The 126352-nt window shown below is 39.9% G+C and overlaps 1 protein-coding gene across 2 annotated transcripts; it reads right to left on the reverse strand.

Moving 5' to 3' along the window:
- Positions 1-9837: 9837 nt before the first annotated feature.
- Positions 9838-71205, reverse strand: TAB2 (TGF-beta activated kinase 1 (MAP3K7) binding protein 2). 2 transcript variants are annotated; one of them, XM_039707187.1, is made up of 8 exons: positions 70768-71205; positions 29940-30129; positions 26521-26812; positions 23155-24667; positions 16204-16364; positions 15480-15573; positions 14083-14163; positions 9838-11879 (listed from the first exon to the last, which is right to left on the reverse strand). In XM_039707187.1, the coding sequence occupies exons 4-8, from the start codon at positions 24545-24547 to the stop codon at positions 11734-11736; spliced, it is 1875 nt and encodes a 624-aa protein (XP_039563121.1). In that variant the 5' UTR covers positions 24548-24667; positions 26521-26812; positions 29940-30129; positions 70768-71205; the 3' UTR covers positions 9838-11733. The 2 variants fall into 2 exon arrangements, with proteins under 2 accessions (XP_039563121.1, XP_039563120.1); XM_039707186.1 differs by lacking the exon at positions 26521-26812 and having other exon boundaries at positions 70768-71204.
- Positions 71206-126352: the final 55147 nt, after the last annotated feature.

Consider the following 126352-nt stretch of genomic DNA (forward strand, 5'->3'; position numbering starts at 1 on the left):
CTCTGCCCTCCAAGGCCGGCTGTGACACCAGGCCGGGCCACTCGGGGAAATCCCGGCAGCAGGAGCCGCGCTCGGGAGCGGCAGCGCCGGGCACTGCGCACCGCGGGCTCCGCAGGCTGAAAGGAACCGCGGGGGAGGCTCCATCGCCCCGGCCGAGCCCATTCTGCTGCCTCCTGCGGCCCGAAACGCGGCGGTGTTATCCAGCCACACGCGTCCGGCTTCAGCCTGCGGCTCGTGTTCAGGCTGCCCTGCAGGGCACACAGCAGCGCTTAGAGGCTGCAGCAGCGTCAGGCTGTGGAGCAGTGAGAGACTAATGCAGAAAAACAGGTTTCAGAAAGGGGGCATTTTAAGAAATCCACCCTTTATTCCATCTCTTTATTGCCCCCCTCACCTGCAGTTCAAGCTGTGGCTGCCCTGCCATCGGCGGCTCAGGATTTATCTTGGCCGGGGCCCAGGCGCTGCTGCCAGGCTTTCCTTTCAGGGCAGCAGCCCAGGGAAAGTCACTCGGGGTTAAGTTTAGAGTTCCAGGTTGGCACATTCTTAACGCAAGCCAAAAATAAGTGTGAATGGGGATCAATTTTATGAATTTGCTGAGCTGCCAATTATATTTTAAAGCTGAAATCTGAAACTAGGTTTGCCAGTGGATAAGTATCACAGCCAATCCTTAGGCAGAAATTAATTGAAAAAATAACTCTGCAAGCCCAGATAGCCTTGCCTTACAAACGTTATCTCCCACGTCCTTCCAGGTGGACTTTGGACATTGGCAGTCAATCAGAACACAGGGGATTTTAACTAATTAAGTTTATTGTCTTGTATATGTCAATCAGCAGTTAGGCGGATATGCAACAAATATTCCCAGCATGCGACTGTAAGGCAGCATTAAAGGGGCAGGGGCAGGGGGAACCTTCTCCCAGAACAAACCAGCACAAGCTCCTGCTGCATTCCTTTTATCCCTTTTTTCCTTGCATTTTTGGGGAGCAGGGTCACCACAGCTGCACAGTTGCCTAAAGCCAGGCAGTCGGGTTGTGCACCTACATCTCAACAGAACTGAAAATAAAATTCTGCCCTTGCCAGGCGGAGGCTGGATGTGCAACTCAGCACTTAGAGCCTGGAGCTCACAGCTATCTGAAACCTGCCTGCAGCCTTGTTTCTAAGCTCCTTGCCAGAGGCACAAATAACCCCGTGGGTCCAGCTGTCACTTCACCAGCAGAGCAGCAAAACTGGCTTGAAGGCAGGATTTCCTGATGGAGTGTGTATTTGTCCACAAGCCAGCAGATGATTCCCAATACTCTGCCATACTCTATTTCATTTATTCAGGCCTGCTTGAAATGCTGCTTTTGTGGTGCCCAGCTCTTGGTTTTCAGGGCTCAATATAGTTTTGAATGCAGTTTATCCCATTTCAAGGCAGATTTACATCAGAGCCATTAGCACTGATATTACAAAAGTTACACATTCTTTCTAAACTCTGCAATATGTAAAATAATCTGTGAAAAACAGAAGACATCTCCATCCTTCTTGAACAATTTCTAAAGCAAATCTTCCAGAGGACACAGACAAATTTATGATGTACAAAATGTATAGGTCTTATTCATAAAAATGTATTTCACATATTTGTGAAAATAACATAATTTTACTATTTATCTATATAATGTATAAAGAGTATGTTACTTTGTACTGACAATGAGCTGCAATCCAAAAGGACCCACAAGGTGCACTCTCAAGTGCTGTGTGCAGTTTTGGTGCCACAATATAAAACAGAGTTATGAGAAAGCATCCAAAGAAGGGCCACGAGGATGGTGAAGGGTCTGAGAGGAAGCTGTATAAGGAGCAGTTGAGATAATTTGCTGTGTTCAGCCTGGAGGAGAGGAGACCGCGCTGTAATCTTCAACATCCTCACAAGGCAAAGCAGAGGGGTAGACACTGATCTCCTCACTCTTGAGACCAGTGCCAGGACCTGAGAAAAGGCATGCAGCTGCATCAGAGGAGGCTTAGATTGGATATCAGGAAAAGGTTCTTCACTCAGAGGATGCTTGGGCACTGGAACAGGCTCCCCAGGGAAATGGTCACAGCACCAAGGCTGACAGAATTCAGCCTTGAAGTGTTTGGACAATGCTCTCAGGCACAAGGTGTGTCCTGTGCAGGGCCAGGAGTGGACTAAATTCTGATGTATGCCTTCCAACTCAGCACATTTATGATTCCAAACACTGAGGCTTTTGCTGGAGCATCCCCAGGGTGCTGCCACGGCCCAGCCTGGAGGCGCTGCCCTGCAGCACATGGCCTCTGAAGAGCAGGGGAACCTGCTCTGACAGCAGTGGCTCCCCCAGGCTGGCCTTGACACGATTCAGAAGGAAGCAAGAGGCACCAGCTTTGCTCCTGCCTGCCTAAGGACCAAACACTCTATACTGGGTTAAGAGTACAATAAAACCTTGCCAGCTCAGGGGTGACTCAGCAGCTCGTGTGCATTACATCAAGCCCTGCACGATCAAACACACTAGCAGGGAAGTCAAGAGAAAATGAGGAAACACTTGGTTTGGGAGCTACCCGTGGCCATAATGTGGTGTTACCCCTCACAGCACTGCAGCAGGCTTATCTCCTCCTGACTGGAAAGTGCTAAAAGGGCAGGGAAAGCAAACTCCATTGACCCAGGTACTGGAGTTTTGTAAAAAAAACATCTGGAGAAGCCAGCAAGCGTGCTGGCTCACGTTACTGCTAAAAGACGTGCAGAGAGAGCTAACTGTGCCTGTGTCCTGACAGCTGGCAGGCACCCTCTCAAAACACCACATGAAAACCAACCAGAGGCAGCCAACAAAACCTGCAGGTATGGAGCAGCTTTTGTAGCTAAACACACAACAGGATTTTCCACCACTTGGGGTGGCGGAAATCCAACAAAGCAGGCCCTGTCAAACATGAGTGACAGCTGATGCTTTAGAGCATCACACAGGAGTTCCTAACAGATGAATAATGACTGACAAAACAAGCCTCTGAGCAAACTAATTTGTGCCACCTACCTCAAGCCCTCAGCTACAGCTTTTTCACTGGTGTGTTTTATTCATTGGTCTTTATAAGGTTGGGTTTAAATGCTTTTACTCTTAAAATGAAAATAAAAACAATTAGGTCATGGCAGTAACAGCAGGAGCCAATTGTGATGTGAAATGAGCTGTGTTACCTTCCTGAGACTCATCTGGAATCATAAAACCAAAATTCAGAAAAAACTATTAATCACCACTTGCCAACGACTTCCTTTTGGCCACAGAAGTGAAAGCCCTTCCACCCTAGGCAGGAAACAGCAGCTGTGACCAAATGATGGGCAGTGCCAAGATCAGCCATTCCCTGTCAGCCCTAGGGGTGTGCCATTCCCGTGCCAGAAGACAGGATTCATAGCTCATTAACAGCTCCACAGAGAACGGGAGTATCCTGGAGAGTAGCCCTGCAAACCAGTAACAAGGACACCTCCAGCTGAGGGTGATGCAATCCCGCTCTGAAGCATTATTAATGCATTTTGTCTCAGTCTCATGAGATGAATTTCACATGTGAAATGAAAAGATACCGAGCTGAAATCCCACACGGCAGCCCACCACCTTCTGGGCCAGTACTATGACTCATACAACTGTTTCAAAACCAAGAGAAAAGCATGGTTGTCATGGGGTGGCATGAACAAGACTGATGAACAAGTGAGATGGAGATACTGACTGAAGCCTTGAGCCCAAGCACTGTGTGCAATCAAGTATCAAGAGGTTCAACCCTGCTACCAAATACAGGGATTGGTCCAGGAAAAGAACAGTATGAAAAGACAGGAAATTAAATGAAAGGGAATGAAAACCAACATGAAGCAATAGATCAGGAGGTAGATAACACTTTTCTATGCAACCATGTAAGCCATACCTTAGCATGCCACTTACCTTATGTCCACTTTGAACTTGGCAGGGCTCTCAAAGTCGGAACACAAATTTCTGAGCATGGCATCACATGGTACAGCCATGCCTGACAGTTGTGTTGGGAGCAAACAGTAAATAATGTCAGTAGTGAAGTATCTCTCTCCATCACTCAACCCTACTGTTTTTTCAGGAAGCACTGAGAACTGGGACACATGACAGTTGCCTTGAAAAATGATGAAGTCTGTTTCTTCAGAGCAAACTTCACACTTGCAGTGTGGAGCTTGGTGGCCACGGCTGTGGGGCTGGCAGAAAAGCACTCATTGGTGAGATCCATCAGGACAGCTGGAGGGTCCACTAACAAAAGGAAATTCAGCCCCTGGCCATGCTAGCTGGCTGTTCTGTTTCATTTAGTCCAGAGTGCCAGGGCCAGAAGTGAAGCTCATGGCGGCAGAACAGTGGCCAGGCAGGCCAGCATTGGTTTCCTTAGGGCTTCAGAAAGTTTAAGCCATTTAAAGTATCAAGCTCAGCAGGAAAAAACCCTCCATACTACTAACCATTATTAAAAAGGAAAAGCTTTTGTTACGTCCTTCAGCTCAAAAATCACTAACAAGACATTTTCTTTCTCATATACAGGGCAGCTGTGCCAAGGATTAAGAAGAGTTCCCAAAGCCAAGCATCACACTGCCTTTCCCCCCTCACCCCCTCAAACCCAGCAGCAGCTCAGTTGGAGTGACACAGTAGGATGTTCTACTGAACACCCTAGTTCTTCAAAACCTTAATACTCAGGAATATTCATAGTAGAAAAGGTGCATGCACCTCCAAATGCTTCCTCAATTGCAGTGGAATTGCACAACAAACACTGCAAGAGGCCAGACTGCTGCTGTGGATCAGACAGACAAGGACCTGCACGACTTTCTCCAAGCTACCAAACAAGTGTGTGACAGGGCACCAAACCACAAGCCATCAAATTTCAAGCTGGGTGTCCAGTGACAGCCTCCAATATTCTCTCTATGACAGCAACTATAAACTATAGACATTGGATACCAAAAAGCTTTCCTTGCTGGCAGAAAAGATGCCACGTGACAATCTTTTCATAACTGTGTCAGGTATCTCTGTCAGAAGACAGTATATTCTTTCCTCAGGTTATCTTTAAATTTTATTTCTGGCCCCAAAACACAGAGGGAAGAAAAAGGCTCATGAAAAAACCCCAAAAGATAAATCCTACTTCTAACCCAAATGTGCACTCTAGCTACTGGACAGCTGCAACAAAACATAGGAAACTTGGCCTGAGTGGTTGTTCAAGTATCTAATTAGAGATGGAGAAAAAGAAAACTGAAAAGACAGAGGCAGAGATGAAGGCACATTGAATGGCAAAATCCTGGGATCACATTCTGCACACTGCCAAGGCACAAGACCAGAGCACCTTTTAGAAGCTGAGCCAGTGACACAGCAATACTGCTGAGATGGACAAACCAAGGGCAAGGCTGGACTGGGCTTGGAGCATTCTGGTCCAGTGGAAGCTGTCCACACCTATGGCAGAGCAAGTTGGAACTAGATGAGCTTTAAGGTCCCTTCCAACCCAAACCATTCAAAGATTCTCCAATACTTTTGGCCAAATGCTTTTTAAGGCCTAAGTATTTCACCCTTTTTCACTACCGTCCACAGGCTCACAGCCAGCACCAGCCCCAGAGCAGTGGGATGGAACACAATGCACCCAAACATTTCCTCCTGCCAAACAGCAGCTCCCCAGATGGAGCAACACTAGCTCTCCATGACAATAAAGGAAGACACAAAGCAAGTATAAACAAGAGCACAGCTGCAAAAAGATTCTGTAAAAAATAAATCCATCCATCCGTCCGTCCGTCCATCCAATTTTGTTCTACACAGGATACAACCCGTGAGAAAGCAAATATTAAAAATAAATTAAAAAGACAAAATGACAACCAAAAAAGGGCCCCCAACTTACTATTTACAGCTAACTATGAAGTACAGAGCTGCTACCATGAATTGTAGATTGTAAGTGAAATATTTTTTTATATCAGCTGATAAGAGACATCACGTACATGCAAACATTACAAGCTTTGCTTGTCATCTTAGATCAACATAAAATTGCTATAAAACAAATTCTTTAAATAAAGCTTTTGGGACAATAACTTTTGTCATTAAATTTTCATTACATACACACATTCACTCTCTCCTCTGAATCATGTTTCTGTCACCTCAGAAGAGCTATCAACATTCATTAACCTCTTTCAAACTCACTTCTAGATTTACCACCCAAATTAGGAAACACCGCTTTTATGGGTTTATTGTTGCACTACGATGGTACAAAGCTAACCCAGAACCAATGATGCATGGGCTGTTCTTTTGAGAGCACAAAGGAATTCTCTCTTTTAAGGAATCAGTGTCCAACCTCCAAAACCACAGAGGTTGAATAACCCCTCATGAATAACATGCAGGCACCTCTTCCCTTTTGTGAGTAAGCAGCTGTGTGCCAGCCAGATGAGGAACTGCAGGGACTCACTTCCAACTTCCTTCCCTCAGGAAAACCTTGGGAATTTTTCTTTGGCACATCATGAAACGTGGCAAGTGCAAGACCTCGGCAGACAACGGAGACATGGCTGTCCCTGCCAGCAGATGCAGTGGTGACACCAGCATTTCTCTCACGTAATGTCCCAAGTTCCTGACTCCAACAAAGCCTATCCAGCTCTGAGGCCTTCTGCTAGATACATTTTATTTTGCATGTTACAGCTGGGTGCAGGGAAAGCAACAGCACCTGCTGCTGAGAACAAAGGGCACAGCATTCCTCAGTCCCTTTCCTTGACGTCTCCAACACTCCATTCTTTAGCCTTGGACCTTCCATCACTTGCAAGGGGAACCTGAATTTAAGTAAAGTTTATAGGCTTTATAAACTGATAAGGTTTGCTGATATCTACTAATACTAAAAGCACACTAAAATGCTTAATATGCAGCATCTCCATTTGTTACCATATCAGCTACATCAAAATTATTTTGGCACCACGCTCCTGTAAACAGTGTGAAAAAAAGCAGTGACAGAATTCAAAGCCATAACAATGCACCCCCTTAAAAAGTGGAACTGTTTTTTAAAGTAACTTCAAATGCTTTAGTAGTACTTTGAGATGTTACTTTTCACCTTTAAAATCTGCACTCACATGTGATATGATAGCGTTTTGTTATTTTAAATGAACTCGCAAATCATAGGCAGTTTGAACCCTGTAGATAATCAATCATTTTGGCTCCAAGTCCTCTGTACGTACACACGGGTATCTGCAAATCAAATCCATGAAGAGAACAGGACACTGGGAAAAATAATCAGCTAAACCCATGCCTGCAGCAGCACTGCACTGGCTGAAGATTGTTATATTTTCATTAAATATTAAAATATTTATTTTGTGATGAAAGCATAATTATATGCACTGCTGAAATAACATGCCTGAAGTCTTGACTGAAGCAAGAACTTCCGAGACTTTTACTCAGTGCCTCTGAAGGCAGTACTGTTTGAGTTCTACTGTAGATGCCATCCATACAGAACTGCAGAAAGAAAAAGAAACAAATTAAAACTAAAGAATCATATCAAAAAGTCAAAATTGAATTTTCAATGTTCACCACCACTCTCAATTGCTCCTGTAGCATTTAAGCTTGTTATAGAGCCTGAAGCTCCCAAACATTTCATACTAACTCTTCCTGTTCTCTCTCCATACTTTTGAAGTGGTTTACACAAAATATGAACCTCACAAGGCATTCTGGACTACATAAAATCAAAGACTGTTCCTCAAAATTAGCAATAAAAGAGCTATTCAAGCAGACAGGCTTGAAAAAGGAATGCACTATAATTATTCCACTCTGTGCCAATGAAAGTAATCTAAAGTTTAATTTGTATTTGCTGTTCAACTGATCAGGGCATTTTTAACAAATATGAGATAAAATATCAAATTATTTTCTTGCTAAAGTTATAATTAAACATATGTAATAACTGCTGCACATTCACATGCTGCACTACATATCCTGTTAACCGTACCGAAAAGTTTCTGCCACTGCTTTGTAGCAAAACTCCCATTTTAGAATACCAAAGAGTATTGAAAAGAGTAAATAGTAGATTACAATAGATGACTTTTCTCTAATATCTCTTCTACATCTTTAATCAAGTCTTCCTTTAATTTGTGTTCCAGGCTCCAATATATATTCAAGTGAGAGGAATTTGACTGAAGTCCACTGATAAGGAATATAGCACTTTTCCCGCAGTCTTCTACAAAACACGCTGAAGGTAGACATTTCAAGACCACAAAACTGATTAAATCCACATAAATAAAGCAAATAGACAGGCATGAATACTGACCACACAGTTTTATCATTAGCTTGAGACTGAAGATCTTGAATCTCACAATTAAACTGAATTTCACAGGTGCCACACCTGGCCACGCTCCTGGACAACAGAACAGCTCTACTGATTGGAGACTGCACAAGACAAACCTTTTTCTAACACATCTATAAAGCAGCAAGGTGACCTGAAGTCAGTTCCACAGAGCTGATGTCACACAGCAGCCCAGTCAGTACCACCTCTGTTTTGCTGCTACAGTTCTAAAGTTATCCCAGTTCTGAAACTTGACCAAGTGATAATCTTAAGCATTCACAAAAGTAAACAGGAGCATCTCTGAAAGCCAAGAAGGGTACTCCCTTCTGCCCACACATGTACTTTTTTTAGAGAGATCCCTGAAAAGACAGTACAGGAAAGTAAAAACCATAAATCAGCATCCAAGATAAAGTACAAATGTAAAAACACAAGGTGCAAGTATTTACTGTTTTATGTTCCACAAGGAAAAAAATTCCAGCAGTGAAATCTAGTTCTAGTTCATCCCTCAAACCGAAACCCATGACACACTACATTGATATGCCACTATCTGATGATATACGTGACCTGAAGTACACAAAGAATATAAACCTCTTGAAGGGGAAGGTAAAAGTCTGGAATAGACACTGGAAACATCATTTCTCTTATCCCACTGTTTCAGGAGCAGTTACTGAAAAGGCTGATATACAATACAGACCAATACAAACTCATCTTGAGCAGACGGCTCTGCACACCTAGTTGGAAAAAGGATGCAAGTATTTTTTTCCCTTTGAAAATAAACACTCAAATTCAGGGAAAAGATTAATTATGCATTTCACAGAATGAGCAGGATTCCCCCTCACCTATTTCTCCAAATATGCTCTTTCTATCCCTCAGATGACTGGTGTTTCTATTATAAATTCAGTCCCACTCACTCCAACCACTATTTCTCATGTTGCAGATTATGGCCCACTAGTTGAATAACAAGCATTAAGGATTTTTTTTTTCTGCATCTGTAGCTAATTTTTTTTTGCTAAATCAGTTTATAGATGTCCCCTGAAGGCCTTTTATACAGCATCAGTATGTCTCAGGAAAGCTCAATTCCACATAACAAATATCTACTTTGATGGGGTCCATGTGGGAAAGACATGTCAAGAACACTCCACATCTCACAGCATTTATATCCATAGCACCAAGATACCAGTTTAACCATACTCATCCTTAAACTTTGCTTATATCAAGTCTGTCATCTGTCACCACAAAGCAGCTGCCCATTTTGATTTAGAAAAACATTTTAAAAATCATAAACCACAGAAGCAGGAAGTAAAAACAGGCTGTGTCTAGCTTATTGCTTTATGAATAAATGAGTCGGTCTTGGTCAGAAAACAATCTTGTCAGTGCAATTTTACAAAATACATTCCTTATGCTCACTGAATTGGAATTAAACAGAGTAACGCATGGCAGGAGAGACAAGGTTCAACAAAACAAAGGCTTAAATAAAAACTCTGGTCATAAGAAATCAGCCTACTTTTAATACTGTTAATGCTTATTGTTCCGTTGAGTTTTCTGTTGCTCCACAGCATAGAAAAAGCAAACAAATCACAAAAGAAAACATTAGAATATATTTTTTTTAATTTTTATAAATAACTTATCTGTTACAAAGGCAGTTTACCCAACTAAATCACAAAACCATCAACTCAAGATATCCAAATTAAGTTTTATTAATAAACAGGTAAAAACTGATTTGTCAATCTTCACATAGAACTGCAGATGAAGCTGAAAAACAAGGCCTCATTTTATAAACAAAATGCGTTGAATGCAAGTGCTTTGGGTCTACTGCCTAATTACCTGGGATTGACATTTTCTTCCCACATAAAAAAAATTGCAAAGCCTTCAAAACAAAGGCCTCTATGCATTCACATAGATCACTTGTAAAACTCCTAATAAAAGTGTCCACTGGCAGACGTTTACAGTGGGTGACAGTCTACTTTGTCTCTTGCTACATGGTTAGCACTCCCTCCAGCCTCACGCTAAGTGCTGCTGCTACATAATTCTTTGTGTGCCGTCTTTCATGCATATTGTACTGGAATTCCATTTCCTTGATCTCAGTTACATACATCCCCGATCATGTGAGTATTTTCCTTAAAAAAATAGATCATCAAAATAAAAGAGATGCTTGAGGTTGCTTCAGTGTTCAAGTCTGTTTGATTTCTCTTTTCCAGCCTTTATTTCAGTTGTCCTAAATATTGCTATCCTTGTTTTATATAAATATGAGACTTCACCACAAAGTCATGTTTAGAAACTGGCTGCCAAAACAGGAAAGCATTTAAAGTCCTTGAACAAAGCCGTACGATGCTGCTGCTGTTGATTTTGGCACTTTATGTATTTCCCCAATGAATCTCTCTTCAGGAGTCTGCAAGACCCCCAGCAGATGAAGCAAGCTTAACTCGGATGCTGATCTGTTGGTGGGTTGAAATTTCCTAGTATAAAGTTTCCTCACACCAGACAAAATGCTCCCTTTGTGTCACCCACCGTAAAACTCAGTGTACAGAGTGAACTATATGCATAACTCTTCCAACTTTTCCTGCACTTTTACCACGCTGCATCTGCAGGTCTTCACAGATCATCAGCATTTACAAGAGCAATGTACAGAACGAGCAGAGGAAAGCTATTTTGTGCATAGTTTCTTACTAATGCTCTTATTTTAAGGCATTGCTTCTCTCAGATAAAAGCTTAAAAAAAGGGACATGATCGTGCTAAATCACTTAAAGGGAAAAAAAGAAAGTTAACAAAAAGACTATTACACTATACATACAGAAGTACAAGAAAATAATAAAGGTGAGGAAAAGAAATCACTTAAAGCAAGCTCTAGAGCTATGTACAGTAGGAAAAGCTTTGGGGTATTTCACTGTGTGTATTGTACAGACAACGCATGCAGTTTTTCCTTTTCATCTTTAGATGTGATTGTACTGATTTCTGGCTTCACAGAGATGTTTTCAGGGAAGACAAGGCAAAGAGTACCACTGATTTGTGAAGTTCTTCCCTTTATCAAAGGCACTATGTGGCAGCAAACAGTTTAAATATTTAAACCTTGTTCCTTTTAAGATCTCCTTTGTGCATGTAGTGTTTCACTGAAAGCTCTGAAAACAAAAACACTAGCACTCTATTCCTTTCCCCTGTCAAATTCAGTAGTGACATCGGGGCAGAGAAGAGGATGGGCAACACCCAGGCACTGAACACGGTGTGTGTTACTGTAATACTGTACATGGTTCAGGCAGCTGGCGAGGCTCTCAGCAGATTGCCCTTCAGCCGATCAGCGCCAACTGCCTGTGACACAACTCTGAGGTATTGCTTGCTCTGTGGGCTGACATTTAACAATAGCAAAACACCATCTTGTCACACCTTCCATTTTACAAAATCCTATGCATAAATGCTTTTTTTGCCCCCCAATGCCTGGACAATTCCTTGTACGTTTGCTATGGTTCTACAGAAGGTAATGGGCCTGTTGGCTCAGAAATGCCTGGGCATTTCACACTGTTCACAGCGATTTAAGGCCGGATGATTTAAAAAAGTACAGGCGGTACAACTCCACTGAGCTCCCTCATCTTCATCTGTGTCTGGAACAGTCTTTGGTGTTTTCACAATGGACCTCTGATCTGTGACATGGAAGAGATAAGATAAGCAGTTACTAACTTAAAACAGCATGGAAAGAATTTTGAGATTTTTTTTTCCAGTAACTGAGAACTATCTTGTTCCTCTAAGAACAGCATAGTTATTACAAGTGACAGAAGAAGGTTTTTACCACCCCGTTAATTACAGCTTGATTGCAGGTCAGCTAAAAGGCTCAAGGTAAAAGTACAAAAGTACAAAAATCAAGTTTCCCATCCCTTAACTCTGCTTTTTTCCCTTTCTTCCCTCAGTTCAAAGCTACCACATAAAAAGAAGATAAAATTTGCAGATTAATCAGCACAGGAAACATGGACAAGATTTAGAAGTCTGAGGTCTATGAAGTGGTCTAAAATTCATTATGACAAGAAGTATGTGCTTTGTAACCCTCTGACATATCAAACTTTTTGATTCTAGAAAGAAGGTAGCAGTTCTTCAAGCCAGCTCAGCAGGCAGATGTACTAAAGAAAAACCATTGCCTGGCTCTGCCATGCTACAGAGTAATCATCCCAGCTACACCAACACATCTTTTTGCATGATGTGTTAGACAGTAATCTTCAATTATTTTAAAAGAGAAAAGAAGAAGAGAGAAAAGGAATGAAAAGGAAGAAAAGAGAGATTCTCAAGTTAGGGGTTCCCTAGTTTAGGCAACTGCAAAATCCTTTCAGCCCATTATTTCATCTGGAAAACATTCCCATCAGCAACAGCAATTGCTGCAAAATGACAGCAAGAGCTCCAGAAGTACAACAGTACTGATCACAGGTCCAAGAATTATTTTTGTTCTTTTGTGAACAGCAGTAATTCTGCTTTAAGTCAAAGCCTACATAATAGCTAAATTGAAGCTTAAAATGAAATTAAAATTAAAGTTAATGAACAACTAAGATACAACAGTGATACTTAAAAAAAAAAGAAGAAAAGAAAGATAATTGATAGAAGGAATTTAGAGCTTTATAAACCAGTCAGGGTCAATTTTGTATTTTCAAAACAGATTGAATGAAACACTTAAATTTGTGAGTTCCTAAAAGATAAGCCAATAGAAATGTTGACAACTAGTCCAAGAAAAGTAATTTAAGTTTTCTTCTTTGATAGGCTAGTTTTTATTTATTATAAAAGGAATTACATAATTGACAGAATTTACAAGTTCTTCATGGTTCAGTTGTAAAATGAGTCTAATAGGAATTTGTATGAAAATTTGTAGAATTTTCACTACCAGCTCAGGTAACAAAGGATAAAAAGTGCTTTATAATGCATGAAAAACAGTATCAGTTTGGAAGTGTTGCAAAAGATCTGCAGGACAAAACGTTCAATTTATCTAGACTATTTTACAATGCAGAACTGTCAGAAACCTCCAAGATGATATTCTTAACAACAGTTACTGCACACTCCAAGGACAATTAAACACACACATCTATATTATGTGGAGAACTTCCAGGACAGAAAGACTGCACAGAAACACCTGTGGATTATCTCCGTGTTTCATGAGGTGGTCTGCCTAAACTCACAGAATAATGACGTTCCAAACAAGCTGAATTCATTCTCTGCTTTATGTAAAACACAAAAAATTGTTCTGCTTTGTTTGACATCCTGAGAGGGGAAAAAGCAAGTAATGTGCACACTTAATGATAAGTAGAATGCTTAAGAGTGGCTAATACTCAGCAATACTGACTGCACTACTGCTCTGCACTACCTTCCTGTTCAACTACCTAGAACTGTATTTACCAATAGTCAGAAGAGGCTTTCATGTAACTTGCTAATACAAATTCTACAGTAACCATGAATTTCAGTGAAGGTAAGCAACCTGAGTTGGTACTACATGTAAATAAATCTACTCTTTGCTATGGATGATGGTGAAGGCATCTAAGTGAGTTTCACTGGTCCCTAAGCAATGTACCTCAGGCTCATTTTCAGAGAAAGATGGATGCTTCCATTACATAAACTGCCTTACAATACATTATCCATCTTTAACATAACCCATTTAATATAGTTCTCTTTCCTGAATGTAAGAATGTATGAAGAGAGGAAACAAGAGCAAACAGAAGCATACTTACTGCCAATACAAATAAAATGCAAGGTTTGTATGCTTTTGAAGCAATCTATTTCAATTCAACAGTTAAACAAGATTTGTTAATTAGAACTTGATATTAGATACAAACCAGGTATTTGTATCAAATCCAAATTTTATCAATACAATACCTTTGGGTTTTGGTGGCACGGGACCAAGAAATCCAATATTATCGTAAAAATTATGAATAGCGCTGGGATTAAAATGTGGTCCTAAAAATAAAAAAAAAAGTGCAGCAGTTTAAAAAAATAAACTTGAGTAGGGAGGCATATCAGTTTTTTCTGGCAGTAATTCTGTAACAATACTATTATTCATTGACCACCTTTTATATCAAGGTGTCAATACAGACCTAATTGAGATATCAGTGATTTCAACAATACACCTTAACAAACTTATCGCCCAAAATATGCAGTATCAAGTAAAGTCAGAGACAATATCTAGCAAACTATACTCCTTTAAAGGTATCTTTTTCTGCTACTCTTTAAGATCATTTTGTTAGTAAATCTTATCTGACTTTTTCCAAACTGCAACTATACTCAGAGATATCTTACCTACTATGCAGTGTATTATACATGCTTAGAATTAAAACTCAAGAGGAAATTATAAAAGCAATTTACTGTAACATGAAAAAACAAACAAACAAACCAACCACCCACTATTTACTCTATTTAAGCTAAGGTTTTTAGTGTAGCATTACACTCAGCACACTAGTCTGCCTTTTCCTGAACTGCAGATACAGTGTCTGAAGCAGAACTTTTGTGGCTCATGTCCCAACTGATCTAACAGCTCACTGCTTCTGAAAATGAGAAGTATCAATTTCTTCCCTCTCACTATCTCAGTTCTCCCTTCCCGTGCCTCTCCCTCACATCAGCTGTAACAAGCTTTTCCAGCAATGCAAGTTTTAGCTTGGCTTGTGAACAGAATCAGCTCTGCAAAGGGTCTAAAAAACTAATACAGAGCCAGAGCTCAGTAAATGGCAAGAGAGAGAAGCAGGAAGAGAGAGGGTTTCTTGTTGGCAGTTCTTGAATTGGCTCAGCTGTCTCATAATTTCACCCCCATGACCACAGGCTGTGACCCTACAGACAAGGAAAGCAGAGTACACTGGAAGTTACAACCACACTTTGTATTTGCTAACTTGAGAGGCTAAATACAGACAGAGGTGGAAGACAAAAGAGAGAGATGAACACACAGGTAGAGATGCATCATTCAATAAACTTACTCTTTTTCTTTGATACTCAGATAATCAGATTCCCCCCCCCCCCCAGCATTTAATAAATAAATGGCATCACAACTTATCTCTTCTGAGCCAAGTATGAAATAGGAATGACTGTGGAATTAGGAAAGTCATATGGCCAACAAAAACAACAGGATTTAAAGACAGTTACTGCCATGGTTTCACTCAAACTAATGTGATGATTTTTCAAAAAGTGCGTATATCCATCATTTATGACACAGACTTTTTTGAAACATGTGGATAGTGAAAAAAAATCAACATTTACAGTTACTGATGTACTAAGACATACTGTACCTCTTGCTTGAAAAAGATCAATCTCTTTGGTTAGGCAATCTATGTCTATCTGCAGCTGTCTGTTACAACTTCTTAACTGTTGCATTTCTTCCAGCTGAAAAAATAAATCTGCCTGTTAGACTAATTGCCCCAGTTTATGAACAGTTATCATTCACTCATAGGTAGACAACATTTAATTATTTCAAAAATGATGATAAAAGAATCTTCCCTAATGACCACCTTTCTTTTAATCCAAGCATAATCTTATAAAAAGCTTCCAGACCTACTGAATAGTTCTCTCTCATCAGACTTCAGAGCGGACTGAACAATTCCAATCTTCAGTCAGGGCACAGCCAGTGGTCTGGTCCACCAGATCAATGGATGATCATCTATCACTGAAAACTGGTGCATTAATTGGTTTGTTTGAGCTCAGTATATGCAACAAGACCAAAAAGCACTTGGTGTGATAACAGTACAAGTATTAACTTGTAAAGACTATCACATCAAACCTTTAGAGACTGCCTTTAAAAACATGAGACTTCACAAAGCAATTAGCAAACTGCAAGGTTGTGGTTAAATGACACATTTTTAGTCCTTACTCCAAATTCCACTGCTCACCAGCTTAATTCTAACTATACTGCCTGTCCCTAGTATAGCGTCAATATATGAACAAGTCTTCCTTCAATTTATTGTGACAGACCACACCTGTGGTTTAAGTTTATACCCTACAGACGTTTCAACTTACTGATGGAATTTGGGAAACAGAATTCGATCTTTTCAGGCGCCTTCGTGTTAGATTATTCTCCATTTCATTGACCTCTGATTTTAGTTTATCCAACTTTTTCTTTTGAACCTCAAGTTCTCGTTGAAGTCGCTCCATCCTGGCCTTCTGGTGTACCAGTAAAGCTGCAATACATAAAGTCCCATTTTATCTACTTTATTATCCTTCACATGGCAACATCAGATTAAGATGCAAATTAGTACTCTTTAGGGGGAAAATCAGAAAAAAACTACTGCTATAGACTGCTTTTTCAATTTCCTCACAAGAAAATCTCTGCCATAAGACAGAAAGTGCTGTATTTTTGAAAACAGCAGAAGCTAACATGAGACAAGCAAATATGAGAAAGCCATACAACGTAATAAATGGCCATGCAAAGTTTAACTGTAATCTGTAAAAACCTACAAGACTAACTACCCAATGGCAGGAACACATATTTATTTGTGTATTCATCTTAACCACTGTAAAATAGGTAGCATGAAGAGGATTTCAGACAATTGCAATATGGAGCACTACATATGCTTATTACAATTAGGACTGGATCCAGTGTTCATCATAGTACGAGTACATCAAGTGAAAGCAAACCAGAAATAAGCACACCACTAGCAAACTGTGATATTTGTCAAAAGCTGGACTGTATGTCACTTTACCCCTAAACTGTAGTGCAGAACCATTAGCTCAGCTTCTAATTTCTAACACTGATTACTATTTGTAAAGCAAAAGGCACAAGGAGACCTAATTTAGAAACAAAGAAGTTAGCAAAACTTCACAGTTTTAAACCACTGTTTTTAAAGGTATAAAGAACCTAAGTAGCAGATGACACAAATTCATACAATCTAATGAGTTTATTTCACTGAAGGCAGGTTTACTATTAAATATCATCACAAAAGCAGGTATCACTGTTCAAAGTAATAATCACCTTCTATAAAATGTATTTAATTAACTAAACCAAAGAATAATTTTAACTTCTGCACAGCCATTCATTCATCCATTAAGCTAGTAATTCATTTAAACTGCGATAATTTTCACAGACTATGAATACTTTTATATCACCCTGGAAATTACAAAGAAGTAGCAATAACAAGATATTTTAAAAAGATTGAATTTGCCTCACAAAGTCTTTAAACCAAATTCTAGCTGGAACATGATGTTTAACTCCTCACAATTTCTTCAGGTACCAAAATATTAGCAGCACTCAAATCTGGTTGCCTAGGTTTCCCAAATAGTAGCAGAGGGGAAAAAAAACCCCACATCATAAAGATGGAACACTCTACATTTCTGGCAAGCAGAGCTGTCTTCTCCTGCAGATCCTGCCTGCTCATTCATTCATTCACACATTGCATTTTGTCTTCCAGAGGTTCTTTAAAAGGAGGAACCATGCCAAACTATTTTTGAACAGTGTTACAGACCGTACTGAGATCCAGCCTAGGCTTTTGAGTCACAAGTGTTCGCAAGATACAGAAATGACACCTAGCTTCTGCTAAGTTTTATTCAAATCACAGAAGTTTTCATAAACAGACATCCTCACTTTGGGTCACACTAGTTGCACTAGAGTAAAAATTGCAGCTGTGCTCATACTCATATGCAAAATAAAAATGTAATAACTGAGATCTCAGTATAAAGACTTTTGTCAAAGACTTGGAATTATCAGGTAAGTAATGTCAACAGACAGCCTCTCCTCTTGAAAAGCCTTTTACAAACAGAAAATGAAGCTGCAAGTCTAAAGAAAGGAAATCAAAGACTACTTTGCCTCTACTCCAGTAGAGAGTGTACAAGCCCTTTTTCTTCTACATTTTATTTCCACTTTTAGACAGTCACTTTTGTTTTCATTATCTTGGTAAGCCGGCTGAGGCAACACAGCCGTGCTCTACTGCCCAGACCCAGAACTTCAGACCTGTCAAACTGTGGGTGCAGGCTGCTGGTGAGTAGCCAGTGCTGCTGGATGTGGCAGGTGAGGAGCATTGTCACCAGAATATCAGGTTGTATGGCATGGCATGGCCTCAAGAGTTCAACTATGACCAAAACTTTGCCTGTACATCCCTCATCTCCTTTCTTGAGCTACTCTTGTAAAGTACAAGAACCCACAATTTCTCATTTTTATGTTCTCCCACTTGTGAGGTTTAGAAATTCAGCTGTCAGTATGGAACTGTACAAGGAGGAGAAGGCACTGATGGGTGCCCCCCAGCATTATTATATGCTTTTCATTTTCACGTCATGTCTGGAAAGTCATGCACTTTATTCTCCTAGGAACTTTGTGATTATCATCTCACAATTTCAAATCCCAACAGGTTTTAAAAACACACATTAAAAATTACCATTGTGATTAAAGAAGAATCACTCGATACCACTGTGCTATCCTTCTACTACTAAAAGTATCTTTGACAAGAAACTTGAAAGAGATTGATGTAAGTGGAGACTTTCATACACAATTTGGTAATTTTACTTTAATACCAATTTGGTAGCTGCAGGAAAACAATGGCGGGGGGAAGACAAAACCCTCCCTGTATTTCAGCGTCATATTTATGAATGGAAAGTGGCAATTTAAGTATTCAGCTCCCTCTAGTGTTGCTCAGAGCAATGAAAACGTTCAGAAAAACACTGCAGTTCAACTTCTTAATTAAGTGCAAACAGGGTGTTTGGCACATTAAATTTTTTAGGTTTTTTTTTTTTTTTTTACACTTCTGCACGTTTGCATTCAGCAATTTGGCACATTTAATTTTTTAGGTTTTTTTTTTTTTACACATCTGCACGTTTGCATTCAGCAGAGTGCAGTACACTGCTCTGGCAGATGTCACTGTTTCCTGACATCCAAAGTGCACGTTTTTAACATAAAAGCTGTATATCACTATAATTACAGGAAGGAGCATAAAAATCTGGAGGACAAAAGTTCACTCTTCCTCTCCCAGAGACCTTCTCAGCTGAGCACTAAATATACCTTTAAGTTTGTAAATGTATGCATAATTGTTTTCTCAAAGACTCTGTGAATGTGAATTTTAATGTTAGAGTGTCTTTTATTATTTTAAGTGTTTCTAAGATAAATTCAAATCTAGGAATACAACAATTTCACCCTATCATACAGACCTATGCAATTTTTAAATCTCTTAGTTTGTCAGATATGGAGGTTTCTGGCAATGTAATTACACTGTGGCAGGAGGTTCATAAGAGTCTCAAAACACACTTATGCTTGTGCATGTTTTCTAAACCTGGATTTGAAGCTGCACAGAATTCAGTCATCTGATATGCAACTCCAATAGCTCAAACTGCTTTTTGTTTGTTCTCTTTTCAATACTCTCTTCACCTAATTTTTTAAAAAGAACATCAGTGAAGAGTAGGGCCTGATATACAGAGCCAAATCTATGGTGGTATTTTTTCTTAGACCACATGATGCAACAGGCTCAGAGCCCTTGGTGCGTAGGCCACAGCTGTATTTTATTCAAGTCTTTTTTCTTAAACATCTACAAGGACTGGATAAGAATGAAAAAAGTTGTTTCCTGCAGCTTTATTTTTTTTAAGTTTTAAAGAGCTTCAAGAAACCAAAGCAAGAGCTGTACAAAATATTAATTTACTAATCTAGTTTATAAATTAATTTATTTACATTAAAAACAGTGGCAAGAATTGCTAAGCAAACCTGCATCCACATATATAACTATAGCTGGTGCCAATGATTCCCTCAACTTTGCACACCATCCTCTTTCAAGTTAAGAAAATACTATCAAAACAGTCAAAGCTGTGTAATATTTAACCAAAGGACTTAAGTTCCCTAGTTAGAAAACATCTACCTAGTGATTTTATTACACAATTATGTATTTTCTTGATGGGATGCCTTCCCATTATAAAGATGGAAAGCTACATGCAGAATGAGCAACTATTAAATAACTGTTCAGCCTCACTACTCATCACATGACATGCATACAGAGCATACATCACAAAAATGTATCTGAGTACAGAATTTTCAATTTCTAACAAGATTCCAATTTTTCATCCATAAGACATTTTATACTAAACTAAATTATAAATTGAAATCCCACTTAACTACTTCATATTAATAAAACTAATTATAAATTGTAATCTCTACTAAGTAATGGGAATACTCCTGCACACTGACAGAAGTGCTACTGAACACATAAAAATGCATCCTCTTTTGGCTGTCCTTCTGGGCATGCATCTAGCATTACTCTTCTCACAGCACCATGAATTCTTACTGACATCAACAGCGGACATGCACTCAGCACTCCCACAAGTGAGTCCTCAGTATCTCAAACTAGAATCCTAGAAAATGAGAAACATCCCTCAGCAACCAGTTCTGAAAAGTCTGTTGACAGTGAGTTTCTCAGGATCACAGAGTTAGCACCAGAGATACAACCAAGGATTCCAGGGAAATGACATTGATCTTATCTGAGCAGTACCCACTCCTTTACACATTCTACAACCTCCAGGTTTGGCAGCAAATAAAACAGATCTGGGGCAGCCTTCTACCACCCACTGTGACTTTCTTGGGAGGGAAACCAGAAATATCCTGGAAGGAGACTGAGGTGCCTACACACTGCAATTAAGTAAAGCTTCTTTGATGGCAAGCAGCAGCACCTACAGAGAAGTCCAACACACCTTCTGTTCTCCTGGGTTAGACCATGTATATAAATGTAAAACAAATAAAAAGAGCAAAGGAAATTTCATTTGACATCAAAGCAACTCCATCTTCCACCCCAAGGTTTCTTTTTCCCCAAAGCCAGTTTCAGTTCTCCCTGCCAACATAAGGAGCATTCTGGCAGAAATAGAAAAGCTGATGAAAATACATTTTTCTCTAATCACAGCCAGAGAAACTACTCATCTTCTCTGGCTAAAATTAAAATGAAACAAGCACCTCACATGGGGATTCTGGCAGTCTGGCTAAATCACAAGCAGTTTGGAATACAGAAAACATCAAGTAACTCAAATCCCTTTCCGTATGTAAGAATAAAAAAAACCCCACTGTTAAGTATAAGAAACATGTTTAAAAGCAACAGTTAGGATTTCCAGATATCAGTGTCATACAACTAAGTCTATCACAGACTTCTCAACTTTCCAAATATTAATTAATAACAAAAACATAAGAAACACTGCACTTATTGCAGCAGAAATGGAGCACACGTGCCAGAAATGCAAAACATCTCTACATGTAAAGAATTTCATAAGTATTAGGGACACTTTCTTGTGAAGGACACAGAAGGATGATTTCCTGAGGTCCCTAAAGTTGTACCAACCCACATCATGGATTTACATATCATATAATAGCTGAAGCTTGGCTTCAGGAAGAGCTGGGCTCCACAGCAACTATGAGGTCAATGCTTCTGGAACTCTAGGTTGTGTATCAAGCTTGCCTCATCTCGATAAACTGAATGCTGATACTTGCAGCCTGTAGAGAGGTTACAGTGGCCATCACTACCAAGGGTACAAGAGAGAAAAAGGTAGACCTGGTATAAGTCAGTGCCCTCAGAAAGGAAAAACAGATGAAAGGGACAACTCCCCAAAATGTGCAGTTTTGCAAACCCCTAAAAAAGTACCCAACTTGCTTGGGAAGCAAGTTCATGACCTAAAAGACTAAAGCCTAAAGACCAGATTTAAAGCCTAAAGTTTAAAGCCTAAAGACAAGATTTCAATTGCATAATTTCTGGTATATGAAGTTTTCCAGGACTAAGACTAAAACAGACAGCTAAGTCTCCCTCTAAAGTAAGAAAAGGAAATATGATCTAGAGGGCAATTTTTTTGTTTACCTACAGATGAATTTTCTGAAGTTCTTTATGCACTGAACATAAGAGAACCTAAGGATGATTAGCTTTTTGGTTTTGGCACATAACCTTTAGAAACTTTTGAGTTAGGATTGACTATTCCTCACTAAAGATAATTATATCCAGAAGCAGTGCACAAGCTAGAATAACTTTTTGATTTCTTGATTGACTTTACTTCATTAACACAGTACTCCAGAGGGAGAACTGGCTTCTAGTGTCCTGATCACTGTGCTTACTTACACAAAGAAAAAAGGCTAAGTTCATCTGAAGAGTGTTTACATTGGTTGTGGAACAGGCCAGTTTTTAAAATTCTGAATTGTTTGCTAGGTTCAGAGAGCACCAGTGAGGTCAAAGACAAATTATTTTGACAGGCTATTGTGAATACTGCTTAAATATCCTAAGACTCATTCAATATTTTATGTAAAAAGCTCACAGGAGGGTTAATAAATCATCGAGTTGGTAATAAAAGCATGCAAACCCACGAAAACAGAAGAAAAAGATTAACAGGTTATCTTGTTGCATCACATATTCTAAGTTTTACCCCTCCATTACCACTGATCCCTTAAAACAGATTCCTTTGGTTTGGTGTTCCTTTTCACATTTTGAAATGTAACAGAAGTAAGCATCAAGACTTTAAGCATTTTATTGTCAAGAACATAGTAAGAAATGTGGAGGCCAGGCCAACGCTTTGTGCCATTAACTGCTTTTGAAGTCTGCTTTTCTTTCTCCTTAAATAACACACACAAAAAAAGAGGAACATTATCCAATGCAAACAGTATCTCAACTGATTTGAATATTGGACAATGGAATTGTAGCTTTCAATCACTAGGACAAGTCAAACAAATGTAGATGTTTCTTTCAGAACAACATAAAAATGAAGATGGTATGACTCCATTTCATTAAACAGATAACATATCTACTTAAGACAAACAGAAGAATATCTCCAAGTATTCAGTTACATGTCTTTACCATAAAAAGAAATCTATGATTTGCTCATAAAATCCTTTTATTTATTTAGGAAACACTCACAAATGCTAAAATTAAAGACACTGTGTTAACATCATAAAGGTTACTAACTGTTTCCTGTTCTGCAATCTACACACTGAATTGACAACCTGGTCAAAATCTCTACAATTTATATTAAGAATATTACCTTGCGTGTAGGCAGCATCATCAGATCCCATACTCAATTTCCGTGCATCACTGATCCTATCCACATGTGCTAAAACAGGGTCAGTAAGATGCTGGATACCCTCTGGTTCAACATAGTGATCAGGAAGGTTTAGAAGGTTTGTAGGTTCAAAAGTTGGGGATACTACCCCTGGAGAAACTGCAGGGGGCTTATTTGGAGAAACTGTAATTTTAAAAGTATATTTTGTGTTAGGTTGCGTAACAACCACTCGAGGAGAAGTTGCAGTGGTGTTGTTGCCCACTGCTCGACTCTTGGGTGGATGGTGATGGATAAATGCAGGACCCATGCTTACTTGACCAGACATATTCCTAGCAGTAGTAGATACTCCAGGATTTGTCGATATGAAAAGTGTGGGCTGGTTCCGCACAAGTTGATCATCTCCTGTCGTGGCATTTGCTGAAATGTAGACCTTGGGCTGACCACGTGTGATCACTTCATCAGTATTTGGAGGACTGGCCGATATGTAAACAGTGGGTTGACTTCTACTTAATGTCTGGCTGTTGAGGGAAGAGGGAACAGTGGAGGTGCGAGGGCCAGTTGAACGCAACTTAGAAGAACTGTTTCTTTGTGGCGGTTCAAGTTTGATTTCAATTTGATTTTTGCGAGGTCCTGTGGATATATTCTGAATGTTGTATTGGCTATGAGCAGAAGATGGTGAGCCACCAGATGAATGAATCATAGGTGCTTGTGGAGTAGTAGGAGAACTGATAGGCATGTACACATGAGAAGTCTGGTGGCCTTGCTGGTTTGGCTGTGTCGAGTGCTGCGATGAGGTATGTGGCGTAGTACTGGATGTAGGAATAGTAGTCCAGGGACTTGGCTGTGAAGGCTGGTAGACTTGCTGAGGGTGCATGGGATTAAACTGAGATGCCCAGCCTGGCTGCTGCTGTGTTTGCCGAGCGGTACTACCAGGAGCTGTGATGTAAGGCCTAATATAGATAGAATTTCCCTGGGGACTGTTAAGTACAGGAGGAGGTACACCATGTATGTGCAAAGACGTTGGGGTATTGCGACCAGGCTGAATGTTTGGGGCTAAAGTTACCATAATGGGGTTGAATCTGGGTGTTTGTTGAGATAAGTTAGATACTCCTTTGCTGCCTAGGTGAAATCCAAGATGCTGCCCTGGATTAGAAGCACTAACTGTATTAGCCATCCCAAAGACATTAAATCCTTGTGGAACCTGCGCAGGTGCTGTCTGTGGTTCCTGCTGAAACAGTTCATTGTTGGACTGACTGGTTTGAAGGTTTCCATCACTAACACTGTGAGCTAGAGTCCTACTTCCATTCATTCTACTTCCTTCTCTTCCATGGTGATAGACGTTCTGTGACTGCAAATCCAAATTAAGAGATGTCATGTGATTTCGTAGTCCAGGAATCCCAGAATCATCCGTAAAACTCAGGTCTCCTTCACCGTAGAGGTATTTTGTGCTCTCTTGAGAGAGAACAGCACAACAGGCATCCAAATTATTGTTATTCTAAAAAAGACAGATGAAAGTTTGACATTACTGATAAAATACTGTCACAGTTATGTAGGAATACATCAAATCACAACGGAAAAATAAACAATACAGCATCAGATAGAAAGCTTTAGGTGGCTGGCTAGCATAGCTGCTCGATACACACAAAGGGCTTGCCTGTGAAGCTCACTGCTCTGGGAACAGTGACTCAGCCAGCAGTACCAAGGGCAGAGGTCTGCACTGCCTCTGAAGCAGTGACTGAGAAATCCTGCACCTAGGAAAGCTACCTTCATACAGTATGATACACATTGGATGAATACTTTCCCTATTCCTTCTCAGTTTCAGAACCATCTTCAGAAGAGACCAAAGCTCTGGCTTTAGGGAGGAAAATGACAGCAGGAATGGATTCACAGCATCTGGATAGTATTGATTAATAACTTAAAAACAAAAATAAAAACACATGTTTATATAAAATGTTTTCCCAAACACTTCAATACCAGTTATGCATTATCTCCTGCTGAAAACAGAATCTTATGAAGAGAAGAAACGCCGACTCAAGAAACTGTACATGAATTCAGAAGAAATGCAAAGATTCAGTTTACACAAATGCATCAGGATTATTCTTTTGGAAGATCAAAACTATTAATTGAAAATCCAGAGGACATTTGTATTTTCATTTTAAATCACTGCTTGGAAAAATTAAAATAGTCATATTTCTACCTTTTAAAACCAGTAACGGGATGACTTGAAACAGAAACCACAACCTAGCTAACTCTTTTTTAAAGAACATTTCAAATGCAAACCGCTTATCTCTTCTCCTTTTCCACATGTTTAATAATTGTACTCTAATCTTCCCAACTGAGTTTCCTACATAAGGATTTTTAGAAAGAGTGAATCTGCATCAGTGACCTAATTTCTTCATACTGTGCTCTGTCTTTATCACTTTTCACAGAACCTCCCATCCCCCAAGAAATAAAGGTTAATACTTTCAGCCAGGAAGTTCAGGCCCATGTTATTAACACTAAATAGGTGGCAAATCCATCCAGCACATAGAAACACTTACTAGAAAAAAATGCATGTGATCAAGGAAAAAAAATTGCATGTGCCAAGTAGCAACATTATCAGTTAGTTAAAAGAGTAACACAACTAGATAAACTGATTCATGCTACATGCTTTCTGTTTTGTCATTTTTGTTAAACTAGCAGACATTTCTCATTCTTCAACCACGATGAGGATGACAGTGTTGTACAGACATAGCAAGACTGTCTCTACCTTACAGATTTACAAAAAAAAAAAAAAAAAAAAAAAAAAAAGAAGAAAAAAAAAAGAAAACAGAAGTGGGAGAGGGATGACAAGGCTAAGCTTCACCCACAAAACCAGAAGTATGTGTTCATACAGACCAGATAGAGTTCTGAATTGTTCCAAATTAAAGGAAAAAAATCCCAAAAAAACCCTAGCCAGAAAACTTTTTAAAATGACAGGATTCCCTAAAGGCTATCTATCAATCCAGCTCTATATTGTATTATAGGATTGCTGCAAAAAAGTATTCAGAGATATGAAAATGGATCAAATTGATGATATGCATATTGGCTCTAATTTGGAATAAGCACCAGAGGATGAAGTAATCAAAGGAAGTTAGTAGTGAAGAAAGGAAACACGCAGACAGAACAGTGGTAAGATAAGAACAACAGCCTGGTATTTGCTGCAAAGGAGAAAAGGGAGCCAGAAAAGGGAAAAAGATAGGATGCCACAGAAAAACAAGCTAGAAAGATCTCAAAGGCAGATTTTGCATGAAGTGAATTAAAATTATTAACAGAAAGGCCAAAAATACCAAACCAAAAAGGAACAGGCCAAGCTTGCAAGGCCCTTACATTCAGCTTGAATGCATTTCTTTGGACAATTTTTGTTTTTCTTTTTTAAGACCGCATCCAATCAATTCCAAAATTTCAGTGACGTCAATGAGAAAATTGGAGAACTCAAAGGGGAAACGGGGGCACATGGAACCCCTGACATCTTCTGGCTGGCAGAGGCAGAGTTTCAACCGCTTCTAGCTCTTTACAGATCAGAGAACCGGTTGATGGCAGAACTGAGCATATTCCAGCAAAACAATACCCCTCATCTTATCTCTGCCCATGTCCCATTTGAGTTTAAAATGTTGGCACCCTGAAAGAGAAAGAAAAAAAAAAGAAAGAATAAGAATGTTGGAGGGAAATGAGGAAGCAAGGAGAGGACGTAGACTTGAGGAGCAGGTATAGAATGCTCCAGACACAAAAAACAGAATAACAGGAAACAATGTCCACCGACTGTGGGCACTGCAGTGATTCCTTTAAATGAGGAGAATGGGAGACCTGAATGCAGGAGGCCTGATGGGAAGAACAGAGGATACAAAACTTTTCAGGAATATTCAGTGCTGTCAGCCCAAGACTTTTTACTCCCTCGATTAAACAGGTTTATGTTTCCTCCTATTAGGTCTTTGGTTGTCCTCTGTTGTTAGCATGCTATATATAGTTTAAGTTGTAGTATTGCATTCAAAACAAACTACAACATTAAGTATTTCAACAGTGGGTTATTTACCGGGAGGTTTTGCATATTCTCTTTATCCTTAATTTTTTCCTTTAGAAACAGCTGTAAGTGTTTGGTTTCAAAGACTTCATGGAGGATGACTGAAGTATCTGTACATTTTTTCTGCACAATCTATAGTGATCCAAAGAAATTTTTCTTCTTATAAATGCCTCATCAATAATATCATAAACTGTATAATTGCTTTATATTCTTTCAGATTCTCACCTGGGGTATCTTACAACTCCTAGCTTAAAAATAACTTCACCCTAACATATGATGGCTGCACATAAGGGACTGTGGGGGCAAGGCATTTCTTATACCAAATGTCCTCAAGTACTTGTCTTTGACCTGAACTACACTTACTGCTGTTATTGGAAATGCCTTCCACTCTGCTCAACTACAAGGTGGCAGAACTCAGGATTCAGACACTGTTCCAGCAGCACTGAAAACGTGCACAAGTACTCTCAAATTCTGCTTTTCAATCTTTCCCATCAGTCCAAGTACAAAATTTGTTGATTGGAAGAGGTCATGTTAGGCAGCTTTTTAACAACAACCCCAAACAAACCAAAACACAATCAAACAAACAAGACCCCAAGCCAGAGTAGCAAAGCTAGAAGGTGAGTCAGAAACCAGAGCTCATGAAATTTCAAAAAACCACCAACATGACAGGATTTTCTTGGTCTTAGTTCACAAAAAAGATAGCTTTCCAGTGTGACAAATTAGTTTAACAATACTGCACACATGGAACATTAATTACTCTAGACTGTTTTTGAAAGACCCTCTTATGAAAGCCGACTTGGAACACTTCCTCAAAATCTAAACCCTTCCCCATAAATCTGTCATAATACAGGACGTACAGTATCTTTTCTTCACAGTTATAAGGCTCTTTTTATTTAAAGAAATCCACTGTATTCAACATTACGAAGACTGCTGACTCTATTAAAGACAAGCATTAGTTTTTAAATTTATCAAGAATTACATTCAAAAGATGATTACTGATGCATTCATTCCATCAAGTCCACAGACCTTGCTGAACAAGCAGTTCTCATGTTTGAAGAACAACACTGTACTTGTAGTATTAAGTCCTACAGAGCACTAAATAGCAGTGGTACAATCCTGAGAACAAGCACAGGCAATTTATACTCTGGTTCAGTTTCCTTTTCAGCTAAATAACGAGAAAGAAAGGACCAGAGAAAGCTTGAAACCTCATGAGCCCCAAGCAGAATTTTGCCATCTTGCAAATCAAAACCAATTCTGTTGATGAAACACACTTTTTACAACTTCTTACTCTAGAAAGACTGGAGAGTCATGATAAAGTCTTGGCAATATGAAAGCTAAATTGCCACAGACAGTCTTCCCAACAGTACCAACACTTTATTTGGATGTATATGTGAGTACATATACATACGTAAGTATAGCAAAATATGTACTTCATACATAAAAATACATGTAAATAGCAAGACAAAAAACTAGGATACAAAGAATGTTGAAGCATAACCACAGTTGTCCTAGCCATAGTCCAGAGACAGTTAGCTTCTGGGAAGCCGTAACATCATTCTCCCTATCAGTGTGTACTGATAATCAGTATTTAAATCATTCTCTTATCAATCAGAGTAAATAAAATGAATATCTTAGAATGAAAAAGAAAATCAACCAAGTTTGGATGCTTTGAATAAATGGAAAATGCAAAGCAAACATGTTTAAACAACATTGTTAAATAAGTAATGTCTACCAACATTTGTTAACTCTAGGCATTTAGGCATCCCTGTTGGGCTTTGAAGGGACATTAATTAATCTTCTGCGGTAGTTAACATGATGGTACAGAACAAGAAGCTGATACAAAATATGGTATATGTTCTGATAGTGGCAGCATTAAAAACAGACAACTGCACGTAGAAGTTGAGAATATGCAGCTTTAGCACTAACTACAGCATTGGTCAAAAATTACTTTTTACTATCAAGCCCAATAGATATCCATTAATCAACTACCCAGACTCCAAAGGTACAGCAAAAAATGAAGCCCATCTGGCAGCCAAAGCCCTGGGCAGCTGCACATCAGTGCCTCACCTCCCGCTCTGGTCTAACACTGTGGAGGGGAGGCTGCCTGAGAGAGCCTGACTTGGAGCAGCAGGCTGTGCCCACATCACACTCCAGGCTTCCTGCTGGAGAGGGTACCTAAGGCCACCGTTGCTGGCTCTGCAGACCAAAGGAGCTGGGAATGGAAAGCATTGGCACCAATCTGCATGCAGACAATGACCCACTTTTAAGACTGATGGAGACCAGGTAGCAAAGCTGCTTCTGGACCTGCTTCAACTCTCAAATAAAAATTAAAATAAAATTTTAAAGTAATGCACGTTGTAGCATTACGTTAAATTGTCCCTGCTGGACTCAAGTTGGCTTTGCATCCCTCCTCTTGTCACAGTTAGTTTTGGCTCTTGAGATGGCCAAAAGGCATGAGCATACTGATTGGTGACGGCAGTCTCCATGCACACACTGATTATTGATTTACAGGCTGATTTACTCTGGACCACCCCTGATTAGGCATGGAAAAAGAGAGGCCAATTTAACACTTTGCTTGCTGTGCAATATAAAGAAATTGGCTGCGTATATTTGCCTCATTTATAGAGAAAAACAAAAAGAAAAACATCTGCTTTCAAAGGGGACACCCATACAGAGAGCTTAAATTAGCAATGCTGCTTACTCGTACAGCCATGAACAGAGCACTGACCTGTAACATGCATCTGGATACAACACCTTCAGGTACCTCAGGAAACTTCTGTCGCAGGTCATGTAAAACCTGAATATCAATTTGCTGGCTTCCTTGGGCCATTCGTATATTGCCTGGTCAGGATTGTTTTTCAACAGGCAGGTTTAGGCCTTAGTAAAGGGAGTACTCATCTCTTCTGCCCCAGCATTTTCTGGAAGAGAAAGGAAAGCCTTGAGACACCAATAGTAAGCACTTCTGATGTAACAAAAGAACACCCCACAAACTGAAACACACATACAAAACCTCTTTTTAATTATGCAACCAAAGTCTGTATTTATGTTAATGTTTTTTCCCATGTGACATTTCTGTCTAAGTAACTGTCCTTCACACACTCATAACCTTGTAAATTGCCCATTTATATATATATCTGGCAGTCAGTTTCCTTCTGTCTTTGGTTTTATACTGATATTACAAAATATGTTAAGAATAAAAAAAACTTGATTTATCAAAGTATTAAAATTATATGGTTTAAGAACAGCATTTTTACTTAATTTAAACACAACTGAACACAAAGTAGTCCACATCAAATATTGGAAAATAGTGTTGGCTTGACTTTTGAATGTACCTGCATTTTTACCTTTACCATCATAGTTTTTGTTTACTGCCGGGATATTGTGGATAGAAGTTCAATGTCTCTAAGTTTCAGAATTTACTAGCAATCCTCTACTTGGTTTTCACCCAACATACTTCAGAATATTCTGAAATTATTACTAGAAGGAAATAACACTGCAACAGTTTAGGTTTCTTCAACTAATTCTGCTCCTGCTTTGAAGGAAATTATGAAGAGCTATGAATAAGACTATTGCACAATCACCCAATCAACACATTCATACAAATTATCTGTCCAGACCAAATGATATCTACAGGCTTTTACCAAGAAGAATTTCTACCACTAAATCTTCAAAGAATGCACCTGTGTGTTAAGCAGTGGAATCGTATCTTCTTCATATAAACTAATATTATAAATAAATATGACCATATGTTTCAGAAAAACCCTGGCATAATCAACTCCCATGAACATTTATGTCTTAAATTAGTAAATCTTATTTAAGCATCTCCATGAGTTTTATTCACTTTCTCTGTGGCAGCAGTTAAGCAATTAAAAGTTACTTAGTCTCACTAGAAGTACATGCATGTTGCTCCTTCAACAGTTTACAGCACTAGACTAATTTAAGCAGTGACAAGGACTACTGATCTTGCACCTCCTTTAAAGAAATAAGGAAAAACACTCTTCAAATGAAATAACTAAACAATTATATTGTTTATCGAAACCTGTACTGCAATACTTCTCTAATTAAACTTCAAATCAAACAAGACGACGCCAAGTCCACAAAACCAGAAGATTCTTTTAACAAGAAGAAAACTGGTTTATCCTAGTTCAGTATCAAATACCATTTTTCCACCCCTCTTGTACTGAACAGTCCATAAAACTTCCTGCAAAATAGTAAGCCCCCCTTAATCCTCCTAAGATGGCTTAATTTTTTCCAATTTCTCTAACCTACATTAAAGCAAACCACTTTGCAATATGTGCTATTATTTCAGAAGAGCAAATTCTACGATCTCCATCTCAAGTCCCCTGGACAGTACTAAAATTTTGTATTTATTCTTTATTTAAATTGTACCAGCAAAAAAGCACCTTCACAGGTGCCACAGCAAAACCTCCATGGAAAGAGATTCATCCATTTAGTCTTTTCAAAAAACCACAGAGAATAAATTAAAAAACCCAGTATTTAAAACAAATGTTCCACATTGTCACCTCAGTGCTTCATTTCAGTAAAGTATTTTGTAGTCTAACTCATTTTTCCATGTCTGAAATCTTCATAAAACACAACGACCACAATTTCCATTTATAACTCCAAAGCAGCAAATTATTATAACAATTCTTAAAATGCAAGTGCTACAGACAAACTTGTCTGCATCTTCTCGAGGCATAAAATGATTTATAGGTCATCATTCAATGCTGGCAAAGTTCAATTATTTGTTGGTAGCATGCAGAACTTGAGAGATTGCTTATTTTTATTTTTTCTACTGTACTTTTAAGTTTTGGTGGCTTAGCACCAAGCGGATGCCTGCAAGCAGTATCACTTTACTAAATTTGCTGATAAATTTTTGCACATGTGCATCAAATGTGTCAACATAGCAAAATATTATTTTTACTGCAATATGGGAGGAAGTAAACCAAAGAGGCTCTGTCCCCACTATTTCACTTCAGAGAAATATACTCTAACACAAAAAGAAAGAAGTTTTTTCCCCTTAGTTTCAATTGCAATAGGCAACTGATACAGCTTCACTGACAATTTAACATATGAAAAATGTATCATATGAATATGAACATTCATTCCAATCATCACTTCAAGAAGAAAAATCCACTAAAGAGCTCAAAGATATCAGAAAATTATCAATAAACTCAAATTAACCTTAAGGAAGGCTGAAGTGACAGGTCATGAGGTCTTTTGAGGCCTCTCTAGTAAAGAGAGATGAAAAGGTTTTTTTCCCAGTTCTTGATGTTGCAAGAAAATACAAAAAGGACTCGGAATGTATCTCCAGAGGCAAACTTAAAGGAACTGGAAAGTTACTTTGATAGATGGAAGCTTAAGGAACAGACACACAACACTGCTGTCGGCCATGGGACTCAGGATCATCTAGAATATTGTTAGAAATATTCTTAGAATATTGTGAGAAAGTTACCTATGCAAGTGGGGAAAAAAAAAAGGCATGAATGCAAGAGTGAATAGCCAAGAGTGCCAGTAATTAAGACTGTAGAAGAAAGGGGGATCAACAGGAGGCAAAGGAAACTGCTGGCAGCAACATTTTTGCTTCATTCAGAGACTCTGGCATAAAGCTCAAGGCAATACAGCATTACAGAAGTAATCAGAAAAATCTATTCAAGAAATTAATTATTGGAAGAAGGAAAATTCAATACTGGTGACTCAGATAAATAATTCTTCCTAAAATCATTAAAATCAGTTTAATTACAAATGAAAACTTCTAAATACTGGCATGCAGTACAATATAAAGTTATTCTTGTAGTAATGCCCATTTACTAATAGTTTTACATACTGCTTCTAGCTATTAAAAAAAAACAAAACCCAAAACAACCCCTTCAATGTGACTTTATAATGTTGAAGAGAGACAGAGATCCCAGAGCTCATTTATGCCAGAAACACTAAGTAACCGGAAGAATTAATTAGCTGTGTTCCTTTTCAAAGAGTATTGGCATGATCCCCAGACAACTTAAAAGGCCTGGCAATTGTATCACGATGGAGCTCCTGTTGAAGCTTTACTCTGTGAAAACTATTGAAACTAAAGCAAACAATGTGTCATCTCCTAAAGACTACTCAGAACCATGAGTATGAGACAAAATACACTGCCTCTCTTGTTTATGAAAATATTCAAAGACAACTTAATGTGAAATATTATTCAGATGCCAAATACTAGGCTGTTATAGTGCTGAACCAGTGCTAGCTAAATACATAATTTTTCAAGTCTCCTTTCTTCTGACAGCACATGTTTAACATATCACGGACAATTCTTCAATACAAACCTTAACTTAGTATTTCACATTGACTTTCCACAAAACACTTATAAAACAAGTGCTCTTCAGAGTAGATTCTGCCAAAATGGATTTTATGAAATAATTAAACCTGACAAAATCTAAACAAAGAAGCTGACAGACTAGAATGTTATCTGCACTTCTTGTTCATTACTAATTTTTTACTACTGCAATTTCACATGCAGTCCATGCCACAATAAATATCAAGGATAATTGTGCACATTTTAACATAACTGCTGTATTTAATAATTCCAGTTGAAGTTATGATGCACTCATTATGACTGAAGTCCCATGTATGGGCAGCTGCCATTTGGGAAACAGCCTTTGTGTGCTCAAGAGAACAGCTTTTGGAAATATGCAGAACACTGCCACAGTAACCAGCACGCCCTTCACCTTCTCCCAACTCAAATCAATGCATCCCTTGTTAGTTCAGCTACATCTAGAAAGTAAATTGCTCATGTTTTTCTGTGGTTTTGATCTGATCACATCTGATCTGTGTTTTACTCAGCTGGCTAAAATGCTGTAAAAGTAATCTATCTAAAAGCTTAGTTTAGAAATCAGGCTGTACATATTTCTTCAGGGAGTGAACGCAGAAACAAGAGAACATTTTCTTGCAGCATTAATGGTGCAGGGTACAGACACTGTGCATAAAAGACTGCTGTAATGAAAGGAAATCGGATGCAGCAAATTGCAAAGCAAGCCTGGTAGAGGTTGCTAAACCAACTGCAGAAACACACAAGCAATTAAAAAGACGACTGAGAAAAACACAAAACCCAACAAAAAACCAAAAATAAACCACCCAATCCCTCTATACTTATCCCAGACTCCTTCATCAGGACTAAGACAGAGACATTGTTATCCACGCACTGTGTAACCCCAAAAAGTAAAATGATCTTCATCTCTCCTCACTCCGTGCTTTCATGAGCCATACCTTCTACCTCCCCCATATATTTAGCTACATTTTCTCCGTTATCTTATCCAAACACCTATGCAGGCACCAAGCCAACAAATATTACAAACCTTCTATGGGCCCTTTCTTCAGCCGAACCTCAATTTTGATGTTTCACTCCAATAATTCAACTAAAGACTAACCTTGGTTTACTTTCCATCTAGGGATTCTTTACACTGAATTGCTTGAACAACAAAGTACAGCTGATATTAATATTACTAGCATTTCTTTCAGCTTTCATTAAAAAATAGAATTTCCTCTCCAGTGTACAAGACTGGCAATCACATTATAAATATACGAATCTCTATCCACAGAAGATGCCTTCTAAGCAGGATCTCCATTCCTTTGACTGTAACAAGCACTGCAAGCTTATTGCCAGTTTGTACTTACTTCTGTGTTAACACTCCCCTTGAAATTAGAAGAATGTTTTTGTATCCCTATTGCTTAGGGGAAAAAAAAAACCACCCCAAAAAACCCATCAGACAATAAATGCCATATTGTTCTCTGGCAACCTCCCTCTCTAACCACATACATGCCAATTTCCACACCTATTCTTCCTTTTCTTCCTCACTTATAACTGAACATTCGTGTTAAACATGAGACTAAAAACTTTCACTGTATGTGTGCCTAGTGAATGGAGGAGGGGAGAAATTAAAGAATTACCACTGCATTTAAGGCCAACTTTCCTTAAAGAAATTGCTTCCAAGCTACATGCAGGACAGCACACTTTTAACTCTGTCAATGACACCTTGCAGGTAGGAAAGAAGAAAAACCCAAGAAAAACAAAACCAAGATTGTCTGGTTCTCTGAGAAACTACAATTCAAAAAATCAGAAATTAAACAGCAAGGAACAATGAAATTCTTTTCTCTCCATTTAGCCCTAATAGACTTTTTCTGAAAGCCTACCTGGACCCAAATATCAGGCAGCCTGAACCCAAACTTGTTTTCTTAAAATTAAAATTTAGAGTAATTTCGTAAGGGCAAAAATATAGAAACAAGAACATTCTACCCCAGAGTCCCATATTCTCTTTCTGCAAAAGAGATTAAGAATTGACAGGACAAAATTTAAAAGCTTACACTAACATTACTAACACTTTAAATGCATAATTTAAAAAAAAAAGTGTGAGAACTGGATGATGGAAACAGGTTTATTAAATATCCCTAGTATAATTTAATTGTTCTAATATACTCTTTAGCTTTTCCATGGCAAATTTGAACCATTTTGACAGTTTTTCACCAGTATCTCTGCTTGAAGAATAGTACTATCAAATCCACATGTTATACTTCACTCATTGCCATTCATCTCTTAAATAAAGAATTAATAAATTTAGCCCATCACAGTTAGTTTCCCATCTCATCCTCAACTTACTATACTGTGATGCTTCCTTGTAACTGTTTGCCAGATTTATACTCTGCACTGTTCTGAATCCAAACAAGAACACAAAGGAATATAACCTGATTTGATTGCGTGACCTTAAAACTGGAAAAAAAAATTCAGAATTGTAAATAAGCATCACTAAGCGTTTTCCCCAAGCACATTACTAAATTGGATCCAACCAAAAGACTTCTATCAAATAATTAATGATGAGCAAGGTCAGAAGAAAATGGCAACACTCTGGAACAGTTGAAAGAAGTAATCTGTTCCTATGGAAAATTTATTGTAAGTGACCATACCTGGAAGCGATTCCTACCTGGAAGCACAACTTGGTATTTTTTCTTCCTCCAAATTCATTACAAAGAGTAATTTCCAGAAATAAATTTTATTTAACACATTTCATGATGTCTTTTAAACTCCTGGCCAGAATAACAATATATTTTAATGGGTCCCACAGCAAAAATGCACACATGAAACATTTAAAGAGGTTTAATCTGTCAGGTATTCCTTGGAAACTATGAGCAGTTACACAATTTCTTTTTCAAGGGAAATTAGCTGAAGTTGTACGTTTTTCATGTTAAGCAAATAAAAAAAAAGAAAGGGGTTTGGTTTTGTTTGACTGTGAATTTTTAATTCTTGCTAGTTCAGTAATGCCAATGCACATATTAAGGGATTCTACTAATGGATTTTACTAAGTTGGTTTGGATTTTTCCTCCTTTTCCTTAGGAGAATTAATTCAAAACAAACTCACCTTCTTTTACTGCAGGTCATTCTGTCAATTCTATCAAAGCATAGCTGACCTTTTCACAGCTCAGCAATATGCTGGCGAATCTCATACATAAGCATGTTAAAAATGAGGTTTCTCAGATCACCGTAAAAATTTCCTGAGAAATATGGTTTCATTAGAGAGAAATCCATTGCAACAGTTGAGCTTGCCTGAAGCTACTGGAGCTGGCAGCTTGAAATTTGACCTGTATTTTTGCACAGTATGTTAACAACAGCAATTCAGATCTGAAAGCTTTGAAATTTGTAAAAAGGGTTAAATTAGTTTTTATTGGAGATGAACCAAAGGTGAGAAAAGCAAAACACCTCTGATAGCTGAGAAGGCATTTTCAATTCTTACTACACTTATTCACCAAGGCACACCCAACCATCTAAGAGCAACACCCTCATGTGCTCTCCTGTCCACACAGTTCTACAAGAGCCCTAAAAGCTCTACATCACTACCCATTATTAAATTATACTAGAAGTATATGTGAAGATACAAAAAAATCAGAATTACATTACAAATTCTGAATTACATATGTATCTTAAATACAGTACTCGATGAAACTCGGAATTAAAGTCCAAGAATGTTATAAATCTATCATTATGAACCATTTTCTTCACCTTAGAAGCAATCATATGTTTTGTATGTGTCCTGTAAAACCAGTTTCATGGCAATTGTAGGATGTAATATGGAAATGAAATACACAAAGCTAAAATTGCATTGCATAATCCAGTCAGTTTTTAAAAAATTATATTAATTAACTCCACAGTAACTCTAAATTCTGCCTGCATTAGGATTCCAGTCCTAATATTCCTCATGTCAGTTTTACCTAGATAATCAAAACTGTCTACCTTTAAGGAGATTTATTCAGTTTTTTATTACCAAACGTGTACATTTGCTTCCATTTGTCAGCTTCCCAATGAATGAAAAACCCAATATTAATTCACAGGAAGGTCAACCCCACCTGTGATTGTATCAGGTTTCTTCCACAGATTAACAATATGAGAAAGCTGTCAAGTATTTTATTTTCCTTTTGCATACTTAATTTTTATGTTGCTGCTGGGCAAAGCTTTCATAAAGATAATCCTCTATGAACTCTCTGAAGTCAAAAGCAGGTGTAGCTATTTTGAAGAGTATCCACCATTTCCAGTGCAACTGTTCTAAGAGTTGAAGGGAGAGAAAAAAACTTAAGACAATAAAAATGTCAGTCAGAGAAAGAGGCAGGAAAAACTATTAAAGAGTTTTTAAGGAAAACTCTTTGTTACTTGAAAAAGTAACTGAAAACAGTGACAGTCTACAAAGAAACATGAATAAACATTTTTTCTTTAATTCATTTGACTATATCTCCTTTAAAATCTGCTTTTGATTTATGACTGACAAAAAGATACAAGGGTTTCCTAAAAGAAGCAATGATTTTGAACAAGCAGTTGAAATCTAACTAGATGCTATAATTTCACAGATTCTCTGATCACGAAGTGCACTAATATAAGAACATAAATATCCTACTGAGTTAAAAAAGGGTCATTTTAGCTCAGTGTTGTTTGCAAGAGTGGCAACAAAAAGCAATATTCAGGAAGAACATGTAAGCCTAAGCCTTTTTTGAGCACATTCCTCTCATTCTCTCCATATGTACATGTACAACTGCGTGATTGAGGAAACTTGAGAGCAGTGCCCTGCCTATTCTCTTTACAGACCTGTTGATGATGTATTAATCAAATTCCTTTCCTTAACCTACCAAAATTATCTGCTTCTCCAATACATTGTGGCAAAGAATTCCAGAAGTTTACTACTCTGTGCATTTTGAAATAACCATCCAAAATTAACCAGAAGATCTTCCTTAGAGTTTTTTTCAAACTTCTTGTCCTACAATCCTGAGTGGTACACAGTTCCAAGCTGCGGGATTTTGTAACAGTTTTGCATTCACCACCTGCATTAATTTTCAAGCTTCACTCATAAATCCTCCTACAGTCTTCACCTCCCCAAACTGGTCTGTCATCTAAATGCCTCTTTGGAAGGCAGGAGCTTTTGCCATGATTAAAAGTAAAACAACATCCTCTCACTACCTTCTCTAACACCAACATATGCTCCCTGAAACACAGGGACTGTAGCCCTTGGTTCTCAAGGGGAGGGCTGACCAGGGCTTCACACAGGAATGACACCATTTTCTCATGTCCTCAGTATCCTTCTGATGATGCCCAATAGCTCTGCTGGCTTTTCTATCTGCTCCTTAACATTGCACCAGAAGTTTTACGTAGCTCTTCACAAAACCAAGACTGCTCTTCTCAGAAAGAATGAGTTACGAATGTAGTACCTATACTAGTCTAAACCAGACTGAAGTCTTCCTTGAACAAACTGCCCCCAAAAAGCTGTAGATGTTCAGGGAACTCACCAGTAACCTACTGCCAACAGCAGCAATAAAATGTACATGAATGACAAATTGCGTGGCTTCAGAGATCTCGACAATGGCTGACTCTGGGCCAAAGGGGATTACCCTGCAGCCTAAGGACACAGAAGCCCATCTCAAAACCTCTTGGCTCCAAACACCCTTTCAATAGTATGAAACCACATTCCAACTGACCTGGATCTGCAGAGCTTGCAGACTTCTGGCTCCACCACTGAAAACCAGTCCAGCACGACTGGCTGCTTCAGAGCTGTCAATCTGAACTCTAGAAGCATCAGTCCCTTGATAGCTTCACTGAACCCAGGGAAGATTCAGCTTACACTTGCTAAGCTCATATTTAAAAATCTTCACATAAACGAAATAGACATCTCATGAAACTAGAACCATGACTCCTAGCAAGCTACATATTTAGCAGTAGTTTTTGATAGTGATTTCCCAATTTAAAACTAAACCAAGACGACACACACACCACATACAAAAACCTTTCAGTAAGAGATGTTCAATTACTACTGAAGAGCCATCATGGGACATCAACGTATAGAAGAGGGCACATTGGAAGGACATGATGCTTTTTATTCTTTGAAGATCACATGATCAGGAATATCTGTGGTTTTCACAATGTAAAGCTCTATTCAAAATTATACATTAACAATTTATTTTTTGAAAACATGACTTGAGAAATATGACTTACAGAAATGCAATTAAATGCATGTCATATTATGATTTCGTTCTAATTTATAGTGACCTTTATAGTGACCTACAACTGCTGCATGTAAAATTATCCTGTTGTTTGTCATGTTTCCACAGCGGTGCAAAGTCTCAGAGTGAGCCTGGTGCTCTTTTACTATGTTCCCAATGACAATATTACCACATTTTGTTAAAATTCATATGAGAACATAAACATGTTTTGCCATGTTTTAGCAGCTTGCCAGGTAGTTCAATTTCTGATATGTATTTTGGGTTATTCAGTTCACAGCAGGAAGCTCTGGAACGCTTCTATATCCAGGCAAATAGCTGAACTTCAGCAGTTCAATGCAGAAGCCAACAACAGCATTACAAATCTCAGAGCCTGCATTATGTAACCCAATCTTCCAGTGGTTTTGCTGATGACTAGAGTGGTATTTGAAGGACTTACTTCAGTGTTTCATAGTGATACTAAAGCAAGTACCCCTAAAAATGCTGAGAAATTCCATTATCCTACAACTGTAAGCCAGAAATGAGAGATCAAGGGATATGACAGCATTTTAGGGAAAACATTCCAGAATCAAAGTATCTCAATAATTGCCCACAGCCATAGTCAAAAACTCCTGAAGATGAGGTAATAATTTTAAACTAGAAGAGCATATATTTAGATTGGATACAAGGAAGAAATTATTTGTGTTGAGGGTGGTGAGACACTGGAATAGGTTGCCCAGGGAAGTTGTGGGTTCATCCCTCATTGGCAGTGAACAGGTTAGGGGGTGCTTTTAGCAACATGAACCTCTGAAAGGTGTTCCTGATCTTTCAAGCCCCTTTAGACCTAAAAGATTCTGTATCAATGGTGTCCAAACCAAGGACAACTAATTGGATTTTGATGCAGTTAAGTAATGCCTTTAGATTTTTTTTCAATTATCTGATGTTACTGAAGGCAGGCTGTATAGCAAATTAAATGCACATAATTACATTAAGAAAAACATACAGAAATCCCAGCAGTAACAAGACATGCCAATTGTTCTTATTCACATTATATGGTATGTTCTATTTTCTAGTATTTGCATTACATTTTTCCCTAGAGAAAAGAAATGGCTTGTGTAAAATATTGGCCCAAAATGTTGTTGATAGCACACCTAGTGTATGAAAAGTGAGAAACAAAAAAGCTTGTCCCAAATAATTTCTAAATTATGGTGAATCTTTCTTACTGCTTTAACTGAAAACATTAATTTATGGGAAAAACTCCTGAGACATTTGCATCTCTCCTTCTTAGGCACACATAATGTACAGGCTGTTTCCTGATCTTGCAAGGAAGATTTTCTAAGTATTTGCCTAATTTCATGGAACTATTCTCTATTCTTTTTTAACTTAAATTTCTATATTCTTAGTTGTGCAAGCCCCATCTATACACTGACTAATTTTTTCACAATCTGGTCACTGCAGCCCAGCCCAGCAAGAGCAGTGTCCACTGTCAGAAAGCAAAAATACAGGAAGCAAAGACCTGCAAGTCATACTCCAAGAAAACCTGGTTCTCACATGTTTGTATGACTATAAAAAGAAACAAAGCAAACATTTCAAGTTCAGGTCTAGCTGCACCTCTGACACTCTCTCCACTTGTTCGAAATTGAACTCAAAACATACATATTCCTATTTGGAAGATGTTTACATTTGGCAATTATGGTATTTTAATTATTTTTTCCCCTGTTACTTTTGTGTCTCTTGAATAAGACTAAATGAGGTAAGTAGGTAACTGAATTGTCATTTAGACAAGCAGATGGAACAAATTCAAAAGGTGTCTGTAGAACCCCACCTGAGTGACCAATACAAGTGGCCACAACTTGTCTAAGGGTTGACAGATCAGTCCATCCTCTTACTGAGGATAAAAGTATAAGGTTAACTATAAGGATCTAAGGGAACATAAAGGATATAAGGCTTACTCTTGCCATAAGCAGAAGCTGGGAAAAAATAATCCAGGTCTGGAAAAATGATTTGGAGGAAACTACCATCTCTGCACTAAGACTTAAATTAATCTTGTTTTCTTAGTAATTCCCAGAATAGAGCCAACCAGCCAAGAGACTTCGCCATCCTTCATTTATTCTATTGCTCTAAAGGTTGTTGTTACTGCAGCAAGGGCACCACTACTGGCAATGCTTTTGAATGCAGCTGCGGCACGGAGCAGAAACCTCCACGGGCAATGGAAGGAAACATATTTTACTAAGTTTCCAACTTAGCCAATGAGATACAATAACATTTCACGCAGCAAGAGAGGCCTCTAGCTTGAGGAATTCTCATTACCAAATTTTAAAACTGTAGGTATATTAGACTAACAACAATAATTTTTTTAAAAAAAGTATTTTAAATTCTCATTTCCTGCTACAATAAGGCTACTATGAACAATAACATTCTTATGAATATTGCTGCTGGGTCTTTGCCCTTGTAGCCACGTTATGTACTGTTCATCATATTCTATAAATGAAAAGCCAGACCAACACAGTAACTGAATAAAAGGCCTCAAAAAAGCATGACTGTACCAAAGGCAAATTAATAGCTGTGATACTCTGAATTACAGGTAACTGTAATGCCAGTTCAGTCATATGACAGTCAAACTCTAGCAGTAGTACCTTCTTTAAATATATCTTATTTTCCATTAAGTATTTTTCATTTGTATGTAAAACCAGTGTGTACTGTTCAACAGCTGATATATCTACTACAGAGCAGATTATATTAATGGTGGCTTAACTAGGAAAGGTTTTAAATATGCATAAAATCACATTACTTTTGCAGAAAAAAAACCATCATGCACTGGGTAGTCAAGAATAAAAACATTAGTAACATCACAGCTAAGCCCGATGTGCTTTCACACACACGTTGCTCAAGTCCTGCCTAACATCCTGCAGGAATTCCACAGTGCTGCCAGGAAGAGAGCTGCACACTCTGAATTTAACGCACTGGAACGCAACCAAAGAGAATTTCTCTCTTCTTATCATACTCCAGCTCATTCATCATATTCCTCTTGTCCTGCAGTAGGCAAAACACTACATTTCTGAATTGTATCATCTTCCAAACACTCTTACCAATGCTGTCTCCTCGCTGATCTCATTTTAAAACAGAGCAGCAATTCTAACTTGTTGAAACAACAAGAATTTTTCCAGGTCACAGGGTCAAAGTCTCTGATTCCCCATATGCTAAGCAGGCACTTTAGGAAGAATATCAACATTTTGCAAAAATTTACAGCAAGGGCTCTGTCAGCACTTGCATACAACGCACTTGTACACAACAAACCTCCATTCAGCTTGCTGAAGCCACATTCATACAGTATTTCACTGTGATTCACTGGTTGCTTTGAGAATGCCTGGTTTCTACAAAACATATCTCAAAAGAAAAGTGAAAAATTCCTGAGCAGTAAACTGGCTTTAGGGAGATTATCTGCTTAGAGAAAAGCAAAGATACCAAGGATAGCCTGAGCAATAATATTTTGAGCAAGTCTGTAAGCTATTACAAGTTACAAACCGTATGATTTAAGAGCAAAACAACTTCATCGCTTTCCATCTTCAGTGCTCTTCCCTGGACACTACAAACAAACCTGTATGTCCAAATGTACCTTTGACACCATGAACAAATGCAGTTGGAAGTTTGGTGGTGGAATTTGTGATCTCATTTCCATGAAAGCCATGGCACAAAGCATTTAATGGATCAGCAATCCATAGCTGTGTGCACTGCACTAGAAGTGGAAGAAACAAGCTGGTTTACTTCTCCCTAGCTGTACAATCATGAGACCACACAACTTCCTCCTAGGAGGCATGGGTTAAAATACACCATTTACAGAAAAACTGGAACTAGCTTTGAACTGTTAAAGAAAGCATCAAACAACAGAAAAAACCCAACTATTTCATATATAAGACATAAGTATTTGAACAATTGCTAAGCAGCAGCAGGCTGTGTGCATCACATCACATTGGACTTTAATGTTTCACTGATATGTTAGAGACAGTTTTGCAAAATCACCTATCAAAAGTTTTTAACTATTTAGCCATATTTCATCGAACGTGCAGTGTGAAACCTTATTAACCAAGCACTACAGCAACTAACACAAATACAGATGTTGTCATGTCACAAATAACACACATCTGTGCTTTAGTCCTCTGGAGCAAAATAACAGACAAACAAATAACAGAGAAAGCTTTTAGATTTTTGGCAGGGACCTTTTCCCCTATGGATAGAACAGGCTGTCCCCACAAAACTGGTATTTACCAAACGTGGCTCGATGATCAAATTACACTTTCTCTGGTATTCACAAAGTAGTAAACGCATGTGTCACAAAAAAGCCGCAAGAAATCCACAAAGTTGAAGAGCAACTTCAAGTATTCCCTTTACTTTCCAGATACTCCTTTCAGAAAGCACTCTGAATTCCATGATCTATATAAAAAAGCCCCTTATTTTTCATATTCATATTTAAGGAATAAAATTTCATTCACATCAATTAAAATCACCTACAAATATCCAAGTAACACAAATAATTGATCCAGGATGGTAAGGATACTGATTTGAATGTCTCAAAAGTGGGACCTTTCTTATAATTGAGACTGCCAAACTAAGAGCATAATTTATGGCAAAATCTATATGCATGCAAAAAAGAAAAAAATTAGTTGCTAAAGAGAGAATTGTGCTCATTCATATTAAGGACTCCCCATAGGTAACACTCATCTCACTTTTCTTCTTTGTTCTTTCTTAATTGAAAAACAAATAAATACTAATGCAAAACAGTTAAAGTTTTACCAAAACAAAGTATTTAAGGACCTCCATTAAGTGCCCTAAGCAAATGATACTTCTAAATATTTAGACAGAAACCTACTGGCTTAAATACAAATGAAAGCTGGCTATTCTGCCAATTAAAAGTTTTCTGTCTTTCAACTCTTCAAAGTAATTCCAGAATTAACACTCTGGCCTACTTTCTTTTGGAAACAAAAGTAGAAAAAAAAACTCCTTTCAAGATACCTGTCTGAAATCTCTATGAGCCATTTCAAATCGGGGTAAAGGCCACTCACAGTTCCAGATGCAATAGTGAAGCTCCAGAACTCAGATTATCAGATCTGTCAGCTGCCTCCCGTGGCACAAGGCCGGTGAAGAAGCCGCCTTAGTCAGGAATGCCCAGAGCTGGCTCCTTCAGATTCCCTGAAGACCACAAGTCCTCAATCACTATTCTCACTCACTGTGAGGATAAGATTATCACATGAATCTTCCCCTACGAAAAGACTATGAGATACAAGTTAAACGTGTGGCAGCAACAGTCAGCCTTGCATGCTCCTTTACTAATGAAGTGCTTAATGATTTAGGGTGAAACTACAAGAGAAAGCTGAACAGACCAAAATCTTCAGTATACCTTGTCTTTCTCGTCACTCTGCTCTTAGACCCTGCAATTCTGCCCTCTTTCTTGCTCTGGCCACGATATTTGTCCACCTCTTCTCTGCGACAAATTCAAGAGATCAATCTATTAGAAGATAACACCTTTCTTTTTTCTTGAATTTCTCTTTGTGTTTCAGCACTAATGAGCTGCTGTATAAGCTCAAACCATCTTGGATAAATTCAACTGTATCACATCCAGCAGACTGGAAGATCCCATCAAGCAAAAAGCCTGAAAATGCCTTATTCTGAAATCAAAGACTTTACTGCAAAACTGAAAGAAATAATGAACTAGGCTGACACAAATTACACCTGCTTTCCAAGAACTGTAATTAAGAATCTGAATTACAGACCCTGTAAGCATGGCTACACCAAAAGCTGAATTGGAGCAGAGAGTTATGGGCCATGTGCTGTTATTTCAATAGCCAGCATGGGATCAGTGCTATGACTGGATCATTTTTATATCCCACCCCTATTATCATCCTATGGGAGTACATATTAAACCAATTCTACACCCAGAACAGGTGCAGAAGACTGCCTAAAAAAACCCAAACAAAACAAAACAAAAGCATTTCTAAGGAACATGTAAAAGCAGATTTTAGGAAGCAGTAATCTCAATTCATGGAGCTTCAAAAATGCTGTAACTATATAATCTATGGCTGCTCCGTCTCAAAGCACTTCCAACAGCATCCCAGATAAAACAGTATTGATCTAGAAGGTTTTCTAAACTTGAGCCTATGATTCTTGAATACTCTGTAATAAAAATGAACTCTACCTTTATAGAATTGCTAATAAACTCAGGTTGGAAGGTACTGACAGAGGTCAACAGCTCCAAACACTACTGAAAGCAGGACTTCAGGTTTAAACCAGGTGCACAAGGCCTTGGACAGACAAATTCTGAAAAATCCCAAGGATGGAGATTCCACTAGGTTTCTGGAAAATCTCCTCCACTGATTAATCACACTCACCAGGAGCAACTTATCCTTTATATCCAATTGGGATTTCCCTTGTTGCAATCTATTACTTGCCATTTTGCTTGCTACCTGAGAAAGACATTCCTGCTCCATCTTGCTGTAATTCTGTACATCAGTCCATCTTTAGAACTCTCTTCCTCACATCAAGCATGCTGAGGCTCCTCAGCCTCTCCACTTATGTGGCTAATCATCTTATTTCCCTCAGCTGAAGTTGCTCCCAGTTGTCAGCATTTCTTGCAATGGCAGGCTCAAGGCTGTCAGATGCACCCTCACAAGTGCTGAAGAGAAAGAATATTCACACTCTACAGCATGCTGCCTATGCTATTTCTTATGTTCACTTTGAAAAGCCCTTTTGTTTATCCTTCGACAAGCTGACTTATTGAGAAGTCCACATTGAGAAGCCCATTTACAGCTGCTGTTTGAAAGATGCTTTTTTAAAAACAAGGTTAACTTGATGCTTTTATACAGTGATTTTGCACCAGCAGTTGTACTATCAATCAAGTAAAGCTAGGTATCTAAGCATATACAATAACTGGTATAGAAATAAATTTTCTCTACTTTTACATCTCCCACATCTCCCTCTTCCACAGAACACAGAGAAAGCCATTCAGATTTGACACCTGCCTATGTAAGAACTGAAGTGGGGAAAAACACACAGAGAGAAATTAAAGTTATGGATTTGAATAAGCTAGGAAGAAGAGCAACAGGAAAAATTATAGACCTCAGTGCAATTTGTGACACTGAGTCCAAATTAAATTCAAACATCTGCACCAAGTATTTGTCTGTTACTGTTGGGCCCTATGCAAATCCTTAATCACTAGCTTCTGTGAGTCCCAACACTTTTTCTCCAGACCTTTAGATCCCTCTCCACTAACTAGATGCTTACATACCTCAGTGGAACTTGGTTCCATTCGAGTAAGACTTATTTCCTTTTAACCCAGACACATGTCCTCTCTAGATGGCACAGAGAACACATTTAAATATTTGAAACTGAAATTTTAAAATGCCAAACTTCTTAATGCCAAAAATCAAAGCCACTGCTAACGTTATTTGCACAGCAGGAAAGTTTTGATGCCAGTATAGACAGTGGAAAAGCTTTTTCAATATCATATACTGATGTTCAGAAAAAACTGTCAAGTTCCAAATCTTCCCATGTCATCACAGCTGGCAGATCTTGCTCTGCCTTTCTGAAAAAATGCAGGATGGCCATCTATTGGCTAGGAGAACAGTAACCTTTGCAAATGGAAAAGCATATAGGTATCAAAAAGGGCTACTCCGAGTTGCTACTGGCACCAGTCATTATGAAACTAAGGAAAAAAAAATCCAAACCAAAACCAAATGTTTTCAGATGGACTTCTAAACTTCATTTTCCCCTCACTGCTCTGAAAAGCTGCTTCTCACCAACAAGGAATGGAAACTGCTACACTTTCCATAAAACAGAAGTTACCACCATGTTGCAAATAAATGGTTAGTTATTTTAAATGAGGTGGTATAGTATATTCCTTATGTGGAAATAAAAAATAAGATTAAAAATAGTTGAAATGGTCTGGCTTCCTCTTGTCCTACAGATCTTCCAGAGGGTCCATAGATTAGTCTAAAGACTGTCATAAAATCCCTTTTGGTCATTACACAAGAAGTCCTCAGAACAAAAGCCTGAATGTCCTTCTACTTAACCCTAAAAGCTATGTTTAAGTTGTAAACTATGTCAGTGATCTGTCACTAGAAATGCTGTATCCTCATTTTGACACTGTCAGGGTACTCCCCTCCACATCCTGAAAAAGCAAGTTCCCTCAGTGGTTGAACCACTGAGGAGGCCTCTCCCCCACTATTATTATGCAGTAGTTTTAATGGCACTGACCAAGACATCTTAACCCTTTCACTGAGAGGCTCAGACGACAGATAAGGCAGTTTAGGTGTGAGTGTAACCAACTGAATCACACTGGGACAAATTTTCAAGACATCACAGAAAGAATTTTGACCATACTGTGCTCTTTTATATCAATGAGAGTTAGATACATTTAGAATGCATGACTGATTTTGGTCTTCCAAAGAATGCACTGAATTTGTCATAATACAAGACAGGTTATAAAAAATAAATTAATAAATCTAGAGCCATTTAACTTCACGATGCTAAAATATATTCTGAAATATTTTCACTTCCTTCATTGTTTCAGTTATAGTAAAATGAATCCCTTTTTACAGCAATGAGTCCTAACAGGATACTTAGCTGAGTCCAAAGAACCCTAAATGCCACCAATACCACCAACCTGAGAGGCCTTGTATCTTTCAGGAACAAAACAACATATACGAGAACAATAAAACCTTCTGTGAACACTGAGTTTCAGTCATATGAATTTAGAATGAGGAATTCTAACAATTAATTACTTAAAACTCTACAATATATGTAATGTGCCTTTTAAGAAAAGTATTCCTTGTATCTCAATTTATAAGAGATACAAAAACCACCTCTTCCTGTAACTTAAAATTCCATAAAGAAAAATCCATTACAAACAACATGTTAGAAATGTATTTCCTATAGATTCAGCAAAGGAAACCACTATTAATTACAGTGAAACGCATTGCCCATATTCTTTTTTCCAACATCAGAGGAAATTCTGCATGAGTTGTCTTTACAGCTTCCCAACTACTGCATCATTTTCTCAAATATCAGTGACTGGAACAATTTCACCCTTGCACAGATCAGTAAGCTTACCCTTATATTAAAATTTCTCTTCAATGCATAGGAAAGCTACAAACAGTCAGCAAAAAAAAAAAACCAAAACTGTCGTTTCTCTTCAGTGCATAGGAAAGCTACAAACAGTCAGAAAAAAAAAACCCAAAAAACTGTCTACAAAGAGCAGATTTGTGCTTCCTTTCCAAGCCGCAAAATGTAGAAGTTTAGGAACTGCTTTCCACCCCCCACCTTTAATGAAACCTTAAACTTTGCATAATTAGAAAAAGCTCTTTGCAGTTGTTGCCATAGGGATAGTGAACTCGTAAAGGAATACACAAAGCACAAATTTCTACTATAACATTACCTTTGATTTGTCAATTGATTTGTAATTGCTCAACTTTAACATTACATGATAAGTAAGGCTGAACAAAAGCACTTAGAATACTAGTTTGTTTCAAAACCTAAGACTTCTCATAGTGCATACATTTAGGTCCACTCCAGAAGGATATTTGTAAATAGAATTGGGTAGAAAGCATTACAAAGACTCATTTCCAAATGAAACAAATGAAACTGTTTTATAGCCACAAGAGCTCAGATATTTGCCAGTTTAGAGAGTAAAAACCATGAAATACTGCAGCATTATTTTTTTATTAAATCCTTGAAATATACTGTTAAGCACATATGAGTGAAGGAAGCCTACATTAGCAGAACAATACCTGTGTACACAGAAATGTAATATCAGCTCTTTTATTCTATACTGTATACTATGCATGCCAATATGCAGAAATACAGAATTTAAAAGGAAAGCATCACAAAATTCTAACTAGTCCGAGTAAGGGAAAATACTTGCCTTGCCTCACCCATTTATGAGACTGAGAACTGAAGCGGACATATAAAATTATTGAAAAATCAAATCGGAAATTAAATTAAATAAGCGAATTGTCTGTGTACAGGACATTTGACAAGCAACAGGAGAACCAAAGTTTCAGGACACAGAACGAAAGCATTTTTATGCTCTCTTTCCCGGGGGACCCATAGCTACAAAGTTTCAGCAAAGACCCACAGCTACATAAGAATAAATTATTAACAAATTATTATTAGTAGCATATTGTCTCCTGAAATCTTAAATCTGTTCTTCAGATCTTTACGTTTCTTATCACATCTACTAAAAAACTGTGAATTTCATTTCTTCTAAGATTTTCTGTTGCTCTCATCTTCAAAAATAAAGGCTGAATGAACTGCAGGAACACCAGTGTTGTTGAAGATGGAAGCAACTCTCAGTATTATACTTCAAGCAGACAGCATAAAAAAGCAGAGGATGTCTTAATTTTACAGTTCTTCAATTTTCTAATGATCCATAGTAGTTCAAATGAGTTTATATAAACAATAACAAACTTCACACAGAACTGTCAAGACAGGTTTTATAGACATATTTTGACAACATCGATATATCAGAGCAAAACCCACAATCATAATTTTGTCGATTCCACAGTCAAACTGTGCTAATAAAAACTGCATCCATGTGAAGAACATTTTGCCAGCACAGTACAACTGTACCTAGAATACACAGATTAAGCTATAGTTTCACAACACTTTTTCCACTACAGTACCAGCTTAAGCAGTCCTCATTCCTCAGCTGTGCTGGCACAACTGTTTGTGCAGCTGAGCAGTGAGGCCGGTCAGGGAATCGATCCAGGTTAAAAATAATATTTTTCTGATGGTAAATTCCACAATCTGCTTTGCTGCAAAGCCACCTGGCACATTAACTAGTTACACCAGCACAACTGAGGGGCAAGGCAGGAATAAGAAGCTAAGGTCGGGGCAGCCCATGCCAGTGCTCACATGGAAAGAAATGCTCATGAAACTACACTCTTGGTCTTTAAATGTTTTGGCATTCCCTGATTAAGTGCATTATCCAACTACCACAGAATAAAAGGAAATACTAACTACTACCTCACAAGCATGTTTAAAAAAAAATAAAAAGAAGGTTTCCACCTACTTTTGAAGAAATTCAATGCAAGGGTTACAAGAAATTCTCTTAGAAACTCATTTAAAACAGAAGCTTCTGACTGCTTCCCCCTCATTCCCCCATCACAATAATTTCCTGTCTGTGGAAGAAGTGTGTTTTATAATTTTCTGTTTCTTTCACTTGTTCACACACAAAACTTGATCTTGGATCTTCATCATTCAGACTAAGGGTCAAAATGTAACTGCATTTGTCCTCTTAACAAATCCTAGGCAATGGAAAAGGAGGGGAAAAGAAACTGTTACCTGTGATGGTAACAACTGTTTACAGCACCTTTATATGGAAGAAAATTTTCTGTGCTTTGATACAGTAACAAGATGAACACAATAGAACTCATCTCATGATACTGGCTATCCTGCCTGTGTAAGGGCTACACCCTAGCTCCTTGGGAAGATTTTAAGCTTCAGTAGCAATAGGACAAGACTTTCCTTCTGTTAGTGATCTACTGTACTCCAAGTTTATTCAAAAATATGTCTGCAAGGCCATAAAAAGGGATGAACCCTTATTGGCTGTGCTCTATCGATATAAGCACTTTGCATCTTGGGCACAAGCCACTGGCATACAAATACTCAGGTTTACAACTACATGGATAAAGCTTCCTGACAGAAGCTGGTTTAGATCATGTTAGCATGGCATGGAGCCATACTCCACACACACAGGGAGCAGACATGTGTCTCTACCACATTCAAAAGAACCATCCCTGGCACACAACCTTCTACTTCCTGCTGGTTACAGAACAACTTTTTGAGAGTATTGCAATTAATATTGAAAGCAAGTACGCTTTTCCTGTTTCTTAAAGGGAAAAACCACTAATTCCCACTAATTCTGGGAACATTAATTTTATATCTGATTCACACACATGTACTGGAAACTTAGACAAGTCTCTGAACACATATCAGAAAGTCAATAAATTAAATTTATAATTCCAAACATTTAAATTTAAAATATATCAAACAGCTATGTCCAACTTTTGTAGCTTCCTTCTATGAACTTGCTTCAAAGCATCCATGAGACATTTTTAACACTATTAACTTACAGAATTAAGAATAAATGTATTTTTTTACCTGTTTACTCCAAATGTTTATCATCAGATTTAACTCAAGGTACAGTTCAGAATTTTTGCTAAGAAACACTGTAATTGAAGAATAAGCCTTATAATATTGATTTGGAAGAATGTTTAACACCAAGTACACACTGTATTCTATCCAGCCATGGTTGGGCAGGGTACGTCTTAGGAATGTGTCATGAGGAACAAGCCTTGTTTAGTATTTTGACTCTTTATTTACCTCCCAACAGATATTACAATATGGCAAACCAGTTACAATAATACATGAAAGCCTGCTGACTCTGGACTAATTAAAAAAAAAACCACACACAAAAAACAAAAAAATGTCAAGCAGGAATGACTGTAGTGTCAAACACTGACACAGGCTTAATTAAGATGGAATTCCCCTCTCACCTGAATACAACTTAGCACAGAATCAGTCATGTCAGAAGGGACCACTGGGTCATCTTGTCCAACCTCCCTGCTCAGGCAGGATCATCCTAGAGGACATGGCACAGGATGGTGTCCAGATAGGTTTTGAATAACACCAGGAGGGAGATGCCACAACCTCCCTGGGCAATCGGTTCCAGTGCTCAGTTATCCTCACAGTGCAGTTCTTCCTCATGTTCAGGTGGAACTTCCCCTACATCAGTTTCTGCCCTTTGCCTCTTGCTCCATTGCTTATCCCCTCCCAGGAGTAAAGGCTGTGCACTTCCAAATCTATTTAAATAAAAACTAGCCAGAAGCATGCACTTCTTCAGCAATTAAGAGACACAAAAGAATGATAAGCAGTGCATTTGTCAGACCTTGCTCAAATGACCCCAGACTACTGATCATCCTGTGGTATAACTACAGTAGCCCATATCATGAAGGAAACACTACACTGGAGTTTTGAGACAGCAGTCTGGTTTCTCAGCTGGTCTGAACACACCTCTTCAGGGGTCAAGTTTCACTGCACTACTGTTACAGTATAAATTCTGATAAAATCATGGTCAAACTGTAGCCTGTGGGAGCCCACAAATACACTTTGTTTAGGTACTTGCTCTAGCACCTTACTGGTCCTGTATTACTCTGATAAAGAGCCATGAATTTTGATGTGACCAAATATATCACCCAACACACGTACTACTCATTTACCTTGCACAAAAAGTAAACTGTTTATTTAAAAACACATTTCCTCTTACATACACCTCACTGTACCATTACAGTAACACAGACGGTTCTAGCACCTTACCTGGTCCTGTATTACTCTGTATTATTCATGATAAAGAGTCATGAATTTTGATGTGACCAAATATATCACCCAACACACGTACTACTTATTTACCTTGCACAAGAAGTAAACTGTTTATTTAAAAACACATTTCCTCTTACATACACCTCACTGTACCATTACAGTAACACAGACAGGCCTAAAGCAGCCTACCTTCTCTGAATATCCTACAATGAGTAGCTGAGCAAACACCATCAGCAGGCTGTCACTCAGAGGGGCTCCTTTCTAAACACCACTCCAGAGCTCTTCTGACCAGTGTTCTGCACCACATCCTGTGCAAAGGTCTGAGAAAAATCGTTTAACAGGACATCACCTATAAAAGCTAGCAAGCTACCTTCAGTGAAGTTTCTTCATCTATTTATCATTTACCAGCCATTTTTCTGTGCCCTCACACCTCCAAGTCAGCCCAGCTCAACAGGTTGCTGCTGCCACCTGCCGGAAGAGCTTTACTCTCCCTTCTACATCACAAAAACTTCCCTGGATCTTCTGCATCATTTTTTATCAAAAGGGGAAGTCCATTTGCTAGGTGATCAGAAAGTGAGTATCTGGCAGCCTGAATTTGTCTGTAGCAAATGGAGCTGGTTAGAAGAGGTACCTGAGACATGCCAATACAAACCCAAGTGCAGGGGAAGATACACTTCTTTTGTTAACAGGAGGAAATTCTTAGACTGGCTCTGTATTATTTCCAGTCACAGGAACAAGCAGAATGACTGCTGCACTCTCAAAGCCAAACTAGCATGATGCTTGTTATAAATAAAGCCACAAAACCGACCACGTCAATATTGCTTACAGAAACCATAAAGAAGTTGATTTCTCAAGTCCACCATTTTCACACACAGGTTTAAAGACACTTGGGCCTTTGAAAATAAAACTCTTAGCTGATTTTAGGCATCTTCTAGAATTCTTGGTCTTGCATCCCTTTGCAATGAAAATATAGTCTGAAGTAGTAAATTAATATGAAGTAAAGATCATACATGTTTGATTCCAATCTTTCAATGAATCTCCAAGGAGTTGAAACAAGCTACTCCATTGTTAGCAACTGTGCTAATACCCATCAGTCTGGTAAAAGAGCAGAAAACATCTGTCCACTAAATTCCTTCAAATCTGAATTAAGTCTCCTGTAGTTGCAAGTAAGGCATGAAGCATGAGGAAAGTAACTGAGTTGTAAAGGTACCTGGTAATTCATAAAGATAAGTTCAAGAGTGCCATGGCTATGCATTAGCTTAGATTGGTACTTCTTCACTCAGTTGTGAGAGCCCTTCAGAACACCAAACATTCCATTGGGTAGTTTTACATTTTTAACTTTATAACAAATGTCATTTTAGATTAATTGTAATTATCAGCAGCATAAAGCTTAGTGCAAGTCTTTGGAATTTAATTTTTAAAAGTAAGAAGCAGTCATCAATATAGATGACCACATATAAATGGGCTCTGGTTTTCTGGAAGACTTCAGAAGAAAGTCAAAGAAAGAAAGAAATTCTTATCAGTACAATTTATTTTCCTTTCTTTCACTTTGTTTAATTCAAAATAATCAGAAGTTATGTCAGCTATGTTCTTCAGTCTTGAAGGACAGAAGATTGTGGTTTAAAATATTGAAATTCTAACTTCAGTACTGGGCAAGCACCATGCAGCTCATTGCAAAACCACTGGAGTTGGCAGAGAGTTTCTTCTCCTGCTTATTCTTGTCATTTCTTCATGCACATTCTACCACAGTGAACAATAAAATATATTCAGAAACCACAACTTTAATTACCCCCTATTCCTTTTTGTCTAATCTCTCATCTGTTAAAGAGCAATCTTCCACAGTCAGCAAGACCAAACCAGGAAATGACGTAGTGTGAAATAGGTCTGGCACTGTAGGCTGGAAGAAAATGCTAAAACAGGTATAGAAAGAACCCAGTGCAGATTCCCTTGCAGAACACTCAGGTAAGTAAAGAAAGGAGGAGAAAGGTCCTAAGAAACAACCCACTAACAAGAAAAAATCTCTTATAGCAGATACCCAGTTTAAACAGCAGAACTTTGGAGAGGGACAGATAAGTCAATAATGCCTACTAGAAACAGGCTTTGACTACCCTCTGTTGAATTCCTTTCAATTATATACCTACAAATCCTACCAAGTATTGTATCAAACCACAACATTCTCAACATAAAAGTCTACATGCCTGCCTACAATGACTTGCTGAGCCAGTACTTGGCAATTTCATCTGTCTTGAAAGGCAAGTTTTACTGGCTGCTCTGATAAAAACATAAGACCCCAGGATAGTAAGACTCAAAGCTCAGGCTCTCCCCTCTCTAATTTCAGTAAGAGTCAATAATGTCTACTAGAAACAGGTTTTGACTGTTGAATTCCTATAAATTATATTGCTACAAATCCTACCAAGTATTGTATCAAACCACAACATTCTCAACATAAAAGTCTACATGCCTGCCTACAATGACTTGCTGAGCCAGTACTTGGCAATTTCATCTGTCTTGAAAGGCAAGTTTTACTGGCTGCTCTGATAAAAACATAAGACCCCAGGATAGTAAGACTCAAAGCTCAGGCTCTCCCCTCTCTAATTTCAGTAATTTTCAAAATCTTAAATTTCATTCTTTAATTCCAAGCTGCCAAGAGAAAACTGCTACCTGCATGAAGCTGTATGAGGTATTTTGCATATCGGGGATAATAGAAACAAGGAAGTCCCTTTTTTGTCAAGGAAAAAAGTAATCACACATGATCCTAACCAAGAAAAGAGGAGTAAAAAATTCAGAACAGATTATCAGAGAACACTTCCCCATACACACACAAACTCATGTTCCTCACTTGTTATTTGCTCAAATAAAAGCAAATGCCTGCTTTTTATGCACGACATTAAAGGTAAAAACCAAATACCTGAATGCTATAATCACAGTCCCTTAACAAAGCAAAGATACTTACAACATCACTCTCCCTAGCACCCGAAGAAAAATGAAAGAAATAAAAAAAACTTCTCTCTTATGAACATCTGTGCAAATTGGGCTTCTTAAAAAAATAAAAAAGTTAAAATATTGGTGTCAAGAAACTACCAATTCCTTTAACTCATTTAAAAAGTGAAGAAATTCAATTAAGAGATTCAATGAATTATTTAAGCCTAATTGAAAACCAGTTTGTTCAGAATATCCAGGCAGAAAATTAGGTTCTCTAGCTTCACAAATATAGTCTCTTGTTTGTCTTAACATGATTCACACAGACCGTATTTTTGCTCAAAAGAGCATCTTCAATTAAAATGTTTCAGATTACAGATAACAACCATTTCAAAACACTCATAACTACACTTCAATCCAGGAAACAAAGTCAGTATACTAAAATTTATACGTGTCATGGTGTAAATTTTTATCAAGCTCAAAGGAAGAAGTGAAAGAAAATCATGGTTTTTGCTAAGGCAAAAATTTTGATTGCGTAGATAATGATTGGCTAATGCAATCAGTCATGTGCTTCTCTCATTTTAATGAAATATAAACCAGATTTGTTCTAACAGAGGCAAACAGTTTTGGTTATTTTAAGGATTTGGGGACATCTCCACCCAAGAGTTTATTCGTAGGGGTCATCTTTTGAGAACAGCAAGCTCAAAGGTAAAGTAATAACCAAACATACAATTAAAAGATATGCTTGATGATCAAACAGAACAGATCTTCAGTTTTGCACATTGCTGTATTTCATTTCACCCATATTTTCCTGAGAAAATGACTACAATTATTGAAAAAAATTCCTAGAATTTTTCTTGCTAGACTTCTGATCCAAAATAAACTCTCCTTTTTTTCATTTTGGCATACTTTAAAGTTTTTGCAATTACATGTGAAACTGGGACAGTAGGACAAGCCTCAAGGAACCATCAAATGCAACTCTTTCACTCTCCTCTGGCATGACCACTGATACCCTGTACTGCACACTCCAAAATGGTGAAATCTCTTATGGTTAACTCCCACTCCATAGAGGTGGGTAGGCGGAAAGAGGCTAATGAGCAGAGAAAAAAATCCACCCACTCTTTGGAAGTACACCAATCATTTTGTAAACACTTGCACTTTTCATAGTATAATGACATCACCTATCACTGCCAAAGAGTCGAAATGTGTGCCCACTATCAGACACGTGGGTACTGCTCAGAAAGCCCAAGCAGGAGAAAAGGTCTGAAACAGCTGGGCCAGGGAACATGAAGTTAGATAACTAAGCAGCCAAGTACCATGAGCTCCAACTTCCCTCCTGTTCCCCAAAGATAAACCAAGTAACTAAAGGGCAACTTCTACTTCCTTCTCATTTATGTTGCGTGACTTGCCTTGAGAAACATCTCAGTTTATTTCATGAACTTTGAGATTTGATTTAATTTCCCAGCAACCCTCATGGTACTCTCTCCTGATCAAGGAGCACAGAGGATTGTGTCTCACACACTTTTACTTTTGGACTGATTGAATACTTTCCTTTACTTCTGCGCTGGCTCAGTATTTTCTTTTCCATTCTTCCACCCTTTACAAAACTCAAACAATTTCTTTAATTGATGGGAGAGGTGCCACTGGTAAATACAGTATTCATGTAAATACCTACTGGAAGCCAGACTGGCAAAAAAATAAATTCCTTTTTCATCTTAATCAAGGACTTCACTTGTTTACCAACATATCCTTTACCCATAATATTTTAATGACAGTAAGGCTGAGTATTTCAGCCACTCCTTAAAATGCTGCTCCAAAACAATTCAATACTGCCACTGTCATTCCTCCTGCTCCCAGGCATGCATTCCCCCTCTCCCTCCCCTCCTGTGAGTGCCCAATTCTGGCACTCATCTGATTCTCCAGCAAGCCAGTTCAAGGAGCAAAACCAGAACAGGGAATAATGTCGTGTTAATTTTCTGCTAGTTTAGCTTTGAGTCAGATCAATGTCAGGGTGAACAATGTCAGGCAAAGAAGCAGAGCCAAGTTACACTGATCTACAAATCACACCCTTACATCTCCCAAGGACAATCTTGGAGGGGGGAGAAAAATCAAGATTCTACTAAACACTAAATCAGAGTTTTCTGATTTTACATTATCCTAGGACTAGAATAAACACTGAAAAAGTTAAAAACCTAGCCCAATCGCACAAAGCTGCTTCTGGCAGCTGTTACAAACTGGCAACAATGTAGGCCTGTAGGCTAAGAGGAAGGAGGAAATATAAAAGCTCTAGAGAAGCTATTACAAAGGGTAAATAACAGCAAACCACTTCCTTCAATTGATAGCAGCTATAATTGGAAACAACTCTGTCAAAACACAGCACCTGAACTTGACAGGCAGCGGAGAAGTTTCGGAAAGATTGGTAGGACAACGCCAAGAGAGAACATCCCACCAAGAGTTAGGGAAGAAAAGACCTTTAGCTATTTAACACAGTACCATAAGCAAAACAATGGCCACAGAACTCCCGGTTTCTGACAATCCTCTCCTCTAGAGGGGCAACTGAGATCCTTAGATACAAAGGGTGTCCATATGAGGAAGAGACAGCTGGGCTGCCATAGTTTTAGGCTAACAAAGCTTTACTTTGTATCTGCAGTTATCTTCACCTGTGAAACTACACTGGCAGAAATCCTTGGGGTAATAGTGGAGGACTTCTGACAGCTGCCAGGAAAAAGGGGAAAAGAAAGGGTGAAGTGTGGTCATGGAAAACTAGTTGCTGCTTTCTCTTTCTTCTCTATTAGTTCCCAAACCAACACATAAAAGGACAAACCCAAGAGCACCACTGCAATATTTGGGAGGAAGCCTCTAGTTTCCACTTATTTTCTGCCAAATTCTTAGTAGTAGAAAATAAACAAAAATCCATCCAATAACCTCCACCAACACTAAGATGAGGTAACAGACACTGATAGGCATGAGTCAAATAGAAACACTCATGGTAGTGCCCATACAACTTGGTTTTCTTGTTGCTTTTCTTCCAAGGCTCTATCTGATGCGCACGTAGAGAGAAGTAAGACAGATATCTAAGCAGCTACTCCTCTAGCTCCCAGTTAGCTTCCCATACTTATCTTCTTCAAGAATAAGATACAGATTTCCCATCAAGAAACTGATAATATCAAATTTTAAAAATTGCTATTTTTGTAGGATCCCCATGTTTCACTATGAAGTGTCTTCAAGGAAGACAAGAGTGCTAGTTGTTCTCCATCCTTTTGTTAAGGAAAGGAAAATGTGATCACTGCACTCGCTGTTTATGTAAGGGACTAATACCACTGATATTTTTTTTCTGCACTTTACTCCACACAAGATTTGGGGGAAGGGGATTAACTAAAAAAGGGGAGAGGAAAGCCAGAAAGAGCTGAAATGTCTCCAGCATTCACAGCTTCCCAGTAGCTATTGCTTCCTGCTGTTACAACCTTCAAAAGATGATCACTAACCCTTTTACAAAGTAACCTATCTACTACCATCTACGTTTTCCTACCTTAAACTAAAATGCCTTACAAGAACCCTGACAACAGATACATACTAACAAGACAACTAGCTACTCAAAAGGAAAAAATTAACTAAGTAATCTGCTCTGAAAAAGGCGGACAAGGAAAAGTAGCAGGAAAGCTGAGAAAGAACAGAAAAGATGCCTCATGGTGCTCGGCACGTAAAGAGTTTTCAGTCTTGTAAGGTCTTCCACTTTTTCACATCACTTGGGAAGAAAAGAATCCAACAGCATCAGTAAGTTTTACACAAGCCTAAAATTCACATAAAAAAATCCAGAGGACTTGCAACAAAGATTTTGTCCTTGCAACTAAGATTTTGTCCTTGCATGATCCCCATTCCAAGCCCTCTCTGTAAACTGTGGACAGAGAAGCAGAAGAGAAGTGCAGAAATAAACAACTTCTACTCAGATTTTGACTTCCCACTGTGTTTTCTGGATATTGTCTGGATATTGATATCAGCTGATAGCCTTTTATTGAGGGAAAAAAAAGAGGAAAATCTAAAAAGTACACACAATTAAGAAGAACTGTTAAACCTCAGTATCTTCTAACCAGAGATATAGCCAGAGATTGTGTATTTTCAGGAAATTAAAGAAAGCAGAACCCATTTTATGAAAATAAATATTAAACAAGAGCATGGTGAAAAAGTAACTCTGCTAGTCCAGATATCTCTCCACAGCTTTGACATACTAATACATTTCTTGCATTTGCAACAAAGATAAGAGGCCTGTTAATAGAAGTAGACCAACTTTTGAAAGATAAAATGAACAGTGTCATACAGATAAAGCAGCAAAGGATTTGTAACTATTTAGCTCTGTATTTCACAAGAATTCAATTTTTACTCATCCAAATTTTCTAATGTTTGTCCTGCAAAAACAATAAGCCACAGGTTATAGGCAGCATTCTTTGCAGGCAGGCATAATTAAAAAATGCAGATGGGGACTTTTCAGAGGAGCTGGCAAGAACCAAGGTATAAAAAAACCCCTCATGCTTTAATATTGTGATATCACCACCGTTTCCCCCATAAATTAATAGAAAAGTACTATTCCTTCCAATTATATTTTAACAAGAGGTTCAGAAAGGATGATAAAGGAGTGACAAAAATTCTTAAGTTCATAAGGCAAACAAAGCTGCACTGCTAGCTTTCCTAAATCAATTTAAAATCCCAGTCAATCCATATATATCAGAAAACAAAGCTACAACAGCCAGAGAAGGTGGCAATAGTAAAACATAAAATGAGAAAGGGCTTTTGAAACCAGTGAATTTTGACAGTCTGCATAGTCACTGCAGGCATTCTGCAGCATTCACTGACATGACAGTGTAAGGTGATGACTTGCCCTTATCACAAACAGGCAGCAGCTTGAAGTCACACAGACAATGCTGAAATACTGTTTTGTCCAAGACTCTTAAAAACGTCAAACATAAAGACAAATTTCTTTTAACTAACAAGATCCCATGCTATTATAACTGAATATTTTTCTAGATGATGTATTCCTCTCAAACTATATTATGTTGAGGCAAGTTGCAGGTCTCAATCTCATTTGCGTTGGCAAGAATTTCTCCCCTCATTGATGGGGAGTGGAAAAAAACCTTCCAGAAAGCTGCCCCTGGCTCTGCACTGAAGAAACATAAGCTTCAGTTTGGCCTGTTCTTTTGGCTGGTTCCAACAGGAAGGAAGCCTGTAGCTTCATCAACTCTGCTAACTTCATTAGGTGGTACTTTAAGATGCTCTCCTGTCACAGCAATACTACTGGCAACCAAAAACCCTAAGAAATCCAACAAAACCGACATAATAAACACAACCAAGAAAACATGGAAGAAATCACAGCCTAAGCTTTAGCTTGAAGAAGTTATTGGTATCTGCCAGCCAAGAATCTGAACATGCAGGCCAGGTTAGCAACTATTGCTGAGTTCCGAAGTCCATTCAAAATCTGCAACTGAAAGAAAGAACACCTACACACTAGTGTTAATTTACTCAACTTTAAATGAAGCTTTGTATTCATTAATATGTTTAAATAGCAGATTATAATGTAAGACTTCACTAGTTTTGCTTTATAGCCATTAAAGGTTATAAAAGGCTGCAACTCTAGGCTACAAATAATGCACCCTTGTAGTACACAGGTCAAACATCATTACAAAACGTCTGTTTTGCTATCCTAATTTAGCCACATTTTTCCTCAAGAGTCAACAAGTGCTACAACTTTTCTCTCAATCTTTGTATTTCCATAGTTTACATAACTCACTGCCCTTACACTTACCTATTAGCCACACTTTGACTAGTTTCAGTGGGTTCTGTATTTCCTACTGCACTGCAAAACTGGACTACAGCATTTAAAGATCAAAAACCCTAGAAAAAACTCTTTCTTATTGACAAAGAGAAGACTGCTAGGATTCTTGCAGGCACCATCACTTAAAGCTAATTAAAATACAGCTGTTGAAAGTATTTAAGACTCCTCAATTATGTCCAGAAAAGAGGAAAAAAATTACTGTTATCACCTTTCATCCAGGCAGGTCACTACTGAAGATTATAGTGGTAGAATCCACACACATGGGTTCTGTGGTGTAGTTAGTTCCACTAATGAAGTTAGTTCTACTTTTTGAAGGGCTAGCTTTTAATTTACACCATTTCAGTATTTCAGTTGGTGACTCTGAACAGCTGCAGTGCCACAGTGTGTAAGGATGATTCCTTGAGCTGCTCTTCTTTCTCCACTGTCATAGGACCATTCTCAGGTCTACAGCTTCATGAGGGGCTTTCATTATCCACAATACCAGCTTCATTAACTCTTATTTCTTCTGTGTACCTATTCTTCCAGTTTTTCTACCATATCTCAGTTTTGCAGAAAAACCTATTTGTGGGCTCCTACTAAAACCACATCAGTGAACTCAGAGGAAAGGATGGCAAGTCCCTGCCCTGTCACTGATGTAGCACAAAACAAACCCCTCAGTGTGAAGTTACAGGAGGCTACCAGACTGGTCCAGCAGCTCCTCAGCACCCAGGGCTTAGTCTCAGCCCACGAGATCACCTAAGTTTAACAGCAACCTGGTTAATTTTCCAACCACCCATACAGAAACTGCCCTGGCTCACAGACAGATGAGACCAGAACAAGGGACCAGCTGCTTGTGTCAGTGAAAGCAATTTTCCTGTTCAGTCACAGCAAAATATCAATAGCCCCTCATGCCCACAAACACTCGTGTTCTTCCATTTTTTGCTATAAACCTCTTCTTTCAAAGGTTTTTTTTTATATATTACTTCAAGAGTAATTAATGTATGGAGAATACTGACAAAATAACAAAAGCATTCCTTGCATGGCAGCTAAGGACTATTTTTGTATCAATAAACTAAAACTACTCACTCAACATTGCAGCTCTTCCAGAAAAATAACACCATCCACACATGTAACTGTACTACACCAGCAATCCCTGTATGCAGACTGTGCACCATGGAAGGATGACACTTTCATCCCTCTAAAATCATGCAGCCATGCTGGTACCTTTCCCAGCTTTGACAAAACCAGTATCATCAGAACAGTCAAACTGATATTTTTCCTCCACAGTATGTGTATGAAAGCACTACATGCAGAAACTATATTTTCCTTTTGATCTGGAAACCACAGGGGTTTTCAGTCCCATGCAGGGGAAAAGAAGAAACAAATAATGGGTATTTTCTCTGAACCTTAACACAAGAGACTGGAAAGAACAGGAATTTCCACAATTCAAATGACAGCTTTCACCTGCTGCTTACAATTTATTTTATTCTCCTTCACCAGATATTGTGGAAGAGGAAGAAAAACAGTGTTGCATTTTATGCATGGAAAAGAAAGATTAACATATGCTTCTTGTAGAGGCACAAAAACTGATCCTTTAGGAACTTTTTGTATATATACATTCATGCTACGTTTTAACTCCGATACAGAACAAAATTAAATATGTATTTTTAAGAAATTACTTGTGGTCGAATTTTCCTTGTATTCAACTCATTTTCTAAGAAACAAGAAGTTCCAATACAGAGTGAAGCCCCAAGCGTGTCTCAGATGTGACCCACTCTCATAACCTTCAACTCTCAGCTTTGATACACCAACCTCTACCCTAAGCGGCGACCAAAGAATACAAGCTAGTGAGGGTCTAACTCAAGCAATTTCATACTTCTTCTATGGATTTTGCAGGCAAATGTTAAAAGTAATGTCAAAACATCACTAAATGAATCACAGCTATCAAAGACAGTTTAAATTAATTTTTAAAGACTGGAACAATTACTGGAGAACTAACAGGCCTAATAAATGAAAGACAAAAATACTTTGCTAAATGTCTTTGTCTAATCCAATATATGTACCTAGGTAAACAAATTTATTATTCATGGGACTGCAAACTCTTCTAGCACTGACTTATTTAATAAATATTTATACACTGCCTTGCACAAAAGGGCCTAATACACATTAAACTCTAGTCAATACCATATAATAATCTGGAATTGGCAGTTATTACAGTAAGACAGTTTTAAATACACAACTTTTTACACACAAAATAATCTTATCCCCATTTACCAAAGACAACAGTAGTACTAAAAAAAAAAAAAAAGAGCAAGACATCAGATTTTTTACTGCTTTGTACTTATCAACCTACAATGCCTTTTCAAGCACACTTTTGCTGAACCCCTGGAGATTGTCTGTTCTCAGGCTTAAGGCTGTTAGACTTAAGAAGGATAACCTACTATTCCCCTTGAAAAACAAATGCTTGTTCAACAAATAGTTTGAACCAGTGGAATGAATAGAAAGAATTCCAAGTACAGAACTCAAGATATTTTTTTTTCCTATCCATACTCTCAGAAAAGCCTAAATGAAGCAGAGGCAAACTTAGCAATGATACTGTGAAGAAGAGACAAAACAGGAATGAAATGACAAGTGCTGAATGGGTCTCTTAAGAAAGATTAGAGCAAAAAAAAAAATGGCAAAGTCATGTATAAACAAGAGGGCACTAATGCTTCAACTATAAAGTACAGACCAGCATGCCTAGGCAAGGTAAATGGAGAGGATATGAATGACCAGATTTCCTCTTTTCTAGCTCACCTACATATATGATAGGACATCAGTAGAGTGGCTGGAGGAGATAAATTCTGCATGACACAGATATTTCAAAGAGTAAAGAAAAAATAAACACACAACCCAAAAAACTACTGAATGCTGTAGAAAGACAGGAGAGTACTGCAAAGAGATATGTAGCACAGCACAGATGCAGAGAGGGCAGACTTCAGCTCTTAAAGAGTTTAAACACAACATGAATCGAAAAAAAGATGCAATTACAGCCCACACTGTACAACTTAAATATTTCTTTAATTGTGTGCTTTTTCCCCCTATATATAGGTGAAACAGATAATTTTTTTCTGCCTGGGGAAATCAGGCTTAGAACTTACACATGGAAAGACTTTTCTGCATTTCTAGCCTTCAGTACAAAACAAATAAATTTCCAGAACCCAAATAGCTTCAAGAAAGGAGATTATTTATCTGAATGTACATGTCACTCCGTTTCTGAGGCATCAGATCAGTAACTGATGTCTGTGGTGTAGTTAAATTTTGAAATTTACTGTATTTTTTAAATTACTTTACTAAACCTGTCTCATTTACCCTTTAAAAAAAGACATTCTGAGAATACACTGACAAACTGATGGATCAGCAAGACATTTTTACACACAGTGCAATTTCCTTTGAAAAATGCATTCTAAAGCCCTAGCTTTGACAGTCTCTAAGAGTTACTCCCTCAACGTATTTATGCTTGATCTTTCTACAAGTCACTTATGAAAACACCTGATAACAGGAAAGCATATTCTTGAAAAATAAAGACAGGCTGCAGCAAATAAAATTAAACAGTTGCTGTTAAAAAGTATTTCCCATCTGCCAGTGATCTCTTATCCACTTCTACTAGCACTGTGGACAAAACAGAGGTGTACCAGGCAAATACTTATTTCTAGACTCAAAAAACTCCATAAAATCTTTAGTCTGTAATAAATCCATATTAAAAAGCAGATCATTTCAGGCTTACTGAAACAATCTGATACTACCATGGCTCACCTTCACAAATAAATCAGTCAGACCTGGGAGTACATCACATGTACCATTGCACGCAACAGCCCACAGAGACACCACTCAATTATACTACCAGCATGCAACCAACATGTAAGTCACATTATCTAAAGAAACTGTAACTACACATGATGTAACAATAAAATAATGTTTTTGATGGTGTATTTTGAGAAAAACATGTATGTCTTACACACTTACGTAACTCCTCCCTTACTCATGTACATTCTTGCCCCGTGCTGCTTCACACACTGTGCCAGTCTGGGCACTCCTGTTGAATCAGACCCACACAAACACAAGAGCAGCCACAGCTCAAGAGGCTCTGTAATGAGTGGAAGCAACAACATCACCAAACCGCTTTTTTTTTTTCCAGTCTTCATCTTCTTAAGAACCTATTTTAATGTGACTTTTCTTCAGGGTTCTGTCCCAGAAAGCACAAAAGTAATATAGTCCCGTTTCCCACAGACTTTCTCTCTGCCTCAGCCATGCCCTTGTGCTCCAATTAGTCACATTCCACCTCTATCCCAGACGCCTATTATCTTACCACGCTCTTCCAAGCACTGGCCACAATATACTTAACCTCTCATGTCCTCTAACTACTGACTAGAGAAAAGAGTACAGCACTTCATACCTGGTTCTTATCCCACAGACAACTGGCAGCTAAGTACAGGCAACTGCTAAATTCATGCAAAACTTTCCCCTGAAGAGATGATCTTAATTGAAGCCATCAACTTCAACAAGTTTAACTTTTGTTCAACATTATTATAATGTAAAATCTTTCACACCTTGACCCTTGACTAATTTCTCTGCTGAAATTTTGATGAGCTCAAAATTTACTGAGACACAAAATTAAATGAAATATGATTGTTCAAGATTTGTGACTTTAGAAAAGCAAATTAAAGACAGTTTATACACTACACAAATATACAAAACCAGCAACTATTTCTTAAAACCCTTACAGAAAATAAGTGCATCTCAACATTTTATCCACAAGAGAACTGCTGATTCTGAACTCCCAAACTGCAAATATTTATTTTCTAGCATGTCCAGTTAACTAAGGCTTCTTAAAGAAATTGCATTTATGTGTTTTGTTTGGCCTTTTAATAACTACTTGCATCCTCTGATGATTTTCAAGTGCATTTTAAAGGACATATAAAATCTCACAGATAAAAAGGGTTCTACAACTTTCATGAAAACTGGCAGCTTTGTAGAAAAAAGTAACTTGAATTCATGCTTTCAATGAGAGTAAAAGCAGGTTGAATTCTGCCTCCTCCATTGGCAGCCCCAGAAGACCAGCCAGCCAGCACCACAAAGCACAAGATTTGATAAATTCTGGAACAAGCATAGGATACTTTGCATTTAAGTGGTAATCTACCTTAAGTTAATCATCAAAGCAGTGAGCATATAAAGTGGCTTTGTCCCATTTTTGGCAAATTCTAGCAAAACTAACAATATCATGACTAAAAGGTGTACAGTCCTAGTGGCTTGGGTGATAATTTTTTAAAAACTCATATATACAACCTACACTTTTCTCTGCCATGGAGTATTCCTAAGTTAATGTTTTTTTAAACACTAAAAGGAGCACAAGGTTTAAATCCATGCTGAAACACAGATTTTTAAATAATGGAAAAATTAAATTCTGTTCATAGTACAGCCATGATCTGAATGAGTTTTAAACCACTCATCATTAAAGACAGCGAAATCTGATCTTCATCTGTGCTTAGAATAGAAAAGAGCTACACATTTTGCACACTGCTACAAAAATGATTCCACACAGCATTTTTCTAAGAGTAGAATGCATATTTCAAACAAAAAAAGAGTATTTTTCTGGTAAAATTCTCTGACTAGGTATTTACTTACAATTTATTTAGCACATTACCAAATTATGCTTGACTTCTTGCAACCAACAAAAAAATCTAATACATTCTAAAATATTATGTATTTAACTGTATCTTAACTGCACCTCTGGTAACAAGAATATACCAAGTGATGCTGTTCATTTAGCAGTGGTCGTGTTTCAAGAATATTGTGATACTACACACAAACTCCACAGATCTTTTAACTTTACTTATGTCAAGCCATTTCACTTGGTTTCACTAGAATCCAATTACTAGGAACACCACCTAAAGGCAGTGTAACAGAAACCAGAAAACCCAGTAAATGTCTGTACAGCACTTGCAGTAATTTCTTGACTGAGAGTCTTACTTGCTGATCAGTTCAATAAAAATAAATCCCGAATTTTATTATAATTAGGATAAATGTCTACAAAAACATCTGTCAGTGAAAGCATCAATATTGATGTCAGTGATTTTTTGGTAAGCATTCTCAAGAGAGGGTGAAACTGAAACAACTATTATGCTGAAAAACTCCTGATGAAATTGAAATACTTATAAAAAAATATTATCCAATCTGACAGCATTCTTGCTTTCACAGTTGCATTTAAATACGTGGAATCCAAAGCAGACCAGGTTGCAAAGAAGCGTTCAGGATGCCTCAGAGCATCCACCAGCATTTCTCCTCCTTGAAACGGAAAGCACACACTTGCCCAATTGAGATAACCTACTACACCAATGAAGTGAGAAAACCCCAACTTGAATCACTGTATACATTCGTGGTAAAAAAGTTACCTTCATGTCAAACATTTAAATATTTGAGTTTTGAATACAGCTTTAAAAAAATCCAGTTCTGAATCACTGGAATTTTTGTTCTGTTTTCTGTAAAAGCACCAACAGTAACATCGTTCAGCATTCCGCTTGCAGCAGTTCAGAAAAGATCAGCCTGATCCCGCAGTCCTAAATTTACAGTCATTTCACAAACTTGAGGTCACGTCTGACCAACTTATTTCTTCCAGTGTTTCCAATCATGGAGATCATGATAAGGAGGCAATACTTGCAACAGGATGAACAGTAACATAGTTTTACATTTCAAAATACACTCTCACAAAGAAATGGTTTGCCAATAGCTCTTTAAGCTACCTAGCAATTTTTTTTTTTCTGAGAATAATCTCTTCAACAGATGACACGTTTAATTCTACAAGACTCAAAAAACATACTAGTTACACATAACACCAAAACCCATTACAAAACGACCCAAGACCTTGGCCATCAAAGCAATGCCGTGGTGCAGAAAACCATTACCACCTTCTCTTCTGTCACTGCTGGAAAAGAGACGTTTCTACCAGGACACTGGCATAAGAAGAGTGCCCATTTTCAAGAATTCTATTATTGTATCAGCAGACATAAAGGAAGAGGGTAGAACCATTTGACTTCTCTTATATTGAGAAAGATAATGGTTTACATTTTACAAAGTCTTGAAAAGCTGGCCAAGCAAAGGTGGCATAGCACAGCATAGCAAGATGGCACTGCCCCCACACTGTAATGATAGGGATGATGCTTTATCAAGTATCTCTTCAACACAAAATTGGGACGACCCAGACTGAGTACCTCCCCCAAACCACCTTCCTTACCTCCTCCTCTTTGGAGGCTCTCTCCCCTGTGAAGCAACATGAGAAAAACCATCCAGGTCTTCTCAGTTTTTACAAGAACTTGAGACTCAATTGAGGCTTCATTCTGCTGCATCACAAATCAAGGTACTATCTACAGTTGAGAATACCCAAGTTTAACCTGTGGATCACAGTCTGGTCACAACTGACTCAAATTTTTATTTAAAATGGAGAGCAGCACTCACTGACATGCCTCTCCTAACGTGTCAGTGGAACTTCCCTCTTGCCAAAAGCAGGTATCAGAATACAGTTACAGCTGTAACTGTATACAGTTACAACAGTATAGGCAAAGAACAAATAATTGAAAATTGTATGCGAAACACAAATGCCTAATTATCTGGCAAATCAATAGCTAAGCTGAAAATTATTCCTGATTTCAGCAAATTGTGGCCAATAGCGAATATAATGCTATTGCTACAGCATCATTATAAAGTAGTGCACAAACTGTACCATTTTGGTGGGTAAAATCACGACATGAACTAATTTGAACAGTCTAAGACTCTGACTTATGCTGATGTTTAGAAGGCATATGTTAGACTGTTGAAAATTATATGCAGCACCATTTTCAGCATTCTACAAGTGAACTCCAGAAACTGCTTTATCAAGTCTGTATCAGATATCCTAAACCCATGACTAGAAAACGATACCTGAAACCCACTCCTTGCTAAGAAGGAAGCATCCCTTTGGAATTCCTTTTTAATATATGTCCTTTTTAATATATCATCACTCATACAGAAACACCCACGGGTCTTGGGAACAAACCAGGCCTTGCCGAGCCACCAGGCATGGCACAAAGAACACCAGGTTTCTGCCCTGAAGGCCTTGCCTACATCTAACAGGACTGATCATTCAGACTTTGCAAACGAGCCTTCCAATGAATGAGACAGAGTACTACACACCTCCGCAGAGCCTCCCCACGTCTCTCAGAGGGACAAAACAGAAAAAGGGAAGAAAATGAGAAACACTATGTATCTCCTCTCTGCAAAACCCCTCTTATCAGAGCCATTTCAGGAATTTCTACTCGACAACTAAATTGACTCGAATAATGGAAACCAACGTCCCAAATATACTATATATGGAATCGAGCCCAGCCAGCCCCCGCAAAGACACGGGGCACCAAAACCTCGCACCTCCGACACCCGGGTACTCATCCTCAAATGGCGGAGCGTCGCCCGGCGCACTCACACCTGTCACCTGCCAGGCGCCGGGCCAGCCCCTCCCTCTCCCTTCTCCCTCTCTCCCCCTCCCTCCCTCCCTCCCGCAGCCAGGCGAGCCCGCCGGCAGCTCCCGCCCCTCCCCGGGCGGCCGCAGCCCCCCGATCCCTCCCCGCGTCGGGAAGCTCCAGCCACTCGCGAAGGAAAATAAGTTTCCATCTCTCTCTGAGCGCCCCGCTGCGCGGAGCCTTCCCGTCCCTTCCCGTCCCGGCTCTCCCACCCCGCCCCAGCACGCCGGCAGGAGCGGGGTGCCGGGGCTGCTCCCTCCCCTCGCGCAGGCCTTCCCTGTCTTCCTCACCCTGCCACAGCCTGGGGCGCGCTCAGCGGCCGCGGAAGCCCCGGCTGCCCGCCCCTGCCGGTGCCCCGCGCCTCTCCCTGCAGCCCCCCGGGGATGGGACCAGGAAACCGGCCCGGGGAGCCGCCACCAGGCCCGTCTCGGCGGGGTCAGCCTTACCCTGCTGCCGCTTCTCCTCCTCCTCCTCCTCCTCCGCCGCCGCCGCCTCCCCCACCACCACGGCAGCAGCCGCCGCCACTACCGCCGCCACTACCGCCACCAGCGCCGCCGCCGCCTCCGCCCGGCAGGGGGGACCCCGCCGACCCGACCCTCTCCGCAGCCTCCCGCCGCCGCCGTTCCGCTCCGCGGGGGGAGGAGGCGGAGGAAGGAGGAGTGGGAGGAAGGAGGGCAGGGGGGTCCGTGCTGCCGCGGCGGCGGGCGGGGTGGGCGTGCGGGCTGTGCGAGGGTGTGCGCGCGGTGCCTGTGGCGGCGCCGCTCCCGCTCAGCCGGAGCCGCCGCTGGGGCCGCGCGCCGCTCCCGGCCCCCTCCCCCCGCGCTCCCTGCGCTCCGAATCAAAATAGAGCGACAATATGGCGGCGGCCGCCCCAGCATCGCGAGACCGCGCCGCGAGCGCTAACGGGGATGCGCCGCGCGCCAATGGGCGCCGGGGCGGGCGCGGGGGGGAGCAGCGGGAGCGGGAGCCGGGCCTGAGCGGCAGCGGGACACCGGGCGGTGCGGGAGCTCGCCGCCGCTCCCTGCCGCCACCGCTCCGCTGGCCCGGAGCCAGAGGAGGCAGAGCGGGAAGCGGCGGTGGCGCGTAGGTGGGCTGCCCGCCTGGAAAGCCAGCAGGGTCAGAATGGGCTGGGGATGGAAGGGCAGCATCTGCAAGGGGAAAAAAAAAAAAACTAAGAAAATTAATATTAATTAAGCCCTCCCTCCGCCCGCCCCACCCAGTTTATAACCAAAACGATTATTTCGAGGGAATTGCCAGACGCTTTCTATCAGAACAATGTGGAGCGCTTGCTCCACATTACTCAGAGTACGTGATTTCCATCATCCCTGTGAGGTAGAGCTCTGACTAATCATCTCCCAAAAATGTCACCAGGCGAACAGGGCGAATTCCTCTTCCCCTCTCAGCTCCACCAACACTCTGGTCCAGTCCACAACAGGCATCCTTAATTTTAGTGGGGTGTCCAAGGAGATTTTTGTATTTCTGTAATTTGGGAAGTTTCAGCTTCAATGAAAAGACAACTTTCTTGTGATATTGTAAAATCATCCAGTAAATCAGTTGAGTTTCGGGGTTGTGATACCTTACTCTATCTACTCCTTATTCTTCCTATATTTGCTTTCTTCCTGCATCTCTTGAATCCTCTTCCTTCCTCCCTGCAGTGAGCAGGTGCTGCTCATGTTGTCTAACAATAGTCCATCCATCCATCCATCCATCCATCCATCCATCCATCCATCCATCCATCCATTCTCGTGTCATCTTACTCTGAAAAATACAGTCAGACACAGAAATAATTTTAAAGTTATCTTTATCATCTACAGCAGAGGGAAATTGCCCAAAACCCTGTAACCTAGAATGGGACCTGGCAAGGAATGGGACATGCCAAAGCTTTCAGCTTTCCCCATACAGTGGGCTAGGCTGGAATCAATACAGAGAAAGGTTTTCTCCAGCACCTTAACTCCCAGAGGCACCAGTGATTTCCTGCAGATACCAGTGCGTGAAAGGTACTACAAAAGGGCTAGGCCATAATCATCTCAAACCTTGAAACCATCCCTTGAGCTATCCATTTCAGTGGTGTGACAAGAGAGAGCTGCACTTTCTTTGTAAGACCTCAGCTGTTAGACCGGCAATTAACAACTGCAACGCTGAATGATAGAAATGAATAAAAAATCTAGCATGCTGTAGGCAGGAACTAAATTACTCATGACAATTTAGGCTAAGTGTTCTGTTACAAGAAATAAAGACAACATTGCCATTGAAACAATGGATATTAGCAGAAATAATTGGAAATGCATTTTCCAAATGAAAGCATTTATAAGTGAAAAAATCCCTCACAACTACATTTAGTTAAAGCTGTCAGAATCCCAAGGGAAGCAACTGCAAGGACTGACTGCTTGGAGAAGGCAGGGAGAGAGAAAATACCAAGGTGTCTAATACTGAGTTGTTACACTGTGATGGGGAAAAAACAGAAAAAAGGGGAAGAGGAAGACAGCTTTTTTCCCTCACAAAATGTGGAAATATAGGGGTGTGTGTGTGTATGTATGTACATTCCAGTTTGTACATTCCAGTTTGAAAACAACATGAGTTATTTTCAAAAGCTGCAACAGAGAAGGCTGCAGTTCTTTTGCCCATCAGCGGCATGGAGCATGGAATGCCCGTGTCCAAACCTTATTACTCAGCCTGTCTTGTGTCATGCTTATACAGCGTTGAGAGTCACTGGCATTTGTTTGTTTGTTGTAAACAAAATAGTGTTTCCCCTAACAGACAGAAATTATCACAGTCTGTTACAAAAATGGGTAATGGGGCACCTAGAGAGAAGGTGCAGTGGGAACATAGGTCACAGCTGTACCGGGGCTTGCCCCACTCCAGGTTTTCAGGTACATTAATCAGACCTTTCACTTTTGCCACCCGTGCTGTAGACATGGTCTGTAGGCATGGTCTGCCTGGTCATTGCTCGAAGCACCCTGCTCTTCAGCTCTTCCAGCACAACTGTTTCAAACTTTGTTAAGCCATTCCTGACCTTTCAGGCAGATAGGATAATAAACTTACATGAATATGTTTTTTGCACAAGAAACTTAGTTTATTTTGCTAAGTTTAACACCCAGTTAAATATTTGACCCTTTTGCCTACAGTTGCTAAAACAGGGATTTACCACAGGAAAGCGAGACCACTTCTCACCTATGGTGCTATCAGCAGAATTTACTGCAATGCTTGAGCACTGGGATCATGTGAGTGAGCTGCTTGTCCCTCCCCCCACCCATTTTCCAGGCTCCCCACACCACGTCTATGTCTGAGCCCATTGCTAAAGTAGCTCTTCTCCTATAAACAGCTAATTTTGAATCAGTTTTAGCACCTTTCCAAAATCAAAGCACAACCATTTAGGAAATCAGTATTTTGTAGAGAGATTCAGAAATGAACTGTTTTCTGTGTATCTAGGCAGATCTATCTAATAGTACATTCTCTGTGTAACTTACCATGGTGCAAATCAAAGCTCTGCCAGCAGTGAGGCACAGGCCTTGCATCTTTCCCTTAAGATTTTAGACATTACTCCCCCTTTTTGCCATAGAAGGTACGAGTTCATGTTTTTCAAACCTTCATCGGACTGTTTATATTTTTCCCTGCTAGAAAATGAAATTTTGAATAGGTTTGTGGAATTATTCAAAACGTATTGTACAAAAAAGCTATTTCTAGAGAGTACAGTTAATTTTATCAGCTTGCTACTGGCAATTCTGATGCTGAAATTTCCTGAGAGCGCTCTTTAGGAAAGGTAAGAGGAGTTGTCCAGTTAAAATCCACAACAACTGGCATAATAATTTCTGAAATTGAGTTTAAAAGTTATCTTCCACAGCAGAAGGTAGCATTGGCAGCTTTAAAGACACTTTTCCATTGAACATTCAACTGGCAATCTATTTTTTGCTCTTCTAGATAGGAGGTCTGTCAGTCCTCCTATTGGAAGAGTGACAAAAACAGAAGTAGCATTCATTGGCCAAGGACAGTACTTGCAAGCTCCTAGCCTGAGGTTGCAACCACAGCTTCTCCTACAAAACCAATTAGAATTTAAATTAATAACATGATAAGGAAATACAGAAATTTGCCTTATTTCACAAGAAATTTCAGGCACAGTACTTCTCCCATTCCATGTGGAAGTTACCAGCTGTGTTACCAGTTACAAAAAGCTGTTGTGCCCCAATGTTTTCCTTTGCAATCTGCAGAACACAAACAGCTCCTGTTACTACTGTTGAGACTCCCTTCTTTTCCAGGTTGCTGCCATCCTTTCTTCAAGATAGCACCAGCTTTTTCACTTCCTAACAGCTCATCTGTTTGGGAGTGGAGCGCAAACATGACATTTGCGATAAGGATGTGATTAAGAGGTGCCTTAGTGGTTCATGAGTTCTAGCAGCTTCACAAGATTTGGATAAGGCCTTTGCTGAAGGAAAAATCCATTGAGATTTTGAGGACAGCCAGCCTACCCAGGCTTTTCAGTGGTAAAAGCACAGGAACCTGTTTTACAGTGGAGCATTATTGTAGTCTATGCACTAAAATGACATACAGAAATAGCATGTTTTGAGACTTGGTAAGTCTCCTTTTAATGCATTAGAAAACCCACACTTGTTTATATCGATCATGAGCGTCGTAGGAGAATGTTTACACTCGAAGGAAAATATCTTTGTCTACCCAAAGCAATTGTGAATTTTTTTCAATAATTGTTTTAAAAAATGGGAAAGATGGTCATATTAAGTCCATCTTTTGAGTAAGTAGGGAAAAGTGCATCCTTGACATATCTTTCAGTGCTCTGAATAAGTCAATTAAAAATGTGTGAATAAAAGCTCATATGCTCATATGACATACAGTTGAGTCAGTAGCTACTAGTGAGACAAATTTAATATTACTTAATGCTACCATAATGCTACCTTTTTTATTAAACTATTTTATGATAATTCAATGACATAAAATATAAAAAGCCAAGACCATTTGAGATTCCAAAATACTTCAGGAGAAACACTGAATATGTTTCTTCTTAAATCCACTGTTTCCTATGCTTTGTTGGAAATGGAGTAGAAAGTTAATGATAAAAAAATTATTCCAATTTTCTTAAGATTTATGTAATACTGGTATAGAGTTCTTACATGTCTCTAGGGTCTTGATCAGCAAGACACCTTTAGTCTCTTGCTAAGGTCCATCGTTATTCAAATACCTTTCAATCACTTGCTTAAACTTCATGCTGTGTTGAAACCTGAGACCAAGAATGGGCTTAAGTGTTTCTGGACAGGTATAACTTGCTGAGTTGAGACAGGAAACCTACCTTGAACTCCAAACAAATGACTTGCCTGTTCCAGATACAAATCAAGCATGAATGTTTTCATAGTAAAAAACCCTTGCAGAATGTCTTACAGCTCTTTCTTTCTCTAGCTACCTATTTTAACCTCTTCTGTCTCAGTGACTTCAGCCAAACCCCTTCCCTTTACACATTTTGTAAATGTGAAAAGTGAGAGTGAAAACTGCAAGATACTTAATCTTACTATATATGTTAACACACAAGGTGCAATAATTATATAATGTTTCAATTTCCCTAAATGTGAAGGAGGCCGTTTGTAGGTGGCTAATATATTTTTAAAAAGAGCCCAAAGTACTCTCTAAAACTAAATGTTTAATGATATTAGATTTCTCTGTCTTCTTCTGGCCTTCTGCCCCACCGCTGTAATTACCTTAACTTATCACCCAATAATGAAACTCTCTGAACAAATCCTGTGCCTGCTATTAAGGAAAATTAAAGCTGACTACAAATTCTCTGCATTCTTTCTTCTCTTCAGCTGCAGTACTTGACAGCTTGCATGGTACAAATGAAACACACAAAGCCTTTAATCCGTCCCACATAAAAAAAAAAAAACGCAACTCAGAGCTCTGTAATGCTGATAATGCTGATAGGTATTAGACAAAGTCAATTTTGAAGAAGACGGTACCGGCTCCCCCTTTTGAGTGGAAAACTCACTGGTGTAACAAAACAATTAATCATGTGAGCTTATATACGCACTGTACTGGTTTGTTTCCTTCTGGGTCTTATGCAAGCCCTTGTAAGGAGAAAGCAGCTTACTCCAGGTCCACTGTGTCCTAGGTCTGTCCGAGATTGCCAGCAGAAGTGAAAATTGTGGGAATACATTTCTCTATGTAACCAGCTGTCCTCTAGCTACTGCATCAGAATCCTCAAGTTCCTGTTATATTTGTGTGACTTTCAAGTTCTAAATTGAGCTACATTTCAGTCAATCTGTGGTTTCATCCTTTCTGTGGGAAAAGATCACTTGTGTGCACCCGCAACTAAAAATGTTTCAGTATCACAGAACAAAATATTAAGAAATACTAAACTTACAAATAATCAGCTCACTATCATGAAGAAAGACCACCTCTTTTACAAGGTAAAATTCTTGATACAACTAAAAAAACCAATACAGAAAAGACAGTGATTATTTGTGAAAACAATCAGCTACCAGGAACAAGAGCCAGGATCATAGAATCATACCTGTTTTCAGCTACTACATTGTCACATAGTGGAAGAAGAGGAAATTGTGGGAAGCTTGTTAGGAGATGCATGACATACATATTTAAAGGAGTGCATTCATCTCCAAATATTTTAGTGTTCACTTGTTGGCACTTTTTTCATCTTGAAATCTTGTGATAAAAAACCAAAATACCTTAAAACTCTACAAAACTCTGTTCTTGCTTCAGGAGGGCATCCATTCTGCAAAACACACAAAGCCCTCTAAACCATAACCCAGAAACTATAACCCCAGCTAAGCCAAACACAAATTTGTACTTAGATTTAGGCATAGGAAAGTTTTGTTGGCTTTATTCAACTCGCTTAAGATTAAGCATATGTTTTAACACTTTACTGGATTAGGGCCTATGTCAGCAAAATAAATTTCTTGGGAAGAAGTAATAAAAATGTAGCTTGCAGTGAGGGACAGCAGAGCCATTCACAGTTACAGAAGCTTTAAAACACTAGCTGGTATTTATACATTTAGAAAAGAAATCAGGCGTGAAACAAAACATTTTAGATAGCAAACTGATTAGTCTGCTGCAGAGTCACTTTTTAAAAAATTTTCATTTGAAGGAAAACATTTTTTTGCATCCTTGCACCCCCAAAAGCAAATTGATTTGCACATCATGGAAAAACATTTTTTGCAAGCACAAGTTTGAAAAGCAATTTCCCCACTGTTTAGACTGGCTGTTCCAGATATACCATTGCATTCCCTGGAGAAGAAGACTGACAGGAGGCCAAGCTTTTTAAACACATTTTCATTACACACATGCACCTGAATTTGCTCATTGAAGTTCACATAATTATATACTATAAATGTCAGCTAACTAATTCTCTTGTATGCATTGTGCACTGGTGTGTATTTATTTTTTATGCTAAGAACCTCTCTGAATATTTGATGTTGTAGGTCTATCATTTAAAGAGAACTTACATCATTCTCAAAACCAGAAGAAATACAATTCTACCAGACTGTGTCCATGCTAATTTTAATTTTTGCAGCAAAACCTTTCTGTTGCTAACAACAGTGGGGCAAAGTATGAATTCTAGTGTAGCTATTTCTTTGGCATTTAAAGCACAGGGCTATCTGTCGTTGTTTAGAGCTGCTCTATCTTGTGTGAGGGGCCACACACGGTTCAGGAAACCCAGACCTGGGAGGGGCAGAGCTGGAGTTTTTATGTGACGAGGCAACACTTGGATTGAATCAAGCTGTCTTGGGTGGATGATGAGCAAGTCAAGAGTTTATAGGCTGGGTTTAAAGAGCAGACTGGTAAGGGTGGGACTGTGTGGTGTTTGCTGCAGGCCATCTGATCATGGGGAGAAAGTAGGTGAGGCCATTTACGGACAGCTGGAAGCAGCCACAGAGTCACAGGCAATGGCTCTTGTGGGGGACTTCAACCACCCTGACGTCTGCTGAAGGAACATCATGGCAAAGCACAAAGAGTCCAGGAGGTTTCTGGAAATTGTTGGCCACTACTTCCTGACACAGGTGGTGGAGGAAAAAATGAGTAATGGTGAGCTGTTTGACCACGTACTACCAAACAGGGAAGGTTTTGTTGCAGATGTGAGGGCTGGGGGCAGCCTTGGCTACAACCGCCATGAGAGTCAGTATCTTGCATGAGGGAGGAAGGGCAGCAAGTAAGAATGCAACCCTGCAGTTCAGGAGAGCTGATTTTCAGTGACCTTCTTGGAAGATCACACAGAATCCCATGGGAACCAGCCCTTCAGGGAAGATGGCTAGTCAATATTCAAGTACTACTTCCTCCAAGCTCAAGAACAGTGCATCCCTAAGAGCCCAGGATCATAGAGGGTGGAAAAGATCTCTTGGATCATTGAGTCCAGCTGTTAACTATCACTTGCAAGTCCAGCATTAAACCTTTTTTAACTTCAAGGGACAGTGATTCTGTTACTTCCATGGGCAGCCTGTTCAAATCCTTGACCACCCTTTCACTGAATAAATCTTTCCTAATATCCAATTTAAACCTCCACTGGTGCAATTGAAGCCATTTCCTCTTATGCTATCACTTGTTAGCAGGGAGAAGAGGTCAACGTCCCACCTATCTACAGATCTACAGCCTTATTCAAGATAGTTGTAAAGCATGGTAAACCTTCATTTCTCCAGACTAAACAATTCCAGCTCCCCCAGCTGCTCTTCATTGGACTTGCGCTCCAGATACTTCACCAGCTTCATTTGCAGAAGTTGGTGCGTGGGAAGTTTCACCTGAACATGAGGAAGAACATCTATACTGTGCGTGTGACTGACTACTGAAACAGATTACCCAGAGAGGTTGTGAAGTGTCCCTCCTGGTAGTATTCAAGAAGTGTCTGGGCACAATCCTGTGCCATGTCCTCTACCATGACTTTGCTTGAGCAGGGAGGTGGGACCAGATGACCCCCTGTGGTCCCTTCCAACCTGACCCACTCTGTGATTTTGTGATTCTGTATATTGAGGCACCAGTGGTCACAGCAGGACTTTGCATTAGCACTTTGGCACTGCCAAGCAGCAGTGGAGCTGTACCAGCAACCCTCGCTCTAATATCATTGTACAGAAAATGTGTTAGACTTCCACAATAAATGTCATCCACTCGTTTAGCATTGATTCACGCATGAATCTCCAGGCAATGCATGTGCATTGTATTTTCTGCCTTTTCAAAGGGAAAAACCTTCATTCAAAAGACATCAGAATTTGTTTTCAATTTAGGTCCTTTACTGATCTTTAGTAGCTCTGTCGTTATAGCCAGTCTTCCAAAGGTGCAAGGTTGCTGAGTACACATGCTGCAGGTGTTTGTGCTCGTTCTGCATTGCCAGCTACAGTCCCAGAGCCCATTGAACAGTTTCGGATAGACACATTTCTAGTTTGGAACTTTTTCAGAAAATAAGTATCTGGGCTGAAGGTAGTATCCTTACAAAAGGGAAGAATGAAGATGGATCTTATCTCACCCTTATGACACATGGGGAAATCCACTGGAAACACCAGCCTTGAGACATGAAAAGCAGGTTTCATCACTCCACTGTTAATAAATTCCTGATCTGACTGGATTTTACAACTCAGGATCCACAATCCTCTTTTCATGTCTTATTCACAAGGCCCACTGCTCAGTGAAGACTTGCTCATGGTCCCAGTGCCCTACAGAACAAACATTAAACAGTAAATTTACTGACTACATGAAACTTATGAGATCACAGATGGTAAGAAAAATAGCTCCAAAGGAATGTTTTCTGCAGTAATGCTTACAGACAGTTATGGGACTCTAATTAGTAGGGTTTGTTAAAAAAAAAAAAAAAAAGAAATCCATTCTTTCTACTACTTGTGCCAGAGGTTGCTTTTTCTTCAAAGTTCACCTCTTCGCCAAATCTTCTGAGGTCCTGTGTTGATTTCTGCAGAGTTGTATACAGATACCATTAATCAGGTTAAAGTTTTTAATAATTTTTTAAAAATTGCACACTTCTAGTAAAACCCAGTACCATCTGTTCACCTGGACATAAGCACTGTACATATCATGGAGAATAATGACACATATGAATCGTGTCTCAATTCCGCTGTATGGCTGTCATCTGCTACTGATGGGCAGGAGACTGGAAAACAAATTGGAATTGTGCAGGTTTTGTGTTGAGACAGGACTGCAAAGGAGCCTTGGCACTCAGCTGCACATTCACTGAGAGTGTGGGAGAAAGTTTCATTTATTGCCAATAAATGAAATAATGCCCTGAAATTCTGGGGCTTAGTCAAGTTGGGCAGCCAAGCTAAGATGTGCTGGTCTGCAAAAGAAACCAGCTGCAGGGAGCAGACTGAGGTTTGACATGGCTGTAATGACAGTTCAGGTTCAGCAACAGTTAACTCAGCATTGTGTGTTTAAAAGAGCTGTAGTAATGGAACCATAAAAAACTCCCACCAGTTGAGATCTCAGTTTGGGAGCTTCCTAATGCATTACATATTTTAAAGTTTAATCATCAGCCCTTCTCCAAGCAAAACTCCTACTCATTTCAGTTAATTTTTGTCAAAATTAGTCCCAGTAGTAGGCAACTCTGCAGTAAAGCAAAAATAGGTTTCTAGTCACAGAAATTACGTTCTGAAATAGTCTTCCACAGTAATGGTGAATGAAAACTAGATAAAAAATTTAATAAAATGTAATAAACATATATTATTGCAGCACCATAGAACTCTGTGCAATGAACCATAGAGGTCTTATCTGGTTTAATTTCCTAGCTACTAAAATCCAATACCTAGCAGTAATCTGAAATTTGTACATACATTGAACTGTTATTGATGAAAATAATTGTTGCTAAATAATTATTTCAATGAGACCATCCTCCTCAGAAAAAAAAGAAAAAGAGAAGATTTCAACCACTGTTAGTTACTTTTTTAATAAGTAATTTTTCAGATTGTTTATAAATACTTGATGTCCAACAGCATAAACAGACTTTGTTTCTTATTTAGAAAGTGTCAGTTTAATTTTTAGGAATAATATTTCTATCCAGAAATCTTGCTACATGCTATGCAGAAATTTTTGTTCTGGATAAGGAAGCTCTACAAAGGCAATACATGTATTAAATTGCCAAAGAACCAGTGCATTTTTGAGGCAATAAGCATTCAAGTAATTAGTGTGTTTCAAGTTTGATTAGTACTCATAGAAACGTTGGGATTTTAAAAATCGGTGGTTTTATATCTAAATTAGCTTTTATGCATCAGCTTATATAGGAGAGAAGAAACTCCAAAATAAAAGACTAAGAAAAGAAAGTAGGTTTTACTTATTATTTTGATTTTGATTATCCTAATGCTGGAAAAAACCCCAAAGGAAGATCACAACAAGATAAAAACAGGTGTGGAAAACAGTTAAGAGATGGTGTTACAGTGCTGCAGCTGAGATTCATGAGGTACCTGTATAAAGAATAGGTAACACATGTGCTGCACAAGAGGTGAGTTTTAAAATACCTAAGTCAAGATGTCCTAAACAATTGGCTTCCTTTTGATTGTTCATCTGTGATAAAACATTAATTTCATTTATCCAACTTTTAGTTTAAGAATGTATGTCATTAATTTTGAGTTGTGATTTCATCTAATTTAATCTACAGCCTTTCTCACAACTGCAGTTTAGATAATGCAGCTTCAAAAAAGGAATTACATAGACCACATGGTCCTGTAACTAGGCAATTTAATTACAAGTGCTCTCTGTTTCTTTGAGGTATGAGAAATTATATATATTATATAATTATATCAAAGAAAATTATATATATGTAGTCACCCTGAAGCAATGTAATGATGAAAAAAAACCACGTGGTATAATTTCCGAGTGGAATCCAATAGAAATGTTGTAAAAGGGAGGAGAAGAAATTGTAACACAGCGTGTAATTTTTTGCTGAAATGAAAGAACATGCAATCACCAATGATGCAATAAAATAATAGTGTACAACGTTAAAATGCCATGCATTGCAATAAAGGAGTTGGCTTGCAAATAATACACCTACGTTTCCTGTAAGGTGTATTGCAATTGTCTCTCTCCGATCGAGAAGAGTGAGAAACAGGGCCTTTTATTCATATGAATTTGTAACAATTCCTAGAGAAAAAGTAAAAAGTAGATAATTTTGAAACTGCAATAATTTGATAAAATTTTTGAGAAAAAATGTTTGTATCACATTGGAAAGTATTTTTAGCAGTATTGTGGTGGCACAATTTCTGGCACTGAAATTACGCTGAAAATAACTATTGATAGTAGAGTCGCCATAACCATATCAGTTTATATCTTCTTCAGATAACCCAGTGCCCTGCCTCTAAATATGCAGATCAGATAATCACTGTGTTAAAATGTACTCTTAGAATATATTTCTGAGCAGAGCTCCAGTGTCACTGTAATGTGGCCAGCAGAGAGGCCTTCTGTTCTGGTTACCTGGCTACATATTAAGTTCATACAACCTTTAAGCTTGGTACTTAGCGGGAAATATCAGTTGTTAAAAAACACACCGCGTTTAAGAAACCAGTTATGCATGTTAAGAGGCTTCATTACTGTGTGTTTTAAACAAATAATAAACTTTACAAACTCCACAAAAGACAGCAGTGCTGTGAGCACTAATTTCTGGTTTAGTGGTAGGTAGGAGAGCATTTAAAATGTAAATCTGAAGGCTCGTAGTCCTTGCCCTTGAGGAGCTGACTAGTGTAGACTGTAGTGAGGTCTTGTGTTCATGGCTTTACTCCAGGTGTTACTGGGCAAAATTGTTCAGAGCATCATCCCGGCTGCAATGCTATTCCAGATCTCCCTGTGCAAGCAGGAACTCTTCCATCTGCCTTATAACAACCTATGCAGAAGATGAGGCAGAAGCACAAAGCTGCAGGAAGTACCAAGTAGGAGTTTGTGGTGCACAGCTACAACCACAGCTGCCTCTGCAGCCCGTCTCAAAATAGAGCCCTCATTAATCAAGCTAATTTTATGAGCTGCGCTCTTCCATGTCTCTACTCAACACACAGTACCTGGATTCTGGTGGCAACAGGTGCCTTCAAGACACCTCTCTTAAGAGTGATCAACAGACACTGAAAGCTGTACCATGTGTCTTTTAATCACATTGCATAATGCACAGCAGTTACCTGCATGTGATCTAAAGCAAGTACTGTTTATAATTCCTTCCCTGGCAAAGTAAAGGGGGTGTTGTTGTATCTTTATGGTAAAAACAGATAAGAAGTAAGCAAGAAGTTTCTGTCAGGTGTACTGCTGGAAATACTATTGATAAAGTAATGTATTGAGGATTGTAATTCCTAACATTTTAACTCTGTAGGAAGATACCTACATTCAAAGTATTTACTTATTCCTGTGATAAGACAAGTAAGTGCCATGCACCTAATTTGGAGACATTAGAAATGCCTTAATTAAAAGGTAAGCACATAGGACAGCACAGCAACAAACTGATTTGTTACAAACATATCTATGTGTAGAAAAACCTCCCCAAAACCACAAACAGTGTCAGAATTAACCTGGGCAAAGGCTGGGTCCTTCCCCCTGCTGCAAAATGGATTCTTTGGAACACATAAAGAAACCTGATCTGAATGCACACAAACACAAACAACCTGAAAAGACAGAACCCCCTCACCGCAACATCAGCAAAAGCTGGGAAGTGGGTCAAATGCGCCACTGCATTATTTCAAATTACATAACACTTCCGTTACATGAACACTTTTTCTCTTCCATGATACTCTCAATGTAACATTTCTCCCTTCTACTAGAAAAAATCACAACTATTACTAGAATTCCTTTTTTCCAATATGTGGAAAACAAAATAAATTAAATATTCTACTCATGATTATTGGTTTATTTCTACCAGGATATTCTCTCTTGATTAAGTTTCAGAAATCTGAGATTGAAATTTATCAACCAACAATTGTTGGTTGATAAATTTGTTATTTGCCCTTGTTATTTGTTCTTCTGTGTTTCCCTTTAAAACTCAAAACTTCTGCCTTTTAATCGTGTGGAGGTTTTTCTTCTTATTAACAGATTCTTTAAAACATTTCTACTAAGGACCAGTTCTTGCTCATCACTCACATTGGTTTGTTTCAGTTCTTTGTTTTGAAAGTGCCTGGCTGATCCATGTTCTCATCTTCGTGAAATGATCCTTTTCTAAAACAGGAAGAACTTCAGAGTAAGTAATCTCTTATTAGGCTTTACAAAAACAAGTCAGCAAAATACAGAAAGCAATCTTGCCCTGCTCAGCACTGGCTTAAACAAACCTTTCTAAACAGTGGGTGCAACAAAAGCTTTGCAGTAGCTGGAGTAGTTCACACAGCTCCACCTTTGGAGACATCTAGAAACAAATTAAAGTACAAATGTGTCGGGAATGCTGTAGGGTATAGTTCATCCATTAGGGAATAAATTAAATTGCTTCTCTGAGCCCCTCCCCAGGCCTATTTCTATTACATGTGATTCTGGTTATACAACAAAAATGCGTACTTAAAATGCAAATATTTGTATTAGTTTATCATAACTTTTACCCTTGTGATCATCTCCTTTATCTCTGTAAAACACTATCATGTTAGTGTTTGCATATCATATGCAAAAAACACTGTCCAGTGTAAACAGAACAAAAAAAAATCTGCATTTTTACGGAGTCCTATGGCTCAAAGGTTTATACCACCCTTGTCTACATCTTCCTTCAGAGTAACAGGTGATAAAGGAACAAATCCTCCCATTTTGTAGTACTATCTGGTACTAGAAATGATAATCTGAGGCATTACCAGTTAGAAGACTGTTCAACAAGTATTCCAGTCTATTAAAAAAGTATTGAAAAGGATCTCCTGGGTCATCAAGACTGTGTCCTTGTTATCAGAGTCAGCCTTTCAATCTGCAGTTTATCAATCTTCAATATGTTTGCAAAGTTCTGTCTTAAAATGCTACTTCCATTATACTGACTGGGCATCTGCTCTCCTTTCCTGTGATGTTTCAAAATTTCTGAAGTTTTCAGAGTATATTTGTTTAGGGCAGTTTGTGCTACTTCATTCTTGTGCCAGCATTGACTTTTATGTTAAATATCAACTTTCTGTCCACCAGAGAGGGAGATAGCAATCCTAACCTCTCTTTGGTTTAAGGTTAATTTTTTTCTTTGCCTTTTCTTTAGCTGGTCCGTTAGCCACCTTTTGTTTTTTTCCTACTAATTTTCATCTTTAATAAATTAAATTTTTTTCCTTGATGTGTTTTTTCAACATCCTAAGCACTTCAGTGTAATGCTTTCCTTGTCAGCAAGAAGAACTTGACCAGTGGTAAAGACATATACCTCATCACTATGATATAATCTATTCCTAAAGGATATGTTGGATCTTATCTTAAATTTTTCTCAATATCTTTGGTCATACTTCATTCATTATTTACAAGTTGATATCTGATCAATGGATTCAACTACTTACATACATTGTAGTCTTGCTTCACCCTAATCATAGGGACATATTTGCTATTTATGTCCTTTCCTTACTATCTGACCAAGTCACAGCCTCTTATTCAAAATCTTTACTTCTAGATTCCATTTCATGTGCTAGTTTTTCTAAATTTAGTGATTATTTTATTGTATTATCTCTGCCCTACCTTCAAATGAGCATCTTCAGGTCTTTAACTTTGCTGCTATCTTAGGTGTTCCCATTTTTATTTCTCAGTGTTAAACACCCTTCTCCTTAAATGATGTATTTCTCAGTAGCTTAGAGGTAACACAATTTTTTACCTCTACTTTTACTTCCTTTACTTGTTTCTATGCACTATCTCTCCTCAAATTGTTGGTTATTGGCACTTATTTAAACCAGTGAACACCAGCAACATTTTGTATACTAGCCTATGGCACTCACCAGAAAGGAACCAACTAGCATGTGGAGTCTTCCTCAGCCAGAGAGGGTCCAAGTCATTCCTACATGCATGCTGTGATCACCCATGCCACTACAGGAAATTCTCATGTTGGGCCTCCTGCATCCCACCTGGTACCCGAGTGACTGCATAGTTCAGATAAAAAACAAAACCAACACCTTCTTCTTGGCACCCAAAGTGGAAGGAGGAAGAAAGAGTTTGTGTTTGAAGCCCAGTGTCAGGGGATTTGGCAGAGCTGATGCCTGAGCTGTAGTCCCCAGGCTGGTAGTGTGCTTCACCCTGAGGCAGAGCAGTACCACGGCACTGGCTGGCTGTACCAGCTCTTTGTGGATCAGATGCACAGAAGTGGATGTTCCAAGATGAGATTCACAGCAAGCCCTGAATGAATGGTAAATCTTAATTCCATTCACATTTCAGTGCCAGCTGATGGTGGGAGAGAGAGAACACCACTGTGGGGCAAATTAACCTGCCTTCAGGTAGAGAGACAGGCAAAGAAGCTTACAAAATTACTGCTTTAGTAACAATTTGCAGATAAAACTTGAATCCAGCCAAAATTCAGGAGAAGCTTTATGGCTGTGGACTAACTGACTTTTCTAACCACTTCAAACCCCCTAACCTCTGCAGCTTGCCTGCCTGTAAAGGAGCAGTAACACCCTAGCAGAGTTTATGTAACTGCTACTCAATATTGCATTAAGCTTCCTCCGTCTGACACGTAAAACTTCCACCTGCTCAGTCACCAAAGTCCTGACTTGAACTAATGACTTTTGATACTCCTGGGCTATATTTGCTCCCAGCAGGCTGATAACAAAGTGTACAGAGGATCGCCTGATCCAATTCATTCTGTAGTCTGAGATAACAACTATTTTACACTGGCTGTTATTACCTAGCAGCAGAATCAGTTTAAGTTTGTTGCTCTCTAGAGAAGAAGGAAAATGCAAATGCAGTGAGAAATCTATGTGCTGTGGTATTTTAAAATGTCAGAGAGCCACTACTGTATCATTAGCTATAATTTTAAGCTTTGACAATGCTGTCAATGAGCCTTGGTATTTTGTCATCACCATACTATTTGAAAAAATCTGTTTCTCTCCATTGGCTTCTTCTTTAATCTCTGTGGTTGGCAGTGTTATTTGTTTTTCTCTCTAATGGAAATTCTGAAACTATTGGTAGTAAAAAGAGTATCGCTATGATAGACTATTCTCCCTCCTTAAATACGTCTCTCTCTTTCTCTGTTTAGAAATTAAGATGTTACAATGTAAATGAACACTGCTTCCTCCCCCTCCCAATTTGTTCCAAAGGCAGCAGGAGATTTTAAAATGTGTTTCTCCCTAGACTTACCACTGATATAATTCTGAGTCACTGTGAAAAGCTTCTTTCTGTCCACTCCCTTCTTTTTTTGCACAGAGATGTCTTCACAAATCTCCTGTTATCAGGCAGTGCTGAGAGCAGAGCAACTGTGGAGTCTCAAAATGCCAGCAAAGATGAGCAAGTTTGCTGTGGCAAAGTACAGTAACAAGCAAAACATTGTAGCATTCTTTAAAGTTTCAATCTGCATTTGAGCATTTTCTGTGCCTGATCCACACAAAATAAGTATAAGATAGGCCAGCAAGTACAAAAGAAGTCTGTGTATTCCTCTAGAGCAGAATCAAGCAGCTCACGGGCTTTCTGTTTAAGCCATTTTAATGCCCTGGTTACCAGGGAGGCTCCAAAGCTTCTGAATCTAGCAATTTTTGTTACTATTGTTATGCTTATTTAATCTTGCATTATCTTATTTAATCTTTAATCAATGATCTAATCTCCCCTGCCCCTCCCTTAATGCACGTCCTGATCCTGCTACTGTATGCAGAATCAGCTTTCTGGATGTTCCCTCAAAGCATACAACACAACTCGCCTTGCCATGTGTAAATAGTTTTATCTGCTCCAAAACAACTTGTATCTAAAGAGAAATGAAGAGAGAAAGAAGTCCATTCACCTTGCTAGAAGTTGGTTACTGGAAACCCATACTAGCAGATCCACAGACCAGAAAATCCTTGAGAAAATTGGATCTGGCACTGCTGTGCTGAATTCAGTGTATCCATGTGAAACCAAACCTCTCAGATGACCAGGGATGAGCCAGGTGAATTCAGGCTGAGGTTATGAGGAAGCAGCAGTGGAGAAGCTCAGCTGCACCAGTGGCAGCCACCCTGAGCAGGTGACTAGAAAATTAGCAGAGCTAGAAAATTAGAAATGCCCAGGCCTCCTCAGGTGTGTTTTGTGGGTGGCTCATTAAATTCCACTTCAGTAAAGTTTTACACTTTTCCTTTTGGATGTGGCACTGTATAAAAGGAGCTGCATTTTTTACTCGGTCTAGGAACTGCAGAAGAGAGGTGGGGTAGAATGTGACAGTACCACCTCAGCTTCTCTTGCCTCCCAGGTCATTTACTGGTGTGCACCCAGGGATTTTAGCCACAGGTGGTGCCACAAAGTGCAGGATCCAGTCCCCAGTGGAAACCCTCAACTCAGTTCGCAGTACCACCTCGGCTTCTCTTGCCTCCCAGGTCATTTTCTGGTGTGCACACAGCAGGGATTTTAGCCACAGGTGGTGCCACAAAGTGCAGGATCCAGTCCCCAGTGGAAACCCTCAACTCAGTTCATCCAAGCAGCAACTGGATACCTCAGTTCTGATCCACAGCTAAATGAATAACCAAAAGCATAAGCATAAATCTTGCAGGTGGCTTTAAGCCCATCCTTGGGACTTTGACTGGGGTGTGAAAATTTCCAAGAAAATGCAGAAGACAGAAGTTCAGGAAAAATGAGAAGGCATCATGCAGAAAATGACACAAAGTCACATACCTGAGTGCTAGATTTCATCACCAAGGCTCCAATTTAGATTACAAGTTTGGTGATACTTTAGGTAACCTCACAAGCTGCTATTCCCAAAGTTCTCTTGCCCCAGTTCTCAGGAAGCGTATGAACAACAGGCACATGGGATTAAAACAAGGAGTGTGTAATGAAATGCCATCTTATTCTGTTGATATTAGTAAGGACTTAGTAAGAAAAGATTTTATCTTGTCAGAAGAAGAGTTTTGTGCCCAGGTTGCTTCTAAACTGTAGCATATATCTATGTCCCATACAGAATGGTGTGTCTTAACCAAAGGAATGAGAATTTAATGAGTATTTAAGAGAGAAAACCAGAAACTTATCAATGTGAAAGAAAAGGACTGTGGATGAGTATTTAAGAGAGAAAACCAGAAATGTATCAATGTGAAAGAAAAGGACTGTGGAACAAGAAAGATAGTTTGCTTTCCATTTCTAGAGGCACAACAAAACCAAGTGCTTTGCATTAACTACCCTCTCAATAGCTCAAAAAGATTAGGAGCGGGGCATTCTTTTTGTGCACATGACCTTTTCAGCAGCTTGGCAAATGAAATAATTAAAGAGAATAGGCCAGCCCCAGAGGTGGGTTTATATTTAAACACAAAGTTTACATTCAAGTTTCTAGGAGAAGTGTTGGAACAATGTGATGTAAGCTTGGATCTTCTAATCAAGATCAAATTGCATAGTATTTTTAGATTTTAAACCAACATGTTTTGACCCAAAATGAAGTTCAAGTTTTCTTTTCTCTTGGATCTGTTGTGAATTATTAGCACTTGACATTCTGTAAACCAGGTCTGGCACAGACATCAATGGATATAAACCCAGAATCAGAGGGGGGCTGCTGGGTTGGGTTTTTTCTCTTTTTAGTAAACAAAAAATTATAATGTGCCAAAAATTCTACAGATCCCTTCAGTCCAAAGTCAAGGGGGAGGCTTTCAAAACATTCTAGGCTTTTTTATTTGACCCACCTCGTAGCTTTTGGTGTAGGCATTCCTTCCCAGCAAATAGCACAAGGGCTAGCATGCTGAACAAATAAATACAAAAAGGTTACTGAGTGCATAACGCTTTCCCTCCAAGCAGCCTCCCTCTACCTTGGTGCACACTGCAGGTTTGAATTGCAAGCGTAATTTAATTCCCACAAAACAAACCAAACAAGGCCTGCAAGGATTCAGAAAAAAATATTATTGAGTCATGGCAACTTGTTTCATGTGTGAGCTTACTGAAGATATAAAAGCTCCAGAAATAACTTCTGCTCATTGGAACTTTCATTTAGACCTCACCTTAACATTCACAAGGAGCTCCTGTGCATCTTGACCCCTCCACAGGCAAAGATTAAAAGGTTACTCATGAAAACATCAAGTTCATCTCATGAGATTTTCTGACTTTAGTAAGTTTCTAATAAATGTACCTAGCCCTAGTGGCATCTTGTTCAGTGCTCTTGTTTTAAACCTGAGGCAAACATGACTTAATAAGGCAAATAGTCCTGTGGAGTAAGGTATTGTAAAGTTTTTCCCTAATCTTAAACATGTAAGGCAGACTTCGCTGCTTTAAAAGTGAAAAAACCAAACAGTTCTCACAAAAAAGATGTTTTTGCAAGCATACATCACGCTTCACTCAGAGTGTTTCAAAACCACACCTCTCAGTCTCAAAAACCAAGCTCAGTTTTTCATAACTTGCCATCTCTGAAGCAGGTAAACATATCCAAGGAACTAAAGCTACTTGCCACTTACCCTAAGTGGACTGGATCACTGTAGTAGAAAGATGAACTTTTGTGCTATAAAAGTGATATACTTTTGGGCTCCTAAGGACTACACCAGCACTCTTCAGCTTTAAAAAATGAGAGAAGTAGAAGCATCATTACCACAGTGTTTCACAGCACCATATCCATACAAAAGGTTCACAGCCAGTCCAAGTCCAAAGATAAGTGGTGATCCTAAGCACGCTATGCATTGTCATGCAGCAAAAGCCACTTCCTTGAGTACATGCCCAGAGCCCTGTCCCAGCTTGCACAGGAAGAGAGGTGAATGGGTTAAACCTCTATTTCCACTGCTTCTTGACAAGGTTATATGAAAGCTGAAGGTCTTAATGATGCTTTTCTAAGGTTTTATATGATATGAGATCTTGGCTTCTTTTTCTTTTTTTTTTTTTCTTTTTTTTTTACAGTGTTCACAAATAGAATGCAATCTTTGGAAAAGATATTTTTATAGAACTTAAAACATACATGGTTAGAAAACTCTGACCTAGATTTGAAGGCTTCATGTGGAACTGATAAAAGCAGACTCTTATTGAATTTTCTTCCCTCTATGAAAGTGGCATTAGGGATTCACTGGATGTAAAGATGTGTCAAAAAATTCTTTATCTACTACTTAAAGCCCATTCACCATCTCCTCTTTCTCCCTGAGACTGTTGTCTCCTCATGTCTGCTTGTTTGGATGCAGGACATCATTGACAGGGCAGTCATGACTGGCAGAGGAAATTCTCTGTTGCAGCAGTCACACAGTGTGACTGCCTTGAAGAGCGTGGTTGTATGCACAGGAAATCCTTAGTGTTTAGGGTTGGTTGTTACATTTTCCCATGAAACCAGAACTGAAAGAAGACATAGTTAGAAATAACCTTTTTAACTTGCCCTTATGATCTTGAAATTCAGTATTACTCTGGGACTTGGATATTAGTAATATGTCAGATGATACAGGTATACAAAAAAATTGTACTCTTTTAATTTTCTGTGTATTCACTCCCATACTGTAGATTTTCAGAGTAAAGACTGATAGGGACCTATCACAGTGTAGCACAGGCATTTAGAAGAAGTGGTATCATTGCTTAAGGGATAAGGATGAATCTTAATGATGAGAGATTTAACCCATTTTTTGCCTGTCAGTAAATGTAAATACTGACACTAATGTCTTGGGACAGATTTCTCATCTCCTTTGCCATGTTAGTGTTGTTCAATGATTTCTCACACTACTTCCTCTACACTGGTTTTCGGTTTCATTTATTTCTGACCTTGTCTATTTCCCAAGGCTTGAGCTGCTATTCTTCCTTTAAACAACAAAAATACTAATTTAATTTTCATTTTCCATTCTCTCCATTTATCTTCTATTCTCAACTTCATTTCTTCCCACTCTGTTTTCTACTTCCCATTTCTCTGTCTCAGTTCCTGGCCTTTGTTTCCATCTCATTCCAGCCTGTAATCTGGCTTCTGTTCCTTCTCTCACCCCTTGCTTTCACAGCCTCTCTTCTTGATTTTGCCTCAGTACTGTGTCATTTCAGCTAGCCTGCTAAGCTCTCTGAGGATACATATATATATGCACACACACTTTGCTGCCTAAGTAATTGCCGTGGGCTATCTTGGATTTCCCCCCATTCTCTGTGACAATTTCAACTCACCAGTCACTTTGGGACTCAGAAATGTGCTAAGGAGGCTGGTTCTGAAAGTGCCCATAATAAACAAAATCTTTCAGCTTTTCCTGTTTCCACAGACTACTGCTTTTGCCTGTCAGAGCTGTCTTTTAACCCATGAGTCTGCAGATAACCTGCTCCCTGATCTACTGTACTGTGCTGGTAGAAGTCCCTCCTCCAGTGGTACTTGTACATGATAACCACATTCCAAGAAATGTGTGAGAGGCACATACTTTCTCCCCAACTGAGATGTTCTGGGGTTTCTGATCCATGCAACCTAAGCCCTAGCTATGAAATAATCTGGTCCATAGTTCACTTCAGTTCTTGTTGTCTCTCTAAAATGATCCAAGTAATCTATTTGGGTTTGTCCTCTTTCTGCCTCATTGTGTCTTCAAGGCCTGGACTCCTTGGAGAGGCTCTATTGTGCCTGGTTGCAGAGGGAACATCCCTATTGCTATGACTACAAATGCCCATCGCTGTCTTGTCCCCACATTCATCTCAGCTATTCAGAAATGAAGGCCCCAAGAAGAATTAGTATGCCCCAAATCAATCCTTCAAGCTCAGTGTAAATACAGCCTGGTGGGAGAGAGAGCTGGATCTAGTCCTTAATCAGGCAGTGAGCACAGTAGCGTGGCTAAGTATAGAAGCCACTTAGTTTACAGTACAGTGACCCAATAATTATGCAAGATAATACTGTATGCACTTAGCTCGCCTGTACCATTCAGAGCACTTGCCAATAATACACAAGCATATTTCATTATCTCCTTCCCCAGCCCAGGGCTCTCTATAAACAGTTTGTTTTCTCCCAAGATTGCTGGAGCTATGGCACAGAGCACTGTCTAGGTATATTTAACCCCGCGGCTCATTCCAACATGCTTCTTTAAAAGAAGATCATATTGTTTTTCCTGCTTTCCATTTTTGTAAGCCTAGGCTTTGGCCGGAGGGTACTCTACATATCTGGCTGTAAATAGACTGCTTGGAGCCAAGCAATGCGGTGCCTTGACTAATTTCAGCATTCACTTAAGCTAAATTATTTATGATACTCTCTGCACAGGCTTTTCTCTGTTGTTGTTGTTTTAATGTCGTAATGTCAGCCAGAATAAAGGGATAATTTGCATGCGTTTTCAGCTACTGCAGTAGCTAACACATGGCTCTGAAAACTGAAGCCAACTACAATATATTCAAAGTTTGAACTGAGTGGCCAGAAAAGAGAAATCTTGACATGCCACTAAATCATGTTCCTAATGGTGAGAAAGCTTAACGTTTCTACTTAAGCAGCTGAAACAACATCAGAAACATTTTCCAATGATACAGTTATTCACTTGTATCAAGAGCTCATCACCTTTGCTGCAAGAACGTAAATCAGGAGGATGTTAAGCTGTGAATGGTCTATTTTCACCTCTATGGTGATATTACAAGTCCAAGTTCATCGCCAGCAGAGCATGTCTCCATCGTCATGAGAATGTAAAACACCGCACAGGCAGAGGGAAGAAATACAACTGTGTTTTTAAGGAACCTCTGAGTTTCCAGCAGGCACAAGGCATAAGAGATAAGAAAGAGAATAAAAGAAGGGAATGCAGAGCAGAGAGGTACCTCCTTCTCCACCAGCTGGTGGCTTGCCAAAGAAAACAGCAGAAGTGGGGATTAGAGTTTGCAAGGTTGCACATTAGAGGAGGGCTACCTATTCCCTGCCTTTTCTCCTCTGAAAAGCTGCCATGTGAGGAGAAACATTCCTTTTATTATTTATGGGGACAGCCACTCTTGTTTATTATGCTCATGTTACTATGCTACATGCCAAGTACAGGCACTCTTTTTCACAGAGAGGTTTTTCTTTGTACAGAGAGGGGAAAAAAAGGGGAACATACCCCCCCCCCCCACACTCCCTGTTTGTAGGATTGGTGAGGAAATTAAAGTCAGGGTAGTTAAAAGAGCTCTTTCTACAGAGTAGTGATTTGGCTTAGAAAGATGGCAGCAGTAGGGCATTGCAGTGGCCTGACACCATCGTTCTCTAGGGGATTAGCAGATCTGCTTCGAGAGCATTTCTGTTTGCCCCAGCACTGCTCAGGCAATCACAGCCCTTAATGGCCCAAGGAGTGGAGAACTCACAGCAGAAAGATGAAACAACCTATAATCTGAACATCAGTATTTGTACAGCTTGTAGGAGGTGGACATTTCCCCCCCTCTGGGTTTGGAACAATGTTAATAGGAAAGAAAGAAAAACAAGTTTATTGCTCACCCCCTTTATATTTTTTTCAAGGCAGCTGAAGGACAGCTGACCTATTTTCTGAGTTGAGCAAGAGAGCAGGCTTCCCAACACCTGATCACTTCTTTGTGCCTGTCCCCTGAAGCATGTTTAATGCTGAAAGGCCTGGCCCTGGTCAGTGATTGCAAAGGAGGAAACCCTCGGCTGCGCTTGGACTGCAGCCTTCATGCTGAATGCAAGCAAGGATTTGAAACAATCCACTGAATGCAAAGTAAATCGCAAGGCAAAGGGAAGGGAAACTAGGCAACAGTGCTTTCTGTGGTAGATGGCAGTAGATTTATTGCCTGGCAGTTCACAAACTGCCTACAGCTGGGGGAAATTGCTAGTTCAATTATCCTATGTTTAATGTGATTACTGGTACTGGTTCATAGGCTTAATTTCATTCCTTTGAATTCCTCTCCACTAACAAAAACAAAACAGTCAAACAGAAAAAAGGTGCAATAAAATCTCTTCAAAATACAGAATATAAAATGTATTTTTCAAACTAGGAAACTTCACTCATTCTGTCTTCAGGGTTTTTCTTATTTTTAACCAAATTATACACAGAAGGATCTTATTCTGAAGAATAAATCTGCCATGTTGGAGAGAGAAGAAGAGCTCCTTCTCCTTTCCCAATGGGGTTTTTAAAGATAACATTGACAGATGCTCCTTGAGTTTAGAATTTAGAAATTAAATATTTAGATTTGGGAAACAGCAGCGAGATAATCTATTTGCAGTGGCCATGTAAAAACCTGACTTAGTTGGACAGTGAGAGGCTACAACAGTCCTCAGCTAGAAGACTGTGCTAAGAATGAAGCTCCAGACTTCAGCTTCACAGCTTCTACACAGAAGCTTGGCTCTGCCAGGAAGGGATAAGAGAGCAAACACATTGAAAGAAAAAAAAAGATTCCTATCGCACACATCATTTTTCAGATTTTAGCCTTAAAATGCAGGATACAGCCACTTAGTTCTGTTTCAGAAACTGCACATTGCTTCACAATGGCCTTAGAATAAGGTGCTGAGCAAACATTTTCCTGCTTATCAGCAACATAAATACCATGTGAAAACAGCAATACTTCAGGTGGAGCCTTTTTCTTTGCTGGGCATGATCTGAGTCACAGGACAATTCCCAAGAGCCAAAAGAAACATACCATAAAGAAAAGCATTCCAACAAATAGCATTTTTCATGCTACAAGGCCACTATATAACCACTGTAAATAAACTATAAGTTTAACATGCCAATTTACCCTTGTTTGCAAAAGGTTGCTGAGCCTACTTGTATTTCATCCTTAATATAGTACCAATACTTGTTGTAAACAATGTATTTTATGCCTTCTCAAGGCAGGTTATTGAATCAAAAAGCATGATAACTTTCCATGCTCTTTCAGACTTGCTGTGGTGAATTTTGCAGTTATGGTTTCTTTCACAGAAAGAACACGGATGTTCCATTTTTTGTTTTTCTCACTAAGCAGCAGGAATCATTGCCTTTTTAGAAACAAAACATCTGATATATGGCAATGCAATACTGCTCTCCTAGTGCCTGTACTGACCTCCAAGCCCACTGCAGAATGCTGTTTTCTTGCTGTTTTTCTTACCTGTTCAATATCTTATTTTTCACTGAGATTGTCCATTTGACTTAATTTACATCTCACTCTGCAACTATTGCATTATTTAAACATTTATAATTCTGTTTGCCAATGACTGTCTCCATGTTTCCAATGTGTTAACGTTTATAACATACCTGATTATATTTTACTTATTGTTGGCTTAATTTACATTGAATGAACCATAAACAGTTCTTACCAGTTACCAGTTTAGCTCATTACAGGAATAATGTTATGCCATTTTTGACATAAAGCTACAGTTAATAACTCACTTCAGTCTCTTCAGCTTCACCATCAGCAGGCATGGAATTATTCTTCTGCTGCTGGTGTCCCTGACTCCACAGGCCTGTCCAAGGCAGACATTATCCAGCAGGTTTAAAGATGAATTATGTTCCAGAGATCTTTTTTGCATCATCATCCTATTCTTTCATTCCCTCTCTGTTCTCACCTAATGAACATCACACTAAGTCCATTAGCTTCCAGTGAATTACTTTTATTTATACTGGGAGATGTCTAGGCTTTGTGATCTCTACCCTTCTGATGCATCCCAACACCCTTGTCTCACTCCAGTGCCCTAGCAGCCTTAGTTGCTTTACTCTATCATTTCCTCTAACTTCAGACTTACTTCTGGCTTTCTCCACTTGTACCAGCTGAGCCCTCACAGTCCTGCCCAGTACTTCTTTTACTGCAAAACCACTGATCCCTGCATTACTCAGTCCTGACATTTACACCTGCATTCCTTCTACTCAACAACTTTATTACATTTGTAGTTACTGTATTCTAATTGAGGGTATCTGCAGCCTCTTAAAACCTTCCTCCCAACCTCTGTGTATTTAAAAAATCACAGATTTCACTTCTGCTGTACTGAGATTACCTTCCCTCCGGGTAACTAGACTGTCTCACACAGAAGTGAGTTGGTAAGGAAATCTCTTCCCAGTCTCAGTGGACCTAGTATCTTCCCTCCTTCCATTAAATTTTATCAGTTCTTTCTCAATCCCTCCACACTCTCAAAATAATGCAAGTCCACACACTTCTCTCCTCAAAGTCCTCCCAAACTTTACCCACTGCTATAACTGGTTGTCTGACTTATCTTCTTTTTTGGCTTAAGCTACGAATCTGTATAAGTTCTTGCCTTCACAAACCCTCTCCCCTATCAAGGGCCCATGTTGGTGACTCCTACTGAAGCCCTCACAAGGGAAGAAATGTACCCAGGCTCCCAGAAGAGTGGCTGGACCTTGCCCTTCCAGCCTAGGTCCTTCCTGTCCCTGCGGAGGGGGTGACACACTGTGGGGTGGCCATCAAACTCAGCATCTGCTGATGCCAGGCTCCAAATTTCATGCCCAGTTGGGCTGCTGGGGCACTGCTCTCCCTCCCCAGACCCACCGTCTAAAGGTACAGAGCACCCCTTCTCCAGAACCCAGTCACTGGCCACCTCTGCAGGATGACTACAAGCCTTTATTTGGTCTGAGAAATGCCCCTTTCTATCCCAAGAAGAAAGGATAAAATGGTGTCCCCACAGCATGCAGACCTGAGTGTTTGCCGGCAGTTTTTCCAAACCCTCCCGGGTTGTGTTTGCTCATAAATGTACCCCAAAGCCTGGATGTGATTTTATTGTATTGCACTTCCTGGCTCCAGGTCGGCTGACTGTGTGCTGGGATTCTTCATGGAAGAAATGCTATCAGCTCCTCTGTTTACGAGACTTGTACGTGCGCTTACGATCGTCATGGGGAAGATCTGGGCACCACTACAGTACTAATAAATGGTCAGTAATAATAAAAATAAAGGAATAAACTATAAACAAATAGCAGCAGCAGGAGCTGGCAACAGTCAAGAGACTTGAATGTTTTCTTTCCTTTGACTTTTTATTAAAGTTAGTAAAAAAATTGTATATGAGGAATCTTTTCCAGGAGAAAATGCCTTTTTCTTTTTTGCTTTTCCCAGAGTGAAAACTCAGCAAACAGAAACACAAATGCTCCTACACCACCATATACAGAGTTCATGGCTTCACAGGTATGTTCATTTACTGAAACAAACCATTTTAGGCAAATGCAAGCATTTAATGGCATTTTAAAGGTGGTTCTTTAAAAATGTTTAATAAAAGTTATAAAAATGAAGATTAATAATTTTATTTGCTGTCACACAGATCCAGTTGCATAACTTCTGCTAAAAATTTGCAACCTCTCTGAATATATTGAATGCACAAGCACGTGTGCATGTGTACAAATACATACAAATACCTGCAGGTACTTAACTGCTTCATGGTCTCAAAAAATTGTCATGAACTCTCAAATGCCAGCATTCACTGCACTTGTCCTGGAGCAAAGTGTCTGGAAAGACAGCACCTGTCAAGCACTCACACTCTGGCTACCATGGGGTGTATAGAGCCCAAATGGGTGGTTATCTGTCAAAAGTTCATCTGTCTTGAAATGGAAATTACAAATGCTTTGCTACACTGAAACAAGAGCTGCTGGTTTTCACTCAGTTTTGCAAAGTGCCTCAGTTTGCAGCTTGTCTCGCAGCAGAACCTTGTGAGTGCCGCCCATCAGCCAAGTTCTGCTCTATGAGAGTGGTGCCTTTTCTCCTGAAGAACAGTAATAGTTTATTCAGTGGAAAATGACCAGTTGAACTAGTCTATTGGACATGGACCTCATCCCATTTGAAAGCTTTCCCCACAGGCTATCATCAGCATATCTGTCTCAAAGCAGCCTTAGGTCACTACTTCATCTTATGTCTGAATCTTGTTTGGAAGGGTTTTCCCAGAAAAATCCCACATAACCAATTTTCTGTTACCAGACACACATTGTCAGAGACAGTCCATGTTTTCTACCAAAGCACTCTTCCTAGTTTTATTCTTCCTTTTCTTTACTAAGTGTGTCACTATGGGATAATTTAACTCTTTCTCAGAACTCTGGATACCAAAGAAAAAGTCATGACAGTGAATCATTTTACATTTGCAACATGAGGATATAGACCAAGTCAGTAACCCAAAACCCCAAGCAAAATTAAGAGTAGAATCCAGTCAAGCAGACTGCTTCCTAGTTAATCTTCTTTTATTAGAGCACAAACACAGCAGATCTTCATATGTGAGGGACCTCTGGGAACCCCTGTGGCTGAAGGCCTTTACTGCCATAAATTCATGTCTCCGTGCTAGGTACATTACCTCCCTGGCTCCTTCATCATATGCCCCTCTAAATCTGGGCTTCTTCCTTGTTTGCAGCAACTGTTTTCTGCACAGCTACAGTGAAATGACACATTTCACCCCTCAGCTGCACCTCTTGGCTCACATCTAGTCTGGGTCGTGGTAAAGGGCAAGGCAGCTGTGATGAAAATATGATCACAGCAGCCACTACTTAAGAATCTGGGAGACAATTATATGAAAAATTAATTTCAAAACCCACCTCCTCTTGGTTACAGATTATGAAATTAATAATAAAATAGAAAAAAACCTTTATCCTAAACATAGTGGCTATGGATTCCTGCAAGCTGAGATGAGCTGGGGGAACCCCCAAAACCAGAGGTGATTGGGTAACCCATAGGACAGTGTCTGAGGGCTGGGATCCCCAGGTGCTGAGTTCTAGGGAAATCCCCCCTGTGAGTACAGAACAGCTCCTCCTTAGCAGTCAGAAAGCAGCAGAAATGGTCTTTTGCCTGGAGAAACCAGGTTGCCACATATTCTAAACATATATTAAAAAGGGCTTTTGTAAGGCTATACCCTCATTTTTGAATAGTTAAAGCATAAGACTAAGGGATAGGATCTAATTATCATAATTATTATGTGAAGATACATGGCTTAGTTTCTTGTAACCGTTTCATCAAAAAGGAGCCTCTAAGACTATTTTTAAAAGACTTTTTAAAAGTAAGTTGAGTAATTTAACAGGAGATCTGATTATTTTGATGCCTTTGAACCCAAAAACTACCCTAAAAGAAAAGCTAATTTTCACGGCCGCAATTATGCTACGTGGGTCCTGGAGGAAGCCAAGGCAAAAAGCAGCAGCACAGCATCAATGCAGCCACCCCATTCCAGGGCAGACAATCCCATACAGTGTGAATTTGAGCTGTGGTGTTTGCCACTTGGCTCTGGAATAATAATCTCAAGTTGAGGTTATTGCACTATTTGTGCATAACAAGAAAATACTTCAGGAAAGACTCTTAAAGCAATTTATGAACACTGAGCTTCCAGGGAGCCCAGAGAAATTCCTGTTAAGAGTTTTGGAGATAATGAAGCAAGGTGCTGTAAGTTTAAATTATTCATTTATCATCACAGAAGTTATTTAGCAGCAGAAGCCCAAAACCCAGAACCTTTTCTGATGCCTGGTAAGCCTGTAATAAATGTTATGAGATGACAGAGGGCTCCTGAGGCAGGGACCAGGAACTGATAAGACAAGAGTTGCATTCCAGCCCCCTATCTTGTGTTTACTTCTATCTGACCACTGGGCAGCATTCTTTCTAGTGGAAGGAACAAAGTGCAAATCTCCTCCTTTCCTTCATTCTTAAGGGCCAGGCTCCATTTCTGGGCAGAACGTGAAGGTTTACCTTATCAGGAGGAATTCCCACGTGGCACAGCCAGACAAGCAGCTCAGCCATGTGCAACGTGCAGTCATGTGCCACAGCCAGAGGAAGAGCTGGTGGAAGGTGCACTACTCTGCAATATCTCAGGGACAGATAATACTGTACTGACAACAAAATCAAGTCTGAATGGTCTGGGAGCATTAATGAGTTGTAGCAGAGTTCTCCAGTTGGGATAATGTGGTGACAGAGTTTGCATGGTTGTCATAGTTCAGAGCATTCCCCAGCGCCTCAGCCCATGCCAGGCAAACAACGAAAGTCTTAAACTCTCTAGAAAGCACTTTCCATGTCAAAGTCACTGGCCAGGGCTTCCCACTCTTTTTTTTGAATGCAGGAAGGGAGGGAATCTCCTGATAGCAGAAATAAGTCTTGGCCTTACGAGGAATTGTTTTTCTCAGAGCTGTCAGGAAATCTTAGCGAAAGCATTGGCACCCTGGAAAGGTCTGAGGCAAAGGCCGTGCTGCTGTTAATGTGTTGAGACAGGCAGTGCCAGCCCCTGGCAGAGCAGGAGGTGCTGAGTGTCTCAGGACATCAGTTAGAGGACATGAAGGCTCTCACCAGCCCAGAGTCCTGGGATGCACTCTGTGCAGTGGATACAGCTGGTTGGGTTGATCTCCCTGTAACCACAGTGTACAAGAGCTTTTGCTCAGCTGGGAGGAAATTCTCCCACCTAAAGTTCTGTTCTGGCTCCTTTTCAGGACCAGCACTGGAAGAGCCCCTGCCTGCATCACACCATGCTGCAGAGTCACTTTACAGCTGCTCATCCTCCAGCTAAATAAGTCCCCAGATCAGCTACAGTGTCCCAGCCAGAGAGGAATGATGTTTTGCTTCAATGAATGTGGTACTTGGGTTTTGCTACTCTTTGTGGATTTTTGTCAGTTTATGAGATGAAAGACCTAACTTTTGATCTGTATTTGCGTCTGCAGAGATGGGAATCTATTTCAGCAGGAGTCTGTGGGCTCGTGCAACACTGACACATAATTGGAAAGTGCAAATAACAGCAACTTTTCCTTTCAGATTGTACAGTGGTATCTGTCAGGCTTTTCCAAATGTGGAGCCAAGGTGGGATGCTCTAAAAACAGTGACAACTGCATATTCCTAATACCCTCTGAAAAAGTCTACAATATCATCTGTTAAAAAGATCTGGAAAATCCACCTTAAAAAAGCCACACCAATGAAATGGCCTGCCAAGCTGCAGCTTCCCAATCCTTCCATTATAAAGAAATTTGCTTATGGTGCAATTTATGCAGGCTCCATATTCCAGCAAAAATACATCAAGTGGTATCAGGTTACTAGAATCAGTCCTAAAGCAACTGTTTCCTAGAAGGGGAGGATAAAAAAATGAAGCAGCAGCTTGCTTCACACTCAGTGAGTAGTTGTGACACAGGTCTACCAGGAAAGCAACAGGAACATGAGAAATGATGGTGGGTTTTTGGTTGGGGGTTTTTCTGTTTGTTTCCTTAGGAAAGCCTAATGTAATGACTAAAAGCAGAGGAAACACCCATTTTTCAAAACTGAACTGTTGTCAGGTTTTCAGCAAGGATGATGTCTCAGGCCAACAGTCTATCAGCCACAACAAAACAATGACAATAATAATATCCTTCCCTCATATTTGAGATATTTATTGGAAAAAACCTTTGTTAAAACTTAATCTTAGAACCCCCTTGTTTGAGAGCTTTGATGACCAAAATGTTTTGACCCTCTGTTTGGAGTCAAAGAAACTTCCTGAAAGAAGATCTAACACTACAACCTCCCACTCACCATGGACAACCTTGTCTTCTGTCTTCCAGCAGAAACTCACTATTTCAAAGACATGATCTGACATAAAAGTAAAGGTTTACATCTTTTGCTGAACTGCTCAGGTTTTACTGTAAGGGAAACAAATATTAGCGGAAGACAATGCAGCTGCTACAGAGGGTTGGTGTGGTGTTTTTTTGGGGTTTTTCAGTTTTTTGGTTTTTTTGTTAGGAAGCTACATATACACAAAACAAAACTAAACCACATGTTGAATTGGAGGGAGTTAAAATAGTTTCACTAGAATCCACAATCATATATTCATCAGCTGAAAGCACCAATTTTTATACAGGGAATTTTTCCTTACTTTCCCCACTTTTCTGGAGCAGAAACGGCAAGCTCAGATGAAAACTTGAGCCCAGGCAGTTCCTTGTCTCAGAGATTAACCTGAGTACCAGAAGAGCACAGTTACACAAAGTGGAAGTGACCTACTTAATGACTGTGACTCATTTCCCTCTTTCTTTAGGCTGGTAGGTAGCTGCCATGCCCCCATTCCCCACACCCCCCAAGGAAGGACCTTGTTTTGCTGAGCATATGTATACAGCTTTGAATATGAAGCATTGCAAAATGTGCTCTGGAGACAAGGGCAAGCCTGAGCTATCTGGAACTACATAAAACTTCAGCTTCACAGGAGTCTCATTTCAGCAGGCAGTAATCCTGCAGTTACACAGATGGGTATTACATTGTCTTCCAGACTAAATCAAGGCAGGTATGTACTTGTTTAGAACATTTTAAAACATTAGATCTGCAGAAGATACTGGCTTGGCTACTTTCTCAGCTGATGTGATCACCTGCTCCCATTACCTGACTTCTTGAGCAGTAGGAACAAGGTGATCCTGAGGAGGTGACACCCATGTAAGGTATTTAATTTACATACTGGCAACAGCTGCTGAATTTTTAGAGTTGATGCTGCATTATGAGTTAGGATAAATGTGAGTAGGAGTGTGACACTGAGCAGAAAACACGAACAAGGCTGCAGCCTGCTTGCGCTATCCAAACTTGCCCGTCACTTTTATTCCTGTAGCCACGAAATCCCAAACGTGCCTTTTAGTTTCAGGATACTTCTGTGTAATCCTTTCATGAATAGTCACTATGCATGCAGAGGAAAAGATTAAAAACTAAATGGTTGACTCCCATCAATCTAAGGCCTGGCACACTGCAAACTCATTAAGGAATAGCTCTCCAAGCTTCCCACACGAATACTTGCCATGTGTGACTCTGCCCTTTCTGAGACTCGTAACCTGCCACTGTGACTTGCAGCTGGGTACCCTGTTCTTCCCTCACACACAGACCTTCCAATCCTACATAGAATCTCTCAGGAACCCTCCTCATCCTTGGCCTGGCCTGGTCTCTGTCTTGTCACCACAGCCACAGGTGGAACATCATCTATTCTGCTGAGCCACCAAGGCACGGATCTGTCACTGCTGGCAGAGCCAGGGATGGGCCTGGGTTTCCCTTTGCACAGCTGTCTGTGGCTCAGAGTGGAATGACCAAACCCTCTGCACCATTTTCTAGGCACACAGTCCTTTCAAATCAAAAGGAAAACAAAGGTGTTTGTGCACTTTCTTTTCCATCTGGAGCCACTGCTTTAAATAGGTACTGAAACATTCTTTAGTACTTTTATGTAAAAGCCAGGAAAGGGGGCTAGAGCAGCCTTACAACAACCAGTGGCAGCACATGGCACTAAACTGAATGAGTTAAGAATTTGAAAAAAATCTGTATGTCTCTTGAAGGTCTTCACTAAAAAAGTGCCTGTGAGCAAAGTTACTTTCTTATGTTAACATATATTTACCAGCTAATTTCCCACATGCAATTTGCCTTTTTCAAAGTCAATGTATAACATCATAAATATCTTACAGTATTTACAATATTGCTCCAAAACCTTATATCATATGCTAAAATAATCTCTCCATTTCAGTTTTTCTTTCTGCCTGTGCTTCATGCTTCTTCACCTCATCTCCAGCAACCTTTTCTAAAGAACTTAGTCTATCCTTCTCTGACAACCACAGCAATCTCTTCTATGGGTTAGTTCTTCCAATCATGCCCTGTGCAAATTTTAAGGTATTAAACATTAAAGCTAAATAAAAATAACATAAAAAGGAAACAAACCCTAAAAATACAGAGATACTTCTCTACATGGTACTCTTTCACCACTTACATCCAGTGCCAAGCTGGTCTTAAAATATACTTCCTTTGATGGTTTATATCCTCTAGCCCCTGCCAGACAGTTCCCCTCTTATCAGCCTCTTTCATTCTACAGATGAGCTTTTTAGATAGCATATAATATAAGAATCTAGTTTAAAAGTAATCAAATTAAAATACTTGAACACTGAATAAAATTGAAAGAGCCTCCACTGAGGGTGTGAGAACTCAGAGACTGGCAAAGTGCTAAGAAAAGCAGACACAGAACCAAGCCTCAGAGATGGGCTTAGTGATATTTTCAGAGTGATAGTTTCAAAGACCTTCTCAGAGGAGATTTTGTTGCAGTACAGAAAGTTCCTGAGCTGCTAAACTGAGAGAAAGCCTAAAAAAAAGACCTTTTCTGCCAGGACTTAGCAGGCAAGAAGGAATTTGGTTTCCAAATGGTTTCATTTCTGTTTTGTCTCACTCTAAGTTTTATCTGTTTTTCAAGCTATGTGATCTAGTTTCTGTTAAAATAAAACTTGGGTATTTAAAAGCTCTTTTACAGTTTTCAGAACAGTTAACTTAAGAAAAAGATTTACTCAGATCTGCTTCACCATTCTAGCCACCTTGTTCTTCACCTTAGGTTGTGAAGAACACACCTATTTTCAGTGGAAAGTAACAAGAAATACGCATTTCTAAATGCCACACTTTTTCAAAGTGCCTTGCAACTCGTGAGAGACATCTGTGTCCTGCCTTTAAAGAGCTGTGGTATTTTTGCTTGGGGAAGAGACACCTGCTTCCTCTAGTGAAACACAACATAGATTCTGCCTCAAAACTTTCAGAATAATCAAGATACAACACTGTACAAAGCACACATCAATCTTTTTGTCTGCATTTGCTTGCATGACTTTTACTGATTTTTGCTATCCCATGAAGTCTGTGTCTTGTATTACAGTGCGGAATCAGGATAAGCAGCATAGGAAAAAGGTCATTGGAAGAATGAACAGATTAATCAAATGGCTTATTCAACCAGTTAAAGACAATATGTATGGGTCTTAAAATCCCATTTTTACACAGAAAGGCAAAATGATGACCCCTGTTGCCTGATACTCTACACAATTCCTCAATTTGCAAACATAAAGTCATTTGTACTGGACTCATCACCATCATATTTGACTATCAGAGACTTTTCTTTTTTACTTGGCAGCAGCATATCCAGTTCAAAGGATGGCTGGGAGCCTTCTATTTGTTACCTGAAAAGAATATGCCTTTCTGAGACATTCCCATTTATGGCACAACATAAACATAAAATTCATTCAGGTTGGAAGGGACTTTTGGACCACTCCACCTCTGCTGCACAAAGCAGAGTACCTTAGGGTAACTTCTAAGGTTCTTAGAGCTTCAACCAGTCAAGTTTGGAAAACCTCAAAGGATGCATTTCATTTCAGCCATAGGAGCTCCCCATCCCAAAGCCAGTCCCTTGCCAAGGCTAGTAATTTCTGAGTACTTCTAGTCCAAAGAGATTCTTGAAGATCAAACAAATGTAAGCTCTTCCACAGTGTTCTATGACAATCTCCCATGGTATCCTGAAGAAGATGAAATCTGCTCTCCTAAAGGCAATATTATCACCCTGCCTTCCTTTCTTTCCTCATAGGCTTGAAATTTATCATCTCATGGTCACAGTAATGTCAAATTGTAATGTAAAGCAGGTTGCCAGGTAAACAGTAGAACAGTCACAATATCAGCTCATTTTATAGTTTCAAGACAATCCTTTATAATGCAAATATCAAACACATAGGAATATTACCATGATGCAATGCCAATGAGAGTGACTATTATGTATCTTCATATTACTTGTCAGTCCAGTTTTATCTTGCAAGTTTTATCTAGCAATGATATAGTTAATAACATTAAAATGCACAGTGCCACATAATTTAAATAATAACATGGCATTAAGATGAATAGCAAAAGTTCAGGTCTTGCTCTGCCTGTCTGTGGACACCTTTGTATTGCTTGTCTTTGGCTTGCACTTTCACAACCATCCTTGCAGCCATTTGAGGGCCAGCAGGATGTTTGTGAAACATTAAAGCCAGAGGGTAGAGAACAAAGTAGCATCCTCTGTGGGACAGATTTCTCTGGTGCTGCCTGTGAGCCAGCTCAAACTGCCCACACAGGATGTGTCCACATGATTTATTCACTTCTCTTGGGTCATACACTCCCTTCCTCTTCCCTTCATCTCCTATAGTTTCTCATAATTGCTTTAAGAGCCATTTGTACATATGGAACAGCAGAAAAACTACACTTAGAACAGATGTGGCATTAACTCACCTGTGAAAATAAACACATGGATATATGCTTCTATATGTATGCACATTCAAATTTAATTTAGTGATTCTTGTTTTTATGCCTTCCCATTCCTGCCTAGTTGACATCCATAAAGATATTGCCATTAACAATAGTTTGGAAACTAGTGAGCATGACTTTATGAATAGAATTTCATTGCTGGGCTATTTTGTCAGTTGTCAGTACTTAATTTTACTTGCCATCCATAACATCTCCAAACCAGATTGACTGAATATGTTTCAGCTTTAGCTAATAATAACTATTCATTTTTAGAGACACAAACCATTGCTGCTAAAGTGTGGTCCTGACAAGGAGTTTGAGGATATCAAGGTCTTGATTTGATCATACAAAAATGGCAAAAAACCCATCTAGAATATGAAGTTACTTCCATGTACTTTACCACATGTAAACCAAAATGCAAACATTATAAAATAGTAAATAAAAGTGGGAGAAATTCCCAATAGAATCCTGAAAAGTGTTGACACATTAGCCTTTCATGCTTCCTCTCAAACTGGAAGAAAAGCAGTCTGTTAAGAAGTAGCTTAGTAGACTGCCAACTCCTTTTCTCTCTCTCTCCAGAATGTGGCTGAGATGCCAAAAATTATTCAGGCACCTGACTCTCATTTGAAAGGTCTGGACCATGACTTCTTCTGTCAGGGTCATGTAGATCTCTTTAGAGTTCGTTTTACTTGGGCTCCCCCTCTCTTTTTTATCTATCTTCATAATTTACTATTTGAGTTAATGATTGTTATATTTATCACAGCAGTATTTGTGTTAGTCAGTGCAGAGCCCTACTGAATATACAAAAGGCACAGGCTCTCCTCCTTGCCTCATCCATCAGTGTGACTGAGTGGTGTTCCTGAAGCCTTCTCAAGTCCCATGGTAGTCAGGGATGGATTGAAAGCCTCAACTTTAAAGAGGTGTCAGCTGCCTCCATAACCCACCTCTGTCAATGCAATAATCATTATCTGTTTTTCTCCCAGCAGCCCACTAAATTCTTCATTTACATTTTCAGCTCTTATCCACTGCATTGCTCACAACTTTCAAATCTATTATTGTAACATGATCCTTTGAGCAATTGCTATTGCTTTTAAAAGCAATTTATTCCACACTCAAAGGCCTCTAAACTCCCATAATATTCAGATTGGCAAAAATGTTGCATTGGCCTGCACATTAAACTCTGGTTGCTAACAAAGGTCTCAGAAAACTAGCTGAGTTTTCTACACATTCAAGCTACTGCAAAAACAGTCAAAAGACAAAAGGAGAGAGACACATTCAAACTACACTTACTAGTCTATCTTCCCAGTTTGAAAAATTCCCACTGTTCTATTTTAAAGACAAGCAGCTCCCCATACAACTGTGCAGGATAAAGGCTGCTCAAAAGCTCTTTCTCATAATTTCACCCAGTGAAAAATGGGTGATCCAGCAGGCAGTGGGACCCCAGACCTAGCAGGACTCACCTCCCCAAACAGGGCCTGAATGAGAAAAGCAGGACAAACTTGGAGAGGATAGCTGGAGCCAGCCAAAAGCCCAGCCCATGAGGCAGGATCATGGTGACAAAACAGGTCTGAGGTCAAACTGGAAATTCAGTCCACAGGTCAGGGTTAAGACCAGGTTTAATGATGGCTAGGAAGGTCCACAACAACCAGGCCAGATTAAACCAGGATATCAATCTGCTGGTTGAGGTCTGGATCAATGAGGCCCATGGCAAATAAAAGGTACAGCAACAGAAATAAGAGTGCAGCCCATTACTGCTCAGCCAGGGCATCACAATCCTGGGCTGGGTTGAAATGGGGCTTCTTGGCCCCGTGGGTGTGGCTGGAAGCTCCAGCTGAGGCTGATCAAGGCTTATTACTGCACTCAGGGGCCCAGCATATGCAAACTTGATGAAGAAGATGGGACATGGATCAAAATGGTGGCACAGGGCATTTGAATCTATTCAGCAGTTACAAATAACCAGTGACAATACCCCACAAACAACAAATACATACTTTACTCTGGCCCAGAGGCATGTGTGGCCAGGCTGAAAACGTGCATTGAGCATGGCTTCCTGCAGGGGTGGGAGTTGCATTCTTCTGCTCACACTGTTGTTGCCTTTGCATTTCCCCTGTGAAAACACACTGGGAAAGCTTGTTTTGTTAGCTTTAAGACTTCCTCAGGCCTATCTGAGTCGTACTTGAGAAAAGATTTAAAAGCCAAGAAGCCCACTTCAAAGAGCCAATGTGCTGAAAACACACACATACAACACACACATGCGCCAATGGGTAATTGAACTTGAATCTACAAATAGATTCAAGAATCTACAAATAGATCCTGTGTGAGGCAAAGGTCTCTTCTTGGGACTTTTTTCCTACTGCAATTAATTTTGATGTCTACTGAAAGGATAAGAATTATATCAGTAGGGTGAAAGTGATTATGTCAGCCAGTTTATTATATGAAAGCAACTATGTTAGAAAGCTTTTGCTTTCCTAGTGTAAGCTGCAGAAATGTGAGAAAATTCAGGCTTGAGCTGAATTGCTGATTCTGTTGTTAAAAGTGCCATGTCTCTGTGTCAGCCAAACTCGGGGCTCAGCAGTGTTCACCATCTGCCCCCTGTGCAATATTCATAAATGTTGCAATCAACGTAAAATGTAGGATGTGTGGGCAATGCTGGAAGGTAAAGATATTCCTTCTTTGCCAGATATATGTTAATTGGTTTTTTCATTTTACACATATGGGACAGTAAAATGTATTTGTTTTCTTGCCAATAAAAGAAAATTTTCCTAACTCCTTTGTCACAAGGTATCTACGAAAGGAGAAGGCTCTGATGTTTCCTGTTGGATTTATGGTTTACATTACAATTCATACACAAATGCTTTTTGGCATCTAAATTCTGAGCTAGAGGTATTTTTAAAATTATGTCCCGAAATAGGAACTTCAGAACACTGTCGGCATCTGGCAGATATCTCAAGAGTGTCATGAACTATTACTACTTGAGGAACTTGGCAGGCACTCCACGAGCCTTGTGTACCTTACAAATGTGTAGGAGTCCAGCTTAATCATTGAGCATCTGTATTGCTGGGCTCTGTAGCGGGCATATGTCCACCCACCAACCTCCAAAACACACGGTGGTGTGTCTGGATTTCACAGGACACATCTGAGCCCCTGAGCAGTGAAGGCTGCTCAAACATGAGTGACAGCAGACCACTATTTTATAAAAGCAAACATTTCCTCAGGACAAACCTTGAATCACTGATCAGTCTCACTGCTAAAAGAATTTGGCCTGTGTGTTTCCATCCCCATGTGTTTTAAAGTGCTGATACACATGCTAAGGCTGAAAGCCCTTTATAAAGTGTTTGGGATCTTATGTACGAGAGTGTTTCCTGGTAGGAGAGCACAGGAAGCACTTCTGGGGCCCTTGGTGAGGCACTGGTGAAGCCAGTGGGCCCCTGGTGGTGACCACCATTCTTGCTCCAGGACAGAAGAGGCACCCACACCTGGTAAAAAGTGACACCGTGGTGGGACTTTGCCCCAGTTAATTGACATTGTAGCTGTGCTTCATGACTGCTCAAGAGCAGTAGCAGCTGTGTTTGTAGAACAAAATTTGCTGTAAAGCAGGTTTATATGTGTCTGCTTAGTGAGGCCTTCACAAAGGTGTTTTGGTGGGAGTTTTAAAAGCCATGTCCTTCAGAACTTCACTGGTCTGCAAACAGGCTCTTTCTGGACAAACATTGCTGCTTTCAGAAGGCACCCATGTACCATACGCTTCTGTACGGTTAAGGACAAGACAAGACTTCTGCCATTTTTGAGGGTCTTCATGGAAAAAGTTGTGTAAGTCTACACAAAAATGTTAATATTTTTTCATGGTTTACTCATAATTCCAGCACAGAAACCACATAGCTCCAGCCCAGAAAACAATGGCTTTGGCACTGCCTGAGCCAAGGAGCTAAGGGCTGGAAACCCAGGAGCCCCACTGGGGTAAGCAGTTGTACCAGAGACCCAGAAGGGGACTCGAGGCAGTTCACCAGTTTCAGCCCGGGTGTGCATGCCATGGCAAGGCGTTAGACAGCTTTTCCCAGATGCCTCAGTGAAATTTGATTCCTGTGCCTTCTGTTTTTTTAGCAGAGCATAGAAATCATCCAGATTAGGAAGACTTCTGAAGAGAAGTGCAAAGGACAAAGCATAGACCATCAGTCCCAGAGCCCACCTCCCACACAGGAGGAGAGCAGGACAAAACCAGAATATGGGAAAGGCAGGGCCCGAGGTGAGAGGGGAACTCTGCTCTCAGTGCTGTGCTGCATGCACTTATTTAAGACACCAGCTTTGCTGAAGCTGAGCACCTTATCTGACCCACCCTCTCCAGCAGGCACCCGTCTCTGTCCTGGGGCTGTCCAGTTTTTGCTGTCCAACAGTTAAAACGAACCAGAATGCTCCTGGTGTCTGTCCTGGTGTCTGTCTCTGGGCCTGAGCTCCGGGACCAGGCAGGAGGACTTGCTCCCCGCAAGCCCTTGGCTCTGGCATTTATTGCTTCTTGACACAGAGTTTGAACAGTTGTAGAATGTGTTGCAAGAAAAAACTTTTAACTCTGGCCTTTATTTAATTTGACACTGGGTGAGGCCTTTATTCTACATCTTTCTTTAGCGGATAGAAATGTGTTTGGTCTATATTAATTTTTTGTTCTGTACCAATGGTTGGCATTGATTGGTTTCATTTTATTCACTATAAATGTTAAAATAAACAAACCAAGGTCCCAAGTGGTGGTCAGGGATTTTGCCAGACCATGGGAAGTAGTGGGCCCCGAGAGGCTCTGAAAACCACCCAGAGAAAGATCTGCACCAAGCAGGGATAATAATCTGTTCCAGAAGTTAGAAAATATTTTCCAGGGGACTTGGCAATTGTGGCTTAAGATGGAGAAAAAGATGGATCAAGAGAACTTGCCCTTTTTCCAGGAAAAATGGAGAAGTCTGAGAAAAGAAAATCCCTGGCTATTGCAGGGTACTTAGCCACAAGGACAGATTGCGTTTGAATCTCCAGAGATGCAGAGACAGTTCTTTGCCCACCTGTGGAGTCCAGACAGGCAAAAGCTGGAGAAAGTCTTTGTTTACAAGAGAGATGACAAATAAGGCTGGTAGATAAGAGAAAACTTAAACTAACCTGTCTAAGTCTCTAAGACACATAAAATGATGGCTAGGGAAGTCAGTAAATGAATCTGGTCTGAATTTCCTGAAGCCAGCTGAGTTTCAGTCCTTGGGATGGGCCATTAGGTTTGGAAAGTCTTTCCCATTAGGAGCCAAATGACTTGTTTAACAGAAACTCATAATTTAGAAATGCCTGGTGATTTGATGTGATGATAGCTTGATATGAAGAAGCAACTACTTTCTTTGGCAGATTGTTTTAATACTTACTCTCATTGTTCAATATTTCTGTTCATTTTCTCATTTGAAGGTGCCAGACCTCCATTTCCAGCTATTGGCATTTGTTGCACATTTCTCTGCTAGATTAAGAGCTCCTTCATCCATGACATTTCCTGCCAGGAAACATTCTCTGTAATCAAATAATTTCTCATTTTTTATAAGTCTTGATTAACTCAACAGACTGTGCTGTCCAAGTCTTTGCTATGGCCTTTTTCTCTAGATCCTGTACAGTGTTTTGGCTGTTTTCCACACCCATGCCAATATTTCAGTAACCTCCTAAAACCCTGGGCGTTGAAAGAGTATCCCCAATCCTGTACACAGATAAAAGCACATCCCTACTCAGACTGGATTGGGGTAGTAAACTCTTCTGTTTCTGTGATTTTTTTGGTCACTGTCAGAAGCTGGCCTGGATTCCATTTACTGAGGAGATTCCACTCTCTTAGGTACTTTGTGCTCACATGCTTCAAGTCATAGGGATCACCTGACTCAGTTCCCAAGGTCAAATAATCAAGGACATTTGTGAAGTTTTTATCTTTTTTTACAGCAGAGATCAGTCGTGCCCTCTCACCTGAAGAGTTTCTCACCATGTGGCGAGATTGATTCTGCCTGTGACCTACAGCTGACGATTGAGTCGCTGCAGGCAAACCACAAATTAACTGCTTGCTGGTTCAGTCTGATTATACCACAGCAGCACTGAATAACCTGCTGCATGCAGATGGCTGCCTGAAGGGAACCAGCAAGAGAGCTCTTTGGAGAAGCTTCAAGCCCTATGTTAATCCCTTTGGAACAAACCACACAGACAGTGTGCATCATTAGTTTCTTGCAAGAATGCCATGTTGTAAACCAGCATTGACTTCTAGTGACTGTGTTCACACTTAATTTCATTAACAATTTGTGCTTCTGCTGCTTAGGATCCCTTGTCAGACAGACCAAGCTGCAGTGCTGTAGAGCATGCTGGTAACCTACTGTGATGTTGGCTGAGCACTTTGCATTGTTCTAGTGTCCTTCTGGTGTTTCAGGATTCACTAAAAATGATCTGCTCCTTCATCTCCATAGGTGTCTTGACTGCAAGTTTTCTAGATCTGTTGATTTTCAAAAAAATTAATTCTGAGTCAGAGTGTTTTAATATATCCTGCTTTATGAGTGGAAAGAAAGCATCCATGCTCATTAGCTTTCTGGCTTCCAAACACAGATAAGAATGAAGTTAGTCTATCTTTTCTACATTACCATTAATAATTTTATAATTTTTATCTATCAAAGGGCCACTTACTTCTTGTAGTATGCCTTGCATCCTTGCAAAGCAGTCACATTGTTTCTTATGATACAAATATGTCTGCCCCACACCTGCCTGTGTTCAGCTGCTTTTTACATCTTCCACGTTACCAAACCTCCAAACCTTTCTCTTTCTCTTCTTGTGATGCTCTAATGCATAGCTATTTTCACTTGAGTATTGCTCCTGATGGCTGGACAAAAGTTTTTGAGAGTCACTAAAATATTCATACGGTCTGAAGTTTTGGCATCTGGGTCATGCTCTACAAGAATCTGTTTTTCAGTAGAGAATTCAGGCTCTTTTGTGATGTGCTCTGCTTTTCACCACATTTTGAAAACCTAAATAAGATCGAGTGTTGCAACTATGTGGATCACTGTAGATCAGCTTTTGGGCCTAGTTTATTTTCTTTCAACTCAAGATTTCTTTCTCTCTTCAGTTTTATATGAATATGTATACATTTGTCTTTAAGTTAATAATCATTATTCTTCTGACTATTTTTTCTCCCAATTCTCAGTTCCAGGAAAAATTTTTTATGAAAATATGCCCACGACTCATCAGCAGTGTCTTCCATTTGCCCCTACTGAGTATCATGCTGCTACAGGCCAGCTACTATCAAGTTTCATCCAGTGACTAATTATCTTTCTCTAGTACAAAGAAACCAAATTATTTACCTCTTTGGACACAATACCCTTTTGTTAGAAATTCTTTTCAGACAAAGATTATCTTGTAAGGAAATCTTACCTCTTCAGAACTTTTTTTAAAATGAAGCAGTTAATCATATCTGCTCCTCCTCAGCCCTTCCAAAGTCTCCATCTGTGGCCTTCTGCTGGAAACAAGAACAAAATAGGAGGGAGAGAGGTGTAGAGGCAGACAGGTGGAGTAAGACTGACTGAGAGACAGACAGTGAACTGACCTTATGGGCGCTCTTCTCAACCCTAATCTATTACTTGTATTTACCCCAAGCCTTGTGTACTTGACACTCTGTGTTATTAAAAACTCAAAGTAGTATTGTTTAGATTATTTTCGGTGTTGACGGTATCTTCTTCAGTGCACAAATCTCTGATACTGTTGCAATTAATAGTATTCTGATCATAACTTCCCTCATTGCCCTGTGTGTAGGGTTTTTGGTTTTGTGTTTCCTGTAACAAAGTATTCTAATCAGAATGAGGAGTACTTAAAATAAACCCAGGTTTTGTTTACTTGTGTCTGAGTTTTAAGCCCCCATACTGTAAAGCAGAAGAAATAGAAAATGTAATGTTATTCATCCAATTTTTTTGTAAATAGACATAGCTGTTCCATGATGCCTCCAGCTAAATATTCTCCTTAGTTGCTGTTGCAACTGAACATAAAATTGTCTCCTGTACCCTGCATATCAATATTTTTTCTACCATGGTGATGATAGTTAGGGAGTCATTAAATTCAAAAACAGGAATGTAACTGGATAAATAAACCCACGGGATCCCAACCCATAGAGAATTGGTATCCAGGTATTCAGCCAACTCAAACTGCAAATGTTTGTGTAAGAAAAGGACTTGTATTTCTTGTTCTGTGCCAGGCCCCTCAGTAATTATGTTCCAATACAAAACTCTTCATTCACCAATGCTGAGCACATGTCATGTGGAGCTCTTGCAAAACACTTGAGCAGTGTCCTGAGCTCAGCAACAAGCATAAGCTTGAGTTGTCCAATGCAGGTTTAATGGAGCCAGAAGAAGCAGAAGTGGGTAAGTGCAAGGAAAGTGAAGGGAGACAGGACAAAAGGTACAATTCACATATGAGGTTTTGTGGCAAAACCAAAGCAGCACAAAACCTTAAATCCCAACACAAGCTCGTCTCCAAAGGAGGGGACTGAATCCCACAGAATTGCTGACTAATGATTCACACTGACACAGCAGAGAACACTCAAACACTCACATCCAGATGACTGTCTGGTTGAGAGGACTTCACAGAGGAGGAATCATAGCCAGAAATCCCACTGCCAATTGTAGATGTATGCTTGCATTATTGTCCCTGCCTCATTCCTAGATCCTAAAGGCAGCAGGATGGGCAGGTGACACCAGAGAGTGCCATCTGAGATGGTTGTTCTATTGCTGAAGAACTGAACAGTGTTTTGAAGCAAAGATTTAGGTAGCCAAAGTTGAAGGTACTGAGACTTCTCAGACCCAATGCAACCCTGTCACAATCCCTAATGCCAAGTATTTTGCACTTCCAAAGTAATCACAGAGCTGTATCCGTAAACACACATAGAGTGTCTGCAGTGCCTTGTCGCAGGAATAAGGAAGGAAGGGAAAGTCACTTACTGCGGGACCAACAGTGTTTGCTGTCTGGCAGATATGGTCTAAAACAAGCCTGGAATTGAGAAATTTATCTATTGTGCCTTTTTTGTTTGTTTTAAGAAGCATTTGCCAAAGAAGATGCCACGTTACCAGGAAATGACTGCTTGACACGATACCGTATTTTCTGCCGAGTTGTTCTGGAAAAGTGACTGGACTGAATGCCTAGCTCCATGAAAACAATTGAGATCAGGCCTCCTGATACAAGGGAGCCATTTTCCACAGATACAGGCTGCTTTAAAGAAATATTTAGGAAGGCACAGTAAGCGTAAATGACACTAGAAGGACTGGTGCCACAAATGCTTCTAAGGTTTGTTGTTAAGCTTTTCTCGACATCAGCCTCTTCATTGTAACACAATGTAATGCCAGTGTGGGAGCAGCCACTTTCTCTCCTTGCTTCACATGAAGCTGCTCTCTGAGTTAGACCCCAGGCACAGGGTGGTCCTTGGAAGACCATGTGGAGACCCAGGTGTTGGGGAGATACAAGAAGCTTCCCTAGGCTGTTACAACAAGACCCCAGTGAGAAGATCTCTCCATACTGCACTGGGGACAGAATTTGGCCCCGGGTGGTCCTTGGAAGACCCTGTGGAGACCCAGGTGTTGGGGAAATACCCAGGCTGTTACAACAAGACTCCAGTGAGAAGATCTCTCCATACTGCACTGGGGACAGAATTTGGCCCATTCAATAGCAGGGTAGAAAGATGGGCAGGCACGTTTTTGCTTGGTGTTTTAATTTGGCTGCTTCCTCAGATGAATGTAAACAGCCTCTGGCCAAGATAAGCATGGAGAGAAGAAGCCTGCTGATGGACATGTGGATATACCTTGGCTGCCTAGAAAAGGGTGGCAGTGTGACTTGTTCACTTCCACCTGGTGTGGGTGAACAGTCAAGCCTTGGCTGTGCTTGCAGAGCCAGTCCCACACTGGGCATGTAGATGGGACCTACACTGTGCTCCTTGTGGAGTGACAGCCTCACAGGCTCCACATCAGCTTCCTCCTCTATCTGCTGCAGTTGAATCCCCAAGAGCCTACCAGTGCTCTCTCATGGGCCAGATCCAGCCAATCCTATGGGAACCACCAGCAAGCTACTATCCACATCCGCAGGGAAGGAAAGACCTTGCGCTATAAAGGAGTAAGAAAGATGCTTGCCTGCCCTTTAAGGATAAAATACTGACTCTTATTAGCAAAGTATGGGTAGAAAGACTATATTTTGATCAAAACAAGGCTTACTGCTATGCAAAACATGAACTGAGTTTCTCTTGCTAACAATTTTCATAGGATCCATTTGGGACATATCTGTCACATTTTCAGTAAGTTGCTAAAGATGTACCAATTCACCACAAAGGCTAGGTCTGACACAGTTTCCTTCTCACAGCTCAGTCATCACATGGAAAAAAACCCCTAAAAAATCTCTTTTCAAGATTAGTACTCTCTTGATGTCCAAGGAGCAAGAAGATTTAAGTGGCATACACTAAGAATGAATGTGGTGGTGAATTTTGTGTGTGTTTCACATCTGGTTTGCAGTGAAAGAAGAGTTATTTGAGTGCTCTCCTATGTTTCACAATAACTCCATGTAGAAGGAGATAGTTAGATTTGACCTGCTTCATCAGGAGTCAGCTATTTCTGAAAATGTTGTTTGGCTAGTTTGCTCCAGTGACTTATTTGGCTCACTATAAAAAACGATCATTTACACATAAACTTGGCAAATGTCAATTGCTTCCATTCTAGTCTGGGAGGTTTTATTGCACTCTTGAGAAGAGTGGCACTTGGGTGAATGAGGCCTTTAAAGTCCCACTGGCAGCACAGAAGGCCCTGTAACAAAGAGCAGCAATTTTCATGACTCTTGGAGCCGACTTGTCACTCGGTCTTGCAGGCATGTCCAAGAAGCCCTGCTAGATTGCTTTTTCCAGATTCTGAGAAAACAGCTTGGAGGCACAGCAAGTGCTTGCTGGTATGGAGCATCAGTCAGGGGCATGTGGTGGGAGCAGCATAGCTTGGGCAGGTAGAGCTGCAGACTCCAGAGGTGTGGAGGTGCAGGCACTGGAACATGAGTGACAGAAGGGTATACTACCCATGCTGACAGAGACACACACCTCTGTCTGCTCAGCAGAGAGATCAGCTGCATAAGGCCTTGGGCTGGTATCAGCCCATCTCCCCTGCTAATTGGGTCTTTCTGAGCTAAACACAGGGCTGGCAGGCAAATGGAGTCCCTGGAACAACAGAGGGAAAAATTTCACTGGGCTTTAGAAGTTGGCTTTCAAGCATTATGCACGGTGAGATTTCTTCCTGATACTAAATTTAACAACTCAGCAAACATAAAGCAAATGAGCAGATGAAATACGGATATTTTCCAAGATTAGCTAGAAATGAAATGTGAGCAGTGGTGTCTGTGGGGGAGGAAGCAGCCTTCTCTTGTAGCAGCTCCTGCAATTCGGTAGCATTTGGAGGGCTCCAGTCCAATCTCTGCTCTGTCACACCAGGGCTTACTGGTATGCCCCAGAGCTCAGACAAGCAAAGAGCTCACAGGCCAGATCCCAGCCCTAGGACTGCTTCTAACTCCCAGCAGTTTCTTGTTATTGATGGAAGAAAAGGGAATAGGAGCCAGAGCAGCAATACAAGACATTGTGACTCTGAGAATGAGGAAACTGTTCCCACAACAATGGTAGAAAAATATTTTTGATGCCAGCATCAACTATAAGAATAAAAGTTTTCTTGGGGCACAAATTTGTTAGTCCTCTAGGAAGAGTATGCTACATTAAAATACAGCTATAAGAAATTCCTGACTGTGTTGCTTGAGATGGCACATGGAGAAGGGGGAAGGCAAGAGAGGTAATGTTAATAAATCATTGTCCTGTCCAGCGGGCTTCCATTATTCATAGGGAAGGGCAATTACGAAGGCATACCACTGTCCCGCTTCCAAAGTTTAACATTCCTGTTTGATATCTGATCTAGCAAACAGTGTTAGGAGGTATCCAAGCAGCATGCACAGCACTTTAAATGATTAAGGGAGCAAAGTGCTTGGGCATGTTGGCATTCTAGGCCATAGCTCTCTGGCAATTAAAGACATACATACATACATACGTGTCTCCTTAGGTATTTATTGATACAACCCAAACTTGTTTTCACTGAGAAGGGAAAACCACATTCCAGGCCCAGTGTTATTGGTATGAGGTCTGAGGCTGCTGTAATCGCTGAAACAGGTAGGCTTATGCTGCTGAAATCAGAAGCTGCCTCCACTTCTTTCATTTCTAAAGCGGTGATGGAGCTCCCACTGGACTCCAGCTCTCCACATCTAGGGAAAGGTCACTCAAGCATTGGCAAGATCGAGTGGACAGCTCAGACACAGACACCTCCTCACCCTCCACAAATAACAGGCTGGTTGGCTCCAAGTCCAGGACTCTAATCCTACAGGACAGATTCCAACCTAGAGATACTTTGTGCCCAGTTCAATGAGTGTAATGCCTACCCCTGAAAATAAACCACAAAGCTACAAGCTTACTTCAGCACAAAATTTCAAGTACTTCAATTTCTGCATTAAGATGCATCCCCTCCTGTTTCCCGTGACCATTGGAGGGCTGACCATGAATGAAGAAACAAAAATATTTTATGTGATTGCATGTTTGCCCATCATAACCTCATTGATGCTTTCTGCAATGGTTCCAGTAACCTCTGATAAACTGGAGAATGCTGTGCCATGGGTCAGAGCATTAACAGTTACCTGGGATGTTTCTCATGGATCTTGGAAATGACCTTGGCATCCTACCTTGGCTCTGAAGCCCAGCTACAAAATAGGATTATAAAGACTGCTCTGACTCACCGAAGTGTGCATTTCTCTGTGTATGTGTGATGCAAAACACAGCACCAACACTGGAGTTAACATCTTCTAGTGTTGTACACTGGCAAGTGAGAAAGGAGTTAGACTTATTGAGACAGATTTTTATAAAAATGTACTGGAGCCCAACTGACTGTAGAGCCCAGTATGAACTGCGAGCTGAAACATCACATTGGCTTGCCTGACCTTTAGACTTGTATTTTTATTTATGGTTTGAATCACCTTCTCCCCCCAGTATGGTCAGGGTTTAATCACTTGAAAGAAGAGGACACTCAGAGTAGCTCTAACAGTGACTAGGTAAGTATAAAAGCCAGGCAAGCTTTGCAGGGAGAGGTACTTACTGTGTGTAATTTCCTTCTGCTTTTGACTGTTTCAACTTTCCATGCCACTTCTGAGTCATTTACCAAACCTCCTGTGGGTTCAAAACTAGTTACAGAACAGAAAAAGAGCTTTCAGGAACCAGCGTCTCTATACCACAGGTCAAATGCTCTGTTGTTCCTTTGATCAGTAGCATGGCCCTTCCCTTGCTGCTGTGAAGGGAACCCAGAGTGGAAATACACAACATGGACATAGAGGGTTTCAGTCTGCTAACTCTGAACTAGATAAAGCTGATGAATACCTTGCGTAGTACTTCACATCAGCTCAGGTTGTTAAACTCATAGGCTAAGGTTGTCATTGATTCTCTGACCAAGGCATCCGTTTAATCCAGCTGCTACATCTGTCCTGTGTTTTTTGAGGAGGACCCATAGAAAAGCCTCCTTCCTGTGGAAAGACCCACTGATCTACCTGGCCTGTGTTGATTCTTCTCAGTCTATCTGTTGCAGATATCCCCTTTCTCACTGTTTTAGCACAAGAAAGCATAGGGCTGACTCTGCTCTGAGGGACAAGGTCTGGCCATGTCAGCGAAAACCAAGGGTGGAGATCAATGGAAGCAGATGCCAATAGAGCCTTCATCTCCTTGGCATTCACAGCCACTGATGACTTGTCAGTGTGAGCTGGAACTTTTGGCTGAGCTCTCAAGGAGAAGTACTGACATGCAGCACCTGAATGGAAAGTTTCGTGATTCTAGAGACAAAGTTGTGGGTGAAGCATCTGATATCCAAATGGGATATGCAGTCTAACCCTCAAAGCAGCCTCAAAATATGGACTGTCCAGGTCAAGCCTTTATGCTCACTAGACACATTTATGCATGTAGATGTGCATGCATCCATCCACACACTGCTAATAAAACAGAATTAGTTTTCATACAAAACACTAAATTGAAGAAGAACCCTTTCATTATTCTTAGGCTCACAAAAAATTCCCTGAAATTCTTAATTGTGGCTGACCAACTGTTCAAGATCAGTTACCCTGTCATTGGCTATTTATTTCTCTGTTGTACAGTGGTACCACAGCTTCCACTGTGAGATGCACAGTGCAATCAATAGATGAAGATCTCTTCTATGCTGCTGTAAATTGTGGATGTTCTGTGCTTGAGAGCTCAGGGCACACTGCTGAGCCTTGTCCACTGAAACCCCTTCCCCTAACAGAACTGCCTGTATTTTATTGGAAGGCAAACCATTTTGAGTTATCCTTACTCCTTCATGCCTGAGGAAAAGATGCTGGTTTACACCTAATCTTCTCTAGCTTGTTCTGCAAACTAGCCTCTGAGCACATCTGTTTTAACCACTGCTGACCTCCAAACCCCACAGTATTCACTCAATGGATATTTGGAATGACTCAGTGAAATGTACCTAGCAGGAATGCAGGTATGAGAACTTCATTCCAGGATGCAGATTCTGGAATGGTTAAATGGTTTTACCTAGCTGACAGAGGCAATTTGGTTTTCATCACTCAACCTCTTTGCTTCAGAAGAGCAAATGCATAAATTGAATTTTGGCAATGTGCACCAAAGCCCCATTCCAGAAAATGTTTATTAGCTGTCTTATCAGCCAAAGAGCAGAAAGAGGCTTTTCAGAGAGGTTGCATCCTGTCCTATTGAGCAATCCTTGAGTCATTATCTCAATATCTCACATTTAAAATACTGCAATAAATGAACTTATTCACCAAGAAATGGGCAGTCAGTCCATTGTCACCTTCTGGTATCTCTGACAGTGTTCTTAGTGGGGCAGGTTCAGTCAGTCTCTGATTTGAACATGGGAACCTTTTTACACAGCTGTAATAGATCCATTGTGACAGTGAAAATATCTCTGGACTGCCTGCACTTTCTTGGAGGTATAGGTTCAGTATTTCCTCACAGCAGTGAAGAATTCTCTGACAAATATTTGGATAGTCATCTCTCTCCACCACCCTGGAGACTGGACTCCCTCAATCCACCTTCACCTTGGATAGGCTCTCCATGGTCTGGTGAAGTGCCACCATCCGACCAGAATTTCCCAGGCAGGGATGAAAGTTTCACTACCAGGCACCAACACCCCAGCTGGGCACACGTCAAATTTTTCTTAAAGTGCTATGTGATATTTAAGGAGCCTTTGGTCCTTTAACTCAAATCAGTCTGCCATTGCATTTTGGCAGCTTTTTTAGATAGCAACAAAAAAGGTTGGTTTCTGTGGAAGTCCTGAATTCCTGCTGCTTGTTTCTGCTTTGCAATGGTGGAAGAAGCTGTTGGGTCTTGCCCTGCCCAGGTGAACCCAACACTTGCTGGTAGCTTTGGTTTTCTAGCTGCTGCATGCATCTGTGCCTTCTTTCCACAGTTCTTTCCATTCCATTTCCCCCAGTGCTTCTAGCCCATATTCACACTCTGTCTTATATTGCCTATGTCCAAGATCACTTCTTAAGCAGCATCCAGGTGACCCAGGTCCCCAGCTCCCACTAAGGGCTATAGAAAGCCTGTTGTGACAGCCCTGCACCTCTTGCAACAGTGGTTTCCCTATCCCACCTTCAAACCCCAAACAATCCTGCTTGCCTCTCTCTTTCCTGTGGTGCCCTCTCTCCACCTCAGGCATATGGTGCTATTTCCATGCTGCTCCCTGGCTCACAGCCTCTGAAGGACTGGCAGAGGAAGGTGGCAGCAGAAGGCCATTGCAGGGTCTGCTCCTACCCAGCAAACAGGACAACTGATCCCAGGGGCACACCTTCTAAATGGAATAGATGACAAGAAAGGGAAAAAAAATCCCTTTATGACCTGCACCCTGCAGAGACAGGTGCTCCCTTCTGTCACCACTCTAGGCCTGAAGACAGGCTCCAACATAGAGAAGCTGGAGTTAGAGGCTAACACAAGGGGAAAACCAAAGCTCTTTTCCTCTGTTCTGTTTATCCCAGAAGCTATGAAATACATGCCTTTCAAAGATAGATATTGCTAAGATAGACATAGATAGATTCAAAGATAGACATTCCTCCACTAATATAAATTAGTTTAGGTCCCACACTTGATCCTTCTGGTAAATTCAGTGTATTGTCTCAGCTTCTGCTTCAATAGGACTCTTGGAGCTCTCCAATGCTGGCAAGTTGCTTTCAGCACTCAGTGCCATTGCTGCATGGTGGGGGAGAGCAGTGGCTACTTTACCCAGATCCCACCTCATTACAGCATTTCCATTGTCATTTCAGGAAAACTACAGACAAACCAGAACACCTTTCATCACAAACTGCTTTTGTTATCAGGCAACTGTATTTGCCAAAATGTCCAAGAGCTTGGGTGTTGCCTCTGGAATTTGGAAAGATGAAGTCACCACACATCCCACCACCCTGCTCTCTTTGAGACATTTCTGACTAGGTTCACGTGATGTGGTTGCCTCCAATTAGGAGGGACTGGGATCAGTGATTCAGGAGGACACTTCCAGTCCTGCAGCCCTTAAATAGCATGGAAAGAGTTAGTCTGAACTTGCCAGTAGAAAGCAGCGGTAATTGTTAAAAATGGCTCAGGGCCTGGAAATGTGTGACTAGGGCAGGAGAGGGGAGATTCTGGTCCCAGCTGCTGCTTAACTCAAATCATTATGTCTGGTGGATCTTTAATACTGCTGCCCTTTATGATCTGAGGAAGTTTATCCCCTGGGAGCAAAGGCTCTTCCCAGCCCTGCAAGGCCCTGTGATCTCTGTGCATGTTGACTCATGCTGGCTACTGGCAGTCGGTCTGGGTCAGCAGCAGCACACAGACTGACAGAGTGACTCAGTGCCATCAGAAGTGGCCAGTATCCAGAGCTCTATCTGTTGCTCTCCTAGGTCAAGATGGATGTACTTTTGACATATGTAATTTTCTCTTTCCTGCACTCGATTCAGTCCTGGGAACATCTCCTTGTAGGATGCAATAGGCACCACTGCATCTTCTGTCCAACCCTCTGCAGAGCAGTTAGATGCTCAGGAGTGTGCTTGTATATTAGAATTAATTGCGAGGACTGCTTTAGAAGCCTTTGCTACTTCAAAACAGACACAAAAGCCAAACAGTCTAATCGACAACCGCAGAACAAAGCCCTTCCCTTCTTTCCCACATGCATAGCCAATATTAAATAACATCCTCTTGTCCAAACTGGGACAGATCCCTGTTCACCTTGGGCACGTGGAGCCTTGAAGGAACATTCTTACACAGGATATTAGATCAAAAGTACTTATGGAAGAACATGTTTATATGGATGTGTTTATATTCACACGTAATTATGCAGCAGTGAGGCATTTTATGGTCTTGTCCTTTCTCTGCCTCCAACAAAGACCGCCTTTAATGTCTCAGTGATGTGCCAACTCAATGTTTATATCCCCCTTTATTGAGAAAGCAACTGTGTGATGTCTGACAGCAGTATTTCCTCTCTGTTATAAGCAGCACCAACAACTGATTTTCATTTCCTTATAGAAGAAACCCACATTTGTCCTCCCCAAAGGCAAAAAAAAGTTGCATAAAATGTGCTTCCCAAGGAATAATTTCTGGGCATGATAAGATACCAGCCTTGAGTCCTGATGCTGAAAATTGTTCTGTAAGTTATTTCTGCAAGTTCCTCCTTTAGCCTGCAGCTGAGAGTGCACGTACTAATAACTCAGCAGAATAATACATGTGGTAAGATATTCAGTAATATTCAGCTTTACCCGTGCATTCCTTCTCCTCTGTTTTTGTACAGCGTTCCCCTTCTTCTTACAGTTAAGCCTGGACATATTTTTTCTATTTTAAATTTTCCAATGATTTGTACAAGAGAGTATTAAATTGCTAAAGGGCATATTAAGTATTACTGCTCTGTTAAACTTGAATGAAGCAATGCAAGTCTGGAACGCATTTAATAAATCTGCAGCCCGATAAGGAAACTCTCTTCGCCGAATCTGACATTCCTTTGCACTAATCACCTTTGTGAACGAACTGCCTCCAATTCTCTTATTCTTTCAACTTTCTCACCCCAGAACTAAAACCAGCTGCAGGCTTCCCCTTCTCTTGGCACCATATAACTTAAAACCCTTTCCCCAGCCTTGAGAGGAAGGTGTGCAGGAGCCAGGCACTGTAGAGCCTGCAGATCTGTCCACATGGCCTCGCTGGAGCACCCCTTGCTTACATTTTTCCAGGGTTTTTTTAGTTGGAAAATGAGTACATAGCACAGTCAGCTCTGAGGAGGGCTCGTGGTGAGTATGTGGAAGTTGTACTAAGAAAAGACCTACAGCAGTGAAGGCAGGGGGAGGAGACCAAACCAGGCCATCCAAAATTGCCTGGGAAAGCTTGGAGATTTAATACTGAATATTTTTCTTTAACCCATTTTTTAAAAAATTGCTTCTTTCATTTGAAAAGCTCACAGGTCATCTCCAGGGTGATTGACCTCCTTAATTTGACCCACAGGGGGAGTGGTCATTGAATTAGGCTCCGTGAGGAAAGAGTTTGTGAAATGTGAAACCATTTCAGTGGCGATATATGGTGACAAATCAGTTTTGATGGATGACCACTCTTCTAGATGGCTTTGCTTTGCATTTCAGTTTCTTCTGGTAGTGTATCGCTTCATTGCATCTGTCCTCACTCGCTGCACCTTCTCACCTCACAGAGCTGTTCTGGCCTGTCTGCTGCATGCTGCACTTATATTTAGCATATTAAATAAATTAAGTCAGGAAGATTATGAAACCCACTTCAACAGAGATTTCAACCCTTGTGAGAAGCCTGTATAAACTCTCAGACCTGCTGATAAAAGAGCAAAGAGAAAATCTCCAGGTCTCGATGATGAAAGCTTCAGCTTTCTCATATCATATGATAAATAACATTGTTATAGTCAACACTTCTTGCCCGTGATAGCCTCTTGCACAGCCCCAGACTCACTCTTGATCCTCGCTTGGAGGGAAAGGCTGACAGTGGCAGAGCATGTACACAGCTACCCTGTACCTGCTGCTATGCTCCTAGAACTGCTCCTAACAACTGCTCATCTTGACAGCCTGCCCACCTATGTGCCACTGTACCCAGGTACCACCTGGGCACTCAGCCTCCAGCCCAGGAGGAGCTGGAGAACAAGAGAGGAGGGTTCAGAGGCAGAGGAGATGATGGGC

This window comes from Passer montanus, unplaced genomic scaffold (genome assembly GCF_014805655.1).
Source record: "Passer montanus isolate IOZ18808 unplaced genomic scaffold, ASM1480565v1 scaffold2, whole genome shotgun sequence".
NCBI classification, from domain to species: Eukaryota; Metazoa; Chordata; class Aves; order Passeriformes; family Passeridae; genus Passer; species Passer montanus.

Coding starts and splice junctions, on each gene's coding strand:
- TAB2 (XM_039707186.1), bottom strand. CDS start 30,041: ATGGCCCAAGGAAGCCAGCAAATTGATATTCAGGTTTTACATGACCTG. Junction 24,668..29,939: donor TATCCAGATGCATGTTACAG/GTCAGTGCTCTG, acceptor TGTCTTTTTTAG/AATAACAATAATTTGGATGC. Junction 11,880..14,082: donor CGTGCCACCAAAACCCAAAG/GTATTGTATTGA, acceptor TCCATGTCACAG/ATCAGAGGTCCATTGTGAAA.